We start from the raw sequence: 132,644 nt of genomic DNA, 5'->3' as shown, positions 1-132,644 counted from the left end.
GTCACACTCTGTATAGAATACTAATGAGTCTATCTCTGTGTAGATGACTAATGAGTCCATCTCTGTCTAGGTGACTAATGAGTCACACTGTGTATACATGACTAATTAGTCATACCCTGTATAGGTGACTAATGAGTCATACTCTGTATAGAAGACTAATGAGTCATTCTCTGTATAGGTGACTAATGAGTCACACTCTGCATAGGTGACTAATGAGTCACACTCTGGAGGTCCCATACCCTCCTAGCCATGTGACACGTAGGTCACCTTAGCCTTTCTTGCTCTGGCTCTAAATAACTAGCCCTTAGACTAGACAAGCGCTTTTAATTTTCATCAAACTTGAGGTTGGTCCGGCATTAATGCTCATTTGAGTCATTCAATGCAGATATCGATTAGATCTAATCTTTTATCGGCTTGCGTTAAACACACTAAGACCGTTCTTGACTTATGAGTCAATACCATGTGACCAGTGCTCAGTACCACTGCCAAACTTGACTAATGAGTCACAGCTTCACAGTTAATACAGACACCGTTGCCAATTCTGACTAATGAGTTAGTGCCACACACAAGTAAGCAATGCTACTAGGCATATATCATATGCCAAATATCCAAACGTAGGGCATTCATCATGCTTACTTAACAGTTGATAGTACAATTATGATCATGCACAAACACAGAGACTCAAGCTCTGATCAGTCTCATATTCAACATACATGGCATGCCCTAAACACATGTTTCTCGTGCATTATATGCATCACATTTAATCACCCGACATGCCTCAATAATAATCATACACAAGTGAGCTAGATTGCTAATCATTTGATATGCTATCAATGTTCACATTTAAACATCCAACATGCATCAAGAATAACCATGCATGTCACATATGGGGTGCAGTTTTCTTACCTCTGGTCCAAGCACAGGTTACCAATAAACGAGCCACAAGCATGATCCTGATTCCAAGCCTCTAGTGATAACCTAGTCACAACCATAATATAAAACCTCATCAAAATGAGTAAATAAATACTTCCAAACCCAACCCAAGCCTCCGGGACGTCGAATCCCACTCAACTAGGTAGTAGGATCGATCCCAGGCCCGCAGAGTTACGTTCCCATGACAAAAACACAAATCTGGGCAACTTTTGCCTTAAGGGCCGCGGCCCTCCATGCACCATGTCGCGTCCCACCCCCCTGGCAGAGCCTCATCCTCCTTCTTCAAGCTTGGGCCGCGGCCCAACTGCGAACCAGCCCAAAATCCTCGTTTCTACCATTTTAAAACCTTCCAAAAACCTATCCATACATCTCCAAACTCAAAAACCAAAGTTCCCAAACATCCCCATGATCCAAAATCATTAAAACCCAAGTCTCAATTCAATCAAAACACAAAGTCCAATTTAAGCTTAAAAACTTTAAAAACTTAGAACTTAAAACTTGGATTACCTTCGATTGAGTTGTTTCCCAACTAAATCCTCTGGCTAATAAGTTTGTAATCTTTCCTAGAATCTCTATGCCTCGATCCTCGCTTGAATCCGAGTCCTAGAACTCAAGTTTCCTTCGAAAATGCGATTGGGAGACGGAAATGGAACTTTGAGGGAGAGAGAACTTACTGAACGTTCCTTTTATTTCTTAAAAGCTTACTTCAAGCTTAAGTAGCCTCAAACAATTCCTAACGCTCAGGGTCCCGAAAACACCCCCGGGGACAAAATAGTCAAAACCTCCTGAATTTCCCCCTGATCTTACTAACTCCCAATTTATCATCAAATACTTATTCCCATTACCCAATAACCCAATAATGCACTAAATACCCCTTGACTCACTCCGAGTCAAGCATAAATCCTGCTGTGACTTTACCACTAGCTTACCTCCTAGGATCGTCTCGTGCTAGGTAACCCTGGCATAACCAAATAATAATAAAGCACCACACACATATCACATATATGCCAAATATGCCCGAAATGGCCAAAATATGAAAATCACCCAATTAATCATAAATGGGTTCACATCCATGTTTAATACACCTAAACATGCATATAATCATTTAATAACATAATATATCAATTATGGCCCTCCCGACCTCCTAATCAAGGTTCTAAACCTTATTAGGAAATTTGGGGCATTACAGAAAGGGAAGAACTTTAGTCGCACAGAATCGACATTTTCGGCTCAGTTATAGAACGTGGCTAATACCTTATCAAATTCTCTAATATGCACGTATGGGATTTCATTTTTCATTCCATGAAATGTGGGCAAGAGTTGAATCATGCAAGGTTTAAAGCCTAACGCGGGCATATTAGGAGGGAAGATAATGCATGAGGGGTGGAAGTGCGAGTAGGATGGAGGTAGTCAATGAGAGTTCTTGGTTGGATGTCATCATTGTGAGAAGATTATTGTCAACTAAAGTTTGTGGAGAAACAGGAATGGTGGAAGGAGTTCCAGAAAAAGTGGTGGATGAATTGGAAGATGTTTCACTAGAAGTTTCGTGATAATTCATCCACTCTTGGAAATCATAATTAAATTTATTTTATATTTTTTTTGTTAAACTTGTTCACAGGTAGTTTTGGAGGTATTGGGGTGATCTCCAACGCCTTACTAGAACTCCCCGAGGTTACTGAGTAAGTATGGTGGATCACCAGTTAAGCCTTTTTGACCAAACAACCTTTAAGCAAAGTGAAATTGCTTATTTGGACAGAACAAGCTTGGTTTTCTTATATTAATAAGTAAAAAAGATGTAATAGTGCAAAGGTATATACTTGAAATATTCTCAGGCCGATTGGAAAAGTTGCCAAGGTATCGCTTTAGACCCATACTTTCCTAGACAAAACTCTCTGAGGCTCCCATGTAAGTGTGGGGGGTAACGCTATCACAAACATTATTTAACAACAATTCTTTCTAAACATAACAATATCATTTTTTACCATTTGTAATATTACACAGTTGTTATCAATACTAAGTGTTTTATGATTGAAATTTTATGAACAATTTTATGCAATTTTATGTTTTTTTTTTTTTTTGAAAACCTAAATTCAAAAGAAAACTAAGGCAAAGAAAAAGAAAAGCCTAAACTAAGGAACCTAAAGCAACAAAATAATCAACACAAAAATAAAGTAAAGTTACTAACATCTTATTATTTTTTTTAGGAAGTAAAGATAAAAACAACAATCTTATTATTTTTTTTACAAATGTTTCTTAAACTAAGAAAATAAAAAAAAAGAAATAAAATTAGAGTTAACTAAAAAAGAAAATAAATTTTTTTAAATAAATAATTTTTTTGTTTTTTATATATATTTATTTTACATTAAGTATATATGTAAGTTTTTTTATATTTATAAATTTTTTAACCGAAAAGAAAAAGAAAAGAGGAAAAAAAATATATGTACTTATATATATATGTATGGATGTTATATATATATATATATATATATATTTGTTTTTTACCGATTTTTTTTCAAATGTATAACTAAACTCTATTTTTACATATTCAAATTAATTAAAAGTTAGCAAATAAAAAAAAGTACAACACACACAAGTGAAAGAACACTATGCTAACAAAACATTCATACCAACAAAAATACAAACAAAGTTACTAACATCTTGGTAAAAGTTCCACTAAAACTTTTGAAAAAAAATTACCTCCCTAGCAACGACACCAAAATTTGTTTAATGCCCAAAATGTGACAACCACTAAGTGGTAGTTGTAGTAAAATTGGGCGGTCGATCCACAAGGAGGTAACCTAAAACCAAAAGATTAGTAGAAAAATAACACTAAAAGTTAGTAACATTAAATAAATAAAAATGAAAATGAAAATAGATTTGAGATTTTCAAGTTGTCTTTTTGATGAAATGATAAAATGAGACAAGTGGAATAAAAATAAGGTGTAATCTAAAGTTGAGAAGTCGAAATGTTTCAAGAATCATCCATATGCTTGTATGGTTACTTAGTTACTTGATTTACAAAAATACACAAGTAAATAGTTCACATCCCAACATTTACTTGGAAAATCTAACATTAAAGTCCTTATTCTTTTCCGACAAAACTCAATTTGAGTTATAAAGTTCTTTACTTTAGGAGTACAATGTTAATCTTATGAAAAATCTAAAAATGACAAAATACCCAAGGGCAATAATGCAATATAATATTAAACATAAAATTATGTATCAATATTAATTTTACTAATTAGAAGCACATAGAAAGAGCATGACTAATCCTATGAACTATTAGCACAAGTAAATAAAGATAACAAAATAAAGATGAGGATGAAAGAACATAAACAACTCAAATGTATTATATTAAGAATTTAGTAAATCAAAGTAGCAAAATAACATCACTAGCATATGGAATCATCCCTAACCTTCCTAGGAAGATTAGGCCATTATGCTCATGATTATCACAAAATTCTAAGAAGAAAGTATGAGAAAAAAGTCAGGAGAAATTTTGCTATAGTTTCCTTTTTCTAAAAATTACATACTAAATGTGAAAGAAGTGTCTCTATTTATAGAAGAAGAAAATGACTAAAAAGAAATTAAACTACAAACGGTGTTTACAAAATAAATCTGAAACATTAATAATAAAATATTATTTTGCAATATCAAATCTTATTATTAATATTAGCCTAGCTATTTTAGTGAATGGTCATTTTACCCCTTTTCTAAAACAACACAAAATGAGAGCTTTAAAGCTCAAAATGGAAGGTTCAAGGCCCAAAATGCATAAGAGAATGGGTTGGTGGTAGGTTGAAACTTTGACCCATCCACAGCCGGTGGGAGCGCACCACATGGTGCAGTTGGCCAAGAGAAAGAGAGGCAGCAGTGGGTCGGGGCACGGGTTGCTGGGCGTAGGTCAAGCGGATGGCTCGTGGGTTAGTCGGGTCAGGCGCGGGTCATTGGGGCTCCATCGATTGGCTAGGATGCGTGGCAGGCGAGGAACGCGTCACTTGGCACTGGGGAAAGAGGAGAAGCTAGCGGGCCTGGGGTCTTTGGGGCGAATTCTTGGCCAATTCTCTTAAAAAATGCCACAATTTCAACTCTTTTTTTCAGTTTTACTTATTTAGCTCCATTAATTTCCTTGGTCCAAAGCCAACTATCCTCCATTTCAACTTGGGGAAGCAAAATATTAAGAATCACACTCTCACAATCGATTTGTCTCATTAGTTGTCTTTTTGAAATGTTTGACCCAACTCACCCCATAAGTAGCATCTTTTGTGGGTGTGGGTTGCATATTTTCGGCATTAGGTACCCATGGATGAAACTAAATGGAAGTGGTTTCCCCGTTCCCAATATTCCTACAAATTTATTTTCTTAGGTGCTCCCTGGCCTTTAGGATGGCTTTCCATACCAATGAGTTGCCCTGCTTTGGTTCTATGTCTAAAAACTCCATATGGCTTCCATATTTGCAATTCATGTCGATACTCCATAGACTAGTGTTATCATTCAAAGCTTTCCAAGGCCATTTTGTTAGAAAAGCTTTGTTCATAATCTCTGTTTTTTGAAACCCCAAGCCACATTCAACCTTCGGCCTACATAGAGAGTTCTAAGAGATTGTGTGTATGTTCCTCACACCATCCGACTTGCCCCACCAAAATTCTCTAAGAGCTTTGTCTACCTTTCTACAAGTAGCCAAAGGTATAACATCTGATGCACCAACGTATTTGGCGATGGAACTCTCAATTGATTGAATGAGGCTAGCCTTACCCACTTTAGATAGGAGTCTAGTCTTCCATCCCTAAACTCTATTGAGCACCTTGTCCACTAGGAATGAGAGGTCAACAATTTTTTTTCTTGGATCAGAGCAAAGGTAAGCCCCAGTAAACCACCCCTTTTTCCATCCTTTTCATCCACAGAAAATTGGTAATTTGGATTGTCCACGCCCTGGCACCCCTTTGGAGAAGAACACTGTGGACTTTTGATAGTTTATCTTCTGGCCCAACCACGCACTGTATTTTTCTAATCATTCCATGACGCAAGAGGCTTCCCTCATAGTCGCTCTTTCAGAAAGAATCACATCATTCGTGAACATCAAATGGCATATCGCTGGCACGTTCCTACTCAATTTGAAGCCTTTAAGCCCCCCGCCTCTTCCTTCTTCAATAGAAGCCTAGATAAGATGTCTGCTGCCAAGATGAAAATAGAAGGTGAGAGGGGGTCACCTTACCTTAGCTCACACCCAGGTTCAAAGCTTCCAACAATCAACCCATTTAGGAGAAGGTTCATTCTTTTTAAGGAAATGCAGAGTCTCACCCACTCGTGAACTCTCTCCCAAATCTCTTTCCCCAAGAACCTCAAAGATGGACCCTCCAGTCCATCCTGTCATCTGCTTTTTCCATATCTAGCTTAATCAATCCTTTCTTGCCCTTTCTCTTTCCCATAGAGTGGATGATCTGTCTTGCCACCATAGTGTTTTTAGCTATGAATCTCCCTTTCACAAAGGTTACTTGAGGAGGTGTGATTTGTTTAGGTAGAATGCCTTGCAACCTTGTTGTGAGGATCTTCGAAATGAGTTTATAGGATACATTACACAAGGAAATGGGTCGGTAATTGTTGATTGCTTGCAAAATCCGTCTTGAGAATGAGCACAATATTTGTGTCATTGATCATAGTAGGGAGTTCATTGTTGGTGAAGAAGTTTCTAACCATACAAATAACATCCTGCTTTATCGTTAGCCAATGTTGTACATAGAATGAGGTAGGCTTTCCATCAAGTCCCGAGGCCTTGCCTCTACCCTTCTTGCTAATGGTGGTCAAAATTTCTTCCTCCGTTGGAACTTCTACAAGTTGGTAGTCTCCCATGTCGAAATCTCATGAAGATTCAACTCACATAATTCATAAGGGAAGGTCACTTGCTGCCTAGAGAAAACTTATTTGAATCGCTGCAAAAATCTTTCCCCAATGTCTTTTACTTCTTCCAGCCACACTTTAGAATCCACTTTGAGTTGCTGGATATAGTTTCTTAGCCTTTTAATGATTGTTTATGCAATAAATAACTTGGAGCATTTGTCTCCCTCTTTGAGCCAACTAACCCGAGACTTTTGCCTCCAATAAATTTCCTCTCTAAAAAGAGCCTCATTTAGAGTAGACCTCGCCAATTTGCAGGTTGGGACATTATTGTTGGGGTTTTATGCCCTAATTAAAACCCAATTTCTTTGTAATCTCATTTTATTATCAATAAAAGAATAGAAATCAGTTTTTACTTGATCAATCACTTTGCTCACATGTTTTATTTTCATTTATTCGTTTAATATAAACTTCTATTAAATCTCGAGCATATAGCTAATCATATTTATAGTGACGTAATCATAGTGGAATATAAATATGATTATATGTTCAAATATAAGTTAGTCCTAAGATTAGTCAGTGCACAAGATTTACACTGACTTGCCAATCTACAATATAATATACTTACATATTGTAGTGTTATGTTCTTTCCAAAACATTAGCAAAGTAGATAAGATCAGATGTATTTGTTGCATCAAACTGGACTAATATTAACAGTAGATAGGATAAATATATCGTTATTATTTATTCTAGTCATATCATATAGTTGGTCATGGGTCAATTCAATCTCAATTCTAAGTGGTTAGTATTCTAACCGATTGTATTATTTGAGTTATTTGACTTGTTCGTTACCAGCTTACCCTATGGACTAGCCCATACATACATCTTAGGAACTCTGTAGTATAATTGAGTGGGAGTGTTAATCATAGATATGAACATCTATAGTTCCTGATGAAGAAGTAAGACGATGGTTTCATTTTAGTTTGGTTCGAGGTGCTAAATGATAGATATATTATTTCAGTAATTAATATTAATTTACTGAAATATCATTTACAAAGAACTAAGTGTTTTAAGGATAAAATAAAACGAGGGGTAAAATGGTATTTTAGTCTCATCTCATTATAGACTGTTTATAGAGGATTGAGTGATAATTATGGTTGTAACAATGGATAACTAATAATGTATCTATATTGGTTATAGAGTGTTCAATGAATTCAAGAGTGCAATTCTTAGTCTTTAGTGGAGTCACGAGGAATTAGTAAGTTAGTAAATTTATGATAATGTATTGGAGCTTGATTTCATAGGCCCATGGTCCCCATAGTACCTTGGATAAAATTATCTAGATAGTCTCAATTAATTGATTTAATTATCAAAGTTGACTAGGTCAATTTTGGATAGTTTCACATAATTATGCAATTTAGAGAAAAAAAGATATTTTAGGGCAGATTTATTAAATAAGACAAATTGGTGTCTAAATTAATAAATAAGTTTAAATCAAGGTTCAAATTATAAATAATTCATTTGATGAAGGATTTAAATAATTATTTAATTAATTAATCAATAGAAAATAATATGGGCCTTGATTTTAAGTCCAACGGACTTATAATTAAATGAGATATTTCACGGGCTTAAAGCCCATGATAATTTCGACCTAATGGTTGATATTATCTTTTATTTTATTGATTTTTCAATAAAATAAGTGACCTAATAGAGCCTATAAAAAGAATGCAAAGTGAGAGTTGAAAACAGATAATCAACAGATGAACAGAGGATCAAAAGATTTAGTTTTGATGCTTTGGGGTTTTAGACTCTCTCTACAACAAAAGTTATTTTCTAAGCCTCAATATTATATTCTCTTCTTCTCTTTGTATCTGTCTCATGTGTTGAGCATTGCTCACTCTAGTCTAGGTGATTCTAAGGATATTTTTGAAGGCTGTGAAGAAATTTGAAGATCGGTTCAGTTTCTTGGTGATACCCTGTTACAGAAATGATACAAGGGTTAGAGAAACTGAAGGAATGACTTATTCATTCCGCTGCACATAATGTAAGTGTTTTTATCATGATCTCTGTTAAAATTCAATTATAGAAACATGTTATAGGTTTTCTTATATTAATTTGTGTAAGGTATGACTTACAATAAAATAAATAAGATCATGTCTAAGTTATTCCCAACAACTGGCCTCAAAGCTTTTGGTAATCTTTATTTTCATGCATCAACATGGTAAAAATTTAATTGTTTGATGTGTTGAATAATTGGATGGACTTCATATTTTTTACGAAGCATATTGATTTTTATGTGATTATTACCAAATTTTGGTTATTTTATTATGTTTTCTATGCAATTAATTTTTATAAATGCTTTATTTTGATTAAAATATTGTAAAAAATATTTAGAAAACGTTTTTGGGTTGAAAAATTACATAATTATTTTTTTTAAAAATAATTTTTGGGTTGTGGTCGCGGCCACCAGGTTTCATTGGTCGCGACCTGGGAGTCAGCGACTCGTGGTCGCGACCACCATATACTACTGGCCGCGGCCAGAACGCGTATAATGCCCAGATAAGTCACGTGGCCACGACCACCAACATTCACTGGCCGCGACTTGCGATATCTTTTTTCTTAAAATTTGATTTTTTTTAATGTATTTTTTAATGGGTTAATACAAAAATATCATTTTTTTTTATCATTTAAAAATATTTATTTTAAAATACGATATTTTGTTGTTTGATATTAAAATATTATATATTTTCTACAAAAATTCAAATTCAAATTTAAAATATAGGCAAACTAATTAATTTTAAATATTTTAATATATTAAAATATTAGAATTAAATTATCAGATATTAAAGATATTTTTTTTTAAATGCTTAATATTTTTGAAATCTTTTATTTGAAAATATTAATATTGATTATTCTATGGATTTTGATATTTAAATTATTTGAAATTTGATAATTTGTTGACTAAATATTTGAATTTATTTAACTGTTTAAGATATTTTTTGAAAAACAACTAATGATATTTGTTTTAAAAATTTAAAAGTGGTTTAATTTTTAAAAATATCACGTTTTGCAAACTAATTAATAAAATATATATTTTTTAATAAATGAGATTTAAATGAACTTTTGTTAATTGTTGATAAATCTTATTTGAATCAAATTAATATTTTTCAAAATGACTCAAACTAAGTTTATTGTTGATAAATGAAATATAAATTAATTTTTATTAATTGTTGATAAATGAAATTTAAATTGGCTTATTTATTTTTTTTGCGAAAATTTAAATAATTTGAATTTTGGATAAATTCTAGAAAATTAAATGTGGTATTTTTGCAAATAAAATAAATTGTAGTATTTTTGCATAAATTCATAGACTTGCTCATATAGTAACATGACTATGACCATCCGATTATAACATGTCTATTTGCACTATATGTGGTATTTTTGCAATTAGGCTTAGATACATATAATGGCCCATATGTTTACTTAATATATGGTTTTTGCTAAATAAAACATTCATAAAATGATAAGTTTTATTTGGGCCCATTAGAAAATGTAAAGTTTATATTTCTCTCTTGTGGGTGATTCCACTTGTGAATTCCCATTTGATTTATATGACTATAGTTGTCCTAATCAATTAATAACAATTAATAAAATGAATGTTTAAATTCCTATCTTTTAGACATTATAGGGAAGTTTGGGGGCCCTGGTAGTGGAAACAACATAATGGACTCAAGCCTCTTCCATACAAGCCCAATTGTTAAGGTCAATTTGCTTGAGTTAGACTTAATTGTATATGTTCACTATAATAGTTAAATCTAAATATTGATTAAAAACAAATTAATTCTAATTTAATTGAATTTGTTTCAATATGACACTTTAAAATTAATAGAAAATTATAGGACTTTGGTTTTAAAAATTTAATTTTTTAGAGAACCACAGTCATTAATTTTTTTTGAAAATTTAATAATAAAAATACTATTTTTAATTAAATTAAAAATGAGCTTATTTTAAGAATTGTACTCTATCTCCACCGTTAGTTTAACAAGGTCAATAGCTTGATGGAGCCTCGAGACGCTTTGATTTGTCCCCCTACGGAAGGTGTTCATTAGTTATTTTAAAAGGGTTAGATTTTGAAAGATAGATTATTATAGGTCAAATTCTAATAGACTCACCCCTATGGTGACTACTGGGACTAAATCTATTATTATCGAAATCGTGGGTCTAGATCATAAAATAAGAAATTTTGTTTTCGTATTTCTATCAAATAGTAGGTTGTTAATAATGGTGTCCATTATTAAATGAGTTTACAACTCTATTTAACTAATGATATGTTTTTTACTCTCGCCAACCGGGACAACAATATCATAGAATAGTTACAAACCTAAAGAAATAAGGATATGATTATTTTTGTATTTTTTCCATATCTTACATATCTATTGTATATGTTATTCTATTTCTTGAAATTAGAGTGAATATAAGTTTTATTGAGCAAATGTGATTGATTTCTATTTTATTGATAATACGTAGTATTATTATGGCTGTGTCTACTCCCATCCTTTCTCAACTTTGAATGGAGAAGCTTATTGGAGAAAACTTCCTTAAGTGGAAGTAGAACATCAACATAGTGTTGATTGGTGACAACTACAAGTTCTTCATGACTGAGGAATCTCCAGAAGTTCCAGCTGAAGGAGCTACCAAGTCCGTAAGAGACAAATATGAGCGTTGGCATGCAGCTAATAACAAGGTATGGTGCTACATGTTGACTATAATGCTTGACACTTTCAAGACAAAGATGGAGAATGTCAAGGCAGCCTATGAAATCATGGATCAGCTCCAAGACATGTTCGGGGCAAAATCTGTGCAGACTCGTTTTGAGGCCACCAAGAAATATGTCAATGCTCGGATGGCACCATCTCAGCATGTTCATGATCACCTGATCAAGATGACCAACTACTTTCAAGAAGCTGAACTGCATGGAGCAATAATAGATGAGGAGACTCAAGTCGGCTTAATCCTCAATAGTCTCTCTCCAGCTTTCCTGGCATTCACCACCAACTTTGTGATGAACAAACTCAACTATGATCTGACGCAGCTCGTGAATGAGCTTCAGACTTTCAAGTCAATCATGGGTGGACCAAGTAAGGGAGGAGAAAAGAAGACTATTGTTGATGCTGCTGATCCAGCTAAGATTGAAGCAAACCTACTTCATCTTCGAAAGCTGGAAACAAAAGGAAAAAGGGGACAAAACATCAACCCCGGGCCTGTAAAGGCTGCAAAGACGAGTGCACAACCAAGTGCACAAACGCCTAAGGGGAGGAAAAAGAAAAACAAGAAAGGTAAAGGTAAGTGCTTTCACAGCAGTGAGAAAGGGAAATGGAAACATAATTGCCCCAAGTTTCTAGCAGTGAAAAACAAAGGTAATGATTATAGTTCATTTATCTTAGAAACATGTGTTTTAGATAATGATAAATCTGTTTAGATTATTGATTATGGATCTAATAACCATGTTTGTAACTCTTTACAACTTATTGAATCATGGGAGAAAGTGGACGAAGATGACTTAAAGCTTTGAGTTGGGAACAGAGTATTTTTTGTGGTCCAAGCTAGAGGAAGAGCTTGTCTGAAGTTCAAAAATAAATATTTAATTTTGAAAGATGTATTTTTTATTCTGGATTTTAGTAGAAATTTAATTTCAGTTTCCATGTTGCAATTAGAATGATTTTTTATGACTTTCACAAGTTATAATATATCTATTTCTTTCAATGGATCACAATTGTGTATTGCATGTTTGGAAAACGGGCTTTATATTCTGCGATCTAACGAACCACTCGCGCTTAATAATTATTTATTCAAAGTAGCTAAACCTAGGAGCAATAAACGTCAAAAGACCAATAACAATAACATGACGTATTTATGGCATTTTAGACTAGGTCACATTGGCTATGATAGAATTCGAAGAATTAAAAAGGATGGGCCTTTGAGGGAACTCACCTTAGGTGAATTACCTATCTGTGAATCTTGTCTAGAAGGATCAAGCGTCCATTCTCTACAAAGGGTGATAAGGCCAAAGAACCACTTGGACTTGTTCATTTAGATGTTTATGGACCTTTGAATGTACAAGCCAAGGGTATTTTTGAGTATTTCGTCACTTTCATTGATGATTACTCTAAATACTCATGTCTTTACCTAATGCATAGGAAATCAGAAACATTTTCAAAGTTTAAGGAATTCCTAGCTATGTCTCAGAACCAATTAGGTAAAATGTTAAAGATCTTGCGATCTGATGGGGGTGGAGAATATTTGGATATGTCATTCCAATATCATTTAACTGAACTTGGGATTTTATTGCAACTTACTGCCTCGGGAACTCCACAACAAAATGGTGTAGCGGAACGCCAGAACAAAACTTTATTGGAAATGGTTAGATGCATGCTTAGTTACTCAACTCTGCCAACTTCATTATGGGGACATGCAATTGAAACTGCGAATGACATTCTAAATGTCGTACCATCCAAATAAATCCCCAAAACACCTTTAGAATGCAGGAATGGTTGTGAACCTAGTTTACGTCATTATAGAATTTGGGGGTGTCCTACCCACGTCCTGAGGAAAAATGAAGGAAAGCTAGAATCGTGAACCGAAGTTTGCATGTTTGTTGGCTATCCTAAAGGCACTCAGGGTGGAATTTTCTATAGTTATTCAAAAAAGAAAGTGTTTACTTCTATGAATGCTACTTTTCTAGAAAATGACTATGTCCAAAATTTCAAACCACGGGGAATGGTAGTTTTAGAGGAGATGGTTGAAAAATTGACTCCAACCAATGTTCCATTGTCATCAACATAAGTTGATGATGAAATTTCCACTCTTCATTTCCAGCCAACACAAGTCGATTTAAATGAAGAAAGTACCACTGTTCCTGAGCAAACAGTCATGGAGCCTCGTCGTTGTGGGAGGGTTTCTAGGAACCCAGTTCGCTATGGGTTGGATGATGAAACCAATATGGTTGTGAGTGACACTAGTGATGATCATCCGTTGTCTTTCAAATAGGCAATGACTAGCCTTGAAAAGGAACTATGGCTCGAAGCCATGAAATAAGAAATGGAGTCCATGTATTCAAATTCCGTGTAGGATCTTGTGGAAGCACCTAGTGACTTTAGGGTCATAAGGTGCAAGTGGATCTACAAGAAGAAACGAGGTGTTGAAGGAAAGATCAAAACTTACAATGCTCGATTAGTGGCAAAGGGTTATACCCAAAGAGAAGGCGTAGACTATAAGGAAACTTTAGTCTGGTAGCCATGCTCAAGTCCATTTGTATCCTCCTATTCATAGCAACCGCTCTCGACTATTAGATCTGGAAAATGGATGTCAAGACAACTTTTCTTAATGGGAAGCTTGACGAAGTCATTTATATGGATCAGGCAAAAGGATTTAATGTAACGACCCAAAATCACTAATAAGGCTTAAGGGCCTTGATTAGTGTGTCGGGAGGGCATAATTGGTTTATGTGTGATTTAAATGAATTAATGCATGATTATATGATAAGCATGCTTATATGATTATATGGATATGTGAAATGCATGACTACGAGTATTAGTATGTATATATGCCCTGTTTAGCTTATAGGGGCATACTTGTAATTTTAGCCCGTTGAGGGCATAAATGTTATTATTTGTGATAAATTGTTAAGACCACATTATTCTATGGATGTATTTGCAGCATAAGCCTCAAGGCGATCCTAGTGGGCGGTTTAGCGAAATAGTCACGGTGGGGATTTATACCCGGCTCGGGGGAGCCTGGGAGTATTTATGAGAATTTGGGAAATATATTGGAGACTATTTGACATTAGGGAAAATAATTGTTGATTAATTAGATGATAGGATTTAAGTGGTAAATGTTAGGGACACTTGAGGAATTAGCGGGAATTGAGAGCAAATGACCAAAATGCCCTTAGAGTGATTAAGAGACTTGGATTTAATTGGGAGGGAAAAAGGGTCTTTAGATTTTTAAAAAGGAATAAATGAGGTATTCTGTTCATTTAAGACTCTAGTGGAAGTTGTAGAAAGGGGTAGAAGCTGAAAAGGAAAGGAAAGAAAAAGAAGGAAAAAACAGAACACTCACTTACCTCTCTTTCTCTCCCTCACGATCACTTCCTCTCTCACTCTCCCTTGAGAATTTTTGAAGCTAAGAACATAGAGGAAGTCTGGGCTTGGTTTGGGGTGTTGATCCTTCGAGAAGCTAAGGGATTCAGTTGGAGTTAACAACCAATTAAGGTAAGGTTTAAAGGTTTTGTCTGAATTTTCTAGGTTTGTGAGGTTGAATTCTGAATTTATATTTTTGGATGGAAATTTAAGGACTTGAGCTTGGGGATTTGAGGAATTAAATTCTGGAATGGCATTGAAGGCAACCTAGGGTCGAATTCACTCAGCTAAGGTAACAAATTCTGACTTTGTTTATCTAGGTTTCTGGTTTTTCTGATGAAGTTCTTGAGCTTCAAGCTCAATTCTCGTTTTCTATGTTTGATGATGATTGTGGCCAAGTTTTGATGTTGTTAGGTCACATTGGATGAGATATAGTGGATGGTAGGCTTAATTTGGAGTTTACTTGAAGTTTGGAATGGAACTTTGGAGCTTTGGCTCGGGGAAGTTCAAAGGAAAACCCAATTTTTTTTGCATGTGATGGCTATAACGCTAGGTAGGGGGCGCTACAGTGCTAGGCCACATTTTCAGGGGGGCTTGAGTCTCTAACTCTAGCACTGTAGCGCCCACGATGTAACGCTACCCTACCTCCAGAAATGGGTTGTGGGTATTTTTCTTAGGGTTTTTTCTTGGGGGCTCGGGGGTCGATTCCACCACCCCGTTTGGTGGAATTGGGCTTCTCGAGAGCTTGGATTGGTTCCAAAGTTGGGTTACGGAATTGAATGTTAATGAGGATTCTATTTTATAGTTGTGACTAGGTGTACGCTAGGTCTCTGACGGGATCGTACTCGAGGGTCATCTCAATTAGCCCAAGCGCTCGGAATCAAAGGTAAGAAGACTGCACCCGGCTATGTGGTTATGTTAGGACTAACTTGTATATAATGTTGTAAGATGGTATTATGCCATGTGAACATGAAATAAACGGCCTAAGAGTGCCAGAATTAATATTGGCGCACAAGGACTGCACCCGGCTATGTGGTTATGTTAGGACTAACTTGTATATAATGTTGTAAGATGGTATTATGCCATGTGTACATGAAATAAACGGCCTAAGAGTGCCAGAATTAATATTGGCGCACAAGGACGCGGCTCGGCCAGTGGTAGTTGAGGTTAAGTATATAATCACTAAGCTCGGCCTAAGCGAGCTGGAGTCAGTGGGACAATCAAAGGGTGCGGCCTAAGGGCGTCGACCCTGGATATTGTGTGATATGTTTATTGTTATTAATCTGATGATTATGGCATGTTTATTATTTAGATGATTGATTATTGGTTTGAAGATTGATATCGTTGATTATGTGAACAATGTGACCTGCTGAGTAACTGATTGACGATTTGTGAATTATCTGACTGTTGATTATCGTTTATGCTCTGCATTATGGTTTTCTTGCTGGGCCTTGGCTCACGGGTCCTACGTGGTACAGGTAAAGGCAAGGGCAAGGGCAAGGTGGACCAGTCCTGAGTTGGAGAGCTCTGGGGCGGAATGTACATAGTCAGCTGATCGGTCGCCACAACCGAGGGTTAGTACAGGGACTGGAGAAGCTAAAGTGTCTATTTTGCCATTAGAGTGGCTTGTGGTTGTACATAAACTTTGAAATTTTGTAAACTGTCCTTTAATACCTATTTTGGGATCCCATGTGTTAAACGTTTATTTTGATGAGAAATTTCCTATTTATAACCAAAATATTATAACCCTAATCTAATTACGACTTTAGAGTCACATTTTCAACTATATAACTTGATTAGCAAGTTTTTCACCTTTATAATCACATAGTGTAACGACCTTGGTTATCCAAGGTGCTACAACTTGGTATCAGAGCGTCTTAGGTTTAAGGGTTCCTAAAGACTGGCTGGACATGTACATTCGTCGCTAAAGACAAGCTCAACTCAGGATTTGGTAATTGTGTATACATGTTTATATGCTTAAATGATTGGTAAGAAATATAAATGCTGATATCTGTTTGATTTATAGGGAGCATGAGATACTAATAGGGCTTGGGCCTTGACTATTGTGTGATGATATTGAGGCATGCTTATTAGCAATGCTGTGCATGTGGATGAATATTTGGATGAACTGTTACACCTTGACTGCTTGTGATTGATTATGTTTCCAATGGCGATGCATGGAAATATTGTTACCCTATCATCATAGTCTGACCGCCGAGTCATTGATTACAGATTAACTTGGATAGATATGCATCCAAGATGATCTGTACGACTAACCGGCACTAGGTTTGAGGCAAGGGATGATGACCAGGGCCAGAACCCTCCACCAGTCCCTAAGAATTGGCAGCAGATTATGGCAGATATGCAAGCCCAACTTCATAGCCAAGATGAGCAGATCCGACTTCTGAGACAGCAGGCTCTGTCAGGGAGTGTTGCATCCATTGTGCCACCAGTAGTGGCACCAATTATACAGTCGGTGGAGGTTGGGAATAGATGGGAGCCATTGTATGAACGGTTCAGGAGACAACATCCTCCAACTTTTGAGGGAGGACCAAATACACTAAAGGTCGAGCAGTGGATAAGTATGATTACCTCTATCTTGGACTTCATGAGGGTAGAGGGTCATGATAGGGTGGCATGTGCCGCATATATGCTGAGAGAGGATGCCCGCATTTGGTGAGAAGTGGCATCACATACCAGGGATGTTACTACTCTGGGTTAGGATGGATTCAAGGATTTGTTTAGCCAGAAGTATTATAATGTTGCTATCAGGGTAGCAAAGGTGAATGAATTTATGGGGTTAGTTCAGGGAAACATGACAGTTACAGAATATGCCCTGAAGTTCGATAGACTTACGAAGTTTGCACCAGATCTTGTGCCTACTGTTACAGCTAGGCAAGACATATTTAACAGAGGGCTTAATGCTATGATAGCCTGAGATGTGAGGATTACAACAGTTTCTGGGGGGACGACTTATGCCTAGGTTGTTGAGAAGGCTCTTACCATTAAGGAAGTGGAGAAGAAGATCTGGAGGGAGAATGCTGCAAGACGGGAGGGTCGCAAAGCAGTGCCTCCACATTTTGGGTTTGGTAGGGGCGGAGGCCCCAGTGATCTGAAGAGGAAGAACCCTAACACTTTGACCGCTGCTGGTCCTGATAGGAGAGGTTGGGGTACTCAGGGTGGTTGTCAGGGAGGCGGTGATACATGGAGGAGCTATCCAGAGTGCACCAGGTGCAGAAGATGCCATCTGGGCGAATGTCGGTCCAAGGCTTGTTCTGTGTGTGGGGTGGTGGGACACCTCAAGAAGAACTGCCCAACAGTGAAGAAAAGGGAAGTAGGGAAGGTGGACAACTTGACTCCAGCTCGAGCGTTCACCCTGACGTAGGCCGAGGCCGAGGCTAGTCCCTCAGTGGTGACAAGTCAGCTTTCTAGCGTTGGCTCTCCTTTTATTTTATTAATTGACTCTGGTGCTACACATTCATTTTGTTTCTAGTAAGGTGATTGATAGACTGTGTAGACCTAGTGAGTACTATACTGAAGGTTTGGGACTATATTGCCTACAGGAGAACTGGTAGTTTCTAGGAGGTGGATTAGAGCACTGCCAGTGATGGTTGATGGTAAAGAGTTATCAGTAGACTTGATTGAGTTGGGTATGGAGGACTTTGACATGATTTTAGGCATGGATTGGTTGGTTAGATACGGAGCTACTATTGATTGTAGGAAGAAGATGGTGACCTTTGAGCCGGAGGGCGAGGATCCCTTTATTTTCATGGGTACAGTATGTGGACCTCGCATACCCATGAGATCAGTGTTGAGAGCCAGGGACCTACTACAGGGAGGGTGTATAGGTTTCCTGGCGAGTGTGGTAGATACTACTAGAGTGTTGCCAGTAGGCTGGAGGAGACCAGATTAGTTCGTGAGTTCTTGGTTGTGTTCCCTGAGGATTTACTAGGGCTACAGCCGGACAGGGAGATTCAGTTTGTTATTGAGTTGGCACCGGGGACAGAGCCAATGTCGAGGGAATCATATAGAATGGCACCGGCAAAACTGAAGGAATTAAAGATACAGCTACAGGAACTTCTGGATTTAGGGTTTATCAGGCCTAGCTACTCGCCATGGGGTGCTTCAGTTTTGTTTGTGAAGAAGAAGGACGGGACTCTGAGGATGTATATAGATTACAGGGAGTTGAACAAGTTGACTATCAAGAATAAGTATCCTCTACCAAGGATTGATGACTTGTTCGATTAGCTGCAGGGAAAGATGGTATTCTTTAAGATTGATCTTCGATCTGGTTATCACCAGCTGAGGATCAAGGACGGGGATGTACCGAAGACGGCCTTCGGAACGAGGTATGGGCACTATGAGTTTCTGGTCATGTCGTTTGGTTTGACTAATGCCCCAGCAACCTTCATGGACTTAATGAACAAGTTGTTCAAGGATTTCTTGGATCAGTTCATCATTGTCTTCATCGACGATATTTTAGTGTACTCTAGTTCAGAGGCGGAACACGAATTACATCTTCGACATGTCTTGCAGAGATTAAGAGAGCACCAATTATACGCCAAGTTTAAGAAGTGTGAGTTTTGGCTATTAGAAGTGACATTCCTTGGACATAAAGATGGGATTAAGGTGGTTCCATCTAAGGTGGAGGCAGTGAGAGATTGGTCGAGGCCAAGGAACGCCTCAGAGGTTCGAAGCTTCCTTGGGTTAGTAGGTTACTACAAACGGTTTGTAGAAGGCTTCTCGAAGATTGCTGCACCGATGACAGAATTGACACGGAAGAATTTGAAGTTCGTCTGGTCAGACAAGTGTGCGAATAGCTTTCAAGAATTGAAGCGGCGACTTATTACTGCACCTGTGCTGAGTCTTCCTTTTGAGGAAGGAAAATTCGCGGTTTATTGTGACGCGTCAAGGTTAGGTTTAGGTTGTGTGTTGATGCAGAATGAGAAGGTTATAGCTTATGCGTCATGACAGCTGAAGGAGTATGAGCAGCGGTATCCTACCCATGATTTGGATTTGGCAGCGGTGGTATTTGCACTGAAGGTTTGGTGGCATTATCTGTACGGGGAGAACTGCAAGATATGCACCGATCATAAGAGTTTAAAGTACTTCTTCACGTAGAAAGACCTAAACACGAGACAGAGGCATTGGCTGGAATTGGTAAAGGATTATGACTGTGACATTCTTTACCACCCAGGGAAAGCCAATGTAGTGGTGGATGCATTGAGCCAGAGAGGCTCGGAGCAGTTGTTTAGTTCCACCCATATTTCGAGGGAGTTGGCTGATGAGATGTCTAGAGCGAGGATAGAGTTGGTAGTGGGCCGGTTGACCCTATAGTCGACCGGCATTACTCTACAGTCGACCATATTAGAGCAGATTAAGGAAGGTCTCACTTACAGGAAGTTAGGGAGAATGTCTTAGCGGGAGTAACTAAGGACTATTCTATTTATGAGGTTGGTCTACTATGGTATCAGGGTCGAATCTATGTTCCGAATGATGTGGGAATTAGATGTAAGATATTGGATGAATCGCGTACTACGTCGTACTCACTTCATCTGGGTACCATGAAGATGTATCAGGATCTACAGATGCTGTATTGGTGGCCTGGGATGAAGAAGGATGTAGTGGAGTACGTGGTCAGATGTTTAACCTGTCAACAGGTGAAAGCTGAGCATCAACGACTAGCAGGGTTGCTTCAGCCTGTGGGTATTCCCGAGTGGGAATGGGAAGATATTACGATGGACTTTGTGGGAGGTTTACCCAGGATAGTAGGGCTTCATGACTTGGTGTGGGTGATAGTGGACAGATACACCAAGTCAACTCATTTTCTTCCAGTGAAGATGACTTATACGATGGATCAGTATACAGAGTTGTATGTGAAGGAGATCGTACGTCTTCATGGGGTTCCTAAGTCTATAGTGTCAGACCAGGATCCTATCTTTACCTCCAAGTTCTGGGGTAGTTTGCAGAAGGCTATGGGGACTCAGTTGAAGTTCAGCACAACCTTCCATCCTCAGACTGATGGACAGTCTGAGAGGACGATTCAGGTGTTGGAGGATATGCTTAGATACCTCCCGTTGATTGAATTTCCGTACAACAACAGTTATCAATCAACGATTGGAGTGGCTCCATATGAGATGTTATATGGGAGGAGATGTAGATCACCCATTCATTGGGACGAGATGAGTGAGAGGAAGTATTTGGGACCGGACATGGTTCGGAAGATCTGAGCTCGGATGCTTACCTCACAAAGCAGATAGAAAAGTTACGCTAATCCTAAGCATAGGGACGTGGCGTTCTAAGTTGGGGACCACGTGTTTCTGCGAGTTTCACCACTGCGAGGGGTGAGGAGGTTTGGGAAAAAGGGCAAGTTGAGCCCTAGGTTCATCAGACCTTTTGAGATCCTAGAGAGGATCAGACAGGTGGCTTACAGATTAGCTTTCCCATCGTCGTTGTTGGGAGTTCATGATGTATTCCATGTTTCTATGCTTTGGAAGTACGTCTCAGATACAACGCATGTGTTGAAGTATGAAGACTTGGAATTGCAAACAGATTTGTCCTATGAGGAGCAACTAGTTTGGATTTTAGATCGGAAGGATAAAGTCTTACGGAATAAGACAATTCCTCTGGTTAAAGTATTATGGAGGAATAGTAGGGTCGAGGAGGCGACCTGGAGCTTGAGTCAGTGATGCGGGAATAATATCCCAAGTTATTCAGATAAAATTTCGAGGACAAAATTTTCAGTAGGAGGGGATACTTGTAACGACCCAAAATCACTAATAAAGCTTAAGGGCCTTGATTAGTGTGACGGGAAGGCATAATTGGCTTATGTGTGATTTAAATGAATTAATGCATGATTATATGATAAGCATGCTTATATGATTATATGGATATGTGAAATGCATGACTATGAGTATTAGTATGCATATAGTCCTTGTTTAGCTTATAGGGGCATACTTGTAATTTTAGCCCGTTGAGGGCATAAATGTGATTATTTGTGATAAATTGTGAAGACCACATTATTATGTGGATGTATTTGCAGCATAAGGCTCGAGGCGATCCTAGTGAGCGGTTTAGCGAAATAGTCATGGTGGGGATTTATACCCGGCTCAGGGGAACCTGGGGGTATTTCTGGGAATTTGGGAAATATATTGGAGACTATTTGACATTGGGGAAAATAATTAGTGATTAATTAGATGACGAGATTTTAGTGGTAAACGTTAGGGACACTTGAGGAATTAGCGGGAATTGAGAGCAAATGACCAAAATGCCCTTAGAGTGATTAAGAGACTTGGATTTAATTGGGAGGGGAAAAGGGTCTTTAGATTTTTTAAAAGGAATAAATGAGGTATTCTGTTCATTTTAGACTCTAGTGGAAGTTGTAGAAAGGGGTAGAAGCTGAAAAGGAAAGGAAAGAAAAAGAAGGGAAAAACAGAACACTCACTTACCTCTCTTTCTTTCCCTCACGATCACTCCTCTCTCACTCTCCCTTGAGTATTTTTTAAGCTAAGAACTCAGAGGATGTCTAGGCTTGGTTTGGGGTGTTGGCCCTTGGAGAAGCTACGGGATTCAGTTGGAGTTAGCTACCAATTAAGGTAAGGATTAAAGGTTTTGTCTAAATTTTCGAAGTTTGTGAGGTTGAATTCTGAATTTGGATTTTTGGATGGAAATTTAAGAACTTGAGCTTGGGGATTTGAGGAATTAAATTCTGGAAGGGCATTGAAAGCAACCTAGGGTCGAATTCACTCAGCTAAGGTAACAAATTCTGACTTTGTTTATCCGGGTTTCTGGTTTTTCTGATGAAGTTCTTGAGCTTCAAGCTCAATTCTCGTTTTCTATGTTTGATGATGCTTGTGGCCAAGTTTTGATGTTATTAGGTCACGTTGGATGAGATATAGTGGATGGTAGGTTTAATTTGGAGTTTACTTGAAGTTTGGAATGGAACTTTGGAGCTTTGGCTAGGGGAAGTTCGAAGGAAAACCCAGAAAATTTTGCATGTGATGCTTGTAGCGCTAGGTAGGGGGCGCTACAGCACTAGGCCACATTTTTAGGGGGGCTTGAGTCTCTGACTCTAGTGCTATAGGGTCCACCATGTAGCGCTGCCCTGCCTCCAGAAATGGGTTTTGGGTATTTTTCTTAGGGTTTTCGCTTGGGGGCTCGAGGGTTGATTCCACCACCCCGTTTGGTGGAATTGGGCTTCCTGAGAGCTTGGGATTGGTTCCAAAGTTGGGTTACGGAATTGAATGTTAATGAGGATTCTATTTTACGGTTGTGACTAGGTATACACTAGGGCTTGGTTGGGATTGTGCTTGAGGGTCATCTCAATTAGCCAAAGCGCTCGGAATCAAAGGTAAGAAAACTGCACCCGGTTATGTGGTCATGTTGGGACTAAGAGTTCCCGATACTTGTATATAATGTTGTACGATGGTATTGTGCCATGTGAACATGAAATAAACGGCCTAAGAGTGCCGGAATTAATATGGGCGCAAAAGGGCGTGGCTCGACCACTGGTAGCTTAGATTAAGTATATAAGCACTGAGCTCGGCCTAAGCGAGCCGGAGTCAGTGGGACAATCATAGGGTGCGGCCTAAGGGCGACGACCCTGGATATTGTGTTATATGTTTATTGTTATTAATTTGATGATTATGGCTTGTTTATTATTTGGATGATTGATTATTGGTTTGTAGATTGATATAATTGATTATGTGAACAATGTGACCTGCTGAGAATCTGTTTGATGATTTGTGAATTATCTGACTGTTGATTATTTTTTATGCTCTGCATTATGGTTTTCTTGCTGGGCCTTGGCTCACGGGTGCTACGTGGTACAGGTAAAGGCAAAGGCAAGGTGGACCAGTCCTGAGTTGGAGAGCTCTGGGGCAGAATATACATAGTTAATTGATCGGCCACCACAGCCGAGGGTTGGTACAAGGACAGGAGAAGCTAAAGTGTCTATTTTTCCATTAGAGTGGCTTGTGATTGTACATAAACTTTTAAATTTTGTAAATTGTCCTTTAAAGCCTATTTTCGGATCCCATTTGTTAAACATTTATTTTAATGAGAAATTTCCTGTTTATAACCAAAATATTTTAACCCTAACCTAATTACGACTTTAGGGTCACATTTTCAACTATATAACTTGATTAGCAAGTTTTTCAAACTTTATAATCACATAGTGTAACGAACTTGGTTATCCAGGGTGTTACATTTAAAGTAGTTGGACACCCTGGATAACGAAGGTCATTACATTGTGTGATTATAAAGGTGCAAAACTTGCTAATCAAGTCATATAGTTGAAAACGTGACCCTAAAGTCGTAATTAGGTTAGGGTTAAAATATTCTGGTCATAAACAGGAAATTTCTCATTAAAATAAACGTTTAATACATGAGATCCCAAAATAGGTTTTATAGGACATTTTACAAAATTTCAAAGTTTATGTACAACCACAAGCCACTTTAATGGAAAAATAGGCACTTTAGGTTCTCCTGTCCTTGCACCATCCCTCGGCCGTGGCGGCCGGTCAGCTGACTATGTACATTCTGCGACAGAACTCTCCAACTCAGGACTGGTCCACCTTGCCCTTGATTTTACCTGCACCACGTAGCACCCGTGAGCCAAGGCCCAGCAAGAAAACCATACTGCAGAGCATAAATGATACAGACAAACAAATAATCCACAAGGCTGTTAACCAGGTAATCAGCATGCCATAACAGTCATTTACTCAGAGAGGTCAAACAATCATTCATAAACTAAGCATCCCAGTATTAAACAAGTTATAATCATTAGACAACAATAATAACATATCAATATTCATCATACAATACTCAGGGTCGGTGCCCTTAGGTCGCACCCTTTATTTATCCCACTGTCTCCGACTCACTTAGGCCGAGCCCAGTGATTATTTAATTAACCTCAGCTACCAATTGTCCAGCCGCGTCTTGTGCGCAAATATCAACTATGGCACTCTTAGGTAGTTTAATTCATGCTCGCATGGCATATCATGATCATACAACAATCACATTCAAATATAGGGAGCCCTTAGTCCCAACAATCACACATGGGTGCGATTTTCTTACCTTTGATTCCGAGTGCTTTGGCTAATTGAGACAACCCTCATGCACGATCGCGTCCGAGCCCTAGCGTACACCTAGTCACAACCGTAAAATAGAACCCTCATTAAAATTCAATTTCGTAACCCAACTTCGGAACCAATCCCAAGCTCTCGGGAAACCCAATTCCACCGAACGGGGTGGTGGAATCAACCCTTGAGCCCCCAAGCAAAAACCCTAAAAGAAAACCCAAAAACCAAGTTCTGGAGCCAGGGTGGTGCTACAACGCCACAAGAGGGGCACTACAGTGCTATAGTCAGAAAGCCAGCCCCCCCAAAAACGAAGCATAGCGCTGTAGTGCTACTATCCTAGCGCTACATCGCTACAACCAGAACATGCAAAATTTCTGGGTTTTTCCTTCGAACTTTCTCGAGCCAATGCTCCAAAAACCCACTCCAATCAACAACCAAACTCAAAATTGAGTCCAAACCCACTATATCTCATCCAACATAACCTAACAACACCTAAAACTTAGCTACTAGCATCATCAAACACAGAAAACCGAAATTGAGCTTGAAGCTTAAGAACTTCATTTGAAAACCAGAAAACCCAGATAATCAAAATCAAGAATTTTACCTCAGCTGAGTGAATCCGACCCTAGGTTACCTTTAATGCCCTTCCAAACTTTAGTTCCTCCAATCCCCAAGCTTAGGTCCTTAAATTCCCATCCAAAACCCAAATTTAGAGATCAACCTCAACAAAATTCAGAAATCTCAAACAAACCTCAAACCTTACCTTAATTTGGAAACTACTTCCAGTTGAACTCCTTAGCCACTCCAATGATCAAAGTCCCAAAATTTAGCCTAAACTTTCTCTGAGTTCCCAGCTTCAAAATCCACAAGAAAGGGTGAAAGAGAGAGAGCAAATCATGTGGGTGAGAGAGAGGTAAGTTGAGTGCTCTATTTCCTTTTTTCTCCTTCAGTTTCTAACACCTTCTACTATTGTCTAAGGAAAACTAAGTATCAGTTATCCCCCTTAATGAGCAAAAGACTATTTTACCCTCCCAATTAAATCTAAGCCTTTTAATCAATCTAGGGGTGTTTTGGTCATTTGCTCCCAATTCTCGCTAATTCCTCAAGTGTCCCTAATATTTACTACTTAAATCCAATTATTTTCCCCAAAGTCTAAAAATCTCCAATATATCTCCCAAAGTCCCAGAAATACCCACAGGCTCCCCCGAGCTGGGTATAAATTCTCACCGTGACTATTTCGCTAAATCGCTCACTAGGATCGCCTCGAGCCATATGCTGCAAATATATCCACATAATAATGTGGTCTCAACAGTTACTACAAATAATCACATTTATGCCCTCAACGAGCCAAAATTACAAATATGTCCTTATAAGCTAAACAAGGCTCACATGCTTATTAATGCTCATAAACATGTATTTCATACATCCATATAATCATATAAGCATGCTTATCACATAATCATGCATTTAATCATTTAAATCACACATAAACTAATTATGGTCTCTCGGCACGCTAATCAAGGCACTTAAGTCTTAATAGTGATTTTGGGTCATTACACGTTCTATGAATTCAAGAGTGTAATTCTGAGTCTTTAGTGGAGTCACGGATAATTAGTAAGCAAATTTATTTGTTAAATTTATGATAACTTATTAGAGTTTGATTTCATAGGTCCATGGTCCCCACAGTATCTTGGATAAAATTAGTCTCAATTAATTGATTTAATTATGAACTAGAATTATTAAAGTTGACCAGGTCAATTTTGGATAGTTTCATAGAGTTATGCAATTTAGAGAAAAAAAAAAGAGATTTTAGGGCATATTTATTAATTAAGATAAATTAGTGTCTAAATTAATTAATAAGTTTAAATCAAGGTTAATATTATAAATAATTAATTTGATGAAGGATTTAAATAATTATTTAATAATCAATCAATAGAAAATAATATAATTAAATGAGAAATTAATTAAAATAAGTGACATAATTGAGCCTATAAAATGAATGCTAAGTTGAAAACAGATAGATCTAATTTTGATGTTTTAGGCTTTTAGAGTCTCTCAACAAAAGTCATTTTCTAAACCTCAATATTATATTCTTTTTATATCTATCTCATGGGTTCATAGTTGCCTACTCTAGTATAAGTGATTTTAAGGATATTTTAGAAGACTGTGAAGAATTTAAAAAATTGGTTCAGTTTCTTGTTGATAACCTACGATAGAAAGGATATAAGAATTAGATAAACTGAAAGAATGACTTATTCATTCCGCTTCACATAATGTAATGTAAGTAGTCTTTTCATTATCGTTGTTTAAATTCATTTATAGTAACATGTTCTAGATTTACTTATATTAATTTGTTAAATATATCGTGTATAAGTTATTAGAGTCTCTACATTCCGGTCCTCTAGTTTTATACTTGCCCCCTACACCTGCTTTTGGACCTCCTTGAATTGTGTGTTATTCCACTTTACAACTCCAATCTAGTCTTTTTCAACTTCCTGTGAAAATTGACCATTGGGTTATAGCTCAACTATTTTCTCCAAGCTTCCTTGACGACCCCCAAAACATCTTGGGTCACTAGCCCACATATTTTCGTACTTGAATTGCGTTCTTTTACAATTCAATCCTCCCATGGCATCTAGTAGAATTGGCATGTGGTCTGACACTGCAGAAGTGAGATTACGAACCACTGCACTTGGGAACAACAAATGCCACTCAATTGTTCCCAGCGCCCTGTCTAATTTAGCCCTTTTCAAAGCTGGACTATTTTGCGTCATAGTCATCCTCTTGTACCAACCAAGTAAAGGGATTACCATTACACCCTAAATCAACAACATCTGTTCGTGCAACCATCTGTCATAGATCAAAGGAGTATTTAGATGAATTCCCCAGTTTGGAGTAGTTCATACACTCGTCATCCCTTAACGTACCATTTAAATCCCCAATTAGAGCAATTGGATCTTTCGAGAAGAGCACCTTGTTCCCTATTCTTCTCTAAAACCCTTCCTTATCACCATAGGCTGGAAGGCCATACAACCCAAAGACCCGCCATACCTTATCAAGAGGATCCGAGTGAATAGCCACACTGATCAAATTCTTGGAGGAATCTTTTGCAGTGACCCTTTCCCCTTTCTTCAACCAGATTCTGAACCACCCCATCCCCCGGAGAATCCAACAGGAGGAACATAAACATACTGAATGAAGTGAAGATTTTGCATAAGTTGTTTGAATTTAATCTCTTCCAAATCGCGACAATTCCAAGATAATAGCCTCATGGAACCGGTGGAAACTTTTCCGGGCAAGCCTCCAAGGCCCCAAACCAAAAACCTAGTGTTGTTTTGATTCCTTGTCATCGTTGTTACTGTCGTGGTCTAGTTGCACTTCCTCTGTAATCTCAACAATTATACACTCTCGGGGTTCCTCCTTTCGATCCACCAAGAATAAATTATTGTTGAGATCAACTGTGACATCAATGATCTGACTCACCCAACAACTTTTAACTTTCTTTGCAAACTCCGATTTAGTCTTTTTCTTGGATACCTCACAGCTCGTAGAGAGGCCCCTAGCCTTTTTAGATGGTCTTGCACTTGTAGCAGGTGTGTCGTGATGTTGCCAGGGCTACTTTCGAGGTGACTCCCTCTGTCTAGGCGGTGGAGTCAAAGAACCCGACCCCGGCGAGAAGATGTTCGAAGCATGGATCCATTTAGCGTTTTCGTTAATGTTTATCTCAGAACCGCGAAGCTGCACATTGGCCTCTGGAACTTGTTCGGTAACCTCTTGGAATGCTCTTGGTGCCTCAGCTATTTCCCTTAGGTTACCCTTCAAAATGTTGGGCTTGGGTCCTAGGAAAAAGGGAATTTTTAAAAAATATGCTTTTATACTATTAATGTAAAAAAAATACCAGAGTTATACTTTTCTTAATTTATATGAAAAATTTATTAAAGAAAAAGTTAAAGTATGGGAAGCACAATTAGTAGCTAACTAAAATATGGAAATGTCACATTTTGTATCATAGTTATGCTTTCTTTGATTTTGAAGGTAATTTTATTTTTTTCCATCATTTTTTCCTTACTTATTTTTTCTTCCATTTTTTCCCTTTTCTATTTTTTTTTTACCAATTTTTTCCTTCATCTTTTTTTCTTTCAATTTTTTTTCATTCTTCTTTTTTTTTTTATTCATTTATCTATTTTTTTTCTTTCATTTGTATTGTTTTTTTTTTCTTCATATTTTTTCAGTTTTTTTTTCATTCTATTTTTTCTTCATTTTTGAATTTATTATTTTCTTCTTCCATTTTTTTCTTTTTTCACACATGAGCTTTTTTTTCATTTTTTTCTACCAATTTTTTCATCCATATTTTTTTTCTTTTCATTTTTCCATTATTTTTCTTTTTCTTCTTTTCATTCTTATTTATTCATCTATTTTTTTTTCATTCATCATTTCTTTTGTTTTTTTTTTCATTTTTGTACTTATTCTTTTCTCATTCTATTTTTTTTTCACACATATATTTTAACATTACATAATTATTCAACTATTTTTTATTTATTATTTTTTATTATTGTAATTTTTTTTATAGTTTTTCCACTATATATATAAAAAAAATTCAAATTCATTTTTTCAGCATTTTCTTTTTACTGTAACACTTATAGGAATACCAAAATTTGGAAAGAAAACTAATAAAAATATGAAAACGTGAATGTGTAACTGGTTACCTTCACATTCTGTGTGTGCATATTTTTTAGGGTAACTGGTTACTTTTACGTTCTGGTGTGTGTATATTTATGGTTTCTTTATGGTAACTAGTTACTTATGTTACTAAAATCATAGTTAGTTCTTCTTCCTTTTTTAATGAAGTGTTCTTCCATTTTTTCCTTCAAATTTGATGTTTCTTTTCATATTTAATATGATTAACTCGTCACCCCTCTTAGGTAACTGGTTACCCCTCTTATGGCAGAAAGTTACTCATCTCAGGATAACTGGTTACCCCTCCTAGTGCATGTTATTTAACCTAGCTCTAGGATTTTTATTTTAAGATCAATCAAGTAACTGGTTACCCTACCCAGGATTTGAAAAAAAAAACGTACAATTTTAAAAAAAACATGTTTACAATAAAGAAATAATAATTTTAAAAACAATTCATATTACAAAAAAAAAATTGCAAAACAACCAAAGAAAAATTTAATATAAAATTAGTAATATAAAAACAATATAAAAAAAAATAACCTAAAAAAATAATAATCAAATTACAAACATACCCTTCCAAATTTGATTAAGAGTAAAACTATGGCATAAACTAACTTTTATACAAAAATATGGGAAAATAAACCCATAAAAGTGAAAATTCTTAAAAAAAAAGCCATAGATTAACTTTTTTTTTGAAAAAAAAGCTATATTTTTGCACACTCTATTAAAAATCTCATATAAAATGTAATTTCCTCTAAGAAAAAATCGTCTGAGGCCTTCCTTTTGCGTGGGCCCCCCTCATGCTCCTGGACCTTAAAATCTTCTATTGATGTAATTGGGTCAAACACAATGAGTTCTCTATTGAACTTCAACAGAATTTAAAACAAATATGATTTTTATATCGTGTGAAAAAATATGACAATTATATTTTTCATAATTTATATGTAAAATTTTGTTAAAAAAAATTAAAGTATGAGAAATATAATTAGTAGCTAATTAAAATATGGAAATGCCATATATTTTTTATTATAGATATGTTTTCTTCGATTTTAAAGGTAATTTTATTTTATTTTTTTCTTACTTATTTTTTTTCCATTTTTTCTTTTTTTTTTCCTACTAATTTTTTACGTCATCCTTTTTTTCTATCTATTTTTCCGTTCTTTTTTTTTTTTTTTTGAGGAAAGGAAGATAATATATTCAAGCAACATTCACAAAATAGATACAAAACCAGTAGTAGCTAACAGCTACAGCAAACAACAAGAAATGAAGAGTTAAAAGGAGTTTATAAGGCCAATTACATCTCTTTCTCGTTTCTTAGCCTTAGTACAATTAATTCCCTTAACTCTAGCTTTGATAGCTAATTTAATAGATAAACTAACTACCTTCACTGAGCTACAACACAAATCAAACACACACCCATTTCTATTACACCAAACAGAATAAAACACTGCTGAAAGAATAGCATTCCACACCGAAGACAGTAAATCGGAACAGGCTTTGGTGCACCAAATCTTCCAGGCTTCAATGTTAGAAGGCCAGCCACTAAAACCAGACCAGGAACTAACATCCTGCAGAATTTTCTTAGTAAAAATGCAATAAAAAAAGAGATGTTGATGGGTCTCAATGACACTTTCACAAACAGGGCAGTAATAAGAGGCCAACTCTATTATTTTCCCAAGATGATCTCGAGTGAGAAGGTGATCATTCATCGCTTGCCAGGAGATAAATCTGTGTTTCGGGACACATAAACAATGCCATATTACATAAGCATATTGAACTGTGCTAGCTGTTATAAGAGAAAGATAAAAAGATTTCGCTTTGAATTTACCTCTTAACCCCGAAGAAGTAACAGCAGCACAATCAATAATATTTCTCAGCTTCAAGAATTTCCGAAAGTACCAGCTTGTGTCATTTTTAAAAGGGACAGACCAGAAATTTTTCCATTCTTCTTCTTTTCATTTTTATTCATTTATCTATTTTTTTTCCTTTTGTATTGTTTTTTTTCATATTTTTTCAGTTTTTTTTTTCATTTTCTTCCTTCTATTTTTTTTTTTCATTTTTGTATTTATTATTTTCTCCTTCCATTTTTTTTCTTTTTTAACACATGTGAACTTTTTTTCTTTCTTTTTTTCGTCTTCTATTTTTTCCTTTTTTTTTCTTTTTTTTCTACCAATTTTTTCATTCATATTTTTTTTATTTTCATTTTTCATTATTTTTCTTCTTCTTCTTTTAACTTTTATTTATTCATCTGTTTTTTTTTCTTTCATCATTTCTTTTATTTTTTTCATATTTTTTCATTTATGTACTTATTCTTTTCTCATTCCATTTTTTTTTTTAAAAAAATCACATATATTTTAACATCACATAATTATTTTACTATTTTATTTATTTATTATCTTTTATTATTGTAATTTTTTTTTATAGTTTTTTCCACTATATGTAAAGAAATTCAAATCAATTTTTTCATCATTTTCTTTTTATTGCAACACTTATAGAAATACCAAAATTTGGAAAGAAAAATAATAAAATTATAAAAACATGAATAGGTAACTTGTTACCTTTATGTTCTTTGTGTGTATATTTATGGGGTAACTTGTTACCTTCACGTTCTGGTGTGTGTATATTTATGGGTTTTTTTATGGTAACTGGTTACCTATGTTACTATAATCATAGTTACTTATTCTTCCTTTTTTAATGAAGTGTTCTTACTCCTTTTCCTTCAAATTTGATGTTTCTTTACATATTTAATACAAATAACTCATCACCCCTCTTATGGTAACTGGTTACCCCTCTTATGAAAGAAAGTTACTCCTCTCAAGATAATTGGTTACCCCTCCTGATACATGTTATTTAACCTAGCTCTAGGATTTTTTTTTACATAACTGTCAAAGATCAATAAAGTAATTAGTTACCTTACCCAGGATTTGAAAAAAAGAAACGTACAATCTGAAAAAGAAAGGAAAAAATGTTTATAATAAATAAAAAATAATTTTAAAAACAATTCATATTACAAAATAAAAATTTGCAAAACAACCAAAGAAAAATTTGATATAAAATTAGTAATATAAAAAAAATATAAAAAAACAAATAAGCTAAAAAAAATTATAATCAAATTACAATCATATTGTTTACCCAAGAATGGACTACCTGATGACGTGGCATGATTGATCTATATGTGGGAAACACGTGGCAGTTTTAAGTGAACATATCCTCCTCGACCCTCGACCAGTATCATTGGCTTATCAAGTAATCATGGGCGGCCAGACAGGTTGCATATATTCAGTTATTTCTTTCAAACATGCAATCTTGCAATTACATATTAATTACAATTTTCATGATTGTTTAGATACGCATGTATTAAATGTAATTAAGAAACATTGGCCCAGGTAAACCTCCTTGAGCCTATAAATAAGAATCAAAAGGCTCAAGAGAGGGGACTTTTGCTTTTTGAACATTTGGCTTGAGAACGCTTGAGCTAAGAGATTCTAAGAGAGAAAAAGAGTGTTGTTATCCATCACAATTGTATTGATCTGAGATCTAGTGAAACTCGTAAACCCTAGTTCATTGATCACTGTTCTTGGAATACTACATCAATAAGAACACTAAGTGGACATAGGTTGTTACCATTCTATTGGGGCTGAACCACTATAAATCGTTTGTGTCGTTTATCTTTTCATCTGGATTTTTTCTCATTTTCATCTTACTTTATATCATTTATCCGACTCTGTGTCGTTGGCCAATTTGAGGGTCAAAATTTTGGTGCTTTCATTGAGAGTTGAACCCAAGACTTCTAGAAAAATTAAATGGCAAAAACATCCAGAAAGATGGGACAAACCTCTGGTGCTGCATCCACCCAGCCTCCTCCACCAAATGTGGCTGAAGATGAACCACAGTTGGATTTCGAAGAGGAGGAGATGGATTTTGAGACCTTGAGGACAACATTGAGTATGTTGCAGGAGGAGTTAGCCAATCTGAGGGCTAATCAAGAGAATCTGGCTGAGACAATGGCGTTGCAATAGAGAGAAATTGACCGTCAACATCAAGAATTGAATGAGCGGCAGGCTGACATGGACCGCTGACAGAGAGATGCCACTGCTGCCTTGGAAGCAGCCATTCAGTTGGCCCGGGGACAACCTATGCCAACTTCTAAACCGGATCAGCCACCAAGTGCACCACCACAACAAGGCCTAGACCCAAGTCCTCCACCTCAGCCGGCAAGTCCTCAGAGGCTAGAACAACCTCTTGCGGCTCAACAGGATATTCCATTTCAAAATCCTGAGCAGCAACCACCTTCTCGTTCTTGTCGAGATAATCCCCAGCATCAAAGGCAGAATAGGGCCAGACAACCTCCTCAAAGCCCTAGATGCCAAACTGTTGAGGAACCGGACCCACCGAATAAGGGACAGCGTCCTTCTACTAGAAGGAGACAAGTCGAGTCAGGCTTTGTGGTCAGGGGCCCCCCACGACATAATAATGCCCGGGGACCCATCGACCAGCGCAGACGTCCCCCTGAAGCTTGGGACATGCCAACAAGAGGAGGTGACAGTGCGATTAGCAGGTCACGACATAACCAGTTGCATTTTAGAGATGGACACGACTACAATGAAGTTGATTCTGGCAGAGGAAATGCTGGTCGAAGACAAGGAGAGAGGGGTGGAGAACGAAATCCCCCACCAAGGGAAAATAGACCTGCAAGCCAGAACGCTGGGAGGCAGCCTAGGCAACCTAACGGTTTTGATCGGTTGGGCGCTAGCGAGCAAAGACGTAGAGATGACGACTTGAGGGGTGTGCTCAACGATAGGAGGGAAAGGCACGATGAGTACGCTCCTCCAGCACCGGTCGCCCCAGCAATACCAGATGCAGTACAGGCCCAGATCGATGCGCTGAATTAGGTCGTACAACAACTGGTGGGGAGCCAAACATCCCACATCGAGTATGATCGGAGAAGAGGCACTCCATTCATACAAAGAATAGCGATGGCAAAAACCCCAAGCAAATTTAAGATGTCAGTATTGCCCAACTTCGATGGATATGGGGACCCGGTTTCTCATGTGAATAAGTTTGAGATACAGATGGACATCCAGAAGGTGTCGGATGTTGCTCACTGCAGAATCTTTCCAGCCACCTTGTCTAATATTGCTCAGGAGTGGTTTTTCAAATTCCCTCCTGCTAGCATAGTGTCATGGGAGATGTTCATAAAGGAGTTCTACGGGAAATTCTACGCTGGTCGAGTACATTCGACTGAAGCCAACCAACTGGTAAGGAATATGTCCAGCATTTTATGCGAGCGGTAGCTGGAGCTAAGACGGTTGGCGATGAGGGGAAAATGATGGCACTTACTGTAACGACCCAAATTCGCTAATAAGGCTTAGGGCCTTGATTAGCGTGCCTGGAGGGCAATAATTGATATATTGTTTTAATATGTGAATTTAATGAATATGTGATTATAAATGCATGTTTAGGTGAATTAAATATGCATGTGGGCCCCATTTGGTTGTTAGGGGAATATTTGTAATTTTAGCCCGCTGAGGGCATAAATGTAATATTTGTATATGTTGTGATTGATATCACGTGTGGGTGGTGATATAACTATGATGCACGTTCCGAGACGGTCCTAGGGAGCTGTTTTGCTAAAAGTCACAACGGGGTCAAATACCCGGCTCGGGAGGAGCTTAGGGGTATTTTGGGAATATTATAATGTGTTGGGGATTTATTGAGTGGCGGTTAGTAATTCAGTAATGGTTTAGACATGTCGGGATTAAACGGGGATTTTTGGGTATGCTCGAGGATTAAGCAGAATATGTTAAAAGATTAAATCACCCTTGGTGGCATGACTTAGGTTGACTTAAGGGGTGATTGGGTCATTTGGAAGCTGGTTACACTTAGTTAAGGGGCTGGGATATACTAGAAATTTTTGGCAAAAACAGAGGAAGGAAAAAAAAAAAAAGAGAAACAAAATTTCTTAACTCTCTCTCTCATATTCGGTTCCCTCTTTCCCTCTCCTTGATAGTTGAGAGCTTGCTGAGTTTTGAGGATTTTGGACTAGGGAATTGAAGGATTTTGGTTGTTGTGGCTACGGGAGTTAGCTCAAGGGTGTGTTAAGCACAGAGGTAAGGAATTCATCCCTGTTTTCTTTAAGTTTCCAAGCATGTTTTTGAGAGTTTGAGAATGGAAGTTGAAAGCTGGATTTGCGGCTTGTTATTGTGAGAATTCAGCTTGGGAATCAAAGGGGTTTGGCTTGGAGTTGGAATTGGAGGAAGCTCAAGGTCGAATTTCAGTTTAAGGTAAGAATTTCGTGCATCTCTGAAGTTGATTGCTGGTGTGGTTTAAGTTTTTTAAGGTCTGGTTTAAGTATTATGAAGTTTTAATCCAATTTGTGAATCATGGGTTTGAATGTGTGTTTGGGCTTGTTATTGATGTTTTCGAGTTGCCATATGGTCTATTTGGGGTTTTGGAATGAATTTGGGATTTAGGTATGTCTTGATATTGATTTGGAAGTGTTTTGGCTCGGGAAAATGTTGGGAAAAACCTAGTTTTCTGGGTTTGCCTATGGGCGCCGCGGCCCTGTTCTTCAGTGCCGCGATGCTAGGATGCATCAGGGGAAGGGCACTATTCTCGGCGCCACAATCGCTATAGGGTGGTGCCGCGGCGCTAGGCCAAATTCTGGGCAGGGGAAAAATGTGATTTTGGGGTTTTGGCTCAGGGGGCTCGGGGGATGCTTCCGCTACCTTGTGGGGGGGAAACGGGAGGTCCCGAGAGCACGAGATTGGTTTTGGGAGATGATTATAAATTGGTTAGTAATGAGAGTGCTATGTATGTGTTGTGACTAGGTTTTCAGCAAGGCTCGGGTTAGAGGACCATGCTCAAGATTTCGCTTCTCGAGAAGCTCCGTACACAGGTAAGAAAACCACTGTACCCATGGAGCAGGGCGAGGCCCCATAGTTATGTTGCAGGGCACGACCCTATATGTTTATATGCAGAGCATAGCCCATTGATTATGTTACTACATGTTTATGTGTTTGAGTAATTATGCTATGTATGCAAATATATAAATGATCGGCAAGAGCCGGGAACGGTGAAGGCCGAGAATGGCAAGGGCTGGGAACAGCGAAGGCTGAGAATGGCGAAGGCCGAGAACGGCAATGGGCTGGATGCAGCGTTTAGCACGCGAAGTGCGAGTTGCCAGGGTAAGACCCTAAGGGATACTTGGGATATCCTTATGGTGTAGACCACGAACCCAGGGCCTGGTAAGCGTCTGGGACGGCACGGCCGTATGTGTTTAGCCTGTTGGCGGATTTGTTTTGTGCTGAGTATTTGATATGCGTATGTTATCTATTTGTGTGAAGTTTTCTTGTTGGGCTTTGGCTCATGGGTGCTCTGTGGTGCAGGTAAGGGCAAGGGGAAGATTGGCCAACCAAGAGTACGGAGAGCGTGAGGCGACGCGTACATGTCTGGTCTGCCTGGCTGCCACGACCAGGGGTACTTTTGGGAGATGCTTTGTACTGAACCCTATTTTGTTGTTTAGTCAACCTAAAACATATTTTGAGTTGTAAATATTTATAAACAGTATTTTTGGGATCCCTAGATGTTAAAACACTTATAATTTTCAATGAAGGTTTACATTTTCAAATTATGTGATTTTGTTACAGTTTAGTTACACTTTTGAGTTAAAGGCTTGGTTAGCTAGTTAAATGCACCTTTTTAAACTCACTTAGTAACGACTCTAAGGTGGTAGGGAGTTACAATTACTGCTGGAGTGCGACGCCACTCACCCCTCTGGAATAGTTTAAGGAAGAATAGGGTAAAGAGTACCCAAGAATTCTTGGATCGAGCAGACCGGTACATCAAGCTCGATGAGGCGATTGCTAATGAAGGGAAGTCTCCTACAGGAGACAAGGGGCAAAAGGAAGATCCCGCCAAAGCCGCTAATGGGTTAGATAAACCCAACGATAATGGAAAAAACAACGGGAATAATGGCGCGAAAATGGCAAACAACGAGCCATTGACGTCTGAGAATAAGCACCCTAAAGGTAACAGATACGAGCCAAGATTCACCAATTACACGGCCCAAGTCGAAAGCAGAGCGGAGATGTACCAGGCGACCAGCACCAATGTCCCTTACAAGCGACCAGCTCAGATAAGGAAAGATATCTCCAAGAGAGACATAACCAAGTTCTGTCATTTTCACAATGACTATGGTCATGACACCAATGAGTGCAACCGGCTGAAAGATGAAATCGAGTTCCTTATCAGACAAGGACACCCAAGGAGATATGTACGAACCACTGGAGGTTCTCAGCGAGAGGCTCAAGGAGGCAACGAGAAGGCACATGTACGCCAACGCTCACCCCCTTTACAGCCAGCTCCCGTGGCGGGTACGTTGCTAACCATCTGTGGCAGACCACACCTGGTAGGAGATAGTGTGAAGGAAAGGGAGCGATACACCCAAACCTTATGCCATGACCAAGACATTGAAATGATGAATATGGAGGAGCAAACTCCCAAGAAAGCTCGAACAAAGGAAAAACTTATAACTTTCTCTGAGCTTGACGCTCAGCACGTTTGGTTCCCCCATTCAGACCCTCTGGTCGTGGATGTCCAAATCTCCAATATGATGGTTAAGAGGGTGTTAGTGGACATAGGGAGCTCAGTAAATATTCTATACAAGTCTTCGCTGGAGAGGATGAAGTTGTCCGTGAAGGATTTTGAGCCATGCAACCAAACCATTTATGGTTTTTGTGGCGAAGGGCTCGCGCCAACAGGGTCGATCAAGCTTCCGGTTAGTAGGAATTTCACTTGCGAACAAGACATTACTCACTACTTTTATAGTAGTTGATTGTCCTTTTGCATATAATGTTGTGATTGGAAGGCTTATTCTAGTCGACCTGCGAGTCGTGACCTCAGTATGTCACCTAGCCATGAAGTTTGCAACCGACACAGGGATAGGATGCATGTTGGGAAACCAGCGAGAAGCGAGGGAATGCTACAATTCCTTAATTACTAAAGCAAAAAAGGGTGGATCGAGGGAAGGAGCCAAAAAAGGGTTGTAATTGGCCAATGAGATACAAGCCCCATCAAGTGAGCACGTCGCCAAATTGGGTGTTGCCCAAAGAGAGAATAGGGATTTAGATCCTCGCTTTGGGGATTTTGAGGAAGATGTAGGACCAGTCGAGGACCTCGAGGAGGTCCAACTCGATGAGTCAGATCCAACTAGGGTTGTGAAAGTCGGTAAAAACTTAGAGACAACAACAAAACAAAAACTGGTGGAATTTTTGAAGAAGAACTAGGAGGTCTTTGCCTAGTCGCACAAAGATATGGTTGGGATTGACCCAGCAGTTATCAACCATGTCTTAAACATAGATAAAAAATGTCCACCAGTACAACAAAAAATAAGGCTGCTCAATAAAGATAGATCGAAATCTTTAAAGGAAGAAGTCGAGAAGCTGAAGGATAACAGATTCATCAGGGTAGCATTTTATCCATCATGGGTATCTAATCCCATACTGGTTCCCAAGCCAAATGGCAAATGGAGAACATGTGTGGATTTCACAGACCTTAATAAAGTCTGCCCAAAGGATTGTTTTCCACTCCCAAGGATCGACTAATTGGTCGATGCCACTTTAGGGCACGAGATCCTACAATTCATGGATGTATACTCTGGGTACAATCAGATCAGTATGCACCCACCTGATGAGGATCACACTAGCTTTCAGACTGATATAGGGCTTTATTATTACAAAGTAATGCATTTCGGTTTGAAAAATGCTGGTGCAACTTACCAGCGATTAGTCAATTACATGTTCAAAGAGCTGATCGGTGTAAATATGGAAGTATATGTTGATGACATGCTGGTTAAGTTGAAGAAAGCAGAAGAACACATCGAGGACCTGCAAGAGTGCTTCAACGTCTTAAACAAGTATTAGATGAAGCTGAATCCCCTTAAGTGTTCCTTCAGAGTTGGATCAGGGAAATTCTTAGGATTTATAGTGAACTCACAAGGCATTGAAGCTAATCCCGAAAAGATAAAGGCCCCGATTGAGATGAAGTCTCCAACAAAGATAAAATATGTTCAAAGCCTAACCCGGAGGATTGCTGCCTTAAGTAGATTTATTTCCAAATCTACGGACAAGTGCGTCCCATTTTTTAATCTACTTAGGGGAAATAAGAAATTCGAATGGACGGAGGAGTGCGAACAGGCTTTCCAGGCTCTAAAGTCTCATATGTCGCAACCACCGATTTTATCAAAGCCAGTTGAAAAGGAAACTTTATTCATTTATTTGGCGGTCACAGAATATGCTGCTAGTGCTATCCTAGTAAGAGAGGAGGAACACATGCAAAAAGTTGTGTACTATATAAGCAAAAGGCTAATAGGAGTAGAACCGCAATATGCACCCATTGAGAAATTAGCCCACTGCTTGATCTTAGCCTCCAGAAAGCTGCGACCATACTTTCAAGCTCACCCCATCGCAGTACTTACCGACCAGCCACTACGGTAAGTCCTGCAGAAGCCAAAAGTCGCTGGTCGATTACTGAAATGGGCAGTTGAACTTGGACAGTTCGATATTTCTTACTTGCCACACGTAGCAGTGAAGGGACAAGCTCTAGCAGATTTTGTCGCAGAATTTACGGGGCTCCAAGACGTTGGGCCAGCAGAAGAGCCTGAACCTCAAAGCCAAACTCCCTCTTGGAAGTTATTTGTAGATGGCTCTTCTAACGAGCACAATGCTGGAGCAGGTGTGATTTTAATCACACCTGAAGGACATCAATTCCACTGTGCAATCAGTTTCGACTTCACAACGTCCAATAACAAAGCTAAATACGAAGCTTTGCTCGCAGGATTAAGATTAGCCAAGGCCATGAATATATAGTCGCTTGAAATCTATAGTGACTCCTAGATAGTGGTTAATCAAATTTTCGGAGAATATCAAGCCAGAGGTCTGAAGATGGTTGCTTATTTAAACAAATCAAAAGAATTGTTGGCATAATTTGAAAAATATACTCTCCAGCAGGTACCTCGCGCCCAGAACTCAAACGTTGATGCTTTGGCCAAATTAGCAAGTGCAAAGGATGTTGACACCTTAATATAGTGTTTGTTGAATGTTTATTTGCACCAAGCATCCAAACAGAAGAAACCTCCTTGGTCATCCAAGCAGCAGGCACATGGATGACACCTTTAATTGAGTACTTAGAACGTGGAATATTACCGTCGGACAGAAACAAAGCAAGAACCTGTTGGGAAAACTTTATACAAGATCTTTATTTATTTTTATGTAGATCTAATATTAAACAAATTAATATGAGATAACCTAGAGCATCTTTCTAAAATTGAATTCAAAGAGAAACAAAGACAAGAATACTTATAGTATACACAGTAGAATTAAAGAGTCATTCCTTCAGTTTCTCTAACTCTTGAATCCTTTCTGTCGCAGAGTATTATCAAGAAACTGAACCGATCTTCTATTTTCTTCACAGTCTTCCAATGTATCCTTAGAATCACCTAGACTAGTGTGGGAAATTCTCAACACATGAGATAGATATAGAGAGAAGAAGAGAAAATAACAAAGAGGCTTAGAAAAAGGATTTGTGTTTAGAGAGAATCTAAAACTATCAGAAAACCAGTGATTAATCTTATCCGTCGTCTCAGAAATCTTAACTTATGACTTCTCTCTAAGCACTCCTTTTATAGACTCAATTAGGTCATTTAATTTAATTAAAAAATCAATAAAATAATAGCCATTTTAAAGCCCTAGGTCGAAATTATCATGGGATTTAGGCCCGTTAACTTTCCCATTTGATTATAAGCCCATTGGACTTAAAATCAAGACATGCATTATTTTCTATTGATTTAATTAATTAAATAATTATTTAAATCCTTTATCAAATTAATTATTTCCAATTTGAACCTTGATTTAAACTTATTTATTAATTTAGATACCAATTTATCTTAATTAATAAATCTGCCCTAATTTATCTTTTCTTCTCAAAATTACATAACTCTGTGAAACTATCCAAAATTGACCTGGTCAACTTTGATAATTCTAATTGATAATTAAATCAATTAATTGAGACTATCTAGATGATTTTATCCAAGGTACAATGGGGACCATGGGCCTATGAAATCAAGCTCCAATAAGTTATCATAAATCTAACAAATAAATTTACTAACTTATTAATTCCTCGTGACTCCACTGTAGACTCAGAATTGCACTCTTGAATTCATATAACGCTCTATAACAAATATAGATATGCCATTAATTATCCATTGTTACAACCAAAATTGTCACTCAATCCTCTATAGATGGTCTACAATGAGACAGGACTAAAATATCGTTTTACCCCTCATTGTATTTTATTCTTAAAACACTTAGTTCCTTGTAAATGATATTTCAGTAAACTAATTTAATTACTGAAATGGTATCTCAATCATTTAACACCTTGAACCAAACTAAAAGGAAACCATCGTTTCACTTCTTCATCGGAAGCTATAGATGTTCATATCTATGATTAACACTCCCACTCAATTATACTACCGAGTTCCCAAGATGTAAGTATGGGCTAGTCCGTAGGGTAAGCTGGTAACGAACAAGTCAAATAACTCAAATAATACAATCGGTTAGAATACTAACCACTCAGAATTGAGATTGAATTGACCTATGGTCAACTATATGATATGACTAGAATAGATAATAACGGTATGTTTACTTATCTTATCAACTGTCAATATCGGTCATGTCCGATGTAACAAATACATTCGATCTTATATACTTTGCTAATATTCTAGAAAGAACATAACATTGCAATGTGTAAGCAGATCATATCGTAGATTAGCAAGTCAGTGTATGTAGAGTCCAAGAACTTTACTTAGCTAGTTAGATAGTAGTATTATAGTAATAATAGTATTATCTTTATGACTTTGGATTTTTGGTTCAGACCGGGATTTATTTGGACACTCATAGTAACACTTGTAGATTTTCTTAGTTTAACCTATAGTTTAAGAATATTAATTTTAACCTAAGGTTTGATTAATATGGCTGATATTGAGGATAATATTTATTATACTATAAGGTATAGATAAGAACCAATGAGATAATAGCACATGTTATGTATAGGTTTATTAATGATTAAGTATTTTGAGGATTAAATTTATTAAGGTTAAAATTTGAATACTCTAAGGTCAGTCAGCAGCCTTGAAAACGTTAGAGGGCTTAGTCAAGGCTATTTACTCATTTTAAATTAAGCTAAAAATGTGTAATTTCGTGTTTAAATATTCAGCATATGCCGATATATCGCAGCCATAGGGGGCGATATATCGCAGCACGAAGATACGAAAAACACGAAACATTGCACGATTGCCTCGGGCATACTGGCCCAGGCGATATATCGCCTACAGGGGGCGATATATCGCCTCTCTCAGAATATTTTGAAAGTTTTCAAAAACGTTCTCCATTCAAACCTTCAACCTCTTGATAAGTCCAGCACCTTTTTGAACGAGTCTTCAGCCTCTGCTGAACGATAATTCAAATTATTTTCACTTAAAAAGCCATTATTTTTATTCAAGTTAAATGAAGATCTTTTCATTCCTAAACTCTATAAATAGAACCTAGTACCCAGCCATTTATTCATCTATTACTCTAAGTTCAGAGGCTGCAAGTTGCTAGGTGAGTGTGAGAGTGTAAACACTTGGGTTGGGAATTATAAGCTTGATCACTATAAGATTATCAAACACTTGGGGAAGTAAGGTTTATTCACATTTCGGTTCAAGGTTTAGATTGATCATAGAAGTACTCAAGGTATCCCAAACTCTAGTCCATTTTTGTATTATGTTCTTTAAAATTCTCATAGTCTTCTACTCATTCTAACCTTATTCTTATTCTTGGTTAGGAAATCCAAGTTCTTAAGCACAAGGTTTTCGGTAAGTATATTTTGATAGCATAGTTCCTTCTTCACTTCCATTCCTTTTCTTCAATATACTCATCATATTACAAATGGTTTTTAGGAGTGTTCCAAGGTCCCAAATCAGTTCTCATATCCCGGTTATTTTGGTAAGGAAAATAAGATAGGATTTATGTGTTATATGCTTTTCTATGTTATCTTATGATTTTATGTTATGTAATATGTTATGTTAAGTATGATTGTAGACTTGGGCATATGACCTATATGACTAACAAGCCCCAAATTGATTATGGGCATATGACTTGCTTAGCTAGCAAGACCCCACTAATCTAATGGGCATATGACTTGCTTAGTTTATGGGACCCCAAGTAATAATGGCCATTATAGTATGTATGTGACATAAGTGTTATGGTATGTTTTTATGTTGCTTTATGAATTTTTATGTATATGGCTATATGTTAGATTTTCCTTGCTGGGCATTAGGTTCACTCCTTTTTGTTTATATGTGCAGGAAAATAGTTTTAGTGGCGGGTAAGGTTCTTGGCAGCTTGGGGAATGTGTATTAAGGAGGAATGGATCCAAAGAGCCGAGAGTTTCGATTTGAGGATGTAGTTTTTGTTTCTTATGGTTTTTATATGTATTTTTCCGCATTTTATTATGTAATCTCTTTTTAATTATCATTATGTCATGTTTTGGTTTTAAAACAATGGGATCCCATATCCTAACTTAAATTTTATGTAAGTTTGACCTTTGTTTTTTTTTTGTTTTAATAAAGTTATGATCTTATCACTTGTAAGTGTCATTAAGAATTAGTGCTTATGTATAGTTTTTGTAAATGGTCCAAAAGTCTAGAGTAGTTGGGTCATTACAGTTGATATCAGAGAAAACAGTTCCTTCGCATGAAGTTCTCCTCGATACACACACTCAAAAGCTCCGAATCTGACTGCCAAGTAAGTATTTAAGTTATAGTTATTTTGCCTATGTGTATAGCTAACAATTTTAGTATTTATGTTTCCAGTTAAGTATGAACGGAGCATTAAGTAATGAGGATATCCGAGCCATTAAGGCTTTAAAAAGAATAAGGGAACCAAGAAACACCGTAGGAGCACTAGAAAGAATCACTCGAAGACTGCTTTTATTCCACAAAGAAATAGGTCACCTTCAAGAATCTAAGCAAATAATGATGAGAGCAACAGAACAATATGTATTAATAATTAGACTATTTAAAGATTTCCATCCTGTAATAGCAGCCTTAGAGGAAATATGGGAAACAATGGATGATGAAGACGAACTTCCAGTAGCAATGCGATATTACTTCCTCTTAGTTAGGTTCACTACAAAATCAGTATTTCAATTTACAAGGGAGCAAAAACATAGGATTTTTACAAACCTTCCTAGAGGAAATTTTGATGCACATGACAATGATGATTATGAGGAACTAGATGATGACATCCTAGATGAAGGATCGGATGTAGAAGATCCTGATTTTTAGAATAGTTAGTTTTTTTTCATTGTTTGTTTTATTTATTTCTTTATTTTATGGTTGTAATAAGTGAAAACTTTTTTTTCCAAATTAATATCATGTTATTTTATTATCATGTATGAGTTTGATTTTATTTTTGCAATCATAATAAATACTAAATAAAATGAATAATGACTAAGTTCGGTGAGGGTGGATACAAATCAATGAACCAAGTTTCCTTATTGAGAGTTAGGGGGCCATAGTAGTGGGAACGATTTTACAGATCCCAGCCCTCTCTCAATATGGTTAACTTTGGAACAAAGATAAGTTTCGAGCCTGAGAATTAAGTCATATAGAATGATTAGAAACACACTTAGAAAATAAAGATGACTTGTTTTTCTAAGTATAGAAACCCACTCTAAATAATAAATAAAGACTTATATAATTTTTCATAAGAAGTCATAATAAGTAAGTCCCAATAATGACCCACTAATCTAGACTTTTGGACCATTAACGAAACTATACATACAATCCTTAATAGAACTTACATTTGCGAAAATACCATAATTTTATTAAGTAACTTGTAAAAATAAGAGTTACTTACAAAATAAATACCAAGAAGGATATGGGATCCCATTGCCTTTAAAAACAAAACATGGTTTAAAATAAAAAGACATTACATAAATAGTGCGGAAAATACATGTAAAAAGACATAAAACAGAAACTACATCCTCGAATCGAATAACGCTCGGCTCCTTGACTCCATTCACCATTGATACACATTCTCTAAGCGTCCACGAATCTTACCGCCTCTTAAGCTATTTTCCTGCACATAAAACAAAAAGGAATGAGCCTAATGCCCAGTAAGGAAAATCTAACACATAGTCATAAACATAATTTCATAAGAAACATAAAGACTCAACATAATACATATAACATACACTTATTATAATGGCCATTATTACTTGGGATCCCATAGACTAAACAAGTCATATGCCCATGGGATTAATGGGGTCCTACTAGCTAAGTAGGTCATATGCCCATAACCCATTTGGGGTCTTGTTAGTCATATGGGTCATATGCCCAAGCCTACAAACATACATATATACATATCATAACACATTTGATAACATAAAACATAAGATAACATAAACATATAACATATTGATTCTAGCCTATTTTCCTTACCAAAGTTACCGGGATATGTGGACAGCGTTGGGACTTTGGAACACTCCTAATAACCATAATGAACAAGAGTGAGTCTAAAGAAGGAAAAGAGATGAAAAGGAATGGGAAGACTAAACCATTTGAGAAACATGCTTACCGAAACTTATGTGCTCAAGAACTTAGATTTCCTAACCAAAATAAGAATGAGGTTAGGAAACTGAGTAGAAGGCTATGAGAAATAACATAAAACAATGAGCTAGAGTTTTGGTTTACATCAAAGACTTGAAAGACCAATCTACACCACAACCGAAATACTATAGAACCTCACTTCCCAAAGTGTTTGATAAGCTTATGATGTTTAAGCTTATGCTTTTCCCAAACCAGGTGTTTACACTCTCACACTCACTTAACACTAGCAGCTTCTGAACTTAGAGCAAAAGGTGAATAATGGCTGGGTACTAGGTCCTATTTATAGAGTTTGGGAATGAAGGAATCTTAATTTTACTTGAATAAAAATAATGGCTTTTTAGGTGAAAATAATTTGAATAATCGTTCAGCAGAGGCTGAAGACTCGTTCAAAAGATGCTGGACTTATGAAGGAGTTTGAATGGCTGAAAGGAAAAGAATTCAAAAATGTTTGAAAACATGCTGGAGGAGGCGATATATCGCCTGGACTATTATTCCCAAGGCGACCGTGCATCGTTTCGTGTTTTCCGTATCAACGTGCTGCGATATATCGCCCCTTATAGCTGCGATATATCGGCACACGCTGATTAATTAAACACGAAATTACACATTTTTAGCTAAGTTTGAATGGAGTAAACAGCCTTGACTAAGCCCTCAACGTATTCAAAGCTGCTGACTGACCTTATAACATTCAAACTTTACCCTTATTTAATTTAATCCTAAAAAATACTTAATCCTTAATCACCCATTCATAATATGTGCTTAAAATCCTATTGGTTGATATCTAAACCTTATAATATAACAAATATTATCCTTAATATCAGTCATATAATCAAACCTTAGGTTATACTTAATATTCTTAAACTATAGGTTAAACTTAGAAAATCTATAAGTACTACTATGAGTGTCCAAATAATTCCCGGTCTGAACCAAAAATCCACAGTTACAAAGATAATACTATACATACTATAATACTACTAAATAATTAGCTAAGTAAAGTTCTTGGACTCTACAGAGATATGTTTGTTTTAGAATAAGCTTTTGCCTTAGAGCCTATTAGGTAGAGTTCTAACATGTTTCTCTCAACTGTTAGAACTCTGCTACGATGTCACTCCAAAGAACTGCACGCACCAACGGAAACGCCTCCAACGCTGTTCTAGCGACCAATGAAGCCCCTCCAGTACGCAGAAGGGGAGTGCGTGCTACTGCTACCCGCAACGCGCCGGCACCGCCAGCTGACAAAACTGTGGAGATTGCCAGACTGCGACAACAAGTCGAGGAACTTTTGCAGCAACAACGCCAACAGGCTCAAACTCAGCCTCAGCCTCCGCTGCAACCGCAGCCACAAAAAATGGCCCCAGCACCCCAACAAGTTGGTCCATATGGGGGATGGCCAGTGGCGAACTACGCGCCATATCCAGTACCGAATATGGAGCCAGTGTATGAGAGGTTCCGGAAACAGCACGCTCCAAACTTCGAAGGGACTACAGACCCCTTTGAGGCAGAAGAGTGGCTAAGGAGCATGGAGCCGATTCTGACGCACATGAATCTCAGTAATGTAGACCGCATATCCTGCGTCTCATCATTGCTCAAGAAGGATGCCAGGATATGGTGGGACTTGGTCCAGCAATCGCATGATGTTTCCACCATGACATGGACCCGATTTGTGGAGCTCTTCCACAAGAAGTACTACAATTCGGTTGTACTCGCTACGAGAGTTGAGGAGTTCGCCAACTTGAAGCAAGGAAATTTATCAGTGGCTGAGTATGCTCGCCAGTTCGACCGCTTAGCTAAATTCGCATCTGAGATGGTTCCAACCAATTTTCTGAGGGTGAACAAATTTGTTAGAGGACTTCGACCGAAAATCGAGATGGGGGTTAAGCTAGAAAACCCGGGGAATACTACATATGCCGACGTTCTTGAGACGGCAATAGAAGTAGAGAGGTTGCAGGCTAATGTAAGTAAAGAGGAAGCCAGTAAGCCTGAACCTAAACAGCAGAGTCAACCTCAGACCAGTCAGAACAGCAACTATAATGGCAACAATCAGTTAGGCAACAATGGTAACGGTCAGAAGAGAAGGCATCCTGACAACAAGCAATCTGACAGCGATAAAAGGGCACGAACAAATAATGGGGGAAATAGGCCAGGCTACGTGGAATACACGCCATGTGCTAAGTGTCAGAAGAAGCATCCTGGAGAATGTCACGCAAACACCAAGGAATGTTTTAACTGTGGTCAGGAAGGGCATCGTAAAAGAGATTGTCCTCAGCGAAAGCCAGAAGGGAAGAAGGACGACAAGATGGTTCCTGCTAGGTTTTTTGCTTTAACCCAAGGAGAGGCTGATGCTACCAATAAGGTGGTCACAGGTCAGGTTTCTATCCTCACTAACTTATACTCTGTATTGTTTGATTCGGGAGCCACTCATTCGTATATCTCGTTAGGAATGATAGAAAAACTAGACAAACCTTGTGAAAGATTTAGAACTAGGTTTGTAATCGAGTTGCCTTCTGGCAAAGTAGTTCTATCATCACGGATAGTACGAGGCGTACCGATCAAGATTGAGGACATAGAACTAGAAGGATACCTGATAGAACTGGTGATCAAAGACTTTGACGTGATATTAGGCATGGATTGGCTAGCACGGCATGGTGCAACCATCGACTGCAAACGCATGAAGGTGATGTTCGAGACTCCTGACGGCCAAAGATTATGCTTCATGGGACAATCTTCAGGATTACGCACCCCGTTAGTATCATCTCTCAAAGCTCAGAGAATGATGGAGAAAGGATGTCAAGCGTTCTTAGCCAACATCACAAATGTGGAAAGGGAGACACCACTTAAGGTTGGAGATGTCCGTGTTATACGAGAATTTCCAAAGGTATTTCCCGATGACTTGCCAGGATTGCCGCCAACTCGAGAAATAGACTTCACGATAGAATTAGTACCAGGCACCGAGCCTATCTCTAAGGCACCATACCGGATGGCACCTACGAAACTCAAGGAGTTAAAGATGCAGCTACAAGAACTCCTAGACTTGGGTTTTATTAGGCTGAGCCATTCGCCATGGGGAGCTCCGGTGCTATTCGTGAAGAAGAAGGACGGAAGTATGCGGATGTGCATAGACTATCGTGAGCTGAACAAAGTAACGATTAAGAACAAGTACCCGCTACCTCGGATCGACGATTTGTTTGATCAACTCCGAGGCGCGACTGTATTTTCAAAGATCGATTTACGAACCGGGTATCATCATCTCAAGGTAAAGGGAGAAGATATTCCTAAGACAGCCTTTAGGACTCGTTATGGACATTACGAGTTCTTGGTTATGTCCTTTGGTCTTACTAACGCACCAGCCGCGTTTATGGACTTAATGAATAGGGTCTTCAAGGATTACTTAGATAAATTCGTCGTTGTATTCATCGATGACATTTTAATATACTCCAAGGATGAAGTAGAGCACGAGGAACATTTGAGGTTGATTTTTACGCGATTGAAGGAGCATCAACTCTACGCAAAGTTCAAGAAATGCGAGTTTTGGCTTTCGCAAGTGGCGTTCCTCGGGCACATTATATCGAAAGACGGAGTTGCAGTAGACCCATCAAAGGTAGAGGCCGTGAAGGATTGGCCCAGACCAAAGAACGCATTTGAAGTAAGAAGCTTTCTAGGGTTAGCAGGTTATTATAGGAAGTTTGTAGAGGGCTTTTCGAAGATAGCCACTCCGCTCACCAACCTGACCCGGAAACAACAAAGATTTAACTGGAATGATAAGTGTGAAGAAAGCTTCCAGTTGCTTAAGGATAAGCTTTGCTCAGCACCAGTACTTTGTGTACCAACACCCAACGATAAGTTCGTAGTCTACTGCGATGCATCGAAGCAAGGATTGGGTTGCATGCTGATGGAAAATTACAAGGTGATAGCCTACGCCTCACGACAATTGAAGGAGTACGAGCAGCGCTATCCAACTCACGATATGGAGTTGGCAATGGTGGTATTTGCATTAAAAATCTGGCGCCATTATCTTTACGGAGAACGGTGAGAGATTTATACGGACCACAAGAGTTTAAAGTACTTCTTTACTCAAAAGGAGCTCAACATGAGGCAGCGCAGGTGGTTGGAGTTAGTAAAGGATTACGACTACGAAATCCTATACCACCCAGGAAAGGCGAACATAGTTGCCGATGCGCTTAGTAGGAAAAGTTATGGAAATTTAGCAACTTTAGCCGGAATAGAAAAGCCACTACAGTAGGAGCTGATCAGTGCTGGAATAGAAATAGTTGTAGGAAAGCTGGTTAACTTGTCTATCCAATCGAATCTACTATAAGATATACGGAATGGTCAGGTATATGACGACACACTAGCAGCACATATGGATGCAGTCAAAGAAGGTAAGGCTACAGATTTCTCAATATCTAGCCAAGGTTTATTGAGATATAAGGATCGGGTATGTGTGCCAAATGATCAAAGTATTAAGAAGATGATTCTGGAAGAAGCGCACAGCACCCCGTACTCAGTTCACCCAGGGTCTACCAAGATGACTCATGATGTTAAGGTAGTATATTGGTGGCCAGGGATAAAGAAGGACATAGCAGAGTTTGTATCTAAGTGTCTTATATGCCAGCTAGTGAAAGCAGAGCATCAGCGACCTGCAGGCTTATTGCAACCGCTTAGCATACCAGAATGGAAGTGGGACGATATAGCTATGGACTTTGTGACGGGTCTGCCAAGGACGAATAAGCAGCATGATTCCGCTTGGATAGTAATAGATAGACTAACCAAGTCGGCTCATTTCCTGCCTGTTAAGACTTCATACACGGTAGACCAATATGTAGACATCTATATCCAAGAGATTATACGGTTGCATGGAATCCCCAAGACGATAGTATCAGATAGAGGATCGGTGTTTACGTCAAGATTTTGGGGAAGTTTACAGCAAGCTATGGGTGTTGGGGTTTTATGCCCTAATTAAAACCCAAATTCTTTGTAATCTCATTTTATTATCAATAAAAGAATAGAAATCATTTTTTGACTTGGTCAATCACTTTGCTCACATGTTTTATTTTCATGATTATTTGTTTAATATAAACTTCTATTAAATCCCGAGCATATAGCTAATCTTATTTATAGTGACGTAATCACAGTGGAATATAAATATGATTATATGTTCAAAATAAGTTAGTCCTAAGATTAGTCAGTGCACAGGATTTACACTGACTTGCCAATCTACGATATGGTCTACTTACACATTCAGTGTTATGTTCTTTCCAAAACATTAGCAAAGTAGATAAGATCGGATGTATTTGTTACATCGGACAGGACCGATATTGACAGTTGATAAGATAAGTAAACATACCGTTATTATCTATTCTAGTCATATCATATAGTTGACCATAGGTCAATTCAATCTCAATTCTGAGTGGTTAGTATTCTAACTGATTGTATTATTTGAGTTCTTTGACTTGTTCATTACCATCTTACCCTATGGACTAGCCCATACTTACATCTTGGGAACTCGGTAGTATACTTGAGTGGGAGTGTTAATCATAGATATGAACATCTATAGCTTCTGATGAAGAAGTGAAATGATGGTTTCCTTTTAGTTTGGTTCAAGGTGTTAAATGATAGAGATCTCAATTCAGTAATTAAATTAGTTTACTGAAATATCATTTAAAAGGAACTAAGTGTTTTAAGGATAAAATACAATGAAGGGTAAAACGGTATTTTAGTCCTATCTCATTGTAGACCGTCTATAGAGGATTGAGTGACAATTATGGTTGTAACAATGGATAATTAATAGCGTATCTATATTTGTTATAGAGTGTTCTATGAATTCAAGAGTGCAATTCCGAGTCTATAGTGGAGTCACGAGGAATTAATAAGTTAGTAAATTTATTTGTTAGATTTATGAAATCTTATTGGAGCTTGATTTCATAGGCCCATGGTCCCCATTGTACCTTGGATAAAATCATCTAGATATTCTCAATTAATTGATTTAATCATCAATTAGAATTATCAAAGTTGACCAGGTCAATTTTGGATAGTTTCACAGAGTTGTGTAATTTTGAGAAGAAAAGAGAAATTATGGCAGATTTATTAATTAAGATAAATTGGTATCTAAATTAATAAATAAGTTTAAATCAAGGTTCAAATTATAAATAATTAATTTAATAAAGGATTTAAATAATTATTTAATTAATTAAATCAATAGAAAATAATACAGGCCTTGATTTTAAGTCCAATGGGCTTATAATCAAATGGGAAATTTAACGGGCCTATAGCCCATGATAATTTCGACCTAGGGCTTCAAAATGGCTATTATTTTATTGATTTTTTAATTAAATTAAATGGCCTAATTGAGTCTATAAAAGGAGTGCTTAGAGAGAAGTCAAGAAGAAGTTTGATAAGTCACAAGTCAGATTTTCTGATAGTTTTAGATTCTCTCTAAACACAAGTCCTTTTCTAAGCCACTTTGTTATTTTCTCTTCTTCTCTCTATATCTATCTCATGTGTTGAGAATTGCCCACACTAGTCTAGGTGGTTCTAAGGATACATTGGAAGATCGTGAAGAAAATAGAAGATCGGTTCAGTTTCTTGATAATACTCTGCGACAGAGAGGATATAAGAGTTAGAGAAACTGAAGGAAGGACTCTTTAATTCCGCTGTGTATACTGTAAGTATTCTATTTTTTGTTTCTCTTTGAATTCAATTTTAGAAACATGTTTTAGGCTATCTCGTATTAATTTGTTTATTATTAGATATACATGAAAATAAATAAAGATCCTGTATAAGCTAATCCAACAATGGGTACTAAGTTAAGTCTTAGTACAGCTTTTCATCCTCAGATAGATGGGCAGTCCGAGCGTACGATTCAGATTTTAGAGGATATGCTACGCGCGTGTGTACTTGATTTCGGAGGATCATGGAATAAGTACTTGCCGTTGATAGAGTTTTCCTACAACAACAGCTACTAGTCAACGATCGGGATGGCACCTTATGAGTTGCTATATGGAAGAAGGTGCCGATCGCCGTTGCTCTGGGACAAGGTAGGAGAAAGGCAGCTTCTAGGTCCCGAAGCTGTTAGACAAGCTCAAGCAGTAGTAGTGCTTATTAGATAGCGTATGCTTGCTGCTCAAAGTCGTCAGAAAAGCTATGAGGATGCCAAGCGACGCGATGTGGAATTCCAAGTTGGCGATCAAGTCTTCTTGAAGATATCTCCTATGAAAGGTGTAAAGCGGTTTGGGAAGAAAGGCAAGCTTAGTCCCCGATTCATAGGTCCTTTTGAGATATTGGACGAAGTGGGAGCAGTTGCGTATAGACTAGCCCTACCGCCTGCACTAGCCGATAGTCACAATGTGTTCCACATCTCGATGTTATGCAAATATGTGTCAGACCCATCTCACGTCCTCAAGTACGATACGATAGCACTCCAGAAAGACTTAAGTTACGAGGAACGACCGGTTAGCATCCTAGATAGGGGGATGAAGCAGTTACGGTCCAAGAGCTTTCCTATAGTAAAAGTCCTATGGAGTAATAGTTCTGAACGAGAGGCAACGTGGGAGTTAGAGGAGGACATGCAAGGCCGGTATCCGGAGTTATTTGGTAAGTAAATTTCGAGGACGAAATTCTTTTTAGTAGGGGAGAATCGTAGAGTCCAAGAACTTTACTTAGCTAGTTAGATAGTAGTATTATAGTAATAATAGTATTATCTTTATGACTTTGGATTTTTGGTTCAGACCGGGATTTATTTGGACACTCATAGTAACACTTGTAGATTTTCTAAGTTTAACCTATAGTTTAAGAATATTAATTTTAACCTAAGGTTTGATTAATATGACTGATATTGAGGATAATATTTATTATACTATAAGGTTTAGATAAGAACCAATGAGATAATAGCACATGTTATGTATAGGTTTATTAATGATTAAGTATTTTGAGGATTAAATTTATTAAGGTTAAAATTTGAATACTCTAAGGTCAGTCAGCAGCCTTGAAAACGTTAAAGGGCTTAGTCAAGGCTGTTTACTCATTTTAAATTAAGCTAAAAATGTGTAATTTCGTGTTTAAATATTCAGCATATGCCGATATATCGTAGCCATAGGGGGCGATATATCGCAGCACGAAGATACGAAAAACACGAAACATTGCACGATTGCCTCGGGCATACTGGCCCAGGCGATATATCGCCTACAGGGGGCGATATATCGCCTCTCTCAGAATATTTTGAAAGTTTTCAAAAACGTTCTCCATTCAAACCTTCAACCTCTTGATAAGTCCAGCACCTTTTTGAACGAGTCTTCAGCCTCTGCGGAACGATAATTCAAATTATTTTCACTTAAAAAGCCATTATTTTTATTCAAGTTAAATGAAGATCTTTTCATTCCTAAACTCTATAAATAGAACCTAGTACCCAGCCATTTATTCATCTATTACTCTAAGTTCAGAGGCTACAAGTTGCTAGGTGAGTGTGAGAGTGTAAACACTTGGGTTGGGAATTATAAGCTTGATCACTATAAGCTTATCAAACACTTGGGGAAGTAAGGTTTATTCACATTTCGGTTCAAGGTTTAGATTGATCATAGAAGTACTCAAGGTATCCCAAACTCTAGTCCATTTTTGTATTATGTTCTTTAAAATTCTCATAGTCTTCTACTCATTCTAACCTTATTCTTATTCTTGGTTAGGAAATCCAAGTTCTTAAGCACAAGGTTTTCGGTAAGTATATTTTGATAGCATAGTTCCTTCTTCACTTTCATCCCTTTTCTTCAATATACTCATCATATTACAAATGGTTTTTAGGAGTGTTCCAAGGTCCCAAATCAGTTCTCATATCCCGGTTATTTTGGTAAGGAAAATAAGATAGGATTTATGTGTTATATGCTTTTATATGTTATCTTATGATTTTATGTTATGTAATATGTTATGTTAAGTATGATTGTAGACTTGGGCATATGACCTATATGACTAACAAGCCCCAAATAGATTATGGGCATATGACTTGCTTAGCTAGCAAGACCCCACTAATCTAATGGGCATATGACTTGCTTAGTTTATGGGACCCCAAGTAATAATGGCCATTATAGTATGTATGTGACATAAGTGTTATGGTATGTTTTTATGTTGCATTATGAATTTTTATGTATGTGGCTATATGTTAGATTTTCCTTGCTGGGCATTAGGCTCACTCCTTTTTGTTTATATGTGCAGGAAAATAGTTTTAGTGGCAGGTAAGGTTCTTGGCAGCTTGGGGAATGTGTATTGAGGCGGAATGGATTCAAAGAGCCGAGAGTTTCGATTCGAGGATGTAGTTTTTGTTTCTTATGGTTTTTATATGTATTTTTCCGCATTTTATTATGTAATATCTTTTTAATTATCATTATGTCATGTTTTGGTTTTAAAACAATGGGATCCCATATCCTAACTTAAATTTTATGTAAGTTTGACCTTTGTTTTTTTTTTGTTTTAATAAAGTTATGATCTTATCACTTGTAAGTGTCATTAAGAATTAGTGTTTATGTATAGTTTTTGTAAATGGTCCAAAAGTCTAGAGTAGTTGGGTCATTACAGTGTAAATCATGTGCACTGACTAATCTTAGGACTGACTTATTTTGAACATATAATCATATTTATATTCCACTATGATTACGTCACTATAAATAAGATTAGCTATATGCTCGGGATTTAATAGAAGTATATATTAAACAAATAATCATGAAAATAAAACATATGAGCAAAGTGATTGACCAAGTCAAAAAATGATTTCTATTCTTTTATTGATAATAAAATGAGATTACAAAGAATTTGGGTTTTAATTAGGGCATAAACCCCAACAAACTCCCACTTGCACTAATTGAAACTAATGCCTTAATTCTATTAATCCCATATCCTTGATATGCTTATCAAATGTAGCTTCTGGTAGTGTCTTTGTAAACAGATTCGCAAGATTGTCTTCAGTTGCAATCTTCATAACCTTCACATCTCCCCTGGCCACATATTCTCGAATAATGTGATACTTCCTTCCTATATGCTTACTTCTCTTGTGACTTTGAGGTTCTTTCAAGTTTGCTATCGCTCCTGAATTGTCACAAAACAACACAAGCAGTTTATCCATTTCTGGAATAACACCAATATCTGAATAGAACTTCTTTAGCAGACTATTTCCTTAGCTACTTCTGACGCGGATATGTACTCAGCCTCCATGGTGGAATTTTAGTTTGCAGACTGTTTTACTCTTCTCCAAATCACAGCTCCACCCCCAAGAGTAAACATCATTCCAAAAGTAGACTTCCTGTCATCGACATCAGTGTGAAAATCTAGATCGGTGTAGCCTACAGGGTTCAGAACACCACCCTTGTAGACTAACATATAATCCCTAGTCCGCCTTAAATACTTTAGGATATGCTTAACTGCTATCCAATGTTTCAGTCCTGGGTTTGACTGATACCTGCTCATTACTCCCACTGCATAGCAGATGTCTGGTCTAGTACACAACATGGCATACATCAGACTCCCAATTGTCAATGCATAAGTAACTTTTCTCATTGCATCTTCCACTTCAGGAGTCTGGGGAGACTGCTTCTTTGAAAGATAAATTCCATGGCGGGACGGGAGACACCCTTTCTTGGAATTTGTCATTGAGAAATGTTCAAGCACCTTATTTATGTAAGCTGCTTGAGATAAAGCTAAAAGTTTGTTCTTTCTATCCCTGATGATCTGGATACCTAGAACATAACTTGCTTCACCCAAATCCTTCATCTGGAATTGAGTGCTCAGTCAATTCTTCACATCTGATAATTTCTTAACATTGTTTCTAATGAGTAAGATATCATCTACATAAAGAACTAGGAATACCACTATTTAATTTGCCTTCAGTTAGCAAACATAGGGCTCATCAATATTTTGTTCAAAGCCATAGGTTTTGATTATTTCATCAAACGTAAGATTCCAGGAATGAGAAGCTTGCTTAAGTCCATAGATGGACCTATTCAACTTGCAAAAATTTCCTTCTTGTCCAGCTACTTTAATCCTTCTGGCTGATCCATATAAATGACTTCATCAAGCTTTCCATTAAGAAAAGCTGTCTTGACGTCCATTTTCCAGATCTCATAGTTGAGAGCAGCTGCTATGGATAGGAGGATGCGAATGGATTTGAGCATGGCTATCGGACTAAAAGTTTCCTCATAGTCCACGCCTTCTCTTTGGGTATAACCCTTTGCCACTAATCGAGCTTTATAAGTCTCGATATTTCCCTCAACACCTCGTTTCTTCTTATAGATCCACTTGCATCCAATGGCCCTAAAGTCACTAGGTGCTTCCACAAGATCCCAGACGGAATTTGAGTACATGGACTCCATTTCCTGTTTCATGGCTTCGAGCCATAGTTCCTTTTCAGGGCTAGCCATTGCCTATTTGAAAGACAAAGAATCATCATCACTACTTTCAGGGCTAGACAACCATATTGGTTTCACCATCCAAGCCATAGAGAACTGGGTTCCTTGAAACCCTCCCACTATGATGAGGCTCTGTGACTGTTTGCTCAGTAACAGTGGTACTTTCTTCATTTAAATCGACTTGCGTCGGTTGGACATGAAGAGTGGGAATTTCATCATCAACTTGCATTGATGACTATGGAACATTGGTTGGAGTCAATTCTTTAACCATCTCCTCTAAAACTACTTTGATGCGAGGTTTAAACAATACAAGAAAAAATGCTTTTAATAACACCGAAAATGTGTTATCAAAACATACGATAACACTTTTTGATGTGTTAAGACCGACTATGTTATCGTAGGTCAGGGTACTTTACATAACACTTTATCATTGTTATACAGATGTGTTATTATACTGTCAACGATAACACACTTTCTGTGTTATTTTAATAAATAGATAAGTGTTTAATTATATTATTTATAGTCGATTATATAACACATTTCAATACTTATAAATTTGTGTTATACTACACTTTAGTATAACACATTTTTTGTGTTATACTACACTTTAGTATAACACATTATTTGTGTTATATAATGAAGTTTGCATAACAAAATTCTTTACTTATAAAAAGTGTTATTGTAATAGATATTATAACACATTTTTCGTATTATTTTAATATTTAGATAAGTTTAAATTCTCATTATATATTCATTTGTATAACACTAATTTATTCTATTATATTTTAATTTTTTATATAATTAAAATTAGCTTTCTAATATATACTAGCATCATCAAATAAACTTGATTTTCAAATAACAAATAGTAAAAACATTCAACATTATATTAACAATCCACAAATTAGTTTAAAACATTCAACACTGTCATCAACAACAAAATGTTCTTAAAGTTTTCCACATTCAGGGAAACCAACAACTTCTCTATACATGAAAATAATACTTGGAAATAGCCCTGTTATGACAAACCAAAATATACCAACTTAGTAGTTATTCTTCTTTTGCTTCTTAACATTAACGAAAAGAAAACTAAAATACTAAGAAGAAGAAAAAAAAATCAAAGTTTCATTTGTTCCTACTTTCCCTTGGTGTTCTCTAGTTGTCGCCACTATGGGAAGCTCGGCTACCTCACGACCAAATATCCTAAGAAGACCAGCTGATACAACAATAGACCTGTGTGGATGGATGCATTTGCAGAAGAAAGGTATTATACTCGTATCAATAACCAATTAAAGAAAGAACATTAACATAACATATTGCCCAATATAATATTAGAAAAGGCGTAGTACCTCACAGTTAAAACTACATAGTACATTCCTCCAAACTCTTGACCAAAAATGTTTCTTCTGAAAATTTCCAAAGCAAAAGACATCATAAATTAAGATTCTTTGCTTGCCAATATATTTTCACATAAATCACAAACTAATAGGCTAACTTTGCTTACCCATACACCATAATAGGAATCAAATCACGACCAGATCTTGCTACAATAGGATCAAAACACTCCTGTGCATTACAAATCAGAAAATTAGATGCTATTTGTGAGAGCCTATGGAAATTACAGAAACTCATGACACATACAACATATTTTTCTCCCCCAAAAATTAATCCTCGCTGTCTAAATGGGTAATGTTGTAAATATGTAAAAAGGATAAGTTAAACAAAAAAATACACATCTAATCAACACTTAAATTGATAACTCCAACAAACATTCAGGAAAAAAAGAAGAAGAAAGCAGAAATTGCTGCCAAATTCAATTAAAAAATAGTATCTTATTTTTTAATAAACTATTTTCAATCAATATATGTATATATTTAAATATATATGTGTGTGTGTGTGTAAGCTTGAAATATAATTATATATGTGGTGGAGAGCTCCCAAGAGCCATCCACCATAAAGATAACATGAACAAAATTCTTAAATGTTGTTAAAAAATTGTACTATTGAAGAAACAGTCAAGAATAGACATAAAAAGGAAGTGAGGAAAACAAGAGAAGCTTACATGATAGAGAATGACAGAGGTGGAGCCATTATAGCCAACCACAAACAAAATCCTCATGTGGCAGCAAGGTCTAGAGACTAGCTTAAACTTAAACTCTCCAGGCCATATTTTTTTCTTCAGAATTTTCACTTAAATGTAGTCAAAGCTAAAAGGCCTCCAAACATTCAAATAGAATATAGATTAATATGAGGAAATCATCAAAGGATTTAAAAAAAAATTGGGTCACGGCTTGATTATCACAATTTCCAAGTCCGATAGCTAAAACTAAGAAACACGCAAAACAAAAGCCCAAAGCTGGAGGTCAGCCAAAGCCACATTCAAGATGCTAAGATATATTAGAGCTTTGTTTTGTTTGAAGAAAAACAAGCACTTTCAACTTACAACAACAAGCTAATAACAATATATATACCAAATGTGTCATTAAATAGAAATTCTTATTTCTTCAAAGTAATCAGACTATAGACAATCAATAGGCACAAAGATGTACATATATATATATATTTATAGAAGCTAAACCCATAAAGGATAAGATATTAAATTAAAAGCAAGAGAACAAGCGTAATTAAATTATAGCCCCTACCAACTGTCTCAATTCATTTAGCATCAAATGCAACATCAATAGGCCCAATACCAATTTAATAAGTAAAAAAGAACACCATAAAAGAAAAGTCCCATCCTCCAGCAAAAAAAAAAGGAGAAGCCACATCATTTTTCTTTTTAACGAAACTTGTATTAATGAAAAAACACGTAGATATGAGTTGCAAAGAGAAGCCACCTCATATATACACATACCGATCATTAACCAATAAACTAATCTTATAACAATGAAACAGTACAACTTCAAATAAATAAACAAATCTATGCTATCTCCATCAGAAAAAGGGAACAGATATCAATGCCAATAACATGTTATGGTTACAAATTGTTTAAAGTTGATTGTTTCTCAAATCATCTCAAGAAGGGAGAATCTTAACAATAGTTTTAATAAAACACAAAGAGGATTTTTTTAAAGATGTTTAGGTAGGAACACAAGTCCTTGGCAACCTAGTAAATTTCAACTTAGTATCAAGATGATAATTAGAAACAGAACAACTTACCTAGCAGATTTATAATGGAACAAACAGAACAACCAAATTGAATGGATTATAGGACCATTTGAAAAAGATACACAATTGCCAACTTTCTTCACATAAAAGGCAAAAGGGTTACTATTTAATTTAGAAACAAGATTGCAAAACTGAAGTTTAAAGACTTCAATATAACAAATTCCATAGACGAGCCTATGTGCCATGCTAAAAATCTGGCCCCCGACAATGACATGACAAATTCAAATGAGTAATTCATCCTAGAAAAGAGAGCAATAAATATATATATATATTTAAAAAAAATCCTGATCAAAAGCAGGGTAGAGAGCAACTTTACTATTTTTACCCAAATTTGAAGCCACCAGGGGGTAGGGTAGGCTGGTTTGCTCCAAAAGGAAAACCTTGTTGAGTTCCATCCCCGTTATCCTGGATGTTTTGCTCCTCATCTTCTTCTTCTACCCAATATCTCTCCAAGATCTTCACATCCTTCTCATAAATCTCATGGTTGTCGTGGTTCTGAAGATTCTCGATTTTATCCAATCCTTCACATTCATCAATTGCCTGATCATATATATTGACTCTACCATTTAGTCCCATTTCTTTGTCTGCCTCACCCACCTTCAGAATGTTCTCCAGACCCTCAAGGCATACAGTTACAATCCTTGCGTCTGGACAGTTTAGGAGATCACAGAGTTTGCCGATGCAACCTTGGCTAACAAGAAATCTGCAAGGCAATGTCCATGTTAGTGAAATGTCATGCCAAATGCATTACAACTATAATAGCTATATATTAGATGAATCTTTCTACAAGAGGCTGATGGTTGCATAATAATGAAAATGATCACCATCGAGAAATCTTAGTTTCAGGTGTTCAACAACAAAAATTGTTTAAAATAGGCTAACCACATGCATCAGGACCAGAAGTTCTTATATCTATATATATATATATATTAAACTACACGAGTCAACTCAAATTTTATATATTTTCTCTTTTTTTTTTGGTTGCAACAGAAGTGCATGTGTAAACAAGAAAGGAAGCACAAGTATATACTGGATTTGTTCATGAGAGCCACCGGAAGTGGCATTAGAGATGGCCCATGCAGCCTCATTTTTTATATCGAACTCTGAATGTTGGAGAAGATGTACAAGCGGGTGAATGATATTGGCCTCAATTACAGCCTGCAAAACCGAATTTAACAGAAAAAATTACAAGCCGATCATCCTACTGGGAGTTAAATTAGGCCAAAATAGTCACCATAATTGACAGCTTGGACTCTCCCAAGGTGCCAAATCTAAGCATATGAATTTTCCACAAAACAAACAGTTAAATTCAGAAATGAAAGTGAATAAGAAAATCAGAGAAGATAGAGAATGAATGAACTAAACTTTATTGAAATATATAGAAGTGTTAAATAGAAGAAGAGAATACATCACTTATAATGAACTAAAAATTAGAGTAAGACTAACAGATTCATAGAAAACCATAACAGATCTAGCAGCTACCACTTAATAGATAAAATTTGTAGTAATAAAAGTACTACAATCTTTCCATTAATCATTTATAGTGTGCACAAGGGAAATAAAAAGCCCACCTGTTCAGATGATGTTAGAATGCCCTGTATAAAGCCCTGACAGTATATCCATGGAGATCAGAAGCATTGCTTGTCTCAACAATAAGGGCAGGCCATACATCATCTTTTACATAATTTCCAGCCTCCTAAGCATGGCATAAAAATTAGAAACTTCTTAGTTAAAAAAAAAATCTCATCTTATATTAGTCCAATTAAAGTTTATTATATTTATATTGAGAGTCAATACTATTATGCTTAGATTCTCCATTGCAATTGCTCAAAAGGGAGCACCGCTGTCGGGTTTTATTTGCATAGAAAAATTCTAGTTCTAATTTACATAACTATAAGATAGAAAATGGTACCTTAAGAAAAGAAGTATGAATGGAAAAAATTAGAAAAGCATACATAACAGTTAAACTGTATGATTTGCTACAAATAAAAGAAATAAAGAAGGAAAGTCATGTCTATAGAAATCAAAAGTGCAAATAGGCTTGTGAGAGACTAGCTAAATATAGTTGGAATTCTGCGTTGATACTTAATTGAATGCTCGTGAGAAAGCAACCAAAATAAAAGGCTTACCATTATTTTGTACCAGCAACTACTATTGATATAGCCAATCATATCATCATATACTTTGACATCCTTATGAGTTCAAAATAGATATTAATAAATCAAAATAACTATTTTACAAGAGCTTCAAACTAATTATAGACCACACTATTTTCCGTTTCCCTGTTTTCAAAATAAAAGCAAAAAGTACTAATAGCCTCAAATTTGATGTTCAATTGTACTTTATAGACCAGATTTTTTTTTGGTATGAACCAAGCCTCAAAGAAGAGAGCACTAGCACTTCATTAATTAAATAAACATAGTGAACACTACAAGATCCTGAGAGATTTGGTTATGCATATTTAATGGCCTTTTCCTTAGTGGCAGCAAGTGAAGTCCTTGATGATGAACCTAAGAGTTTTAAAACTGCTATTGCTTGTAAGGACAGAAAAAATTGGCTTACAGCCATGGATGAGGAGAAGAAATCTCTATATGACAATAATACATGGAGTTTAGTAAAAAGGCCTACTGGTTCTAGATTGGTAAAAAGGCAGATTCAAGGCTAGGCTTGTTGCTCGTGGGTTCACACAAAGGGAAGGCATTGATTTCAATGATGTTTTTTCTCCAGTTGTGAAGCACAGATCTATGTGGCTGAATACATTGCTCTCACTGAGGCGGTTAAAGAAGCTATGTGGCTTGAAGGTATTTCTAAGGAACTGAAGCTACAGAATGATGTCATTACTGTTCACTGTGCTAACCAAAGTGCTATACACTTGTCTAAAAATTAAGTGTACCATGAAAGAACAAAACATGTAGATATCAAACTACATTTTTTGAGAGAAGTTATTGTTCAAGGATTGGTGAAAGTTAAGAAGATTCCTACTGAACATAATCCATCTGATATGATTACTAAAGTACTTCCAGGTAGCAAGTTTTATCACTGCTTGGATCTCATTCAATTACAAGATGGATAGGCCCTACAGGGCTATTTGGGTAGTCACTAGTTCAAATTTAGTTTCTGAACCAAGGTGGAAATTTGTTATATTGGTCCAGGCAACTAACTTCTAACTATTTCTGTTAAGTATGTTGGTTCTATTTCTTTACTTGTAATACTTTGCTATATAAGTTTTTATTACTTTAGTTTTTTCACTAGTCGTGAAAAAGAACAAATTTTACTCTCTAAAATTGTAACATCTTGAGAGGAACAGAGACAAGAGTGTTGTAAAGGTTGTAAAGAGAATTGTATAAGAAAGAATCAATAATAGTGGCTGCCTCTTGGATGTAGACTAGTTGCAATTTTGCTCTAGTTCGAACCAAGTAAATTCTGGTGTGTTGTTTCCTGTTATTTTGTTATTCTTTGTTTTACTGTTATTTGTTTGATCAATTTTTTTGGTCTTTAAATTTGTATCTTGATTAAAGCTTTTGTTTTGTGGTGTTCTTCCTGATATACTTGGCACAACAAAAACTATCTATTTTTCAAGTTCCCCTACCAGAATTAGATACTATATGACCAAACCAAAACAACACTCAATATCGAACCAAGTAAATGCAATGGTTTTTTTGTAAAGTTTAAAAAGCAAACCAAAAATCCAACATAAATATTAAGTGAATTTAATTTAATAAAATTATTAATTTCTCATTAAATCACAGTTGTCAGACTTGAGAAGTACTGAAGATCTTCGTTTAATCACACCAAGATGACAAAGATCAAATCATTTACTATAGTATGATGACAACATCACCCATTTCATTTCACAAAGGAACCCACTTGCAAAGTTTAAAACCCAAGGTAACAAGATAACTTTTGTTACATAGAAAAAATACTTATAAAAACAGAAGACAAGGCATCATCAAGAGAGGACCATGCAATAAAGTTTATACAACATGCTTTCAGATCAAAAAAATACAAAGAAGAAGAACACTTTTGAACTATTCCTAAGTAAGAAGCCCACAAGAACCAAACATAAAGTTGATCCTAATTTTAAGTTTTCCACAAAGTCATTTCTACTCATTATGGTAAAACGCCTTCCAGATCTAAACTTAAATCTCACATTTGGCCAGTACAACTCACACGCAAAACGAATTAGATACAGAATTCTTGTCTCATATACAGGACAAACAATCAAAAGTTTTAAGACAATAATGCCACTTAGGTTTACATGTCACTACAATTTTACAAATCTAAGAGAACAACAAACAACAACAATCAAAGAATTGAACAAAAATTAGTTCTGCAGTACATATTTGCATAGAAGTTCAATATTACATGACAAAGAAATAAATAAAAAGAAAAAAATACTCAATGAATCGCCTAAAAGAACATTATGTCCAACACAACCCTACAACAAAACATGAGCTTATGTGAAGTATGAACTATGTCTAAAACAACATCTAAAAGATTACACTTTTTCCTCTCTTTTTTGGGGGGAAACTTGTTAAAGCTATGAAGCATCAATAAAATTCTAAAGCTGAAAGGTGAAAGTCCGAATAGTTCATATGCAAAAAAAATATAGGGCATATCACAAAAACATACCTCAAAAGGTGCAAGACCAGGTAGCCCATCCAAATTCAGCACTGAAAATCCCATTATCAATCTGAACAGAGGCTCAACAGCAGAATAACTAATCATAGAAATAACAGAGCATATCAATCTCATTTCATTTTTTCTTAATCGGTGGACCAATATATTTTTATATGTTATGTATGTTTCAATATTATGATTAATGCTTTTCTTTGATCAGTACACTCTTTACTAGAACTAATTATTGATGATAGTGGTTAGTCTAAGTAAAACCTAAAGATTTCAAACTTTGAACAACTATGCCTGAACTCAGAAGAAAAAAAAACGTGACCCAAATGATAGCCAATACTATTATACTATTGGACATATAACAACAACACACCTGCATGAATTAAAAAAGAAAATAATATATTAAACATATAGTAATACCAATCTAAGCACTTATACTTGTAAGCAACAATAGTCCTTTTTACAACAGAAGTAATGAATTAAAGAGGAAATTGATATTCGGGTTGGCCAGGTCGTTCTGGATATTCTTCAATTAATTTCAGGGGTTGATGGTGTTGATACATATTGGTTTTAGTCACCAGGTTGTTCATCACATATCCTGAGGTGTCCTTGAATATATTTCTGAATAAATTTATTTCACTACTTTGCATCAACCAAAGCATAAACCCAAATGCCAAAATTTAATTAAGCTGAACGGGTAATGCAGATGTCAATTGAGTTTGATGACAGACACTAAAACAAGACAAACCATGATACAAATAAAGGTAATAATTTGTTTTAAGTGTAAAGAATCTCAATATTGAATTATTTGTTGTTATTATTGTTAACAGTAAATCAGATATCTATATAACTAAAGCATATCCTCCTTTTTTTTTAATTTGTTCCATTTTGGTCATTAATAAAGTTTTGTTTTTTATGTTTATTTTCTTTAAAAAAACACTAAAACCAAAAAACAGGATGGTAAGGACTCCAAGCAAGAAACAAAATGTGTTGCTGCTATTAGAAGCAATCAAAAGGGGGTGACAAATATAATTTTAAAAAATTAATAAAAATGAAGTACTGAGAGTTTAATGAGAACTTGTATATGAGAAAGGACTGAAGATTAAGCAATAGAATTCAATAAAAAGAAAGTGAGATAAAAATAAAATAAGAGTGTACATGCTTTAAATTCATCCTTAAAATACTCACTAGTAGCATCAAAGAAATAAAAGTTAATTAAATCTCGGTACTTCAAAAAGTAACAGATAAGTTTCTTAGTATGAAAGTACCTGATACCCATTCCACTCTGGATTTTGTGAAAGAACCCCTTGAGTTGGGGAAAGCATCATTGGCATAAATGAAACAAGAGAAAACATTCAAATAATCAGAATGAATCAAATGAAAAAATTCACAAAACAAGAGAAAAATATCAAATTATAATATCTAGAATTGTTGTAATTATAAAAACCTTACATTATGACTGCCTTTCTCCATGCCAAGAGCAAACAATACAGCAAAACGAGTATGAACTCAGAATCTAAAGAAAGGGTCTCAAGAGACTTGCAATGTACGCCCACTGCTTCCAGTGAGACATCAGTTATCTTAGCACAAGCAGCAATACCAAGAGCTTTCAATGAATTCCCACAACCAAGAGCTAATTCAACTAAACCCGCATTTGTTAAGGCCTCACAAAATCGCAAATTTAAATCCCCAAGCTGCTTACAAGACTGTCCAACAGCAACTAGACCATGATCTCCAACATAGCAACCCTTAAAGAAAACCATACCAAAATGATATGTCACAAAAACTTGGGGAAAATGAGGTAAACGATGAATATATTTTCATTTATTTTAACAGAAACAGATAAGACCCACATAAAACACTTCAAATTTCAAGTATAGTAGACCAAAAAATCACCTGTAAATCTAAAGCTGTTAAAAATGAGCACTTCTTGGCGAGTGCAATTAAGCCAGAACATGAGACGTTAGAGCACCAGATTAAGCTTAGCTTCTCAAGTTTTGGAAAGCCTTCGCCAAGGGCAATCAACCCAGTATCAGATAAACTACATGACTCAAATCCAACATCTTCAGGCCCATTTTTCTCAGTAGCATATAGTTGAAGAGACGAAACCACATTATTATTATTCCTGCGCCTTCTTCCCTGTCCCCATAATCAAATAATAAACAATAAACTGGGTCATATCGATAAACAAGAACAAGCTTAGCCCGATTGGTACCACATCCGTCCTAATTCAATCCAATCATACGACCCAGAATTAGAGAAAAAAAATTATACGAGGAAGAAACGGGTGAATCACAATCTCGAATCGGGCAGAAACTGAAGGTCAATTACTTTGGGGTAAATAAAATATCTTACGAGCTGAACGGGGAGCGTAATATTCAAGCGCTCATCAATGTGAACATTACGAACATTGAAGAATCGACAGGCAAGGAGCTTGACGAAGAGGTCAGGACTGCCGGCAGCGTTGACCCGGAGCGTGGTGCGGCTGAGGCGCTCTAGGGCTAGCCACCGCTTGCAGACGAGGGAACAGGCGTCACGGCTGGGTTTAGAATCAAGCAGGGTTTTGAGCTTTGGAAATAAAAAAATAGAGGCAAATAAAAAAGTAAAAAGTAGAAGATAATTTGGCTCCAAAATTTTGGTACTGCCAATTTTGGTACGGCCCATTTTTTTTCCCACATGTTATTTTATTATTTGATGTATTATAATACTTTTTCAATACTATTATATTCATGTGTTATGGAAAGGGGTATTTGGTGTAGTGAAAGTTCTGGACATAGTCATTTTCCAGAAAAGTAGCATTTGTAGAAGTAAAAACTTTCATTTCTGAATGACTATAGAAAAGTCCACCTCGAGTACCTTTAGGATAGCCAACAAACATGCAAACTTCAGTTCACGGTTCTAGCTTTCCCTTAATTTTCCTCAGGACGTGAGCGGGACAGCCCCAGATTCTATAATGGCGTAAACTAGGTTCACGACCATTCCAGTGTTCTAAAGGTGTTTTGGGGATTGATTTAGACTGCATGACATTGAGAATGTCATTCGCGGTTTCAATTTCATGTCCCCAGAACGAAGTTGGTAGAGTTGAGTAACTAAGCATGCATCTAACCTTTTCCAATAAAGTTCTGTTCCAGCGTTCCGCTACACCATTTTGTTGCGGAGCACCTGGGGCAGTAAGTTGTGATAAAATCCCAAGTTCAGTTAAATGATCTTGGAACTGCATATCCAAATATTCTCCACCCCTATTAGATCGCAAGATCTTTAACGTTTTACCTAATTGGTTCTGAGCCATTGCTAGGAATTCCTGAAACTTTGAAAATGTTTCTGATTTCCTATGCATTAGGTAAAGACATGAGTATCTAGAGTAATCGTCAATGAAAGTGACGAAATACTCAAAACCACCCCTCGCTTGTACATTCAAAGGTCCACAAACATCTGAATGCACAAGTCCAAGTGGTTCTTTGGCCCTATCACCCTTTACGGAGAATGGACACTTGGTCAGTTTACCTTCTAGACAAGATTCACAGACATGTTATTCACCTAAGGTGAGTTCCCTCAAAAGTCCGTCCTTTGTAAGTCTTTGAATCCTATCATGGACAATGTGACCTAGTCTCAAGTGCCATAAATACGTCATATTATCGTTATCGGTCTTTTGGTGTTTATTGGTCCTAGGTTTAGCTACTTTGAATAAATCATTGTTAAGAGCGACAGGTTCGTTAGGTCGCAGAATATAAAGCTCGTTTTCCTAACATGCAATACACAATTGTGATCCATTGAAGGAAATATATATATTAAAACTTGTAAAAGTCATAACAAATCGTTCTAATTGCAACATGGAAACTGAAATTAAATTTCTAATAAAATTCAGAATAAAAATACATCATTTAAAATTAAGTATTTATTTCCAAACTTCAGACGAGCTATTCCTCTAGCTTAGATCGCAACGAACGCTCCGTTCCCAACTCTAAGCTTTAAGTCGCCTTCGTCAACTTCCTCCCACGATTCAAGAAGCTGTAAAGAGTTGCAAACATGGTTGGTAGATCGAGAATCAATAATCCAAACGGATTTTTCATTCTCTAAAACACATGTCTCTGAGATAAATGAACTATAATCATTACCTTTGTTTTTCGCTGCTAGAAACTTAGGGCAATCTCGTTTCCAATGCCCCTTCTCTTTGCAGTGAAAGCACTTATCTTTACCTTGTTTTTCTTGTTCTTCCCCTTAGGCGTCTGTGCATTTGGTTGTGCACTCGTCTTTGCAGCCTTTGTAGGCTTGGGGTTGTTTATTTGTCCACCTTTCCTCTTGTTTCCAGCTTTCGAAGACGAAGCTGGGTTAGCTTCAGCCTTAGCTGGATCAGAAGCAACATCAGTAGTCTTATTTTCTCCTCCTTTACTAGGTCCACCCATGATAGGTTCAATAAACTGAAACTTGTTCATGAGCTGTGTCAGACCATAGTTAAGTTGATCACGAACGTGCAGACACGGTGCCGTCCGAGAATTCACGGTGCCATCACGTACGTGTGGAGACGGTGTTATCCAAGCATTTATGGTGCTATCACGAGCATTGACGGTGCCATCACGAACGTGTGGACACAATGCTCGTTCTGGGGATTCCTCAATCATGACGAACTCAGAGTTATCACCAATTAACTTTATGTTGATATTCTCCTTCCAATTAAGGAAGTTTTCTTCAGTGAGTTTCTCCATCAAAAGATGAGAAAGGATGGGAGTAGACACTACTTAACTTAAAACTACAAATTTCCAATAAAATATAAATCAATCACATTTGCTCAATAAAACTTCTATTCACACAAATTTCAAGAAATAGCACAACATATACCAAAAATATGTAAGATATGAGAAAAAAATACCAAAAACAATCATATCTCTATTTCTTTTAGGTTTTTAACTAATCTATGACATCCTTGTCCCGGTTGGCAAGAGTAAAAAATACCACTAGTTAAATAGAGTTGTAAACTCGTTTAATAATGGACACCACTATTAACAACCTACTATTCGATCAAAATAAGAAAAAAAAATCTCTTATTTTATGAGCTGGACCCACGTTTCAATAATCATAGATTTAGTCATAGTAGTCACCGTAGGGGTGAGTCTAGTAGAATTTGACCTATAATTATCTATCTAATGAACACTTTCTGTAGGGGGACGAATCAAAGTGCCTCGAGGCCCCATTAAGCTATTGACTATGTTAAACCAACGGTGGAGATCGAATAAAATTCTTAAAATAAGCTCATTGTTAAAATGAAAAATAGTATTTTTATTATTTATTTTTAGAAAATTAATGACTATGGTTCCCCCCCACCCCCCAAAAAAAAAAATTAAACAAATTAAATTTTTTAAAACCAAAGTCCTATAATTTTGTATTAATTCTAAAGTGTCACATTGAAACAAATTCAATTAATTTAGAATTAATTTGTTACTAATCAATATTTAGGTTTAACTAATATAATGAACCTATACAATTAAGTCCAACTCAGGTAAACGGGCCTTAACAATTGGGCTTGTATGGAGGAGGGATGGGTCTAGTATGTCGTTCCCACTACAAAGGCCCCATTTCTTCCATACAAGGTCCAAAAGACAGGAATTTAAACCTTCGTTTTATTAATTATTATTAATTGATTAGGCCCACTATAGTCATGCAAAGCAAATTGGCCTTCACAAGTAGAATCACCCACAAAAGAAGAATTTAAACTTTACATTTTCTAATGGACCCAAATAAAATCTATCATTTTATGAATATTTTATTTGGCAAAATCCATATATCTAATAAATATATGGGCCACTATATGCATCTAAGCCCAATTGCAAAAATATCACATATAGTGCAAACAGACATGTTATAATTGGATGAGCCTAATCATGTTACTATACGAGAAATTCTATGAATTTATGCAAAAATATCACAATTTATTTTATTTGCAAAAATACCACAATTAATTATCTAGAATTTATCAAAAAATTCGAATTAATTTAATTTTTACAAAAATAAGTCAATTTAAATGAAATTTATCAACAATTAACAATAGTTAATTTAAATTTCATTTATCAACAATCAACTTTGTTTAGGTTAATTTGAAAAAAAATATTAATTTAATTTAAATAGGATTTATCAACAATTAACCAAAGTTAATTTAAATCCCATTTATAAAACAAATATTTTATTAATTGGTTGAAAAAAATGATATTTTTTAAAATATAACCAATTTAAATTTCAAAATCAATAACTAAACTGTTTTTCAAAAAATCTTGTGTTGTTACAACTATTAGCTAATATTTTAACAATTTTAAAAAATAAAATATAAATAGTTATAACAACCTTAAAATATCTTAAAACAGTTAATCAAATTCAAATATCCATAAAAATATCTAACTAACAATATTCAAATTTCAAATAATTTAAATATTAAAAACTATAGAATAAAAATATATTTATATTTTCAAATAAAGATTTAATAAAAAAATCAAGAATTTAAATGAAAATATCTTAAATATCTGATATCATAATTCTAATATTTTAATATATTAAAAGATTTAAAATTAAGTTGTTAGTCAATTTTTAAATTTGAATTTGAATCTTTGTAGAAAATATCTAATTATTTAAATCTCAACTAACAAAATTATCTTATTTAAAAAAAACAATCTTAAATACAAAATCAAAATTGATATTTTTGGCTTTGATTATAAATAATATATTTCCACAATTTTAATTTTCTTTAATTTAAAAAAAATTAATTTTTTTTGGATGAACAGTACAACGAGGGTACTGTTCATCACGTGCTGGTGGCTGGTGCGCATGCACATGGCAAACTGTGCAAATTTTTTTCGAAAATTTTTTTGCGCAATTTTTCAAGCGAAAACTATTTTCTAATTAATTTTTAACATGTTTTACTCAAAATAAAGCATATATAAAAATTAATAGCATAGAAAACACAACAAATTAACCTAAAAAAAATTGCTAAAATTCACATAAAATCAACATGCTTCATAAAACACATGAAAACCATCCAATTAATCAAACACATAAAATAATCTAATTTTAAACATGTTCATGCATGAAAATAAAGATTAACAAAGGCTCTCAGGCCAATTGTTGGGAAAACTTTATACATGATCTTTATTTATTTTCACGTAGATCTAATATTAAACAAATTAATATGAGATAACCTAGAACATGTTTCTAAAATTGAATTTGTTGACGCGGTTCTTCGCCAACAGGTAATTAAGAGAAGAAGAGAAAGGGATTAGTGCTAAAGGTGAACCGAAATAGATATATGATCTTAGAGGATGAACGAGGTGACTCAAGACACGGTTTTTAAGTGGTTCGAAGGTTAAAATCCTTCTACTCCACTAGTCAATATTATTGATCTATACTGAGTATTTGATTACAAAGTATTTCTTACAAGAGATTATTTTTCCAACCCCTATCAACTCCCAGGGTCTCCATATTTATAGGAGAAGGCACCTGGAAGTTGGTAGGGAGGTCATCCCGTGACCTTCTTACTTGTCGTATCAATTCTGTGACATTCATGATTAATTCCTAAACCTGACACATAAGTGTGGTCAAATCAATAGGTAAGGAAGTAATGGGCCGCACGGCCCAACCTAGTCGTGGGTGTCTGAACATGCACGTTCCTGCTGTGTGTCCGAGAAGTCAGGGGGATATCAGACACGTGATGCCTGATATATGCACGTTTACCTTGCGTGTGTTGACTTTACAAAGGGTCACAGCCTCCATATGAAGCTCGTATCACGAGCTTCATGCTTAGCTCGCTCTTCGGCCTTTGGAATCCCTGCCCCGGCCTTGGACGGTGAAGGCGAGCTCTTGCTCGAGCTAAGAAGGCATGACACTACGACAGAAGCTCCGGTCCTGGGGATGAACATGAGGTAATCATGGTTAGGCCGCAGCTCGGCTTGCTAATCAGCCCGTGGGAAAATTAGGGCGTACATCTGCCCCCCAAGCTCCTGCTCGTGGTATATTTCGTTGTATATAAGACCATAGTAGGGGCTTTTAGACTTCCCCATGAACTTTTCATATTCCAATTTTTACGCAGGCGCCTGATAAGTGGAACATCGTGGGTGGTGACGGTATGTCTTACGAGAACCGCATTTAATGGCCTAGCCTATGCCCAGCCGTCGTTTCGTATTTCGAGTGGAGGGCCTCGGATCCCTCATCAGGGCCATCCAATGGCCCTCTACACGTGATCCTTTACGCATATAAAAAGAGGTGGCCACCCTACGCATGGGCCACCCTTTCATTCGAAAATTTTCAAGCTTCAAACTCCTCTTCTTCTTCTCTTTTATTTTCAGAAGAACAAACCCTCTACTCTGTTACTGCCATTTTCAGCGTTCAAGAAGCTTAGGCGCACGGATTTCTTCAAGCCAATACACCGACGAAGCTTTCACCAAGGCGACACCTCCGTCCACTCCCCAGCCACACATTGTAAGTTTCCTGACCATGTGCTTTTTGAAAATATATGCCACTGTAGCATAGGTAAAAAAATTTACTGTAGCCGCATGCAAGGGTTTACTGGGTTTTGTGGGTATGGAAGGTAAAAGCCCTTTTTAGGTTAGGGCATCTTTGCTGTAGGAAACCATTTTAGAGTATGGGTTTCAGGATGCTTTTTCTGGGGAAAATTTTCTGGGTAGGAGTTTTGGGAATCTCGGGTGCAAAACCGGGTAGCTTAGGGAACACGCCTCACAGGCGGTTTTGCAATTTTCTGCCTACTGAAATTTTCCCTCCAAGGCAAATTCCATCCTGACCCTCCTGACACACGAATCCCGAGTAATCGGGGATCGGTTGGGAGCACAGGCGCATGTTCATCGAACCGCGTGGTCCCACTCTCCACGGGTTAGGCTTACCTCAGCTCGTGCAAATAATAATTGCTTTTTCCTCATGCTTGGGTCGCCTTTTCTGAAATGTTTCCTTTTGTTTGTTAGACGACCAGATGGCTCCAAAGAGGAATCTCCCACAGAAGAATGTCAGCAGCTCGGCCTCCCAGCACGACAAAGGAAAGGCGGCGATGCCGAGCTCCCCGATCCCCCGCTTCGGGCCGACAGTGGAGAAAGAGGTCGAGGTGGCACCCGACGCATTCTTTGAGGTGGAGAGGATCGTCTCAAAGATCACCGACCAGGCGAAGATTAACAAAATCTTCCTTTCCCACAACATCGCCCTGGGGAAAGCATCCATAGTGGCCCGACCTGCCTCAGAGGGCGAGCGAAGCTGTGCGCCACTCAAGGAGTCGTTCGCGGCCTGGAGCGGTGAACATTTTAAGGCAGGGGCCTTCCTTCCACTGGATCAGTACTTTGCTGATTTCCTCAACTACGTGGGGTTGGCCCCATTTCAGCTCCCCCCCAACTCCTACCGCCTGCTGGCAGGGTTGAGGTATTTGTTCCAGAAGCACGAGTGGGAGGTCCCCACTCCTGCAGACATTTTATATTTCTTCTACCTCAAAGCCAGCCCGGACCAGCAGGGGCTAGGCGACAGGTTTTACTATCTAACCCGGTTTCCCAATACGGCGGTGGTCATCGAGCTGCCCAGCCATCCTAATGACTTTAAGGACCAGTTCTTCATGTCAATTGGTTTCCGGAATTGCGAGCACCACTACTTCACTCGTCCTCGTAAGTTTTTCCCGACCTTAGCTCGCACTTTAAGTGTTATTTTAGCTCCTCCCGCACCCCATTCTGACTCAGACTAATCTTGCAGCCATCTTCGCAAGGACAGAGAAATCTGTGACCCTCGGGGCTCAATATGAAACGCTGGCGGGCTTGCCCCCCAGTGAAAAGGATTATCGCGTGCTCATGAAGAACGAGACGATGGTGTTCTGCAAACTAATTTTTCCAAATCAGACCCTGAACCTAAAGAGGCCCCGGGGGCTGCCCCCAGCTCGTGACACCAGACCTATCAACGTGGAGGAGGTCGCGGGAGATGAAGATGAGGAGGACGAGGGCGGCGAAGTTCCGCTCGTGAGGAACAGGAAGAGGACCTTGGAAGTCGCCCAGAGGATGGGCGAGGAGTGGATCCAATCCGGAGCAGCTGCGGGTCCTTCTGGCCAAGGTAACCCTTACATGTTTAGGAATCTAGATAGGGCCACTGCAGACCCCCGGCTGGCTAGGTTCAATCCTAGGCAGCTCGTCCATCGTCACCGAAGCGATCCGGACCTGAACACACTCCTGCTCCATTGTGTCGACCGGCTCGTGCTGGATCACCAAAAGAGCCGACCTAGGGGTACCGTAGTAGTAGACAACACCCTATCCTTTAGGTCGATCCTATTCGAGGAGTATGGGACCAACCTCCGCACATGGCCATCACTCCAGAGGGGTATCTTAGCTCCGGGGCTTAGGCAGTATGTAGGAGAATCTAGCCCTGAGCCAGAACTAGACCCAGAACTTGCGCCAGTTCGGGAAGTAATCGTCTTAGGTTCTTCCAGCTCGGGGGGTAGGGCTCCCTTAGTAATCGCATACTTTTTACCTTTAACCCTTTGTCTTTGTCTCTGTATGGTTGCTGACTTGTACTAACCATGTTTTTGTTTTGACAGAAGAGATGTCTCAGCTTGAGGAGAGCTTGCGAGGTGCAATCATCGGGGGAAACCCCTCAGCCGGGCCAAGACTGAAAAGGCTCCGGGGGTCCAAGAACGCCGCTGGGGCCTCGACCAAGTCTCCGGCAAAGGAGAAGGAGAAAACCCCGGCAGCCCAGGACATGGGAGCGATTCTTCCTGCCGCAGGAGCAGGCCAAATGCCTCCACCACCTCTGCGAGCTCCAGTCGCCACTCAGGATGTAGGAACAGAGCTCGGGACTCCGGCCGTGGTGGCCTCCGACGTACGCATCCCAGTTAATCCCCAGGACCTGGAGAAGATCCCAGAGGCCTTCCGGGGAACGGTGTATGAGTCGGCGAACTACGCCGTCAGCCATATATATAAGTTCACTGAGAAGGAGCTCCGGGCCATTGAGACAATGAGCCCGGTTGGCGTAATGGAGTCTTCAATGAGCATGACCCTAACGGTAAGTTGACCTGTTTTCTTTTAAAGCTTTTACCCTTACACTTTGCCCTATTTTTCCTCTGAGGCAATTTATCTTTCATTTCTCGCAGGGCGTCGTCGCTCTTCACCGGAGCATCATCAGGGCCAAAACTCAGCTCGAGGATATGAGGGCCGAGCACCAGGCCTCTCTTCAGGAGGCTAAGGCAACTGAAGATGCCTTGGCGACCTCGAAGGCCGAGTTGGAGAAGACCCTCTCAAAGGTCCAAGAGCTCGAGACCTCCCTTGCCACCTCGCGGACAGACCTCGAGGCTGCGAAGACTGAGATCCAGGCCGCCCAGGCCGCCCTGGAGGCCGAATGGACCACTTCGGAGCAGTCCATGGAAGATCTGTTCTATCACTGCTGGGCTTACAATCCGGAGGCTGAATTTTCCTTCATGTCACCGAGTCTTTGGTCCCACTTGTTGGTGAAGTTCCAAGCTCGCCTTGAGAAAGAGGCGCCGCCTTCGGAGACTGGGGAAGCCTCTGGCGCTGCGGAGCAGGGTGAGACAGCAACTTCCCGGGGGCCATCTGGTGGAGCTTAGGGCGTTTTTCTCTGTTGCCTTCGAATATTTTCAAGTATATTTTTTTTTGTAACCTTTGCATGAGGTGTTTTCACCTAGAGACAATTTGCTTTGACGTTTTTAATTTACGCTTTTTTATGCCTTTAAGCATTTCAGTTATAATTTATTGAAAAACCTAGTTCGCGTTAACTTTTATCCATATCTCGAGCTCTTTAAGAAGAACGACGATCAATAGATTTAAATCAACTTCTAAGTTTTATGACCCGGTTAAAACCAGGAACTTAATTTGAAAACTTAGTTCGTGTTAACTTTTATCCATATCTCGAGCTCTTTAAGAAGAACGACGATCAATAGATTTAAATCAACTTCTAAGTTTTATGACCCGGTTAAAACCAGGAACTTAATTTGAAAACTTAGTTCGTGTTAACTTTTATCCATATCTCGAGCTCTTTAAGAAGAACAACGATCAATATATTTAAATCAACTTCTAAGTTTTATGACCCGGTTAAAACCAGGATAGGACTTAGTTAGCGTTAACCCTTATCAATATCTTGCGTTTTTAAGCAAACAATGGTCAACCGATAAGAATCAACATCTAAGTCGTTAAGGAGACCTGGTTATATCCAGGTACCATATGCCCCCCAAGTAAGTGGGAAAGGGTCTTTCGTGGTTACTTTAAGATTGCACTTGCAAATACGCGTAAAAAGCTGATTTTCATTAATACATAAAAAGTGGCCTTCTAGGCCTTACAAGTGGATCATTGATAATATCTCTTTAAGTGGATGGCGTTCCAAGTCCGCGGGACCGCCCCTCCATCAAGTCGGGCTAACTTATAAGTTCCCTCCTTGATGACTTCGATGACCTGGTATGGTCCTTCCCAGCTCGGTCCCAAAACTCCGTCTTTGGGATCTTTTCCGGCGAGGAAAACTCTCCTTAAGACCAGGTCGCCTACGCTAAAGGCGCGTTTTTTAACCTTGGTGTTGAAGTAGCGGGTGATTTTCTGCTGATAATGGGCGAGTTGGAGTTGCGAATCCTCTCGCCTTTCCTCAACCAGATCGAGGGAATGGCACAGGAGCTCATGGTTTCAATCTGGGTCGTAAGATTGGACTCTATGCGAAAGAACCTTTATCTCCACGGGGAGGACTGCCTCACTCCCAAAGGTTAGAGAAAAGGGAGTATGACCCGTAGGAGTCCGATGCGAGGTCCGGTATGCCCATAGGAGCTGGGGGAGCTGTTCTGGCTAGACCCCCTTCGCTTCGTCTAATCTTTTCTTGAGGCTCGCCTTTAGGGTCTTGTTGACAGCTTCGACCTGGCCATTAGCTTGAGGATAGGCCATGGAGGAGAAACTTTTCTGAATCCCATGTCTTTCACAGAACTCAGTGAACAGGTCCCTGTCGAACTGAGTGCCGTTATCGGAGACGATCTTCCTGGGCAGGCCGAAGTGACAGATGATGCTTTTTACCACGAAGTCAAGCACCTTTTTGGACGTTATCGTTGCCAACGGCTCTGCCTCCACCCACTTAGTAAAGTAGTCGATGGCTACTACAGCGTAACAGACCCCGCCTTTTCCAGTGGGGAAGGCGCCAACCAAGTCTATCCCCCAAACGGCAAACGGCCATGGGGACGAGATCATCTTCAGCTCGACTGGAGGAGCTCGGGCAACGGCAGCGAATCGCTGGCACTTGTCGCACTTCTTCACGTACGAGATCGAGTCTTTGGATAGAGTTGGCCAGTAATACCCCTTGCTAAGGACCTTTAAGGCCAAGCTCTGCCCCCCGGTGTGGTCTCTGAAGAATCCTTCGTGAACTTCCTGCAGGATGGCCTTTGCTTCACTTGGAAGAACACATCGGAGGAGAGGTAGGGAATGCCCATGCCGGTACAACACCCCATCGACCAGCGTATATCTCGGAGCTTGATATAGGATTCGCCGTGCATCGTTACATCCTTCACGCAGCTTGCCCTCAACGAGATATTCAAGAATGGGGGTCATCCAGGTCGCTCTGGCATCGACCATCTCGACCTCCGCTCGGTCTCCTTCTATACTCGGTTTTTCCAAGAATTCTATTGGCACCAACCCCAAGGTCTCCGTCTCTCCCGAGGTGGCGAGCTTGGCGAGAGCATCTGCATTAGCGTTCTGTTCTCGAGGTATCTGTTCAATCTTCTAGGGCTTGAGCTCGTGCCCCGCCGTGGCATCCACCAGCTGGTCAATCCGTGGCAATGGAAAACAATCCTTGGGGCAAGCTTTATTCAGGTTGGAGAAGTCGATGCAGGTTCGCCATTTCCCATTGGGCTTTGGAACTAGCACGGGGTTGGCGACCCAAATTGGAAACTTGGCTTCTCGGATAAAGCCACATTTTTTGAGCCGGGCTACTTCTTCTTCTAGGGCTTCAGTCCAGGTTGTTCCTAAACGTCTTTACTTCTGAGACTTGGCAGGAATGCTCTTATCCAGATGCAGCGTGTGCATGATGACACTCGGGCTAATCCCCACCATGTCCTCGTGGGACCAGGCAAATACGTCTAAGTTGGCCCGCAGAAACGTAGTCAGCTCTGCCTTCCTCTTGTCGCAGAGGTTTTTCCCGAGCCTGACCGTCCGTGACAGATTCTGTGGATCAAGGTTCACCTCCTCGAGCTCCTCAATAGCCTGGAGCTCGGATCTGTCTTCGCCTATTCGGGGGTCAATATCTTCGCTTAAAGCGACATTTCCCCCTTTGGCGTTTTGAGGTTTTTCAATCTCAGGGTCCGCCGAGGGCTCCTGAGATTCCTCTCCACTCAGAATGGCCATAGCCAGCTGCCCGGGTTTAGATTTTCCCTTCATGGAAATGCTATAGCATTCCCTGGCAGCGAGCTAATCGCCCTGGATAGTGCAGATTCTTGTTGAAGTAGGGAAATTCATGGCGAGGTGTCGAATGGAAGTGATAGCCTCGAAAGCTATGAGCGTAGGTCGGCCCAGAATGGCGTTGTAAGCAGCGGAGCAATCTATGACCACGAACTCGAGTAGTTTGGATACTGTCCGAGATTCTTCTCCTAGGGTGATCACCAGCTCGATCGTCCCTATCGCTGTTGATCCTTCATCCGAGAAACCATACAGCATCATGGAGGTTGCCTTTAGATCGGCGACAGTCAAACCCATCTTTTCTAAGGTGGATCGGAATAGGAGGTTCACCGAACTCCAGTTGTCTATTAGTACCCTCTTCACTCTCCGGTTGGCGAGCTGGACTGCTACAACCAAGGGGTCATTGTGAGGGAACTGGACATGGCCTGCATCTTCCTCTGTAAAAATGATTGGTTGCCTCTCCAATCGCTGCTGCTTTGACTGACGCTGCTCCGGGATGAACTCCACTCCGTTATGAGCCTTTAGTTCATTCACGTATCTCTTCTGGGCACCTCTGCTTGTGCCAGCCATGTGCGGACCTCCAGAGATGGTGGATATCTCTCCTCCGACCACGGGAGGGGGGACGTCCTGATCTACCCGCGACCCGGGCTGACTGGCTGGGGCTTCTAGAGCAGGTCGACCTGCTGGAACCCTGTCCCGCGAGTATTGAGCCAAGGGGCCGGCTCGGATGAGAGTCTCGATCTCATCTTTTAAATGCCTACAATCGTCGGTATTGTGGCCCACATCGTTATGAAAACAGAAAAATTTGGAAGTGTCTCTCATTCCCTTGGGGTGCTTCAATGGCTCAGGCCTCTTCCAGGGGACCCGAGTAGAGTTGGCCAAAAAGATACTCTCTCTGGAATGGGTGAGCTCAGTATACGTCGTGAAAATGGGCTTAAACTTATCTACGGACTTATTCTTCTTTTGGCCGTGCTGACTATTTTTGCCATTGCCCCTTCTTTTGCCTCCATCGGGCTGGTTACTCTGCGCGACATTTGGGGTCGCTGCCACGATCTCCATCCCTACTCCCGTGGGCTGATCGGGAACCTGGCTGGTTCCCGCAGCTGAGGCTTCGCTTCTTCCAAGTTTATCCATTCTTGGGCCCTGTTAAGGAATTCGTTGACCGAGCAGACTCCCTTCCTCTGGATATCCTTCCATAGGTCTCCTCCGACAAGGATTCCAGTTCTCATGGCCATGAGCTTGGAGCTATCATCCGCGTCCCTAGCCCGAGCAGCAACGTTCGCGAATCTGCTCAGGTAGGCCTTCAGAGTCTCACCGGGCTGCTGTCTCACGTTAGCCAGGGAGTCGGCCTGGACACGGGCGGCCTGGGAGGCTCGGAAGGCCCTTTTGAAGTCGGCTGAGAAGGTTTTCCAGAAACTGATTGACTATCTTTTACTTTGCTTGAACCACTGTCTGGCAGGTCCAGTCAGTGTGGAGGGGAAGATCAAGCATCTCAGCTTCGAGCCAATGTTATGGGCCATCATTAGGGTGTTGAACATCCCTAAATGGTCTGACGGGTCTCCGTCCCCGTTGAACTTTGACAAGTGAGGCATACGGAAACTATCAAGAATCCTTGAATCCTTTGTGTCGCAGAGTATTATCAAGAAACTGAACCGATCTTCTATTTTCTTTACAGTCTTCCAATGTATCCTTAGAATCACCTAGACTAGTGTGGGCAATTCTCAACACATGAGATAGATTTAGAGAGAAGAAGAGAAAATAACAAAGAGGCTTAGAAAAATGACTTGTATTTAGAGAGAATCTAAAACTATCAGAAAACCAGTGATTAAACTTATCCGTCATCTCAGAAATCTTAACTTATGACTTCTCTCTAAGCACTCCTTTTATAGACTCAATTAGGCCATTTAATTTAATTAAAAAATCAATAAAATAATAGCCATTTTAAAGCCCTAGGTAGAAATTATCATGGGCTTTAGGCCCGTGAAATTTTTCATTTGATTATAAGTCCATTGGACTTAAAATCAAGGCCTGCATTATTTTCTATTGATTTAATTAATTAAATAATTATTTAAATCCTTTATCAAATTAATTATTTATAATTTGAACCTTGATTTAAACGTTTTTATTAATTTAGATACCAATTTATCTTAATTAATAAATCTGCCCTAATTTATCTTTTCTTCTCAAAATTACATAACTATGTGAAACTATCCAAAATTGACCTGGTCAACTTTGATAATTCTAATTGATAATTAAATCAATTAATTGAGACTATCTAAATGATTTTATCCAAGGTACATTGGGGACCATGGGCCTATGAAATCAAGCTCCAATAAGTAATCATAAGTCTAACAAATAAATTTACTAACTTATTAATTCCTCGTGACTCCACTGTAGACTCGGAATTGCACTCTTGAATTCATAAAACGCTCTATAACAAATATAAATACACTATTAATTATCTATTGTTACAACCACAATTGTCACTCAATCCTCTATAGACAGTCTACAATGAGATAGGACTAAAATATCATTTTACCCCTCATTGTATTTTATCCTTAAAACACTTAGTTCCTTGTAAATGATATTTCAGTAAACTAATTTAATTACTAAAATGAGATCTCTATCATTTAATACCTTGAGCCAAACTAAAAGGAAACCATCGTTTCACTTCATCAGAAGCTATAGATGTTCATATCTATGATTAACACTCCCACTCAATTATACTACCGAGTTCCCAAGATGTAAGCATGGGCTAGTTCGTAGGGTAAGCTAGTAACGAACAAGTCAAAGAACTCAAATAATACAATCAGTTAGAATACTAACCACTGATAATTGAGATTGAATTGATCTATGGTCAACTATATGATATGACTAGAATAGATAATAACTGTATGTTTACTTATCTTATCAACTGTCAATATCGGTCCTGTCCGATGTAACAAATACATCCGATCTTATCTACTTTGCTAATATTCTGGAAAGAACATAACACTGCAATGTGTAAGTAGATCATATCGTAGATTAGCAAGTCAGTGTAAATCCTGTACACTGACTTATTTTGAATATATAATCATATTTATATTCCACTGTGATTACGTCACTATTAATAAGATTAGCTATGTGCTCGGGATTTAATAGAAGTTTATATTAAACAAATAATCATGAAAATAAAACATGTGAGCAAAGTGATTGACCAAGTCAAAAAAAGATTTCTATTCTTTTATTGATAATAAAATGAGATTACAAAAAATTTGGGTTTTAATTAGGGCATAAAGCCCCAACAGAACCCTCCAAAGGCAGTCGCCTCAGTTCATCCTAGTCGACGGAGTTTTATACGGAAGGGGGTACTCAATGCCACTCCTAAGGTGTGTTTCAAAAGAAAAGGCTAAAGAATTAATGCGGGAAGTCCACGAAGGTTTTTGCGGAGATCATGTTGGGGGCAGAGTTTATCAAAAAAGATCTTAAGGCAAGGATAATTCTAGCCAACAATGAATGAAGACTCTACAGATTTTTTTCGAAAGTGCGACAAGTGCCAAAGATTTTTCGAGATACCACGAACAACCCCTAATGAGCTAAAACAGATGCAAAGCCTGTGGCCATTCGCAGTGTGGGGAATAGACTTGATTGGGTCACTGCCCATGGGAAAAGGCAATGTCAAGTATGCTGTGGTTGCTGTTGACTATTTCACGAAGTGGACTGAAGCTGAACCACTTACAATAATAACGACCAAGAAAGTTCTCAATTTTGTGGTCAAGAACATCGTGTGTTGCTATGGGCTACCAAGGAAGATTGTTTCAGATAATGGCACACAGTTCGATAGTGATATGTTCACTGATTTTTGAGAAAGGCATGGGATTATGAAGAGTTTTTCTTCAGTAGCTCATCCATAGGCAAACAGACAGGTTGAAGCTGTCAACACGACACTGAAGGATACTCTGAAGAAAAGGCTTGAAGAAGTGAAGGGGGCATGGCCAAAACAGTTACTTGAAGTCCTTTGGCCGTATTGAACATCCCACCGAACAGCAACATGCCATACTCCATTTTCCTTGGCCTATGGGTATGAGGCTATGTTTCCTGTTGAATTAGATCCGCCATCGCACTGAAGGTTGGCATACGATCAAGACGTTAATAGTCAGTTATTGATGGAATCTCTTGATTTGGTCGATGAAAGGCGCGAGCAATCTCAACTCAGAGTAGCAGCTTACCAACAAAAGGTCGCTCAGTATTTCAACTCTAAAGTACGCGAAAGAAAGTTTAATGTGGGAGATTTGGCACTTAGAAGAGTTTTCCTCAACACCCGCGATCAAGCTGCTGGAGTGCTTGGACCCAACTGGGAAGGGCCATAGCGAATCGAAGAAGTTCTAAATCCAAGCACTTATAAACTTGCTCGCTTAAATGGAGATCTCGTTCCTCGCTATTGGAATGGAGAACACCTGCGCAAGTATTATCAACAAACAATTCTTTCTAAAGAATTGACTTGTATTAATTTCACTTTTTACAAGTTTATGAACAAGGGTTAGTCAATCATATGACTGATCGCTTATAAGTGTAAGATCAAATTTTTGATCACTCGTATAGACATGATTGTGCATTCACTATGACAAATAAAAGAAACTGTGTGTAGCCAGTTATTCTTGCCAATCATTGTATTTATTACAAGTATTTTCTCATTACGTGTGTTGTTTTGCTCTATTATTATTTCTATAAGTATTTATATCGAGCAATAATGTTCGAACATGTCTTGGTCAAGGTAAGTGACCGAGGACCTTAAGCTCCTCAATCACTTGGGGGGCATATAAGGTATCAAGCAAGCAAATCATATCAATAAGTATATGTAAACACACGAGCAAAATAAGGGAAAGCATGCTACAGTACTTAGAGTATTTTTCAAAATTTTGTTAAATCAAATCAAAGTGCTAAGCTAAGTTCGATCATGCAAACATATGTTATAATAAAGTGCAAATATTATAATGTCAAAAGTAAAATCCTTTTCACCGCGAGTAGTTTATGCTAGGATGAAATTGTTAATTAAAAGAAAAAGCTGCCTGTGCAGCAAAAAAAAATGTCTTGACATCACGAACCAAGGTTCGTGTGTCCCAAGTTACAAGTTGAAATAAATACAGGTAAAAATTTATGAAGCAGCTGAAGTATCCTGAGGCTCTTGTGGCTGCTGGTCGACGGTGGCCCCAACATCTTCATTGATGCCCTCAATGCCCGTTGCCAAAGATATCTTAGGGGATCCCTAAGCCCACTCCTCCTCTTCCAGCTGAGCAACACAATTCGCCAACTCAGCATCCCTTATAGGGTTTGGTAAGTAGGTGAAGTCCGCCTTGGGATTGCTCTTCCAGAACATGTAGAAGCACTGGAACACCCCTCCCTTGTACTTCTCCATGTTGTGAGCATTGGTCTCCCCGAGGTCGGCAACCTTTTTGTGGCTGATTTCCAACTCCACTTGACATTTGTGGGCTTCTCGGTAGTTTATCAGTGAGGCTTCCTTATACTTATCTTTGGAGGCAGTGATTTTGGCAACAGAGTCCTCCTTCTTCTTCAGCTCCTCCTCAAGTTTGGCGATCTTAGCCTCAGCTATTCGCAACTCCTCAGCATGCTTAGCCTCGACCATCTTGTGTTGTTTGGCAAGCCCTCCCTCGACCGCCTTGATTTCTTCAGCATGCTTGGCGACCACCTCCTCCGAGCGGCGCCAACTGGTACTCACAGTTAGAATCCCTTACGATCAGAGAAAAAAAATAAAAAGTTGTTATTATCAATAAGAGGGATAGGTAATCAAAACACAGTGAAAGCGACAACTTATAATGAGTAGTTCGTTCAGCCCGCGATTAAGAAGCTGGTCGACCGGCATGGTAGGGACATTGCTGAAGGATTCCAAACTACGCCGGTGTCTAGACAGTTTCTTCAGCCTGTCACTGGCCGAGGTGCAGGCGGAGTTCAGAGTAACCTCGACCTGAGTTTTATCTGGCTGAGTAGTAGGGCTGGGGTTGGTGGCAGCTGGAGGGTTCTGGTCTGTGGGATCTGGAGGATTTTGGTCGGCAGAACCTGGAGGAGGAGTCGTCTCTTTCGAAGGAGTTGGTGTAGGAGGGTCCTCCGTCAGAGCTCTTTTTGCAGATGGGTCACTACAACCTTCTCCGGGCTGGCACCGGTTTGATTTCTTCCTGCTTGTAGGAGTGGTGGTAGTAGGGTTGGTGTATAAATTGAACGCTTTCTTGACAGGCATGTCTGCAAAAAAGAAGCATACGATCAGTCAGGGTAAGTTGTCATACAAAATATACAAGGAAATGGAGAGAAAGAAATTATAAGTAAAATACCCGAGCTACAACTACTGGTCGTCACATTATCTATTGTAATACTGCTACACTCACTCTCTGCCATGAAGAAGTCTGAATCTAAACTAGTCACGTATTTAAAGTTTCCGTCCCCATCAAATAAATGATAGGGAATGGGCAAACAGTCTAAAAGTGAGAAGTCAACACCGTTCTCATCCGAGGACTCAAGTATAGGCTCTGGGTGCTCAGAAAGCTTCTACTTGCCTTTTCCCTATTGAGCAGGGGCAGCAGCTGCTCGCAGAGTGCTGGAGGGTTTTCTGATGGTCACTCCCGTAGCCCTCCTCCTTGGGGGTTGTGACACATCCTAGTTTTGCTTAGGAACTTCTCCCCCAGTTGCACTTCCCGCTGTCAATTCCCTCACCTCCTGGTGAGGTGCAAGAAGGCCGACCAGCGTTAAGTTATTCTTCATGACCAACACTTTGACACTATTTTCAATATTTGTCACTGGCCAGGGTTGCTTCTCGTATTCCCATGTCTGGAGTGGGGACTGGTCGATGCCATAGACCCGAATGACACCGAATTTCTAAAATGCAAATAGGAAAGCTAACAGAAAACAAACGACCAGTAAGTAAATGAGTTACCTCCTTCAGTGAAGGCCAGGTTGTGGGCGACCAGGTCTGGTGTTAAAAATTACTCCCAAAAGTACTTCCCCACATTGGACTTGTGGGTAATGTCACTCAGGAAGGTGCGAGCAGATTCCTGATAGTAGAAATGGAAGAACCTCGTGTTGTTGTGGTTGGGGTTAGATTTGAGATCAAACAAGTAATTGATCTCATGTGGCGTAGGAACGGGCCACTTCTTATGATTGTAAATAATATAGAGAGCAAAGAGCACTCTATATCCATTTGGGGTGATTTGGATGAGAGCAACCTTGAAATAGTTGGCCACCCCTTGGAAGAGCGGATGTAGAGGCAAGGTTGCCCCTGCCTCAATGTGATACCTTGACCAGGCGCTGAAGGCGCTCCCAGGCAGGTTTGCCCGCTAGTCGATCATGGGCTTGATGAGGGTTATCCCAAGAAGGCCATACTTCTTGAGATAATTCCCTACCATCCTAGCTGTAATAATACTAGGAGGTGCTACATACCATTCACTCTCTGGTCGACGGACGTCGTGGGGTTGGGCTTTGGTTTGAATTTTTGGCGAGGAAGTGTTTTCAGGTTGAGGGTTGGTCGGAGGAGTTTCAGCCCGAGGAGCAGGCTGAGTAGTAGGAGGCTTGGTTGTATTCTTTTTTCTTTGAGCGATGGACTTCATGCGACCCATATTTGTTGGGCTTCTTGCTGGTCTGTTTACAGGGTTGTTTTAAGAAAAGGGAATTTCTGAGAATTGCAGCGATGACTGTTCTTAGCGCTAGAAAGTTGTCGTCAATCGGCCTCTCACCTCCCCATGGGTCGTGCATGAAAATCTGCAAACAGAGAATGGGAGATGAGAATCTATAGCCCATAGACTAAAGAAGTGGAAGCGGTGGAGTAATGTTGCTCGTGTATAAAAGTTAAGCTTTTATACGACCAACAACATTCTAACGTAAACACTAAATAATATGCAAACATCTTGGAAAACGGATTAAAAAGCATAAATGAAAAGTTTTTCAAAGAAAACTTTTCAACTCTGAAAAAGGGAGGGAAAACCCCAGTTTTTTTCGAGTGCCTAAAGATCGAATTTTTACTTCGATTTTATGCCCTAAATCAATAATCCTAACTCCCAAACCAATTCCTAAGCCTCGTTTAGTTTTTCTCCCTTATCCTATCATGTTAATACCTACTAGCCTGATTACACCAATCATTTTTTCAAGAACATTCAAGAACTCAGAATTCAAAACACACCAGAAAACTCAAAATATAACTATTGCATGGCATCTCAGAGACAAAGAAGTTCAAGGGACTTACTTGAATAGAAAGTTTAAGGGGAGATACGAGTGTTAATTCGAGTGGCTGAACAAAGACTCCACGGATCACTGAAGTCGTTTGAGTTTTCTGGGTTCTTCGTATTTCGTTCTTCAGTTTCTGCTTTGTTCTTCAGTGTTCTTGAGGACAGAAGGAAAGTAAAAAGTAAAAAGTGAATCTGAGAGTTATTTATAGTGGTCAAGGCATGGTTAATAAGGTAATGATGGGAGATGGTTTTTCGAGGCATGGAAAAGTGTGATAGCCGTCAAATCGCTTTTTGGGGAACTGCAATGACATGATTGGTTGCCTTTTTTCGAAAAGGCATTGATGGCTCTGACAAGTAACGCGAAAGGTCACCTGAAGGGTTGATCGTTTAAGTTTACTTTATATTGGTCGTAGTAAAATAAACTTGGGGGGAAAATGTTTACCCAAGAATAGACTACTTGATGATGTGGCCGGATTGATCTACATGTGGGAAACACGTGGTAGTTTTAAGTGAACATATCCTCCTCGACCCTCGACCAGTATCATTGGCTTATCAAGTAATCATGGGCGACCAGCTTGGTCGCTTATATTTATTTATTTCCTTCAAATATGCAATCTTGTAATTACATATTAATTACAATTTTCATTATTGTTTAGATATGCATGTATTAAATGTAATTAAGACCCATTGGCCTAGGTAAATCTCCTTGAGCCTATAAATAAGAATCAAATGGCTCAAGAGAGGGGACTTTTTCTTTTCGAACATTTGGCTTGAGAACGCTTGAGCTAAGAGATTCTAAGAGAGAAAAAGAGTCTTGTTATCCATCACAATTGTATTGATTTGAGATCTAGTGAAACTCGTGAACCCTAGTTCATTGATCACTGTTCTTGGAATACTACATCAGTAAGAACACTAAGTGGACCACTAAAACAATTTTGCTTATATATTACGTTAAAATATTACGTATATTTAGAAGTGTTATAAATATATCCTAATAAAAAAAATGGCAATTTTACCCAAAGAGGCGGCAAGTGAAAGTACTTAGCGCCAAAGAAAATGAAAAAAATCATTTGGTTTCCTCTCTCTCTCTCTCTCTCTCTCTCTCACTCGGTTTCAGCCCATCTCTAATATCTGAACTCCATCACCCTAATCATGCCTCATCCTCTCTCTTTAGCCTTCATTTTATCAGTTCCCTCTCCATTCTCCATCGCGCTCTCTCTCACCGAGTCTATCGACTCTCTCCATCACGCCATGACCACGCCTAGCTAAAGCTATTTATTTAGGCGTTTAGCTTTGAAATCTGACCACGTCCACGCCTATCTAAAGCTCTCTCTCTAACAAAGTCTATCGACTCTCTCTTCCTCAAGTCTCGATACTTTAAAGTCCGACTGAACAACACCACGTTTAGTCTCTCTTCACTCTTTCCCGTTGAGCTGTTGGAGCACACACGAGCACGAAGCAGCTAAACCAAGACCCAGGTAACCCAATCACTCACGAAGTTGTTAGTTTCTTCTATAGTTTTTTTTTTCTTTTTTAGATTTCAAATTAATATCAAGAAAGTGTTTTGAATATTGATTATATATATTTGTTTCTAATTGAGATAACACAGAGAAAATTAAAACTAGAGAGGTTGTATGCTAGCTAATTCAAACACTCACAGGGCCTCTCTTTCTCACGCTCTCCTCTTTCCCTCACCTCTCTCAAATTCTCACCTCACTGAAGCCTCTCTCGGAGTAGCTCAAGAGGTAAGGCATTTTGATTTTTTTTTTAACTTTGATTTTGATATTTAGTGTTTTAGTTTGTTAAGTAAAGCTTGTATTGATTTTTGTTTTGGTTTTGGGGTATTATCAGTGGGTATAACTCTTGGTTTCTTCCCTTGTTGCTGATCTGGTTCTTCGATCCCCTATTTCACAATCAGGTAAGTCAAACTTTGATTTACATATTATTGATGAATAACCAAATTTCTGTATATATATATATATATATTACATATTATACAAAGATAAATAATAGGTGCTTGCCATCCTTTTTTTTTTTTGTCTATGTACATAAAAAAATGTTAAGAAAGAGGGTTATATTCTCTGTTTGTCAAAATGTGAATATCATATATAGATAAGATAAATGAAATTAAATATGATTTTATGACAGCTAATTAGATAACTCATGACACTATATTCTTATGAACTAATGTGTTGTTAATAGAAAATAGTTTTGTTTTGTTTTAGGTGTTTTTCACTTTTTAATGAATTTGTACCTACTTTTCTCTATCACTAGAATGGTCAAGAAGCTAAACCGATATTCTATATTACAATAGAAAGTATTCTCATATAGATTTAGGTATCTATAAGACACACAATATGTTATAACTAATATAAATTTGAATTTTTTTAATACAGGTCTATTTGTTGTATTATGGCTTTGGTGCTCCTTGCCTTTTCAACATTTTTTTTACATGTGTGGATTGTTTGATTAAAATGATCCAAATTATTTCTCCATGTGTGTTCTTTGTCTCTACTAAACTTATATCAAGAAAACATTTTGAATATAGTCAATACATATATAATTTTTTGTGTTGGAATTATTTCTAATTGAGAGAATACATAGAGAAAAATTAGACATGTTGTAAGTGTGAGAATATGGTGCTTAATACTTAATGTTTGCGATTTGAGAATATGGATTTAGATTACCTTTTCTTTAGTCCTTTTGTTGGCCTTTGTGTATGAAATTTGGATTTTACAGATTTGATTTATGCATATTCTAGAATCTAAATTTATGAGGCTTTTATTCATGTGAAAATTTATAATATTGATTGTATGGGTTTTGATCATAAATAATGAGATTTGTGTTTGGTGTTGTTATATTGCTAATATATGGCTCTATCTCTGTATTTTTATTCTATTTGTAATATAGTTTAAACTTTTCTGGATGGCTGCCTCCAAGAGAAGAGGCAAGATACTTTGTGTGCAAGCAATCTTTCACGGGAGACTCTTACTTTTGTTTGCATTTTGCAAGTGGTATGCCTTTTACCTTTGTTTTAATATTATGCTAATGTTACATGAGTTTGAATATCTTTTATATTCATCCATAGTGAAGTAGGTTCTGAGATCATTGTTGTGTGCTACGGTGATAACAGAAGGTTGAGAACTTGTGTGTCTTAGTGAAGTAGGATCTGAGAAATTTGTGTGTTGCGGTGAGATAAGGAAGAAAACATGCATGCTTTTTGAATTAGTTGAATTGATATTGGCAGATGGTTAGTTTCTAGTCTAGGGGAAATGGTGTTTGATTTTAGATAGACTTATCTAGTATTACTATTTTATAATTGAATTGTGTTTGCTTGGTTTGTTTGATGATTGGTACATTAATTAGATTGTTAAAAACACACACTTTTAAATGGTGTAATAATCTTTTTGTATAGATTTTGAGGTCCTTTTCAGTTGTATTGCAAGCAACTTTGCCTGAGTTGCTTCCTTTTTGAGGGTCCTTAAGCTTCTTAAAGAAACCAAAATATCATTTTGTGTTGGCACTATAACAAAATTGGGTTTTAGAGACGAATTTTTTTGTCGCTAAAGCTTTCTAAATCCTCGCTATATCAAATAGAGATAACAAAATTGTCGTTAAACTTCCTCGCTAATACTTTGTTTCTATTGTTGAACTATAGAGAGGACATTTAAAATCCTCGCTATTGCTCGGTAATAGAGAGAAAATTTTAGTCGCTATTTCATAGAATATTAGGTTGATATGCATACATATTTATGGTATGTCATTAAACCAGCTTTTTTCTACTTCCTTGGTGATGTTAGGCTGTCATTTGGTGAGTGACTTTATGCAAAGAGTAGCAGCAAGTCTTTTCAACTGAGTATCATTTATGGATTTAATTCATAATTAAATATTTTGATACCAAGACCAAATCTAACACCAGAAGAAAAAAAAACCCCAATATTAGACATTTACCAAAACATATAACAAAATAATAATAGAATAAATCAAGTGAGAATTATTTTTTGTTTTATCAAAAAGAAAGAAAGGGGGCCTAGTTCCATTACCCAAGTGTGTAAACTTTCTTGAGACCCATGATTTAGTTTCTACGCCATCAGTTTTTTAATGCTTTCCACTATGAATTGTGATAAGGTATTTCTTTTGTTTCCAAATGATCAAGTAGTCGAGTCTTTGGAGACCTTGAATTTGATTGATATACTTGTGGCTCACTACAACAATATTTAGTATATATTACATTAAAGAATAGCATATATTTAGAAGTGCTATTATTGTTGTGGGATTAAAAACACACGGAAGACATATTTTGGCGCTATATGAATAAAACTCAGGCGCCAAAATGAATTTTTTTTTGTTAGTCTCATCTGCCAAATCCCTAAATCTAAGTTACCCGATTTCTCTCAGCCTCCATCTCTCACTCACGAAGACTCACTCCGCCCTCTCCGCCCTCACGAAGTCTCTCTCTCATATTTCTCCTGAAGATGAACCCAAGTGTCCGGTCATCATTTTCATCAATTCCAAAAGTGGAGGCCAACTTGGTGGTGATCTTCTTGTGACCTATAGGTCTCTTCTCAACGAAAACCAAGTATATTTATATACCCTTTATATATAAATTGTGTTTGTGTGTGTGAGTGTGATGCTGATTTGGAAGATGCTAATTTTCTTCAGGTTTTTGATTTGGGGGAAGAAGGTCCGGATAAGATTTTGCGCCGAATTTATGTTAATCTTGCAAAGTTGCAGAGGGAAGGAGATAAGTTTGTCACTCATATCCAGGAGAACTTGAGATTAATTGTGAGTTTTTGTTAAAAATTTTAGTCTTACCCTTTATGATGATATAATATTATATAGAATATGTTGACTCTTTTTAAATTTGTAATTGGAGAGTTGACATGTATTTTGCTCTCTTCAGGTTGCAGGTGGTGATGGAACTGTAGGGTGGCTTCTTGGAGTTGTTTCTGATCTCAAGTTATCTCATCCACTAGCAATTGCAACAGTGCCCTTAGGAACAGGAAACAATCTTCCATTTGCATTTGGCTGGGTAGGAAGAACATGAACATTTCAAATCACTTCTACTTGTTCATTATACCTGTTAAAGCTTTCTTTACCGATTCAGATATATATACATACATATATATGTATATATCGTTGTGGCATATCCTTTCATCTTGTTTTGACTCATAAGCCACTTCTTGATGATATGTTTGATGTTGAGCTGAATCTTTTAATGTTAAAACCCATGAAAAAGTGTTGATATTCACATTTACTGAAGAAAAAAAATCATACTTTATTTAAGCTACTAAGTACAGAAACTATTTTCATTTACCGTGTTATGAACTTCAGTTTAATCAGTAGCCATATTAATTGGTGCTACAGGGGAAGAAAAATCCTGGGACAGATGAAAATGCGGTAAAGTCATTTTTGCGTCAAGTAATGGATGCTAAGGAAATGAAAATCGACAGGTCAGAACAGTTGTTACTTTCTTTAGCACTTATTTTTTTTTTCTATGAAATCTTATGTCGTTCTTGGTTGTAGGTACTAATTGTTGTTCCCTATTTGATTGTGAATAGCTGGCATATTATGATGAGGATGCGGGCTCCAAAAGAAGGTCCATGTGACCCTATTGCTCCTCTGAAATGGATATTTTTTGCTTGCTGTTATATGAATGTTTCTCTTCTTCTTCAGGCTTGCTTATTCACGAGGTAGCCAATATACTTAGCAATTATTTTCTATTTTATTTATGTGTCTTTGTTCCTTGCTTTGATTTTGCATTTATTTGATAGATTGCAAAACCATGTTATGTGCAAGCTAAAAATCAACGATTCAATATCACAGTGGAGTGATTTCTATGACACATGGGTCCTTTTTTTAACTTTTAAAACAATTGCATCTGCATGTGACACTTGTTGAACTAAAAACTTTCCCTCTTGTTTAAAGATTCAGAGTGTATTTTTTTTTTCATTATGCTTGTAAGTTTAAAAATTGGGATGGCAATCAAGTGTTTAATGGAGTTGTTGATAAAAATTCAGGGCTGTTTTTAAGCTTTCCTTGGTTCTATTTATGTTTTGTTATGACTTGTTTAGATTGAGAATTTAGGTTTTGGGATTTTGAAAAATGGTTTCGCTATCTCATTCTCTAGTTGTAATTCTGAAAAACCAGTTTCAGATCTTCTTTGGATGCTGATTCAAGTGACATGCATTTGTTTTGTTCAAACTGAAATCAAAATCGTATTGAAAAACACAATATTATGTTCTACAAATCTTTTTACTGAATTCCAAATAAAATAGAACATGAATAACTTGTATAGGGTAATTTAATGTGCTCTCAGCTTTATTTTGTTTTCATGGGAGTTTTTAATGTTGGTTCTTTGCTAGGCACTTATTTTTGCGAAAGAATTAGCTATGCCTGGAAATGGAGAGAAAGAGTCAAATTTGAGCAAGAAAAACGCTCACAAACTCAATGATTTATAAGGTAATTTCTCAATTTTCGTTGGAATAAATTAACAAACAGTAAGCCATTTTAGCTTTTGATGTTCATTACTTAATTGGTATAACTAATGAGAATACATGACAAACTTCTATATATGTCTTTGTTCCTTGCTTTGATTTTGCATTTATGTGATAGATTGCAAAACCTTGTTATGTGCATAGAGGGAATCATATATTTTGAGAATGGTTTTGCATTTTGAGAATGGGATTAGTCAATGAGTAATGATCTTAAAATTATTACCAGGTCGTTGAGCATGGTCTGGGACATCTGCCATTTACAGAAAAACAGGTGGTCACTCCAACTGGTAAGTTGACAGTCAAATGGAATTTTTTAGTTCTTTGTCCCTTTCAGTTTTCAGTTTTCATTTTTAATGGGTTCCTTCAGCTTATATGTGAAAAATTACTTATCATATTGTAACTTTTCCTTCTTTTTTTTTTTTTTATATATATAAGTTAATCAATTTATATAAGTTAAACTCATATATATATATATATTCGTTTTTTGGTGTGTTTTCGGATAAGAAAAAATGTTCACATATAAGTTAAACTCATATATATATATATATAGAAATATGCTAACTCACTGCTTTATTCTCTACAGATCAGATGAGAAGTCAGCATGTATAGCAATCTGCAACAGAATGGGATTAAAGGGATATCAGGTAAGTTTAGGCATTGAATTATTTTCATGATATGAAAATAAGTAGTCAATTTTCATGTTCCTTTTATTTATTCATTTTATTATATTGGTTTTCTTTTGTTTGGCGTTGTAAAGAATTTCATGTTGTGTGTGGTAGATTGGGAAAACAAAGGTATTTTTAAGAGCTGGGCAGATGGCTGAACTAGATGCAAGGAGAACTGAAATCTTGGCTAATACAGCAAGACGAATACAAAGACAAATCCAAACATATCTAACCAGAAAGGAATTTATTTCTCTAAAAAGAGCTACAATAAATATGCAGAAATATTGGAGAGGTACTCATTTTTACATTTCATTCTCTCATATTCAGCTATACCATGCAGCTTTCATAGGGAAAATCTTTTAGTATCAATAGAGTAGGTAAAGTTAACAAGCGATTAACAAATCTAAAAACATCTGGAAGTTTGTTACCTGGTTTAGTAGCGCTTCTATGCAACCATATCATCAAAGAAAAATTGAATCAGTAAAGAATAAATCACACATTAACTGAAAGGCTATCCTACTTGTACTTTAAAAGATTTCCTTGGACATAATACAATTATTCATACCAATATAACCAGGAGGACCACATTAACTAGAAATATTGCCAATTCTCAGAGTTACTGTTTAAGATGTATTATTTTCCTCTGTTTATAGCCCAACTTGCACGAAAGCAGTATGAACAAATGAGAAGGGAAGCTGCTTCAATTCGCATACAGAAACACCAGCGTACCCATATGGCAAGAAAATTCTACACAAAACTACAGGTATCTGCAATTGTTATCCAGACTGGATTACGAGCAATGGCAGCTAGAAACGATTTCAGGCGTAGGAGAAGAACCAAGGCTGCAACTTTGGTTCAGGTAATAATTTTCGTGCTGAGAGCTTGAAGGCTTATGGATTATGGTATTATTTGTCAACAAATACTACAAAATAAAAGAGAATTTGAGATCTTTCTAATAAAAGTAATGCCATAAGGAATTATAATGGTCTTCATTCTTTACCTTTGAATTACAACTGCTCCTTCTTTACAGACAAGGTGGAGAAGACACCATGCTCTTTCTACTTATAAACATCAAAAGAAGGCCACTCTTGCACTTCAATGTCTTTGGAGATCAAAGGTTGCGAGGAAGGAACTTAGAAAGCTCAAAATGGTAAGATTGGCTAATTCTGGAGTCACTATATTTAGTAACACTCATTCCATTACTATGATTGAAATATTATATGTAATATAGCTCACTAGAGAAGGAAAAAAAAAAGATGCATTGCAAAAGAGATTGAAAAAATATTCTACCGCAGGCTGCAAGAGAAACAGGTGCACTCAAGGAAGCTAAGGACAAGTTGGAGAAGCGTGTTGAAGAGCTTTCATGGAGACTAGAATTTGAAAAGCATTTGAGGGTAATATGCTCTCTTCCTACTGGTTTGACTAACATAAGCCTTAATTGAGGCTCAGCCAGGTTAAACGTTCCAAACTAATTTAATTGATTGCCTATAAAACATACCTTGAATTTGAATTTTCTTAAACATTTTTTGTCATAGAGTTTTTAATTACGTCAAAATTAATGAAAATAATGGTTGGAGAATGACAAATCTATAATGAGACAATAATAAAGTTCCACCTACCTTTGTTTAATAGATTGATCTTGAAGAAGCTGAGGGGCAAGAAATTGCCAAGTTACAAAGCACATTACATGAAATGCAAGAGAAGTTAGAAGAAGCCCATGCTGCAGTCATTCATGAGAAAGAAGCAGCAAAGTTAGCAATCGAACAAGCTCCACCAGTCATAAAGGAGGTGCTAGTAGTGGATGATACTAAACTAGAAATACTGAGAAAACAGAATGAAGAACTAGTACACAGATAATTACACATATACACACACATACACGCTTTAAGCAGGCATGTAAGTGAGTTTATTCCCCACAATAATTCTTGTGGATGAGTTGGCACATTGATTATAATATTTTCATTAACCTATAAACTATTTTTCTTTCAAGATAACAAATGAAAGTGGTGGCAAGAACTTTTACTCTGTTCTGGGATAGATTTAGTACCAAAACCAATATAAATGTCTGCTTCTATGTTGGTTTTCTGCTAACATGAACTGAAGTCTTTATAAAGCATATGCATGGATTTGAATATGCAGGGATTTGACAATTGTTATTTAACATTTGAAATTGCAGACAACCTGCTGGCTGGGTTTGAATATGCAGGGATTTGACTATTTATTTAATGACTTGGTGCAGGATCTAAATAGATTTATTGATGAGAAGAGTGAAAGCAGAGGAGAAAAAATTTAGCGGGTATCCCTCTATTTTTTCTCTTATTTTTCTTTTCTCTTTATTTTTTCATTTTATCAAACAACTCATTTTCTTTCTCTTTATTTTTATGCATCGATTTCTTCAGTAATTTATCAACAAACAATGAGTACATTGACAGAATAGATTTTGAACTTGTAGTAACATATTCTTGAGAAATTTCTCTTGCCAAATTCCTATTTAAATAAAAATAAACCATTATGATTGCTAATCTGAAATGATTGCTATTGAAACTGAAAGTTGAAACAACCTTAAATCATGTTGCCAACAGTAAAAACATAGGAGAAACTGTAATTGAAACCAACTTTAATCATGTTGCCAACAATAAAATCATAAAAGAAATCATATTAAACAGATTTAAAACTTGTTACACAACAGTGAACACTAAATTTGAACAACTGTGAAACTTGCCTGACACTAAATTTACTTCAGGCTTTCCTGAAAGAGTTCATAAATAAAATTAGCAAGTTAATTTGCTGAAAACAAGCATTCAGATTTAAAGTTTATAAATAATGTTTTATAAGTTTTTATAAAGCATTCTGTCAGCGAAGCTCTACTTAGAAGGTACTAAAAACACAAAAGGCAAACCGTAATAATAAAAAAATTGTTTCAGAAAATAATGCTTTTATGTTCAGAAGGTATATGCAGATATTAACAATTCATTAATGCTCTTTTTCTTTTTTAACTTGCTCATCAGCTTAAAAAAAATTTACATTGTTACAGGTATTGGGATATGATGTGAAGAATGTGAAATCACTTTACCATAATTAATTGTTACATCATATAAGAGGGATCATAGAATATATATATTGATTATTGTATGTTCATTTGATTTTGATCAGCAGTAGCAGTTTTATAAGCTTAGGACACACAAGTAATCCCTGGATTAAGGTACTGTATCAGCTTGCATATATTATTATTCTTGAACCATTTTTTCCCTACATTAAGTCAATGTTGTAGATTGATGGTCATTTAAGGTTGAATATATAAGAGTTTTCTCCTAATTAATTGCTTATAAAGATATATTCTGATAGCATACTATCAGCATTATTACAAATGAGAAAATTAATAACTAATCACAGCTGTAAAATACGGCTGTAATATCACCTAGAATCAATGATAATTTCAACATTAAGTAATAGCAAAGTTTTATGCAAAATGTATTGTGTAGAAATATTCTTGTCCTCTCTATTTTACATTTCTGAATTGCATTTCAAAAGTTCTCTACATTTATTTTTCCTTCTTTGCATAATGGTTCTTAGATGGTTTTAAATTTTTTCCTTTTCAAGGTTGGCGCTAATCATTTTTTAGGGGGGGCATGATTTTTATTATTCCTCTTTAATGGGGAATGTCTATGCTGCCTAATTAAATGCTTATTTATTTATTTTTAAATTTTAATTAGTCTATTTCATGGTTTTGCTTCTTAACTGTTTTGAGGGCACATTGGTTTTTAAAGTCAGTCGATTCGGTGCCGGCTACTTTATTGGCTGCGATCAACACCCAAAATGCAAGTAAGTTCGGAGCATTTTATACTGCCTGATAATATGTTGTCTTTGGCTCCTTTGTGTGCATAGGTTTCAGAGGACAACTTACTGTATTCAGCTAACTGTTCTGTATGCCATTAGTTTCTTGCTTTACGCTTGTGGTATGTATTCTCCAGTCACACGAAGAAGTTAGTTATTTAAATAAACCTTTGGACTGGATTTCAGTAGAAATGACTGGACAGGAATATTTTTAGTCTTATACAGTGTCTGGTGCACTTTGATAAATTTTAGTATATAGATTAGTATGTTTTCTTTAAAAAATTAGTAATAGTTATGAAGTTAATTTGAAACTTACAAGTTGTCAAAATCATATCGTCAAAAGAAGAATAAAATGATAAAACAAACAATAAGATGAAAGGAAGATTACATAACGAGTAAAGCTGGTTAGGGAAGGAAACACTAAAACATTGTTAAATCCACTTCACTAAGAAACAAAAGAATTACAACAGTTTATATATAGCTTCAGCCGCTTAGCTGAGTCCTACAAAGTAGGAATTCATAGAAAGAGGTAGAACTAAACAACCTGATCCTTAAACTAAAATTGGATAAGCTCTTAATCAAAATCGTATTTAGGCTTCTTTGTTTGATGCTTTTGATAATTAATATGGTTTTTTTAAGAGTTACTATAAGCACTTATCAATGTTTTGGTAAAAGATGAAAGTATCTTTAGAATGGGTCCATTATTAAGAGTTGATCATTCATGCGCTAATTTCATCTAATATAAATATTCAACTGATTGCTTTTTGACACAGTGGTAATATAATATTTTGTATTGATTGCTTCAATGCTTTTAGCCAGGTCTTAATGAGAAATTAAAATGCATAAAGCTTGGCATTTTTTTAAGGTGCAACCTGTTGGCATAATCCTTTTTGTTGCTATCATGACTACACAAGGCATGATTCTATAGCTTGATTTCTTATAAGTTTTCACCATGTCATTTTAGCTTGTGATGAGTATTTCCATCTGTTATGGTGTATTCAATATTTTCATCTATTTTCTGTTAATTTTGTTTGCTTGTAGGGTCTACTTTTGTTTACAAAAAGTAACTTATTTTCTTTGGTTGTCTTTCCAAATATAAATTCTCATTAGGACATTGCATATTATATAAAGGCAGATGCATAGAACTTTTAAAGAGCAGTTACTATGAATTAAGTGTGGTGCGATTATTATTTGGTTGTTATGCTAGTCACTTGTCCCTCCTTAGTGACTCTCATTGTCTATTTTTCCATTTCTGTCCTATTTTTTCTTAAGTTTTCTTAGTTCTGTTTCTGCTATGATGTTGTTCTATTTTGATGTATTTATTTCATGTATAGGTATTATATATATACAAGGATATATGTACATCTGTTTGTGTCTCCAGATTTAGTTCTTTCCCTCTCACCCACGATCTCATTCTCTCTCTTTCTTTCTCTGTTGTTGCAGATGTTAGCATGGAGGTGGGACTGTGGGGATGGTGTTGTAACAGCGGGGACTTCAATGCGACTAGGGTACCGTTGCATTGAATAGTATTTTTATTTTTTTCTATGAAGTTTCAGGAAAGATAAATACAGCATTTAAATTTGTGATTAACTTATTTAGTTCTAGTTGGTCAAATTCTTAGACAATTCGCAGTTAATGTAATAGGGTGTTCATGTAAGATGTTAATGATGTTGGGTATTATGGTCTTGCAGCTAAGCTTCTATGGAGGGGTGCTGAGTGTTGGAATGAGTGTTTAAAGCTTTTGGGTGTTGTTGAAGCAGCAGAAGCATCAATGGATTCTGACAAGTTAAGCTCTGGAATTTCAGATTTTGATACTCACTTTCAAGGCCTCATAGTTCAGAAAAGGTCTCTTTCTCTCTCTCTATATATATTTATATAACTGCAATTGTCTCAACTTATTTCTATATTCTATTCCATATTTGTCATTTGTGAAATGTTCTGTTTTAACTAGTGTGAAGTATATGGTTGTTAGGTATGCATTTAACTAGCCTTGATTGTTTTCCTTTTACTTATATTCCATTTATCAATTCAAGTTTTGCATCCCTATTCTGTCATCAAAGCTTTATTCAGCTGTTGTGTATTCATGACAGACTTCTATGATATTTCTATGGTATGTGATATCACATTGATTGTTAGAGATCTCGCTAGTTTCTATTAATACTCTGAGAATGAGTCGGCACTTGAAATTCAGCCATACTTGATGGAAGAAAAATGTAAGACTGCAATTCCTTTGTTAATAATGCTGTATTGTTTTTTTTGCCTCCCCTCATTGAAGTGCTCATGCTTTTGATATTTTTTTTCCCTGGAATTTTAATGATTTCTCATCTCCTTCTTTTTTATTGTTTAAGTCAGATTTGGACTTTCTGTTTTCTAATTTTTGGGTCATCATCTGTAGTGTCAAAGCACTTGATAATCACTTGACTGCTATCCAAAGGGACCATGAACTCAGGTCCCAAATAGAAGAAAGGAAAATAAGAAGTGATGCGGCTTATGAAGGGGCCAAAAGAAAAGAGAAAGCTCTCCTCGAAGAAAAACTCCGCCAAGAAAAAGCCAAAGCAGAAGCTGAGGTTTGTTGACTTTGCCCAGATTATTCATTTCTTTTGGTAGATGTCTAAAGATGGTTGTCATAGTCCTCTATTATTCTCACATATTCTTCTGATATAATCTTAATGCACTTTGGTATATTATCTTGGTTTTATGCTGTTGTTAGTAATAAAAGTATTTACTGATGCAGGCAAAACTCAGAGCTGAAGAAGCAAATATGGCTGCAATGGAAGCTCAGAGAAGAGAAGCAAAAGAGGCTGCTGAAAGGGAGGCCAATGAAGCGTCAAGCCAGGCTACTGTTCAGAAGGAAGCTTTAGGATTGCAAACTAAAGCCAAAACCAAGGAATCTGAAATTGAAAAACCAATAAATTCAGCATCAGCAGGTAATTTGGCTACCAGGCAAATATAGCAACCTTGTACTGATCTATAAATATAATCATTTGCCCTTTTATCTAAAAATCTAGTTTAGCCCTAGTTTTCACAAAGATCAGCTAGGTTTTGGCAATAGTTCATTTTTGCTCTCTATATTGTAATTCATATTTATTTGAAAATTGTTAATCTCTATTTGGTAACTAGAAACTAGTGTTTTTGTTTGGGATTTATGATCTTCAAGAAAGTGTTAGATGGCACTAGATGCATTAGATCAATCCATATGTGTTGTTTTAGGTTCAGATCACTTCCAGGACTTGTCAACCAAACCCAAAGGGATATCATAGAATGTAATGTCTGCTTTTATTAGCCTTTTCATTCTTCCTTTTTATACACATTACTGTATTGAAGTCATAGGTTGTCTATGATTTTTCATGCTTACGTTTGACACTTCTATCAGATAATAGTACATATTCTTTGATTGCTTGATTGATGCTTTTGAAAGTACAATACAGATATATTTAATAAGAGCTAATAATTTCATGAATGCAACATGGATGACTATAGCTGCCACTTTAATAAGTTCTAATCTTCCAGTTTTATCAGATACTATATTGTGCAGTGACATAATATATCAAGTGACCGATTACACACATGCATAGGCACACACTGACACCTATACTTGGATTGACTGATAAAATCTTATAATTTCGTTACTTCCAACATAGAAACCTAGAATTACAACTTTCATGCATTTTTAATTAATACAAGGCAATTTGGTTATGTTTTTTTTTATAAAAGCCCTAGAATTACCACTTTAAGTAATTGCTGATGTGATTTCATTATTACACTCGAATATTACAGGTGTGTAGATGTGACTGGAGCTTACAGTGCTCTAAAGACGGAGCATAACATAAGCTTGACAACAATAGGCCTTTTGTGGACTACAACTGGCTTTATTGCAAAGAGGATTACACATGGACCTGTGGAAGAAAGGGAAACAAGGGAAACATGTATATGACAAGTGCACAACAAATGGACTCACAACAAAGACATGTGCACAAAGGATGTTGAATTGAAGGATGGAGCAAGTTTCATGCATGGTTTACTTTTGTGTATCTTGTAATTTTTTGTTTTTCATTTTTGAAGTAAAAAATGTTCAAGATTATAAAACTTTATTATGTTATGCTTTCAAACTTAAGTTAGAACTAAGATCTCATGAAATAGACACATTCAGAGTTTGAATTAGTTATTGTTTAATGTAATACTTATGGTTTATCAATCTATTAAGAATTATATTTTATGATTAATTTTGATTTTTTTTTATCAAAATACAATAATGAAAATCTTTTAATTAAAAAAAAAAACTTATAAGTACTATTATCACAATAAAAAACCTTAATATGTTATGATTTAGAAACATATTATAAGCGTAAAAAATCGTTATGGTTTATATAATATAACAAATTAAAAATGTTATCAAAATAATCAAATGTAACAATTGAAAAGTGTTATGAAAAAAGTACAAGATTAAATTTCAAATTTATAACCAAAAACTCTATCTAAATGTTATTATTTCAATATTATAGCACCTAAAAATGTGTTATTGAATAGTTTAAGATAACACCGAACATAACATTCAAAAACTGTTATAGAAAAGACTGGACTTTTAATAACAGGGGCTATGTTAGCATTTTCAGAAGTGCTATCAATAGTCCCGGTTAGCAGTTTTTAAGTGTTATGAATACTGTTTTTTCTTGTAGTGGCTTTTCTTGTTGATGCTATACATGTTTAATGGAATAGTTAAATCCTTTTGTAAGGTACTTCTTTGATCACTCTAATTACAATGTGATTGAATTCTACATTGCTTTGTTTTTTTTTTTTTCACTATTAATGGCAACTATGAGGAATTGTATTGCATAAAGACACTCTTTAAATCTCCATAGAGTTATCTATATTTTTTTCTCTTCTGTATTTTAAATTCTTTCATCTCCCTTTATGGGCTTATTTTTCTTGTTGTATTGCCTCCTAGTGGTCGAACTCTGTTGGATGGAGATACTATTTAATATTTTATTGCCTAATTGTGAATTGAAATATATATATTGGAATAATATTTGCGTTGTGGCTATTAACAATCATTGTTGTGTCTCTAGTTAGTTTTTTAGTTTTTATATTTTATTAAGTTTTTTTACTTATATTTCTATTTGATAGTTTTATTTATGTATAATTTATGCGTTTATATTTATATGAATATTATGGGCTTGTGAAAATGGTAAATCATTGTATTTTATTGATAGATATTTTCAGAGCCTCTATTGTTAGACATAGAGCCTGATTTGATGTTATAGTGCTTGTAGTCTCTTCTAGTTTTGTACAAGTTAAGCATTGTCAAATAACCTTAATAACCTTTCATATTCGTATAATAAACATTCCACTAGAAACCAAAATAATTATACTACCAAATCATACACATCAAAACCAATAGAAACAATTTCTTTATCTCTCCCCACTTAACTGAGTCAAATAACAACAATATCAAAAAAAAAAATTATTTAAACTAATAACATACAAAAATTGAGAATTGATGCATTTATATAAGTAAATATCATCACCAATAACTAAATAGAAATCATTTTCTTGTAAATGGAATCAAGCCACTTGATAAATGTAGTTTATTCTTGGAATTCGATTCTTTTTGACATTTTTTTGCAGAAACAATTCTTTTATCATTAGAATAAGAAAAAGCCCTTAAATAAGCTTTTTCTATAGTTTATCTTTACTGGTTTGAGTAGAAATTAGTCACCATGTGCATAACAACATATTAGAAACACTATATTGAGGAAGTTATCTTACTGGTTTTCCCTGTTTTGAATATTTCTTGCTTAATTGAGGAAGTTTTAATGTTCACCATGTTCATGACTAGAATTTTCATGTATTAATGATCTTGTCGTTACTAAGAGGTTTGATGAGTCCTTGGGACTTTTTCTTTTGCATGTTCATGATTATGATTTTGTATTGTGGAATAGATTAAAATTTTAGTTCTACTTTGGTATAATATGACACATATTCAGAATATAGCCACAATTTTGTGTGATTTTGAATTAAAAACTTGTAAACTTGGGTTTCTAAAAGTTTGGAGAATGATGGTGAAAACTCATCTATATTGTATGTTGTAACCCAGTATTTTTTCTATCTAATTTTCTCCCTTTCACCTCTGAATTTATTTTCACTGCTATTGATTGTGATTTTGTATTGTGGAATAGATTAAAATTTTAGTTCTACTTTTGTATAATATGACACATATTGAGAATATAGCCACAATTTTGTGTGATTTTGAATTAAAATCTTGTAAACTTGGGGTTCTAAAAGTTTGGAGAATGATGCTGAAAACTCATGTATATTGTATGTTGTAACCTAGTGTTTTTTCTCTCTAATTTTCTCCCTTTCACCTCTGAATTTATTTTCACTGCTAATGATTGTGATTTTGTATTGTGGAATAGATTAAAATTTTGGTTCTAATTTGGTATAATATGTCACATTCAGAATATAGCCACAATTTTGTGTGATTTTGAATTAAAAACTTGTAAACTTGGGGTTCTAAAAGTTTGGAGAATGATGTTGAAAACTCATGTATATTGTATGTTGTAACCCAGTGTTTTCTCTCTCTAATTTTCTCCCTTTCACCTCTGAATTTATCTTTTTGTTTGTGGAAATATCACTACTTCTTGGCCTTTTCTTTTTTAATAGGCTCATAATATCGAGCTAGAAGATGAACCTCAAAAAGACGACTTTCATCAGCCTTTGTCAAGGTATAAAGAAGAAAGTCTTGTGTTGTGCTTTAGAATTATGCTGTTGAATCTTTTTTTCATTTTCATTAATCTTTATGTATCGATAAAGTTCTTTAGGTATCATAAATCTAAAAATAGTAATGTTGACCGTTTTGGAGCTGCTCGGGGATTGAGTGAGATCAGTTTCTTAATTTGAGAAAGATTAAATTTCATATCTTGTTAGATGCAACTTATGTCTGTTCTTGATTATCTAAATTCAGGGCATAACACTAAATATTTTGATACTTTTTGTATTTAAATATAATACGTAGTGCTTTTAAATATCCTACAATTGGTAGACACATACTTTATAAATTTAGATACTCAGTTCTAGAATAACATATTAATAAGGGAAAGAAAAAGAAAGTCTCACTCTTTGGTTATTACTCTTGGTAAAGAGATTTTCCATTTTGCGATTGTCTATCTATTCTTTTCCTGAATTTTTATCTGTTTGTCTTTTCTCTTATAGTACCTTGTGTATTTAATTCTAGTTCCTATACAATATTATTTGGTTCAGTAGTATATTTTCTTGGCTATGCAACCTGTAAAGTCAAAATCTTTCATAGATGCATTCTAAGATTTTGTGATAGGTTGCAGTTTCCACTACAAAGGCTTATATAAAATTTATTTATGATGGATTTGTGTCTCAACTTGTGATTAAACTACATAACATATTGATTTGGATATAAATAATTGTCCAAAGTTCTTGATCCATGCAACTGGAATATGGTCACTTGCTCTCCTGATGGTTTGGTCATTAGTCTGTAAGTAAATTCATGGCGAAAAACACCAAATTTTAGCTTATATTAGAAAATTTTGAGCTTATATGTCACACACAAATTTGAGAATTAAAACTTTAAGATTTTTTCTAAGTAGTTGGGAATGGTTTTTGGTGCTACAGAGGAACTCCAAGCCAGAACTTATCAAGCATCCTTTCTGCAAGCATAGGAAACTTAACAAATCTTTGGAGTGTGTATGTGGAAAAACCAGTGCTGTCATTCTCATTTTGTTTGTCTTCATAATTTGTTTGCTGCTGACCCTTTATTTATTTGTTTATTATTATTATTTCTCTGTCTGCAGACTATTACAGAGCAATAATATAACAAGTCCTATCCCCTCTAAGATTGGGAGGCTCCAAAAGCTTGACACACTTGATCTTTCCAATAACAACTTCAATAGTCAAATTCCCAACACTTTATCACACTTAAAGAGTCTTCAATATCTGTATTTAAACTTTGTTGATTAATTTTGAGTTAAATATTTTCATGTTAAGCTTGATGGTAATTACATGATTTGGAACTGGATCAGGTGACTGGACAATAACACTTTGAGTGGAGCAATTCCTGCATCTTTGGCTAACATGACACAGCTTGCCTTCCTGTAATTCTTTTCAACTTTTAGCCTTTTAATATACTTGTTATCAAGGCTCCATCACAAGTTGAATAGTTTACAAAAAGGTTTTATGGGATTTTTTTTTAATGGTCTAGGGACTTGTCATACAACAATCTAAGTGGTCCAGTACCAAGGTTGTCTGCCAAGACCTTCAAGTAAGTCATTTTCTATATTAAAATTGTTGTTGTTGTTATTAAGATAGATAATTTGAGAGATTATCATTAAATAACATGTTACAACTGCTCTAATTTTCTTCTTTATGCCACTTTTGAAGATGCTCAAATTGCTAGGAGACCCAAAAACCATAAAATTGCTTTAGCCTTTGCTTCAAGCCTGGGCTGCATTTGTCTACTAATTCTTGGGTGTGGTTTCCTTCTTTGGTGGAGGTATAGACACAACCAGCAAATTTTCTTTGACGTCAACGGTTAGTAAACCTAACTCATGTTTTAAGTAATATCATTAAAAAAGAAACAGAAGAAGAAGAGATTAACAGTTGTAGGCTTTAAAAAATTTCAGAACAACATCATGAGGAGGTTTGCCTTGGAAACCTGAGGAGATTTCAATTTAGAGAGCTTCAGATGGCAACAAACAACTTGAGCAGCAAGTACTTGGTTGGAAAAGGTGGTTTTGAAAATGTCTACAAAGGCTGTCTCGGAGATGTTACCATAGTAGCAGTTAAAAGGCTTAAAGATGGTAATGCCATTGGTGGTGAGATTCAATTCCAAACTGAAGTTAAGATGATCAGCTTGGTAATTCACATGAACCTTCTTCAGCTTTACGGGTTTTGTATGACGACCTCTGAGAGTCTCTTAGTTTACCCCTATATGTCAAACAGCAGTGTTGCCTCCCGCCTCAAAGGTAAGCTGGCCTGTGATGTTCTATTTTTTTGATCAAATTTATCTTATGATATTTTTCCAAAGCACTACTATCGAGAAATATAGGTTTTCATCACTAGTATCTTATTGGAAATAGATATTTCTACTTTGGTATCTAAGCTCATAATTTGTAATCATTCTATCATTTTTATCAAGTAGACATCTCTATTGAAATGCAATTGATTGCCAAACCATTGCATATTGGCAACTTTAAGTATTGGAATCTTTTCATATTCTCTATGAAATTAGGCACTCATGATAATTATCATGCAATTAAGGGAAACCATCCATGACAATTGTTGATTAATTTTTTTTAGTAGTTCTATTTGTTCTATTTTACGATTCACTATCAGGTATGAGTTTGAGTATTAATCATTTAATTTCTTATGTAGTTGAGCAAGTTGATGTCACAATGGAAACAAGAGCATAATGAATCAACTTTTTTTATGTACTCTTTTAGTTTACTATTAACTTTAAGTTGAAGCATTAAATATTTAAATTTTGTTGTAGCTAAGCATATGGACTCACAACAAAGACAAGTGCACAAAGGATGATGAATTGAAGGATGGAGCAAGTTTCATGCATGATTTACTTTTGTGTATCTTGTAATGTTTCTATTTTTCATTTTTGAAGTAAAAAATGTTCAAGATTATAAAACTTTATTATGTTATATATGCTTTCAAACTTAAGTTAGAACTATGATCTCATGAAGTAGACACATTCATGGTTTGAATTAGTTATTGTTTAATGTAATACTTATGGTTTATCAATCTATTGAGAATTAAATTTTATGATTAATTTTGATTTTTTTTTTATCAAAATACAATAATGAAAATCTTTTAATTAAAAAAAAACCTTATAAGTATACTTATCAAAATAAAATTTAAAATATATTATCCACACTAAAGTAACAAAATTTTATTACTAGACTTTTAATATGTTATGATTTAGAAACATATTATAAGCATAACAAATCGTTATGATTTATATAATATAACAAACTAAAAACACTATCAAAATAATCAAATGTAACAGTGGAAAAGTGTTATGCAAAAAGTATTAGATTAAACGTCAAATTTATAACCAAATACTTTAACTAAATGTTATTATTTAAATATTATAGCAACTAAAAATGTGTTATTGAATAGTTTAAGATAACATCAAACACAACATCTGAATACTATTATAGAAAAGACAGGACTTTTAATAACAGGGGCTATGTTAGCGTTTTCAGAAGCGTTATCAATACTCCAGGTTAGCAGTTTTTAAGTGTTATGAATACTGTTTTTTCTTGTAGTGGACGTAGGTTGTTACCATTCTATTGGGGCCGAACCACTATAAATCGTTTGTGTCGTTTATCTTTTCGTCTGGAGTTTTACTCATTTTAATCTTACTTTATATCGTTTATCCGACTCTGTGTCGTTGGCCAATTTGAGGGTGAACACATACCCTTCCAAATTAATAAAACTTGATTAAGAGTAAAATTATGGCATACACCAACTTTCATACAAAAATATGGGAAAATAAACCCATAAAAGTAAAAAATCTTAAAAAAAAGCCATAGATTAACTTCTTTTTTTAAAAAAGAAAGCCATATTTTTCCACACTCTATTAAAAATCTCATATAAAATGTAATTTCCTCGAACTTCTATGGGTAACTGGTTTACCATATGCGCAACAGAAAGCACGGAGCGGTGGGCCCAGAGATTTCAAAAAAATTTATTTGAACATTCTTTAAATAACCAAATCCATTAATGTGCAAAACATTAATCATAGAGAAAGAAAAATATGATAAGTATTTACCACTTGTAGAATAATCAAGAATCATTGCTGTCTTTTAGTACCTCCAACGAACATCCAATCCAAAGCAGCCTTTTGAGTACTAAGACCAAGAACTTCCAATATGTATCTTTACATCTCAAGACGTGTGTGGACGCGTAGAGTAATGGTGGAAAAATTTCTGATTCACAAGATGTACTAAACTCATGAGTTCTTGGAATGTTAGGTTTGAGACAGTTTTGAGGGATAGAGAAAAAATAATACAATATATTTTTCTCTCTCTGAAAAAACTAAGAATTTTCTCTCTAGAGTATTCTGTCACTTAAGCGTATTGTCATCTAAAACTATTTTCATCTGATAGATTTATAAAAGAATTAATTAAATTCAGAATTCAAATTATAAACACAATTATTAAATAAATAAAATAAATATCCAAGACCCATTCTTGGACCTTGTTTCATGCAAAATAAAGTGCATGTAACACATCCGTAATTTCAGGGATGTGTTCCAACCACTTTTATTTAATTATAATTTAATAATTATTTATTCAAAAATATCTAAACCTAATAACTTATCTTATTATATTAATTAAAGAATAAATATCATTTCAAATTCAAATTCAATTTGAATTATCAGAAATATCTTTTCACTCTATTTAAATAAATAAAACTAATTAATTCAAAATTGATTATCTTAATTATTTAAATGTCATTTTCGAAATTGCTAAATTATTTAATAATATAATTTCAAAAAATCATTTTTAATTAAAATACCAATTTTGAAAATTGCTATATTAATTAAATAATTTGTCTCAGTTACATATTTTACCCTGAAGAACAAATTTCTTCCAAATATGTCATTTCCCTTATTTTTCCCAATTTCAACTCTTACTTTGAATATTGTTGATAGAGTCATCTCGGGGGCCTATGGACCTATAATTTTAAGCTCCAATAAATATATATTATTAATTAAAACTCTTTAATATAATAACCTTAATTTATTAATCTCAATATTATTCCACAAAATATGAGACTACACTCTTGTGATTATAGACATTTATTTATTGAGTACTTTTAAGTATAAAAAGTTTTCATCGATTTATTCACTACATACAAGATCCTCCATTAATTGTTCATAATTAAAGTAGGAATTTATTACTGTTTAACTTCTTTAATTATATCTTGTTTCCTTAAATACCATTAACTTTACTAGTGAAGGTTAATTCATGAACATATTTATGAATTTGAGCTCAATAAACTTTCAGTTCGAAAAGCCAACCCTTAAGAGAACTATTATTCAATTCCTCTCAGAAAAGTATAGTTCCATATCTCTATATTATGTCTCTAGCCATTTAAATCAATGAGTTTCAAAAACAAAAGTTTTCAGCCTGATTATTTTTGACAAACCATAACGAGTGAATCAAATAACTCATATGACATAAACAAGAGTTCATAATAACTTTGGGATTAAGATCAATTTGTATATGATCATCTTATTGATATGTTAAATTAATACTTATAAAGTAATGAAATTATAAAGTATTAACAACATATCGGGTCACATTCATGTATAACCACTTTATACAAAGTACCTCCACTAAGATGTCATACTACATCAATAATGCGGATCTAGATTACATGTATTCATAATACTAGTGAACCATGCTTACAACATTTAATCCAAAGAATTCATATAAACTTTGTTTTAGTGTGAACTATTTAAATTTATTCCCTACAATCTTAATCATTTTGTACCAATACAAGATTGTAGTCAAAATAACGAATTTGAGAATTTTATGATATTCACATAATATTATTCTATCAATAATAATAAATAATCAATATATGCTAAAATTCATTTCAATTATTTATTTTATAAAACATTGTTCAATACATACTTACAATATATGCACCTTGAGACTCACGACTTAACTGCACATCCTTCTACAAAGGTAGGCTTCTTGAGAGCTTCATTTGTTGCGAGTACTCTTACCTCAACATCCTAACGATCTCTAAAATGTTAATTTTGTTTTAATACTATGAAACAATAAGAAAAAGATCTACATGTTTTATGTTTTAAGTAATTTTTTGGGATAATAATTATAACCATAGTTAATTAATGAATAATTTTGATAAAAAAATGAAATATTCTTGTCTATCAATGAATAATGCTATTTTTGATCATTTGTTTAGGGTAAATAGCACTTGGGTTCCCCTAATTTTACCAAGTGTATCACTTAAGTCCTCAATCTTTTTTTTTGTAACAATTAGATCCCCAACCATTACTTTTTGGGTCACATAAATCCCCAATGTCACATATTATTAAATAAATACTAAAAGTTAAGGATAAATTGTGAATTTAACATAAATAAATAAATAAAATAGCACCAATTTTTCCTTAATACACCAATTTTAATTGATTATTTATTATCAAATGTATTATTTTGGTAAATTGACATAAATATTTACATTAAATAATAATAAAAAAAATTCTATTATACCTCTAAAATATTTAATATATCACTTATATATAAATTATTTTATCATTTTAGAAAAAAAATTACATACTTTAAATTTTAGAAGCAAAAAATTTAATAAGATGCTTTTATCTATACCTAATTTTTTCTCACTACACATCTTTTTATTTAAACTCCTCATAAATTGTTAAAAAAAATTCACACACATTCTAAAAAAATTTAACTACAAGATTATGCAGTAAATAATTATACTTTTTTTCGCAACTTTAAAATTTATTATTTAAGAATTGAAATAAATTTGACGCTCTTAAGGAAACAATAATAATCTTTTCAAAAATAAAAAATATAAATAATTTAAAATTAAAAATATATATCACTAAAATTAAATTCATTAGTAAAATCAAAATTCAATTTTCATGCTTCTAAAATTTAAAGTATGTATATTTGTTTCATTAACAATTAACAATGATAAACTAATTAATATATAAGTAATATATTAAATATATTTGAGAAATAATATATTTTTTCTTTATTTCTTAGTATATTGATGATGATTTACCAAAATAATATATTTAGTAGTAATTAATTATTTAAAATGGTGTAAAGAGAAGAAAATAAAAGGTGCTATTTTATTTTTATTTTGTTAAAATTCTATTTTACCTTTAACTGTTAGGGTTTATTTATAGAATATGACATTGGGGACTTATGCGAGCCAAAAAGTAATGGTTGGGGATTTAAATGCTACAAAAAAAAAAAAAAGAGTTGAGGACCTAAGTGATACACTTAGTAAAGTTTGGGGGACCCCAAATAATATTTACCATTTTTTTAAATAAACAAACCCATTACATCAACATTAAACAAAAACAACAACATAAGAAAAAAAGGACAAATTTATGTAATACACTTAATTTTGCTAAAAATTACATTATTACAGAATTACAATGTTTTTTTTCTTTCAATTTTACGTTTTTAAGGAAATTTTTACATTTTTTTGGTTTTGCCTATTTTTCTTATTTTGTGTTATTTTCCAGTTATTTTTGTGTTGTTTTGTAGTTATTTCAGTTTATGTATAGTTGTTTTTATGTTGTTTTCTAATTGTTTATGTTTATGTATAGCTGTTCTGTTTTTTTGTTTATGTCTAATTGATGTTTAGTTGTTTTGACATATATTTTGATTTTTTTTAAATGTGTTAGTATGCACTAGGTTGACTTCTAGTTGTTGTCCAATTGCTATTTTTTAGTTGTTTTTTAACGTGTTAGTATGCAGTGGGTTGATGTCTACTTGTTATCCAATTGTAATTTTTTAGTTGCTTTTTTGACGCCGTATTTTTTTAAATAAAAAACTTTGAAAATAATATCTTTGAAAACTTAAGGTGGTATTTTTTTTTTAAAAAATAAAAAATCAAAGATCGTAAAAAATTAAAAAGAAAAACAACACAAAAAAGTATATTTATAATTGAGTAAAATATAAATATAAAAAAACAAAAACAAAAACAACAACTCATAATTGAGTTGTTGTACAAAAACAAAATTTTTTAAAAACGAGCAAATTCACTCATAATTGAGTAACCAACAACTCTATAAGAGTAATGGAAACCAAATATGCAAATCAAAAGGTAAATTAAAAACAAATCTAGAGTAACCAACCGCAAACATGTTAATATACATATATATATATATATATATATATATAAATAAAGGTTAATAACATCCAAGGTTTCCATTTTGTCCCCATTGTATCACTTAAGTCCCCATTTTAATTTTTTATCACTTAAGCCCTCAAATTCTATTAAATACTACAAGTTATTCCCTCTTCCTATTTTGGATTTATATCAGCAGAGGTTCCCAAACTTTATTTTATATCACTCAGATTCCCAAATTTACTAAATATGTATTACATTAGTCATTTTTGTTAGAAAATAGTTTACAAAATGGCCAGCGAAAAATGATTTACAATCCAATTAATTACAAAAATATAACATGGGTCATAAATTGCTTTTCACTGGGTTATAAATCGCTTTCTCCTGCATATTCTCTAAACTATTTTCCAACTGAAAGGACTTATGTGATGCACATTTAGTAAGTTTGTGGACCAAAGTGATGTCTTATAGAAAGATTAAGAACCTTTAGTGATATAAAACCCCTATTTTCCATCCATAAAAAAATTGTGACCTTTTTTTTAACTTCACTTTAAATTCAATTAAATGGAAGTAATAAATAAAAAAGGACAAAATAAGAATGGAGTCATAATTTAATTTAATAATATGAAGTGAGCAAGTGTTTTTCTTTTTCTTTTTTAAAAACAAAATATGAGTATACAATCTTTTATTTTGTATGGAAGCATAAATTGATTGATAGTATTGGCTCAATATTAGATGTTTATTGGCTTGTTATTATCTTTGTTTAGGATCATATTACTTATATTTATTACATAATTGATTTTTAAAATTAAAAAATGTTCACTAATATTTACTTATTTATTTTCGCCATAATTATATTTTACTTAGGTTTTATTTAATAATTTTATTATTATTCAAAAATTTTCAAAATTTCCTACTTCTATAAAAAAAAATATGGCAACATAACAATTACATTTTCATCCATCCAATTTTTTTTTTAGATCAACAATACAGAGAATTTTACATAAAGTGACAAAAAACCACTTTTTAAATATTTTTACTCACATACGGGTTTTTTTTTAACAATTTTACTGTTCATCATTTTTTTCTTTCATTTTTACAGACTCCTCTCCGACTCTGGTGGAGCTCTCACAGGTGGGAAGTTGGCGGGCTTTGTGGGTGCTAGTGGAAGGGCTCGCGTGAAAGGACTCTCAGTTGGATGATGCGACGAAGCGTGGGAGAGGCTCGGCATCAACATCAACATTTTGGGTGCTGGGTTTGTCGCTTTGCGACTGGGATCTCGAATATTGGTTTTGCGCGTAGTAAGCGACTTGGAGCTGTGATGGGGAGAGGCGAGGGGTCCTGGGCTTGCGCAGAGGTCTGCACCTATGACGTGCATGGGCGACAGAGCTTAGAGCATGGACGGGGTCAGGAATCGCAGGGGTGCTCTTGGAGCTTGGGACGGGGTGCACCTGGGCTCGATTTTTGGGCTTGGGTGAGGATTAGGCTAGGGGTTCTGGGTTCAAGGTTGTTTGGGTAGTGTGGGCTGTGTGCATGTTCTGGGTTTTTTTCAACGTCATTGTTGTGAGGTTGTTGTCATGTTGTTTTTAAGTGTAATGAGTTACATTGTGTTGTTGTGGGGTTGTTGTTTTTGTGTTGTTTAGATTTTATGTATAGTTGCTTTCATGTTGGTTTTTAGTTGTTTAAGTTTATACATAAGTGTTACGTTGTTGTGTTGATGTCAATTTGTTGTTTAGTTGTTTTCATATATATTTTGATTTTTTTTTTAAAAAAAACATGTTAGCATGCAGTGAGTTAATGTTTTATCGTTGTTTTTTAGTTGTTTTATTGGCACTGTATTTTTTAAATATAAAACTGTAAAAAACCTATTTTCTGAAAACTTACAGTAGTATTTTTTTTAAAGAAATGAGGGATCGTAAAATAGTTAAAAAAACACAAAAAAAAAAAATTGAAAAAAAACCCAAAAAAATCCCAAACATACATTAAAACATTGCAAACACATTTTAAATATACATATTAAAATTATATAAAAATACATCATAAAGCATATGATCTAGTAATGAGATAGAAAAAAAAAAGTATAAAAAAAGCCAATACCATCAATCAAATTATGCTCACTTATTAAACATAATGAGTTAAACAGAATCCAAAACAACGTTAATAAATAATTAATTACAATCAGTCAAATTATGCTCACATAATTTTTTTATTTTATTTAAAAAAAAAATATGCTTCCATAAGAGATATATATATATATATATACTCACATTCTGTTTAAAAAAACAAAGAAAAAGAAAAAAAAAATATATTCACATCAAATTATTAAATCATATGAAGACAAATAGTTATAGCTTCATTCTTATTTTTTCCTTTTCCATTTATTACTCCTATTTAATTAGAGTTAAAAGTGGAAAAAAAGTAGGTAACAATTTATTGGATGGAGAATAGAAAGATGGACTAACTTGTAGTGTTTAATAGAAAATGAGGATTTAAGTGATAAAAAAATAAAATAGGAACTTAAGTGATATATAGTGGAGACAAAATTAGGAGATGAATAGAAACTCGCGATAATCATTTTAGACAGAGAATTGAATAAATGAGAAGAAGATAATTATAGTACTCCGGCTAGAAAAAAAGCTAACTTATGTCCATTGAAATCTTTTTATTGCATATAGATTTTGAGAAAAGATGTCTATAACTTCTTTGCATAGAGAAAGTCCTCTTTATAGTCTAATGACCTCTATTTATAGTTCTTGTCCATGTTTTCACCGAGTGACACATGACACACTTTAAGAGACATTATGATTATACGCAAGCTCATTGAGTCTCCTAGAGACTACTCTAGGCTCCACAAGAGATAAGCTCATCCTTCAACCATAGTTCATCACCACCGGATGAGTAAATCCTCCAAGAAGCATCACTTCTCGATGACTGTGTTCCCAGGATGACGCTCCAAGTCTCAATGCAAGACCGTCTCCTCCCTTCATTTCCTCCAGGTCTACAAGAACCTTCCTCCGAACATGGAGAATGATAGCCAGATGTCAAGCACGGTGACCCTTAACCACAAGCAGCTATTTGAAAAATACTGTTACATAGATCTTGGTGTCGAATCCGTACAAGAGACGTCACCTGACATGGGAAAACATGCATGTAATGTCCCAAAATTCATAATAAGGCTTAGTGCATTGGTTAGCGTGCCGAGAAGTCACGTGGAGTAATTACGTGGTAATTAATTAAATAAATATGTGATTGTACGAATTATGAGTTGTATCATGATATGATTGTTTATGCATGTTCAAGTGTATTAAATGTGTTTATATGTTCGTTTCTATTAAAAATGACATTTTTGTAATTTTGACCTGTTGATGGTATATCTATAATTATATATGCTTATGAGTGGGACCACATTATTATGTGGATATATTTGAGATATTTGGCACGAGGCGGTCCAAGGGAGCAATTTGGCGGAAAAGTCACAAAGGGGATTAAAACCCGGCTGAGGGTGAGCCTGGGGTTATTTTGGTAATTTGGAGAGTTATTGGGACTCATTGGGATATGAGTTATACTTGGGGGAAAATATTGGTATATTGGGACTAGTAGAGTTAATTAGGGATTATGGGTGAAATTTGAGGATTAGTGGGAAATGGTGGCAAATGACTATTTTGCCATTGAGGGCATTAAAGAGCTAAGGTTTGGGCAAGAAGAATTTTGATTATTTCATGCCCTTCAGTTGACTTAGTCAATTAGAAACCTTCAGAAAAAAATCAGATTACATAAAACACTTCACACTCTCTCTCTTATTTCTCAATACTCTCTCTCACCCTCTCACTTTTGCTTTGGCTTCAAGAAAACTTTGGAATTTCTTGATCACTTTGAGTTTTGCGGCAAGATTTGGTGGGAATTGGAGCTGTAGCTGGAATTGGAAGCTTATAAGCTTAGGAATCAGTTAGGAAAAACCGTGTAACAAAGGTAAAATTCAAGTTTTGTTGAGTTTAGTTTTGGTTTTAAAGTTTTATTGATTTTTTAGTTTAATGGAGTTTTTATTGAGTTTTAGGGTTTGTTTTGATGTTTCTGAGTTATTGAGACCATTTTCATGGTCAATTGTGACTAAAATCAAGTGTTGGGATGATTTTGGGAGGTTGGACAACTCTTAAAATTACTGGAATTCTAGGTTCGTAGGGTTGCACTGCGGCGCTGTTCTTGGAGCGCCGTGCCCCGCATGAACTCAGAGGCATTGAGGGTTCTTCTGAACTGCCTTGTCTCCACGATGCTTGGTAGGCTGCGCTGCGACACGTGTCTTATGCCTTTGTGGTTCTGGGTTCTCTGCCTAGAGGCGCTTTGCGGCTCTAAGTGGGGAAAGTAGCCAAATGAGGTTTTGAGTTGCACGGACTCAAACCTAAGGGCCTAGAAAGGATTCTACTACCTGGTTTAGTAGAATTTGAGGTCTTAGAGGCTAGAAATCAATCTTGAAGCTCTTAATTGGTTTAGTTCTTGATGGATATCTGTTAATATGTTGTGACTAAGGGTACCGTAAGGCTCGAGAGGAAAGGATCGTGCTCGTTGTCATTATATTCTATCTCTCAGGACTTGAGATAAGAAAATTGATACTTGCACCGAGTGTAGGGCATGCACCTAAATTGTAGGACACGGGGATGACCATTTCATGAATCTGTTTAAGTTAATGTCTGCTTTGCATGAATCTATATTATTATAACTACTTGTACTGATTGGTTGTGATCGTGATCGATCAACCCTTGATTATTGAACACAAGTATGACGTGTTGTGAATCTGTTTAAGAAAATGTTTGCTCTATATTGACATTTGTTGTTATAAACGTTTGTAATGAGTGGTTTGCTGTTGGTTATTTATCGGTCGAGAGGCCATTATCGACCTTGAGGTTATTATCGGCCTTGAGGTCGTTATCGGCACTACAAGCGTAATTTAGGTCGTAGTGGCGGGGCCATTACAGGGGTACGATGTGCGCCATCGTGGCGGGGCCATTACAGGGGTGTGATATAAATCCACTCGACATGAGTCGTTATACTGGGTGGAAAATTAATTTGAAGTTGTTTAAGATTTGTACACTTGAAATGAATGCATTTATTATCTGTAAAGCATATTGTTTATTACTTATGATTATTTGGATATTTGTTATGCCATGTGGGGCTTTCTTGCTGGGCCTCGACTCATAGGTGCTCTATGGTGTACGTAAGGGCAAGGTGAATGATGATTAGCCATGAGTTGGAGGGCATGGGAGTGGTGCATTCATGTTCGGCCTGCTCGGCCGCTACAGTCAAGATTTATTGAGGGACTCAATGTAAAAGTCTGAATTTTGTCGCTTACGTCGACTGTTTGTAAAAATGCAATTGTAATTATGTTTTTAAAGAATTTTTTTGGGATCCCATGTAAACTCTTTTACAGACTTAATGTAAAGTTGAATCTTTTTATCAAAAATTTGTACTGCCTAGACCTTTATGTTATTTAAATTACACTTTTTAGTCTAAACAATTCCCTTAACAAGTTAAGCACAATTTTAAACACATAGTGTAATAGCCTTGGATTAGTAAGGCGTTAAAACTTGGTATCAGAGCTGCCAAGACTTATGGTTCCTGAAGACTGACCGAACATGTACGCTTGCTACTAAAGACAAGCTCAACTCATCGTTTGGTAATTGATGTTTTGAATATATGTTTGACTAAGTAACTAAATGATATGCCTTATTTGCATGCTAGGATAGGGAGCATGAGCTATACTAATTAGGCCTGGTCCTTGACTACTATGTGAATAAGAAAATATCTGCTTGTTAGCACTGTTACTACATGAGGAAGCTATTGAAATGTTGTTTAGCATTTTATTGCATGTGTATGATTTAATTGTTCGAATTTGTCTGTGGAATGGTCTAGAGGTTGGTGTCATTGCCCAACAATCAGAAGCACTGATTGTAGAAAATTAGAAATAATGCCTCTAAGGCGATTAATTAGACTCTGCGTTAGGAGTAGGAAGGCGGAGAATGTTATAGTGGAACCTTAGATTAGTCCGCATGGAGTGGGTGTAAATTTTAACTGAGGTGCAAGCTAAATTATAGAGACAAGAGAAGGGATTGGGCAGTTGAGGCAATAGATTCTGTCAGAGAATGTTGCCCAACATGTGATACCTACACCAATAGGTTTTGTGGTGCAACGTGAAGTGAGGGAAATCATTGGAATCATTTTGAGAAAGGTTCTAAAAGCAACACCCTTTTGTTTTGAAGGAGGTATAGATTCAGTTAGAGCGAAACTGAGCAGCGAATAAGTTTGGATAGTTCCATCCTATATCTTACAAGGATGGTGGGTTACGATAGTATGGCTTGTACCAAGTTTATGCCATGAGATGGTGCTTTGATATGGTAGGAGGTTATAACCCAGATTTTTGAGTCAAGGTTACTATAGAATATTGCTATAGTGAGTTAGGGAGTATTCTGATATAATATTAAATGGGAGGTATTATATTGACTCAGTTGGATTGTCAAGGTGCATAAGGTCCCTAGTCGGATTAGGGCATTAGTACTGCGATTGAAAATGCCTGGAAGCTTAATAGGTTGGCAAGGATTACAGATGGTATAGAGCCGACAGACGTCACAAGAAAAGAAGCATGTGTTTGGGAGTTGAATCTTATGATGGATGGTGATGGAGGGTCGCATTTGGATTGGAAATTACTGTCTATGCTTGGGTGGTAAAGAAATCCTATATTGTTAATAGGTTAGAGAACAAGGGATCTGGAGAGGGTGATGTAAAACGCGCTGTAATTATATTCCTTTATAAAAATGTCACCCAACTCACAAGTATTAGAAAAATGCCATTTTATGGAAAAACTCAGTGCGTCTTGATAAAACATGCAATTTGGGCCCAATAGTTTAAAAATAAAATTAATGTGTCTGTATGCAATATTCAGAAGTAAAATAAAGTTGTAAGTCCCACTGATGTAATTGAAATAAAAATCATAACATAAGTTCTTATTTATTCTTGGCGCTCAACTTGATCGTTATTCGTTCATAGGACACCTCACTCCATATATACTCAGACGTTGGAACTCCCCACATCACTGTGCATGGCAAGGAGAAACCCTATTGTTTACCTGAAAGGGGGAAAAGTAAGGGGGTGAGCTAAAAGCCCAAATACAACAATATCAAAGAAAACGCAAGAAGAGCATATTCGTATCGTAAACACAGGGCAAAACATATCATATTCATACTCATAATCGTAGTCATAGTCATATATCATAATCATACTCTTTGTGATCATGGCACCCTTATTGTCCATGTTACATCTTGAGGTAACCAACAAAAGCATAAACTGGTAAGTCCTCCTCTATGAGGTAAACATGATCTCAGGTCCTCGAATAACCTCGGCGCGTCCGCTCTATGAGTTACATCATATCCTTAGTAACTCCTTTGTTGTGTCGGGTTCAACACACTAGCAACCTTTTTTCTTTTCATTCATCATACAAGCACATGCATAACAACTCGTATCAAAACATAGAATTCACACTTTTCATAACACTTGGCTTATCACAACATATGCTTTTCATAACACTTTAACTTTTACAACATAAAAATTCATACCCTTCATAACATAATTGATAGAAAAATTCTAACTAACTTCTGTAATGCAACGCCCCGTGTTAAGGCACCGGGTAAACCCTAGTTCGAATATTTTAATTCCCTGTATTATATATTATGTCAGGGGAACATTTTGTGTTACAAGAAGAAGTTGTGATGTGTGAATGCTTGCCATGCTGTGGTAAGTGCGATTTTTTTTAGGAACCGAGACCTTTGGTCGTGGACCGGGTCAAAAACCCTAATCGGGTAAAAATCTCGGATTAAGTAAAATAAGGAATACTGTGGCATAAAAATATTTGGAAATTGGGACTGTATAATCGAGCCAGTAAATTTAAGAAAAAAATGATTGAGGATTTAATTCCAATTTACCGGGTTAAAGAATGGAAATTCTTGCCCAAGCCCCTAAGAGCATTTTGGTCAATTTGAGTAAATTATAAAAATTATGTGTTATGTGACAAAATTTAGTTTTGGTCACATTTATTTAATTAATGGGATATTTAAAAACTATAGGGTAAAATTTTGGTTAAAAATTAGAAATGAAATTATCAAAGGGTCCTCGAATGCCTTAAAGTGTGGTAAAATGTGGCAAGGGCATAAAAGTCTTTTCACAAGGGAGGAGAGAGAAAGGTGGACGGCTAGGCTATGCCATGCACGCAAGTGTCTTTGACACATATCCTAGGGAAGATTAAGAGACTACCCTAATGATTAGTGCTCTTCCATATTTTTGTCCTTAATCCCTTTTTCACCAAAACTACACACTTCACTCAAAAATCATTTTTATCCACTCAAGCAAACTTTTTCTCTTCCCCTACACTCCCAAAACCGAAACCTTAAGTCCCCTAAACCTCCATTGCTGCATTTATTCCCTTCTTCACAAGCTCAAGAGTACTCACCTCCATCGAAGGAAGGAGATCTTCAAGAGCTCTAGCATTGTAAGTGTCGGATCATAGCTCTTCCTTCTCTTCATTTTTTTCTTTCAAATCCAAAACCCTAAGGGTATTTTCTGTGCATGCATCTGGTTCTAATGGCCATGCATGGCACGGTCTCAAGGTTTGGAAGCTCTTTGGTGCTTTAGTGAGAATCATGGTAAGATTTTAAGAATTGGTTACGTTTTTTTTTCTCTTTCCACTCATCTTCATTTTCTACCCTATCACTCTCTAAAAATCTGCATGTGAATCCTATGGGGCTCAGTTTGAGGGTATAGAATGCTAGAAGGAAGTTTGGACAAGCTAAGGACTATCAAGCTAGAACCATCAAAGGTAGATCTTTGGTTGGTTTTGAGTTGTTTTTGGTTATTGATGTTAGATCTGGTTGTATATGTTATTTTGTTAGTTTTTGAAGTTTATTTTATGCTTGAGGGTTAGATTGGTTTATTTGTTGATTTTCATGCATGCATGTGGCTAGGGCTTTGCTAGTTGTGTTTAGTTTTGCTAGAATGTGTAAAAATGCATGCTGCCAAGTTTTCGTGGTCTGACATCCAATGGGTCACATCGTACCCTACTACCTCTGTTTGTGGAAATAATTTGTATGGTTGCATAGTTCTAGATGAGTAATTAAGTTTTTGCTTTTGAAAATAGAAAAAATGTGTTTTCAAACTGAAGTTATGAACTTTTTGGCATCTTGATGCAATCTGAAAAATTTCTGGGCAGCATGCACTACCCAGATTATTTTGAATATTGAACATGTTTTACAGTGCCAAAAACTATGAATTTTGGTAAACTGTTAGCTTAAATATGTATAAGGATCACAGAAATTTTTTAGAGGAAAATGCAAAATGGTTAAAGTGTAATAGTTTTTCAAAATTTTCCCTAATAATCTGAAAACGAAATTTCTGGGCAGCAAACACTGCCCAGATTGTATTACATTTTTAAATGGGTTTCCCCATCCTGAAAATTATGAAATTTTGAGAAAAACTAAATTAGATATGACTAAATATTATGGTAAAAATTTATAAAAAATTGGGCTACGATGTAAGAGAAATAATTTTTCTAATAACCCTAAAGATGTGAAAAAAACTCCTGGGTAGCAGACACTGCCCAGATTTCTTTAAATGGTTTAATGAGTTTTTCCTTCCCAAAAATTTTGACACTTGGTGACAAAATTTTTAGGATAGGTATTAAGGATCTCGTAAAATATTATATTAAAATATGTCACGGTTTAAGAGTAGTAATTCTTCTAAGTTACCTAAAAACGGGGAAAAAATAGTAATTTCAAACCTTAACAAAATACGAATTTTGGGAGGTTAGTTCTCCTAACCTAAATTGAATTTTTGACGTGAGCTTTCGCCTAGTTCCCATTATTAGGATGCATAATACGTGAACAGAATTTTTAAAGGGTTGTGATTAGAGAACCTAACATTGATTATGAGCTTAAAAGCGAGATTTTTATCACTTTAAAATGAATAGTGAAAAAGTTAGGTTCGGAATTGGAAATGAAGTTGTTTTTAAAAAATAGCTAAAGTTTTGGATATCTAACAAATCCCAAATTAGTTTAAGGTTATTGAGAATTCACTTTTACCATTTTCTAAACTCGAGGTCCAATTTCCCTTTCTTTTCAAAAATGACGTAATAGAGATCCTAGATTATGGATTTAAAGATGGTAAGAATATGGGAGTTAGGTTTTATAAAATCATAAATTTATTTAAAGCGGAATCTGGTAGTGTATAAGAGAAATGTCTGTATAGAGACTCTAAGAGAAATTAATTGAATTTAGCTATGTGGAATATTAACTATAAGAATATGCCATAGTTTAATCTGAGTCACTGTGTGGTTTCACTACAGTGTTATCGAAGTGTGAAGGCTCGCTTCTGAATAGAAGGTTTCCAGAATCAAGCGCTAAGGAATCTGGGTAAGACAACTTATGATATGTTTGGCTACAACATGTTAATGACTAGTTTAGATAACTGAGTTATTAGTTAATAATTTGAACAATTCATAGAAGGTTTACTCAAGACCGTGGTCCTAGAGAATTCACATACTTATGATTAAGGTAAGCAGTCTGGCTAGCTACCGCGACGACTATGAACTCTGGCTAGCCAGTGGGGAACTATGTGAGAAACTGGTTCGCCACCAATGCTTGTGTGGCTAAAGTCGGTTGGCCATCACAATATGTAAGAAGTCAAGCTTAACACCCGTGATGTAAGAGTCTGGCTAGCTACCGCGACGACTATGAGCTCTGGCTAGCCATCGGGGAACTATGTGAGAAATCAGTTTGCCATCGATGCCTATGTGGCTAAAGTTGGTTGCCCATCACAATAGGTAAGAAGTTCGGCTTAACACCCGTGACATAAGAGTTCGGCTAGCTACCGTGACATCTATGAACTCTGACTAGCCACTGGGGAGCTATGTGAGAAATCAGTTCGCCACCGATACCTATGTGGCCAAGGTTGGTTGGCCATCGCAATTTGTAAGAAGTCCGGCTTAACACCCTTGACATAAGAGTCTGGTTAAACTCTGGGACACTTAAGTAAGTTGATTTCAAGTCCAGATAACTACCATGACAACTATGAACTCCGACTAGCCACCGGGGAACTATGTGAGAAACTGATTTGCCATTTGTTGGCCCTGATTTTGGGCAATTGACACGGAGTCAAAATACGCTTGACGTGGATGAATGCGTTGAAAAGAATGTAATGGCGAAAAAGATAAGAACACGATATTTTATAGTGGTTCGGCCCCAGGATCTGGTAATAACCTACGTCCACTTAGATTGTTATTGATGTGAGATCCAAAGAAGTGATCAGAGAACTAGGGTTCAATGAGTTTCACTAACCTCTGAAGAACAATAAAATATGATTGATATGATAACTCTAATCTCAAGAGATCTAGAAGTCAGAAAAGAAAAAGAAGGATTTGCTTCCCTGAGCCCTCTTCTTCTATTTATAAGCTCAGGGAAGATTTACATTGATTTGTTACAGATATTATTTCCTAAATAATCGGATACTCAGGAAATCATGGGAGAGAATTTCGGATTCCATCATAACTGCCTAAGATTTCCTCCCCGTGTTACGTGCCTACAACCAGACTGGTCGTATGAAGAGAACGATCGCATAACGCCGAACATCTTCCTAGTCGATAGTCGAACACAGGTTTTGCCAGGTGTCAGCCACGTGCATTTAATTCTTGCCATGTCATTCACTTCTAATTTTTGGGATAACACCATCGATACCTATGTGGCTAAGGTCGGTTGGCCACCGCAATTTGTAAGAAGTCCGGCTTAACACCCATGACATAAGAGTCCGGTTAAAATCCATGACACGTAAGTAAGTTAATTCTGGAATCAAATCTCTATGGCTGAGAAAGTATGTCGAATTCCTCTAGGAGTCTGGGTAACAGGTGTAACTAGTTTACACCCGTCGAAGATATGGTAAGAGATGTTAAGATGTGCTAAGATATGTTAAGCTATGCTAAGATATTTTGAGATATGTTAAGCAATGCTAAGATATGTTGAGATATGTTAAGCTATGCTAAGAGATGTTGAGATATGTTAAGCTATGTTGAAGGTTCCTCCGGAACCCTAAGTAAGTATGTATGTTATGATACGAATAACTAAGTAAGTATGTATGTTACTAGTCAAGACTGTATGTATGCTCTGAGATTTTTTGTGTGCAGGTTCTCTTTCAGGTTATAAATTATGGTTATGAGGCATGACCATAAGTTTGTCAGGATGTTCTCACGTTCTTAAATTGTATGTTAGGGTTTGGTTTCATCAAAATCCTATTATTGGTTTATTATCTGCCTAGTTACAGTTGGTTAAGTTCTTTCTCTGTTTATGTGGTTATGTTTGTTAAGTTGTTCTTACTAAGCATTTCACTTACCTAGTTGTTTCGTGTTGTAGGTAAGCTCAAAGGGAAAATAGATCAGTGAGCGCTGGAGTTTATCTGCGAGGATGTACATGTGGACCAACCTTTCAGGAATTTATGTTTTGGGGATTAGAACCCATATGATAACTAATAGTTTATTTTGGGCTCGTTGAATGTTTTAAAATTATGACACTGTAATTCACTTTTAAGTATGCGCATACTTTCAAACTATTGCATGTTTTGAAAAGTTTCTTTTTTTATGGATTTTCGGTTACCTTATTCTTAGAAAACGGTTATGTTTTTTTTCGCAAATTATGTTAAGAGATTTTACGGGACGTTACATGTAACGTCCAAGATTTGCTACTAAGGCTTAGCGCCTTGATTAGTGTGTCAGGAGGGCATAATTAGATTTATATGTGAGATTAATTGGATATATGTCTAATTATGTGGCACACATGATTTATATGGCATATATAAATACATATATATATATATTCATATTACCGTATAAATCATGTATGCCACATAATCATTTCATGATTCCTAGGCATTTCCTCGGACACGTGTCGTGATGCTAACCCCCTTAGGCTGCATGAACTCAAAGGCCTAAGGGGGTTCATTGAACTGCCTTAGCGTCGCGACACGTGTCCAGGGAAATGCCTAGGAATGCTCTCTGACTTGTAGAGGGCCGCGACGCCTCTGAGGAGAGTCACGACTTAAATAGAGAGTAGTTTTTGAATAGGAATTTTAAGCTCGGGAACTCAAACTTAAGGGCTCGGGAAGAATTCTACTACTCGGTTTAGTAGATTTCGTGGTCCTAGAGGCTAGAACTAGGTTCGAGAGTCTTTGTTTACATGAGATTGATGGAGGTTCCATATTATTGTGGCTTAGGGCTAATCCGAGCATTTGACGGGGATCGTATCTAGGCCGTTTACCCAGAGCTTGCAGAGTTCAGGTAAGAAAACTGTTTGCACAAGTAGAGAAAGGCATGGCCCGATTATCTATGCTTGTATTGTGCTTAGTGATATGTGTAGATGTTTGTAACTATTGTGTCATATATGTGTTTGTGACTGAGCAGCAAGGGTCCGGATCAACAATAGGCATGCTGAATGCCGGCTGCTATGGCAGGACCATGTAAGGGTGTCGTGCTAACCCGCTCAGTTAGGACCGTGGACTTGGTGCCTAGTCACGCACCTTGACTGGCTTAGGCCGCTGTTGTGAATTTTAATGGAAACTTGTGGATTGTCTATTGTGTTTGATTAGTTATGCATTTATTGAAATAAATTATTATATGTTGTGCTGTTGAAGTTTTCTTGTTGGGCATTGGCTCACGGGTGGTTTATGGTTCAAGTAAGGGCAAGGAAATGACCGATCAATCATGAGTTGGAGGGCATGGAGTGATGAGTACATGTTTGGCCTACCTGGCCTCTACGGTTGGGGTACTTTTGAGGAGCACACTGTAATGTCTGATTTTGTTGCCTAGGTCAACTGTACAGTGACTTCTGAGTTGTAAATATGTCTTAAACAACATTTTGGGATCCCAATGTAACTTTTTATGATCTTATTGAAAGTTTAAATATTTTATATGGAAGTTTTATTAAATGAGTCTTTGCTTTAATTTAATTACACATTTGGGTCTAACACCTCGATTAGCAAGTCAAATGCAAATTTTAAAACCACATGGTAACAGCTCTAGGGTAGTAGAGCGTTACAACTTCCTTACCTCAGGTCCAAGCAAAAGTAAAGTGCGAATACGTCACAATGGGCCAATTATCATAATCAAACATTCGTCTTTAAAATCACGTAAGAATACACATGCCCAACATACATACACCACATGTGCTTGGTGTTAGGATTAATGCCTTAAAAGCATGTAAATATATTTTATTGAATTAGATAAAAAGAAAATTTTTATTATTTTTTAATATTATAATTATTGTTTGAATTAATTATATGATAATATCAAGAAATAATTATGTGTTAGTTATTGGTAATTGATTAATTATGAATTAATTAATTAATTATTTAACAATATAGTTTTTATTTTGAAAAAATAAATATTAATCTTGTTTGGAGTAATATATAAAGAGAGATTAATAATTATCTTATTTAGAATAAGATATTTATTTATTTAAAACTAATATTTTAAGATAAATTTAATTCTGAATCAACTGATATTTATTTTGGGATAAATATATTGTCTTAAATTTTAATTAAATAAATAAATGAGAAAATTAGAGAAAACCCTAATGTGGCTCACGCCACTTACTATATTGCACATTGAGTGGCGCCACACAGGGATATTTCCTATCTCTGGGATTTGAATTTTGAATTTCAAATAATTTATTTATTTAATTATATATATAATTATTCTATTTAAAATATGATTTTAATTAAATAATTAAATAGGTTATAACTGATAAATTTTATTTTAATAAAAATAAAGATTAATTAAATTAGTTATCTTTATAAACCTAAAAAGAAATTATTGTTAGACACAGACCCTCTCGGAAACAGAAGCGATAGTTTTCCTAAACCTGAAAACTATTCAATTCCTATTCTCTCTATCAAACATCTCTAGATCTCATGTGTTGAGTATATCTAGAGAGTCATAAATCTACCTTTTGAATCGTACATGCCCACACACGTCCTTGTGTGTTTGATGGTCTGGAATATCAAGGTGTGAGTCTTCAGAACTTGGATAGGAAGATCGTTGATTTTATACAAAAAGATTTGAGGACACTTGATAGGCTATAGGAGGTAATCTCTAATCTAATTGTATGTGATTTAATATATATATATATATATACATATGTATGATCTTGACTGGTATTAATAATTATTAAAAAGGGCCCTTTTCTTGGTGCGTATCTCTAATTTGCTCTTTTAATACCAACAATTGGTATTAGAGTAGTCTACATATATATGTATATATTAAATGTTGTGTGAGTTTCTTGCATTTGTTATATGTATGTTGATATTTATATTGAATGGATGGTTATGTTTTTTGAATGCATGGTCGAATGATGGATCGTTAATTATATGGTGCTATTGAGTTAGAAATTTAAATTTCTAGATCTTGTATAAGTAAAGGGCATAGGATTTTTGTAAAATTTTATTTTTTAAATATGTATTTTAAAAATCTATACACAAAGAAGACAGGACCCAAGCCCTATGGCTCAAGCCCTAGCCTGCTGCATGCTTGCCTGTGAGCCTACACCCGTGCGCCTGCTAGCCTACGCCCGTGTGCCTGCGAGCCCATGCCCCTGCTTCTGCACACCCGCACCCGTGTGCCTGCATGCCCATGCCCCTGCACCCACTATATGCGCACCCAGCTACCGTGCTCACTACATGCGACAACCACCAACCCCTGTGGCTCCTCCATGCTGCCGACCCTAGTGATCTAGGGCACCATTCTTGGTGCCCAAATCTAGATCCTATTTTTGTGTTATTAATCTTTTATTTAATTAATTTTAAATTGTTTGAATTTAAAAGTATAATTATCTTATTTTATTTTTATTAGAAAAATAAAATATCTTTTAGTTGGTTAAGATTTTATCTTAAATTTAAATAATTATTTGAATTTGACTATTTATTATTTAAATTCAACTAAATTAAAAAGATGACAAAAATAATTATTTAATTAAAAGTTAGTTGTAATTAAATGAATTAATTTGAAAGTTAGTTTCTACTTAATTAGTTGAGCCTAACAAATTCCTAAATATTTTCAAGAAAGCCTAAAGGAGAGGAGAAACATTCTTGGAGTCTTGAAAACAAGTCATAGACTATTTTGAAATTTTATTTCTATTTTTTCAAAGGTTGTAAATTTAGAAATACCCAATAGTACTCGGTTCATAATTTATTGTATTTATTTAAATAAATATTAATTAATGTTTGATTGATAACATGATTATGCATTAGTCAATTACATGCCATTCATGAAACCCCACATAGTTTTCATTAATCGCACATCTTGTAGAAACATGCCTATTTAGGATTGTCCTAATTGTTTTTGTGAATTATTTTGAAGAAATCAATTGCATGTAAACTACTAAGTATTAAATTAGTTAAAACTTGGTAACTCACCATAATAAAGACAATATTTTTTTATAGGACTCTATGATAACCAACTTTTATTTAAAAAGTGTTTTTAGTAAAGTTAGATGAATGTAATGGGTAATTATCTAGATCACATTAATTGTAGAAACAAATTATTTTATAATTAAATGTATTTTTTAATTAATTACATTCATAGGTTATTAAATAATCTAGTAATTAATTTGGAAATAATTTATTAGTTTAATAAAACACATTATTTCTAAAATAGTATGTGCGAGAAGGTGAACATCTCAATGTGACCTATGGTCTCAATTATTAGTACACCACTGTGAGAAATGAATACGACATTGAGGCACCTTTGTTTCTGTCCCCCCTAAGGAAGGTTTCTAGACATATTAATACCAAGGTTGGCTTCTTACGAAGATAGGAAGATGCGATGTATTTTAGGCTTGATCGACCCTAAGGCGACACTCTCTAAGTTAAATCATGAATTCCAAAATAATGGGTTATACTTACAAAGATGCAATTAAGCTTTTGCAATGGATAATTGCATATTGACCAAACTAGCGGTGATTTATTTTTAAAAGAGAAAATAAAGAGTTATTTTGAGTTTTAAAATATAAAGATAAGATTGTCTTATAAGCTATCTGAATTTAACTTGACCGACCCTAAGGCGACACTTTATTTGTTGGGTAGTTTTATCATGGAAATGTAAATGTTTATTGATGTGTTTTAATTGTAGCATTCATGCATCATATTTACTTTTTGAATAATTGATATATATTATTTTCAAATAGTAATATTATTGTATTTTATTTATTTTCAGTCATAAAATGGTGCCACCTAATTATTTTCCTATTATGTGCTCGGTGATGCATCAAATGATTGATGATCATATAAGTAAAGTCAAACTAATTGAAGAAGATGAAAGAGGATGGATAAATTCAACTTTCTTTGTTTTTCTGGCTAAAAATCTTAAACATATCTATAATGAAAGCAACCTCCTCCTGTACCATCATGGGATACAAGGAAAGACGAACATGAAAAATAAGCTGATCAGATGAGATCAAATCACATTGCGAGATTTTACATTCTTAGTACCATGGAAGAAAAGTTAAGGAAAAAGTTTGAACACATTGAATATGCTCGTGATATGTGGGATGGTGTCTATGAGGATATACAGACAAGACCACAATCACAAAAAATGCAGATATGATTTACATTTACCTTAGATTTAATAGTGGATTATAACATATAACATTCTGAATATTTGATTTGGAAACCATTAAACATATGTTTATTCTTCTTTACAAACACTTGAGCAATCAAGAGGAACTTGCAGATGGAGACAAAAAGGGAAAGAGGAAGAGAGAAAGCGTCTAGTTCAAGAAAGCATTAAAGAAAGTTTTCTTTATTATAATTTTTTTTAGTTATTATTAAAAGGAAACTTTATTGCTGTTTGAACAATGTCTTAGTTTGTTTCTTTTAGTATTTTGAATTTTATTGCATGAACTTTAGAATATTTTATTTATAATTAGATTATTCTTAATTTTTTCTATAGACATGCAATTGAATATTAAGACTTTAAAACACTTTCATGAAAATTGAACGAACACTTAATAATTCAGAATTATTTAAAGTAGCAAAGCCGCAAGGAAACAAAAGACAAAAAGTTTCAAATGATATATTTGACATCTTAGACTTGGTCATGTAGGTCTAGACAGGATAAATCAGTTAACAAAAGATGGACCTTTGATCATCATCTCTAGCCTCAAACCATATGTCGGCTACTCGTATAGATCGCCTTGGACGAATAACTATCCAACTTTATCTGCAATCAATGACTTGGCGGTCAGGCAATGATGGCAGGTTAACAGTCTTTCCATAGTCCACCATTGAAACTCAAACAACCAAAATCAATCAAAATGAAAACAAGCATTCAAATATTAATTCAGATCCAGCAACAATGGTGATAAGCACGCCTCATAACAATCACATAGCAGTCAAGGGCCAGGCCCAATCAGTGTCTCATGCTCCCTATTAATCATGCAACAAAGCATTTATATTTCATTCAAACATTTAAGCATATAATCACATATATACAATTACTAAGCCCTGAGTCAAGCTTGTCTTTAGCAAGGAGT

General features: G+C 36.1%; 2 protein-coding genes, 3 long non-coding RNA genes and 1 pseudogene across 5 annotated transcripts; 3 read left to right on the top strand and 3 right to left on the bottom strand.

Moving 5' to 3' along the window:
- Nucleotides 1-58,706: 58,706 nt before the first annotated feature.
- LOC133831460 (uncharacterized) lies at nt 58,707-59,152 on the bottom strand. Its single transcript, XR_009892505.1, has 3 exons — nt 59,104-59,152; nt 58,894-58,987; nt 58,707-58,769 (listed from the first exon to the last, which is right to left on the bottom strand). It is a non-coding gene; the product is annotated as an uncharacterized LOC133831460 (long non-coding RNA).
- A 1,769-nt stretch (nt 59,153-60,921) lies between these two features.
- On the bottom strand, nt 60,922-65,633 carry LOC133831454 (uncharacterized). The gene is made up of 3 exons (XR_009892503.1): nt 65,555-65,633; nt 62,494-62,618; nt 60,922-62,080 (listed from the first exon to the last, which is right to left on the bottom strand). It is a non-coding gene; the product is annotated as an uncharacterized LOC133831454 (long non-coding RNA).
- A 1,366-nt stretch (nt 65,634-66,999) lies between these two features.
- On the bottom strand, nt 67,000-76,087 carry LOC133832332 (F-box/LRR-repeat protein 4-like). The gene is made up of 4 exons (XM_062262692.1): nt 76,037-76,087; nt 67,907-68,119; nt 67,448-67,690; nt 67,000-67,299 (listed from the first exon to the last, which is right to left on the bottom strand). The coding sequence occupies exons 1-4, from the start codon at nt 76,085-76,087 to the stop codon at nt 67,000-67,002; spliced, it is 807 nt and encodes a 268-aa protein (XP_062118676.1).
- Nucleotides 76,088-92,258: 16,171 nt separating this feature from the next.
- On the top strand, nt 92,259-94,606 carry LOC133832322 (diacylglycerol kinase 1-like). Its single transcript, XM_062262686.1, has 9 exons — nt 92,259-92,273; nt 92,596-92,724; nt 92,808-92,930; nt 93,049-93,177; nt 93,513-93,598; nt 93,707-93,838; nt 93,920-93,995; nt 94,220-94,363; nt 94,511-94,606. Exons 1-9 carry the CDS (start codon nt 92,259-92,261, stop codon nt 94,604-94,606), a joined length of 930 nt encoding a protein of 309 aa, XP_062118670.1.
- Nucleotides 94,607-101,316: 6,710 nt separating this feature from the next.
- On the top strand, nt 101,317-103,364 carry LOC133831438 (uncharacterized). The gene is made up of 3 exons (XR_009892501.1): nt 101,317-101,708; nt 101,876-102,068; nt 102,919-103,364. It is a non-coding gene; the product is annotated as an uncharacterized LOC133831438 (long non-coding RNA).
- A 2,459-nt stretch (nt 103,365-105,823) lies between these two features.
- On the top strand, nt 105,824-115,244 carry LOC133832316 (protein NSP-INTERACTING KINASE 2-like; annotated as a pseudogene).
- The last annotated feature ends 17,400 nt before the right edge of the window (nt 115,245-132,644 follow it).

Source organism: Humulus lupulus, chromosome 1, assembly GCF_963169125.1.
Source record: "Humulus lupulus chromosome 1, drHumLupu1.1, whole genome shotgun sequence".
Lineage (NCBI taxonomy): Eukaryota > Viridiplantae > Streptophyta > Magnoliopsida > Rosales > Cannabaceae > Humulus > Humulus lupulus.
Note: the sequence above shows the minus strand (reverse complement) of the source record. Positions and strands in the feature narration are given on the sequence as shown.

Bases quoted from the DNA above. Each gene is read 5' to 3' on its own strand.
- LOC133832332 (XM_062262692.1), bottom strand. From the start codon at position 76,087: ATGGTTAGTACAAGTCAGCAACCATACAGAGACAAAGACAAAGGGTTA. The intron at 67,691-67,906 runs GTAAGATATTTT...TTATGGGGACAG, and splicing joins TTACGCTCCCCGTTCAGCTC to GGAAGAAGGCGCAGGAATAA. The intron at 67,300-67,447 runs GTGATTTTTTGG...GTTTTCTTTAAG, and splicing joins TAACAGCTTTAGATTTACAG to GGTTGCTATGTTGGAGATCA.
- LOC133832322 (XM_062262686.1), top strand. The intron at 93,178-93,512 runs GTAGGAAGAACA...TTGGTGCTACAG, and splicing joins TTCCATTTGCATTTGGCTGG to GGGAAGAAAAATCCTGGGAC. The intron at 93,996-94,219 runs GTCCTTTTTTTA...TGACTTGTTTAG, and splicing joins GTGATTTCTATGACACATGG to ATTGAGAATTTAGGTTTTGG.